Here is a 141,969-nt window from a genome sequence, read left to right as displayed (position 1 = left end):
GTTAGCTTGTCATCAGTGGTGCGAAAGAACGGCTGCCGCTTCTCGTCACTGAGAGAGGCGGAGTGAATACATGGCAGATGGCGTTTGGTGGTTCATCGGAGGTCTTTCCGCGATATTTGCTAAAGAAGGCGTCGGTGGGGTTGGAATGTTGACGATGGTCACAGGGGCACTCGTAACACGTCCGGGGTTTACTTGGGGACCCATTTCGATGTCGCGACGGAGCAATTGGGGAGGGGCTAGCCAACTGCAGGGGCTTAAGTATCTGCAGTATGGGATGTTAAGCCCCAAAAGCGAACCTAACCCGAAGAAACGAAAAGCCAAAGTAATGGACACGCCTACTCCCGATAGGATCCCGAAGTTCCGTAGCCAGTACCAGACTCTTGCCATGAACGAAATGTGTTTGTCTTGTCCTGGGTGGACGAGGACGGTGTCCACGTGCTGTTCCCCGGAAATTTTTGTAACATTACCTATCTGGATGTACGACAGTATATCGCCTATAATTTTGGAGGCGCCTAAGTGGTGTGAAGTTATCGTGGGGTGTAAATGCAGGATCATTCCTGGGGAGTTATCAATTTCTAGCGATGCTGCATCGATGAGACGACGTCCATGGGTCGCCACATTAGGACTTACTGGTGCTTAAGTATTTTTCGTGAAGGTGGGGCCTTCCCGTTGAAATTGACGAAATTTGCATGCCAATAACACTTGGACTACTTCGTGAGCTCCCAACCTTCCATGCTGATGGTTTGATTTATAACTTTTGTTTAGGCAACACACGGTGTGAAGCCCGTTTCGAAGGTGACGTTTTGTGGGGAACATTCCAACACTGAAACGGAGGCTCCCACCGCGAGTAGTTTCGTGCAAAGCGGAAGGTCCAGATGCAAAGCTGCAAGCCAACTGTCATACTGGGTTGTATTTAAGGCGACTTTCGCGTTGCTGGTTGCAGATCTCTCGATGCAGGTGGTTGGAGATGTCCATCGCGAAACTCCTAATGTATTGGGTGGCTGGCGTATTCAATTTCGGACCGTGTTAGCACTGATAGTGGCAGACCTATGGTTGCGTCTGTTTGGGTTAGACTTCCCATCGGGGTGGTCAACTTCTTGAGGAGTCTCTCAAACCACGATGATGACCTTGTCCATACCTAAGACCGGATTTAATGTGGTTTGGCTTGGTTGGATGGTGAAGAACCCCTTGATGAAACCACGATAATACGACGCTAATACTAGGAAGGACTGTAATTCCTTAACAATCTGGGGTTTTCTCTAGTAATTAACATTTTGAAAGCCTTACCCTTAGGTTCCCACATAGCACAGGTTGGTCCCACGGACATCCACAGTTTATCCAACACGGATAAGGGTGATATCCTACGGACATTAGTGGAACTGTCCGATTCAGTGCCGGTCCAGTTTTAGAACCAGCCTGTGCGTGGTTCTATAACTGAATGGTTCTATAGCCAAGCACTCGATCTTAATGCCACTTATCGTCGATTCTTTCATCCCTCAAACTTTGGCGTTCTTAGAATGTAAGGGTATATAGCGCAGTGGTAATAATGTTCGCTATGGATCTAGAGTCCCGTGTTCGAATCGCTGCGATGATTCTCTTAAAAACATTTTAAATCTATGTTTAACATAGACTATGGATATAAATGGGGAGATACAAGTGTATCTTCACTGCTGTGGGACCATCCACAGTCAAAGCTTTCCCATTTCATAACAGACACAGAGAAAAGTAACAAAGTAACTAATTTATTTTCTATTGTTTCCGGTATGAATAACTTTACCGCCTATTATAATTAGTTGGGTCATTGAACCTACTTACAACATTGCCTAAAAAGATAAAACCCATTGCAATAATATTTTGTGCATGTTTTAAAAGGCAAAACCCGTTGATTCGCGCCATGGAAAAATAGGTCTAGTTCATAATACGGCCAACGGTGGCGCTGAAACACGGCAAAGAAAAATCGGTTCGATAACCGAGCCGGTTCCACAGCTAGGCGGTTCTATAAATGAACCGGTACTGTATCCGAACTAGATGTCCCTTGGGTATCAACTGAATATTACAAGACCTGCCGGGAAGATGCTGTCGGACAATCTAAGAACATCCTACAGGACTTCTTTCGGCTATAAATAAAACATTATAAGCGAAATGAATGTAGCCGAGTCAGGATTCAATTCTTGATCTGCTAGTACCCGGACGCTAAATCCAGAGTGGAGAAACATTGTTGACCATACAGCAGACCCAGCACGTCGTTAATTCGCGAAAATGGGAAGGAATCTTTCTTCGTTACTGCGTTTAGTTTCCGATAATCAATACACAGGCGATCGTCTTCCGTCTTCTTCTTTACGATTGCGATTTGAGTAGCCCACGGGAAGAGTGAAGGGCGGATGATACTATTAGCTAGCAGTTCCTCGATGATCTTCTTGGAGACTTCCTTTTGATGTGGGGATGCCCTATAGGGCCTCTGGTGGATTGGGTCCAGTCCCTGGGTGTCGATGACGTGCTTGACTAACCCTGTGCTGCCCAGGTGGCTTGTTTTGAAAGCAAAGACATGTTGATTTGCCAAGAGTAGGTTACGCAAGCTACTTTTGGCGTCTTCTGCGACATCGGGGAGGGAAGCTTCGTGAACATCGGGGTGAAGGTTGCTTGGTCGGTTAGAGCAGGATACCATTTGAAAACCTGGTTTAAAGGACACATGTCCCAGTTTAGTATGGCGAGGGAGGACGATGGTGCGGTTAGTCTCATTGATTAGAGCGATTTGAAAAATCCTGTTTGGCTTCGTAGAGACGTAAGGCCTTAAGGGTCTACTCGAAGCCCGGGGGGTAGTCGTGAGTCTTTGAAGAAGCAGCAGGTAATGTCGAGAGATAGCTTGACGACACTATTCTCGCTCTCCATCAAGTATGCAGATGATGGAGGTATCTTCAATCTACTGGCCACCATCATGATCGGCTGTTCTACGTTCTGTAGTTGATAAGACTCCCTCCCTCGATAGACGCGTCACTCACGACCATCGATAATGAAATTATGTTTATAAAGAGCGTCTAAACCTAGTACGCATTCTTCCATAATGGCCTGAACGACAATGAAATCTTGCTGGAAGGGCTCACGGATCCTGTCTTTCTAGGAGAGAACGTTAACTTCTACGGCTCCCTGGAAGATCAGGGGATTGTGGCTGATATCAAAGAGCTCTACGGCTACCTCCCTTGAATATTGTAGGTTTTCTTCCTGTTGTCGTAACTTGTCGAAAAACGTGTTACTGATTAAACTTCTTTCTGCTCCGCTATCTACTAGGGCGTTAAAGGAACAATTCCCTATTTGCAACCTTATTCTCGGGATGGTGGGGCTTTTGGATACGGACTGGACAAACTGTTGGGGCTTAGGGTATCCACCGAGTTGCCCAACATACGGTTCGGTGGCTTTTAGTTTTCCACCTGAGACCACAGAATGCCTGCTCGTGCTTGGGGCGCTTCGTGGTGACTTTCATAGGATGGCGGGAGTCTTGGGTTTTTTATGGTGGGCTGAAATTGTTGAAATTCGGATGTCTGTGCGGCAGCGGTTCTATCGATTTTGTTGTTCAACTTCTCGAGAGCTTCGAGTACACCCGCTAACTCGTTTCGGTCGCTCGGAATGTTCGGCGAGCTGTACGCCGCATGTATGCGTACGCGTGTCTGGTTCTCCTCGATAGCCATTGTGGAAGGTTCGGCCTTGTTGATCAATGCCTCGAAGGAGTTGAATTGTTTGTGTTTCAGGCGTGTTTGCAAGTCGTAATGGAGGTCCTCTATAAATCTATCAATCATTATTTGTTCCCTCGACGAGGTAGTTGCTGCATCTAATACGCTTTCCATGGAGTACGCCTTTTATATTGGTTTCCGTATGCGGTTAGCATAACGACGCATGTTTTCTTCTGGTTCTCTCTTCATGTTGTGGAATTCCACGCTCCGCTGAGAGCTTGTCTTGGTAGAGTGAAATAACTTAAGTAATCTTTCTTTGACAGCTGAATACTCCTTCACTCGTATGGGGTTATCCAATTTGAAGTTGTCAAACTCCTCCACGGTTTCCCCATACAGCTTCGAGCGCATGAGGCGGAGTTTACGCGCCTCTTCAAAGTTTGCCAAGTCTAGCGTGGCTTCGAGATGGGCGGCCCAGTCGTCAAAACGACCGGAACTCTGTCTGTCGCAAAAAATAGCAACTGAGCTAAAAGCTAGGATTGCCTGTTCATGTTGTGCCCTCCTAATCTTATCATCAACGGTTACGCTTGTTACTGTTAAGGGGCAGCTAGGTTTTGGGGTTCCTGGGTGGGGGGTGGTTGGCGTTTGCGTGTTTAGCCAGTGTGGGTTTTGTTGCCCACTCGACTTCAGGTTAACTGGGGTCGAAGCTACAAATCCTGGGGGGAGGGGGCAATACTCTGGGAGGGTTGTCCAGATGGGGCGAACGGGTTATTGGGGTTTGTATTGTAGCCCCACTGTGGAACTGGTAATGTGGTGACTCCCTGTAGTGATGTGAACGGGTATGTGTTGGTAGTTCATTGTTGAGTGCCCGTGGTTGGCGTGGGTTGGGTCTGCTCCGCTTGAGTAAGGGTTCGGGCCCTATTGATTGCCGTCTTCATGTCTATGCCGGCTACTAAAAGTCGGGTTACCTCCTTTTCGTACGCCTCGAAAAACGTCCCAGGCTGTGCTGGAGGCGGTTTGCTTGCACCCGCCCCATACAAGGGGAGGATTGGTGAAAACGACACCTTTTGGTTGGACGGTGTCTTCATTGACACAGGGCACAGGGGGGCGGATACCGGTGTTGGATGCAGGGTGTGGTGGTGCTACATGGTTGGCGAGGCGTAAGGTGAGCTAGTTGAAGTCAGGGGCCCGAAATTGTCCGAAGATTCAAAAATTCGAACAGTTTTACTGGGGTATCTAGGGAGGGGTATAACGCTAGTAGGGATAGTAATGCGATTCTTGTGTGTTCGTTGCTTAGACGGTTTCGACCGTTTGCCTCCAGATGGTGTTGCAGCTCGAAGATGAGTTCGTCTTCTGGGATATCGTGAATGCGGATGTGCCACTATGGCTGTGGAATGAGGTCCTTTTCTTGTTACTATGCGTGAGGGAAGTGTCTGCTTTGTGAAGGAGGGTGCTCGCTTATCGAATCAACTCCCTTCTTTCCTCCTCCGTGTCACTGTATTCTCTGAACAGGGATCGTGCGTGGTTCAGAAGTACGTTTTTTTGCTGGATAAATTGCGTTTCTCTCTGATCCGTGTATTTTGAACCGAATCAAACCGCTTGAATAGTACAGTATCTTGCAGAAAAATGATAAAACCGATTTATTTTGTAAAAGCCATCTGTTGGCAGAAAATATTGTCACACTGGTTGTATTTAAACAAGCACAAATGAATACAAGTGATGAATTAAATCTAAACAATGGTTTTACTCGAACAAAATGTGATAATCGTTACCAAAAAATTTAGAAGCGTCTGAAGACCTCCAGGGAAACCAGGAAACTCGTCTTTAACTAACTTTTACACTCGTATTTATGCTGCTATGCTAATTAGCAGCGTGAGGGATCGAAGGCTGTTTGCAACAATCCTAAACGGAGCTAAGAATGCGGATACCTGTTTGGATTTTACACCGTTTTCAGAGGAAGTTTGGGAATTGGACTTCTATTACAGGTATGTTTCTCTGTGTGTTCTAGGCAATTTCTTCCTGATGATTTGAACTTTTTTTTTTTTTTTTTTTTCTTTTTTGTTTTGTTTTGTGTTTTTTTTTTTTTTTCTTTTTTTTTGTATATTTTTCTTTAGCACGTATCCTGGCTACGTGAAGTACCGGATTTTTATTCCCACAACTATGCTAGACTTCTGTGGTGGCTTCAGTCAGGGGAGGATCCGACCCCACAACGTTCCGACTTCCATCCAGAAGTTTTGTTCTCCACGGTGGAGGCTCGGCTGGCAGTCTATCTGGTCACGCTGGAAGTTTTGAACCTTTGGGGGGAGAATACGGAATCTGAAGCCTTATAATTTTTTCCTTTGTTGATTGCAATCCGGTATTCCTTTTTTAAAAATTTCAATACATTTTTTAAACACAACTCTTTTTCTCTTGTTTCTACGCTAGAGGGCATTATAGGCTAAGTTTGACATAATGGTACATGATTACTATAGGTGCATAGTAACTACGAGGAAGTGAATTATTGTTTTACAGGTTCTGCATTTCCAACTCGTCCCTCCCGCGGTCTTCTGGTGGTAGGCTGACCACATCGTGCTGTTCGTGAGCAGCCAACCTTGCACTAAGTAGGTAAAATTTATACCCCAAAAATATGATTCTCATGCTCAATACTACAGCTACTATTATTAATTCATAGGGATATCAGGCAGAAGATGTCTCCATCTGTTTATCTACTTCGGTCAAGAGGTTGTAAATTAGTTTCCCCGTCATTTGAGCAGCTAACCTGGCGCGGTCATTGCGTTGGAGTAATTCACTAATGATGTCTATCGAACTCGTGTTCTTCCGCGGAATTTCGATGATGACGTGCTTCCCGCTGCTGTTACTGGTTGGGTCCTGAGAAAAAAACGTTGATTGATGGCAGCACCACCGCTTGAAGGTTCGGGGCTTCTATGTAACCTTCCGTGTTGGCTGGGAAGACCCAATCTTCTGTTCTCGCCGTACAACCCAAAGGTACTTGGGTTGTATTATTATTAACTTACCGTTCTTAGAGGCGGTTGTCCAACATTGGGTGGGCATGAAAATACTATGTCGCGTGGTACCGTCACCGAGAAAGCCCATTGATTGCTACGGCACTGCTTCTTGATTCGAGGTACATAGTTCATAAATGCTGCTATGGCGTAGGACTTGCGAGCGTTCCGTTTGCTGATGCCCGTATGGAATTTACATAACGTTCGGCAAATTTTTTTGCATTCCCAGACGTCATCCTTGGAAAGTTCCAGGAATGTTTTGAGGTCAGCTGCTACTGCAAGAAAGTTTGGTATGTTGCTAAAGCTGACACTATGCGTTCTATTATCCGCGGCCCCCGGCAGGTTGAGGATCTGAAACAGCTTATACTGTTGAGCATGATCGAAGATAAGGACCTGAATGAAGTTCCTGAAATGATGTTCCAATGATGCCACCGTGACTGTGGATTCCCGATAAGCAACCCAAAGCTCATCGCTAGAAATTGACCATCCTCTAGGTAATTGTCGGTTGACATTTTTAATCACTGCGTTAAATCGTGCTGGAGAAACGATTTGAGGGGCTAAATTCCCGTCTGCTAATTGACAGAATCCTATGTTGAGACTATCGGCAAGTTGGTGTCGCCATTGCAGGATTTGATTCAGCGCCTCAAATGTGTCTTCCAGCTGGAAGAAATAATCGAAAAGGTCTAAGTCAAGCTTTTCTACCTTTGTAGTTCAGCATTGCTGCTAACGAATGATTCATTCTTTTCACAGCCCCGTTTGCTTGAGGATGATAACTGGATGTTCTTTTGGTGTGTAACTTTTTGACCAATGCTTAAGTTAACTCAGCAACGAAGTATTTCCTCGATCAATGATAATTTGTTCTGGAGCTCCATGGCGTGGAAAAATTTGGTAAACGAAGAATTCAGCGACATCCTCTGCTTTGCCGGTTGGCATAGCTTTCAGCTCAACCCATTTAGTCAGGTAATCTACTGCAATAATTATCATTTTGTTACCCTTGTGAGATAGAGGGAATGGGCCAAGCAGATCCATACCCATTTTCACAAAAAGTGTTTCTACTTTAATGCACTGCAGGAATCCCGGAGGTTTATCTAGGACTCCTTTTCTTCCTTGACAGTTTACGCAACTCTAAACGTAGCGAGTTATGTCAAGATTCATTTTCGGCCAAAAGAATTGACTGCAAATTTTGTGGAGAATCCGCTTGATGCCTAAATGACCAGAAACAATGTCATCGTGATAAGCTTGCAAAATTCTTTTACCACGTTCCACAGGTACACATAATCTTATGTAATTTTTCCCATCTTTAAAAGTTTCTTCGTAGAGTTTTGCGTTGCACAGCAAGAAGTTTTTCACCCTTTCTTTTCCATCCTCGAGCTTCGAGATTTTTTCGTTCCAATAACGGTGAGCTCTTTGATTACTGACAATTGAGCAGTCTGCTTCGGGAGAAAGGATATTCACTGCGTTTGGTCCAATGGCCGCAACGATGAAACATCGATCATCTTCAGTTTCTTCTATCTGCTGAAGTGGGTTTCGTGAGAGGAGGTCGGCGTTGTCGTGTGTTTCTTCACTACGATATACGATAGTTATATCGTTCTCCTGAAGCGAGAGACTCCAACGCGCTAAACGTCCGTAGAGGTCCCGCTTGCTCATTAACCAACACAACGCTTGATGATCGGTGATCACTTTCACTTGACAGCGCCACACATAACATCGAAACTTGGTAAGACACCATACCAATGCAAAACATTCTTTCTCCGTGATAGAATAATTTGTTTCTGATTTCGATAGTAAGCGGCTTGCGTAAGCTACTGATCTTTCGACTCCATCGATGCGCTGGGCTAGTACACCTCCTATGCCGATACCGCAGGCGTCCGGTAGAATTTCCATCGGTAAATCGTAGTTGGGATGAGCAAGCACTGGAGCTGAAGCTACTAACTTGATCCGTTCCCCAAATGAATGGAATGTCTTTCTTTGTTAGCGATGTTAGCGCACGTGCGATGGCTGCAAAATTGTGGTTGTGACGCCGGTAATAGGAGCACAATCACAGGAAGCTTTGTACTCGTTTGACTTTATTTGCTGTTGAATGGCCAACTGCTAGAGATGGAAAATTTTCCATCGCCTCTAGTTTTTTAGATCCAGACCAACACCTTCCTTGGTAACGACGTGACCTAAAACTTTTAATGTATTCTTAGCAAATGAACACTTTGACCATTTTAGTTTCAGGTTGGCTTTTGCAAGGTAATCCAGCACTGATTGGAGTCGTTCCAAATGTTGTTCGAACGTTGCCGAGTAGACGATGACGTTATCTAGGTACACTAGGCAAGTTGGCCATCGAAGTCCGGCTAAAATAATATCCATTGCCCGCTGAAATGTGCCCGGGGCATTATTTAATCCAAATGGAAGAGCACGGAACTGATATAATCAATCCGCAGATACGAAAGCTGTTTTCGGTCTATCCTTGCTGGCGACTAGTACCTGGTGATATCCGGATTCGAAATTCATGCTGGAGAAAATTGTAGCCCCCTCCAGGCGGCTCAATGTATCGGCCACACGAGGCAGCGGGTAGGAATCCTTTACGGTCACTGCATTAAGTTTGTGATAATCAACAAAAAAATGCCAAGATTCACCTTTCTTTTTTACTAAGACCACAGGCGAAGACCAAGGGCTGTCAGAGTGTTCAATTATTCCCATACGTAACATTCCTTCCACCTGTTTTTGGATCACAGTTCGTTCCTTCCAGGCACTCTTACAAGTAAGCTGGTGAATTGGAGGGTTAACTCGAGTGTTAATGTCGTGCTCCACGAACGCACAGTGCCCCAAATTATCTTCACTAAATGCGAAACAGCTGATGGAACTATTGAGAATTTTCAACACATCACTTTTTTTATCTTCGTGCAGGTTTTCTCCAATTCTGCTTTTCAAATTATCCAATAATTTTTTAACTTTTTGATCCATTTTCTCAATCGCAGCATCTGCTCCTGAAGTTTTACCAGATTCTTCTGGGTTTTCCACTTCTTGGAATTCTTCTAAAGTCCCCAATGCTACATCTTTCTCCAGCCACACTGATTTGGGAGACAGATTTGCTACAGGAATGTTTTCCAGGTCCTTCTGCACGAGGGCGTGACTCGTAGACAGACTTGTCGTTGCCATCAGTGAAACTGATGGTTTCAGGACACAAGCGCCTTACAGTTTACTAGAAACTTTCGCTGGAACCGGTTTAATTGAATACGCTGGAATTTCCTGGCGATCGTTGGATACTAACACGGTATCTTCTGATTCTTGTTTTGCAGGGAGGGAGATTACCGCTAGCGGTATATCAACCATAGTGGGAAGAGGTTTTTCCGCCTGGTAATTAATTCGTATAGATCCAAATTGTTTGAGAAAACTATTTCCCATCAAAAGTTCCATTCCTGACATTCCCATAACGATTGCTTTTCCTTTCACAGATCTGTTTTTGTGCGTAACCAGGATTTCGGCTGCTCCTTCGGGCATCATTCGTGAACCGTTCGCGAGAATAATTCCGGAACCATCCCATGGCTGCTGAACGAATTGTGTTTTCTTCAATAATTCAGGAGAGATCACTGTCACTGTTGCACCAATATCAATCACTGCCGTAGCATTCACCTCACCACAAAACACAGGTTCTTTAATCAAGTTGGTTCCATCGAAGTTCAACAGGTGATTTCTTCCTGTACGTTAGGAGCTTGAGTCGCCAGGTTTACTGCTGCATTCGCTGTTAACGTCGTAACTGGTGCTGTATCCCGTGTCGGAGCTTTATAATTTGGAGATTCTAGATTTTTGAAACAGTACCGAGCGATGTGTCCGGGTCTCTTGCATTGGAAACAAAATTGTTTCCCGGCAGTAGAACGCCCTTTTGGCTTGTAGGGCCCTTTTGCTTTCTCTTGCTCGTTTTTCTCCTTCACTATTAAATTCTCACAGGTGTCTTGGATTAACCACGCATTGACTTCATAAATTCTGCTTGTTCGTCTGGATAGACGACGGAAAGGTTTGGTGTCTGCTCATGAGGTTTCTGCGGTTCCATTGCCATATCCTTCCATCCTCTTGCTTCTGACATGAGCGACGCTTCCGTTTAAGCTTTTCCCAGTGTTAAAAACTCTTCACATGTTTTAAAAAGGATGCTACAATCGGTGTGCTTCCGACATATTCGAGTCGACCAGTCTGCAAAGGTTGAGGATTTCATAATAGTACCTAACAGCTGGCACATCAATTCCTTGTGTTCTGCTCCTTAGTCTTGTCTCTTGAAAAAGATCATAGTTGTCCGGTTGAAACTCTGTTTAAAACATCGAACGAAGACCGGTAACTGCAGGTGTGGCAGAAATTCTCCTGCAGCAGGTTTTCCGTCGTATCTTCCCAGTCGTTCGGGATTCTTGCTCATAGGAACCAGTTTCTTTTCAGTAACGTCCAAGTACAGTATCCTGCACAAAAATCCGAACACCGATTTAATTTTTTAAAGCCACCTATTGGCGGGGTAGCGGGTTTTTTGTTTTTTTGTAAAGGGGGAGGGTAGACAGGGTGATGGACACGACAGGGCAGGGTTGGGTAAGTCTAGACCTAAAAAAATGCCTTAAGGTATTACGCTTTAAGGCAAGTTACAGGTCAGGACATTTTTGCAGCCCCCAGGGTGGTGTGTTTTTTTTACGACAGTTGGAAATTTAGGGCTTGGGCTTGGTAATAATGCTTACCGAGACAATTTAGCTTATGTTCCAGCTGCCTGTGAATATTTACGTCGTTGTCTATGGCGTAGGGGTAGCCTTTCTGAATGTGATGCTGGAGATCGATGTTCAATTCCAGATGAGATGATGAATTATTGTGGTTTGCTTACGAGAAATTCTCGTTCATATATAAAACAAGTAGTCATCGAGCAATATGTGGTTTTTTTGTTTTTTAAATAACTTAAAAAATAATAATTCACTTCGTTCTAAAAAATTTATATTCCCAGCATATTCGAATGAAAATATTATAAAAATACGAAATATTTCGCAATTCCTTTTTGGGAATCGAACACTGATCTACAGCGTCGCAATCAGATGCTCTACGCATATGCCATCGGTATCAATATAATTGTGCACAGGCAGCTCCCTGACTTATTTTGGGTAAGGAATATTACACAGCCAAAATCCAACATTTCCAACTGTCGTTTTAAAAAAACACATCACCCTGGGGGTTGCAAAAATGTCCCGACCTGTTACTTGCCTTAAAGCGTAATACCTTAAGGCATAAAAACAAAATTTATAGACTTACCCAACCCTTCCCTATGTGTCCATCACCCCGTCTACCCTCCCTCTTAAAGAAAAACAAACAAAAACCCTTTACCCCGCCAATAGGTGGCTTTAAAAAATTAAATCGGTGTTCGGATTTCTGTGCAGGATACTGTACATATTGAAATTATTACGTTTTTTGGCGTCACCCTATCCATTATGGGAAGAAATTGTCACATAACGCTACATCCATTGGCGCGCATCTTCATCCGGACTACCGCGAAAGATAGGCGGGCTAATAAATTTTTTGACAGCTGCCATAGCTTGTCTTTGTGGCTGTAAAATATGCCCTGATGGCACTATAAATTGTAGTCCGCCGACTGGAACAACTGGACTTGCAGCTCTCAAAACGACCTCGGTTTCTGAATCCGAGTCTGAATCTCTTGCAGTCTTGACTGATTCACCCTGACTGTCAGCTTCTTCGTTCAAATGGTCCTTTAGAATAGAACCTTCAAAATTTAGGGCTTCACCAACAAAGGAAGTTCCACTCTCCAACGATGAGGCTGGGGTAGGTAAAGTTTCTACCGGAACATTTGACAGTTCTTGAAGCGGATGTAATCGTCGGCTGGGGTCTCTTGGGCAAATAGGTAGCCATGGGTTTGTCCTCTTCGGCATCGGCTAACAAGGACTGCAGAACGACGTTTACTCTCAGGCAACAAGCTGCGTCTTCAACAATTGCCACACCGCAGCACAAATTCGTTACTTACTGGTAACAAGCTGCGTCTTAAAAATTAAAACTTTGCAGCCCTAATACGTCACTTACGGGTAACGAGCTGCATCTCCACCAATTGTCACACGGGTTGTATTTAAACAAGCACAAATGAATACAGCAAGTGATGACTTAAATCTAAACAATGGTTTTACTCGAACAAAAAGGGATAACAATTACCAAAAGTTGGAGAAGCGTCTGAAGACCTCTAGGGAAACCAGGGAACTCGTCTTTAACTGAATTTTACACTCGTATTTATACTGCTATACTAATTACGCCCCTTCCAGAGCGCATGTCTCCGTGTCTACTTCTAGCGCTGATTATCTGAGATGATTCATTCCCAAGGGCGCAGCGTAGTTCAATGAGCGGGTGAATCATCTCTGTGAAGAGATAAACATTTCCCCTTCTTCACCTGCGACAATATTAATTGTTTACTTTTTTAAATAGAGGTACGACGGGTTTGGCGCAAAACCATCATAAGTGGGGTTGGGTAATTTAAGTCCAGACACCCTTTTTATTTTGCCCCAGGTAATTCTTAAATGTCTGAAAGAAAGTAGACTATATTTTTGGTAGACTCCCCTACCCCCCAGGCTAACAAGAAAAATTTCTGCAACAGAAAACCGAGTCACCTTCTATTGTTCGTTGTGGTCATTATCGGATCGGGTATAGTTTGGGTATAGGGTGGTTCGAGGTTGCCATCTTGGCACGGTATTTCTGGTCCCATAGTGCAGCTACAACTGGAAAGCATTGGCTTTTTTAGGTTTTTTGGTGGCAAGTGGGATGTAGTTTCAGTTTGTTTAAGCGTGTTGTTTTTGAAAATGCCAGAATTTTCAAATTTTTCAAAGAACTTGGATAGTGAAGTTAAGTGTAGGTTTTTGGAACAGTTATCCCTATAAAAAATTGACGATCCAAATTGGATTGACGACGAACTGTGGATGAAACACCATGACGCTCTCACAGTTATTCCCCAGTAACTTGGGCAAAACTTATAGACTATTTCCAGAATGGGAGAAGTCTAATAACTGGAGAGAAACTGTATGTTGAAAAATATGTAATATCAGCCATGGAGCAGAGTCTAGAAAACAAAAGGTACAGTGACTTTTCTGCATTGCAGCTTACAAGCAACACAGTCGTCATCAAAGCAAAAGTGTGTAACCATGAAATGCTTATGCTTTTTATTTCAATCGACTGTTACATTCTTCTTTTCTTAGGTTACAGCATCTCAAACACTGAGTGTTACATATTATCCTTGGGGTTGCTTGTGCTAAAGATGGCATGGTACAATTTGCCCATTGTACATGTACTGCAGTGTAAAATTTCACCTAGTGTTCATCTTTTTATAGATTATAAGTATTAAATAGTACTATGTAAAATATGATATAGTCTAGGTGAAATGTGTACGCATGTAGCCACACTTTTGCATGTATTAATTTCGGCCCATGAAGTGAATACAAACAAAAATTACGCTGAGAAAAAATGTGGTTGGATTGAAAACCCTTCTAAGCCGGTAAAGTAATGGAAAAATATTAAATATATGTTTGCATGAATAACTTTCATTGTAATAACTGTAAAATACAGGGAAAAATTAACAATTGGAATTTTGACAGCTTCCCTTTATTTCGTAAACTTAGAAAAGCCAATGCTTTTCCGTTGTGGCTGCACTATGGGTCCAGAAATACCGTGCCAAGATGGCAACCTCAAACCACCCTATAGTCGGGTAGCAGATAGAAATACTAAATTCTTTTCATCGGTATGTTAGAAATTACATGGTAAGTCATTAATGGCTTATAAGGGAGACCTGCGTTCAAAGCTTGAATGAGACAATTGTTTTCGTACATCATTAAATATATAATTCATTATATTAGTGAACGAAATTTGCTTTAACAACTTAATCGAGCTTGGAACTGATCCTTCTGCAGGATACTGTACCTCTCCGAGTAATAACCGATCAATGATTTTTCAGGTAAGTAGGTCGGTGCGGTTTAACGGGTCTCTGATAATCCCCATCCCTATAAATACGGAAAATTTAAAGATTTTTTTTGCGGTAAAACTTCGAAACAAATAAATTTTACATAAATGGATATAATTATTATTAGAAAGCCGAGAGGACCTTATGCAAATGAGGTCACTTTGGCTTTTTTTTGAACAAACAGCTAGGGCTACGAAGACGCAAACAACGCAATCAAGGGCTTTAAAAAACGAGCTACGTTAGTTTTACTTGTAGCATAATTTACATTTTTTTTCTTGATGTTCAACGATTTTGGAGTAGGTTAAAAAACGAAATTATGGAAATTCCTTTTTTTCGGCATCAACCGGAGTTGCCGAATTCTTAAAAACCCTTTTTTAAAACCCTTTGTTTTTTTTCCTACAGTTTTTTACCTCATTTGCATAAGGTCCTCCCGGCTTTCTAAAGACTTTTTCATCGAATTTTTACCCACCCTTTCCATTTAAATAAAATTCTGAAAAAAATTAGGGACGTTATCACTATTTGTGAGATTGTACATACAAAAAATAGTACCACTTGGGTGGAAATTGTAGCACTGAGAGAACCGCAAAAACGGCGGTTTTGCATAAGGTTTTCTCAGGCTTCCAAAGGCTTCTAGTAGGTACTGCACATCTATAGACCAGTTTCGGATGCTGCGTTGCAAAATTTAAAAAAATCCAGGGGGGTTTCGATTTCAGGAAGAGATAGGAAAAAAGGGGTTTTTCATTTATTTACCCCAGTAATACTTTTCCAATTCAGGAAATGTTCTAGAATACTACACTTTAAGACATTCTGCGTCTTCTCCAGTCTTTATAAATAATTAATCATCCCTAAATTATCCATGAAAATTAATTCAAGTAAAAGGGTAGGGATGCTGTTTAGTATTTTTTGCGTTTCTAGTGTCAAGAAAATATGTAAACATGGGTGATTCAAATGTTAGCAATCTAATACCTCAAACAATAAATCTATTTAAACTGTCCGACTACGCCAATGGACTTGTTTCAAACAATTTGATCGATGTCTGCCACATTTGGTCTGGGAAAAGGTATGGACAATCGATGTTTACTTTTACCAATTTTTCTAAGTAGATATCCTTCTCTATCTGCACAAGTCCATTGGCGTAGTCGGGCAGTTTAAATAGATTTATTGTTTGAGGTATTAGATTGCCAGGGTTGTTAATATCGGTATCGGATTCGATACCGATAGTAGCGCCGTTAGCGATACTCAGTATCGGTACACTATCGGCGCTTCTTTCAAAAACAGGTATCGGAAGACTATCGGTCGAGTATCGATCGATAGTCGATACCGATACTTCGTCTGCAAACCTTTTTTTGTGTATCCGCCGAATTACTGTTCTCTACAATGTCAACTCGCGTTTTCGTTTGTGAAAGTTGTTTTGAATTTCGTGGCCCAGCTTCTAAAGTATTCCTACTTGTATAAATGCAAGAAATGTGCTCTTAATGCGCTAAATAAGGACAGTAAAGAGTCGTTGCTTTCATGCAGTGACATCTCTAGAAATAATCTAAAACAACATTTGAAGGTATGTTTTTCTAATTTATATACAATCTTTGACGTTTTTCTATAGTCAAGGCATCCATGCTTGGTTGATGCTTTTGAAGAGGCGTGTAAGAAAGGAGGAAAGGGTGTTAAAAGGAATGCAATTTGCATGGATGAACCTGATGCCTCAGGATCACTCTCTCAACCAACCATTAGAGATTCTATTTCTGGCAAACGTCCTAACATTTCTATTACGCAGTCACAGTTTGATGAGCAGCTTCTTGATTATATGGTAGGAAGCCTTCTGCCTATTAGGCATGTTGACAGTAAAGAATTAAAAACTTTTTGTAATGGAATATCTCATGGAAGTAAGGGTTTACTTATACTGTTTTTTCTGTAATGTTTATACTAATCTTTTTCCCTTTAAACTAGACTTCAAAATTATGTGCAGACAGACTATCGCAAAAAAGATTGAAGACAGGTTTCAAGCATCAAAACAAGCACTAGCCCAAATTTTGTCTAAGTTAACCTCCATATGCACGACAGCTGATGTGTGGAAATCTCGTGGTCGATCCTACATGGGTGTTACCTGTCATTGGCTTGACACCGAAACTCTTCTTAGAAAAAGTGCATGTCTCGCGGTGAGACGTGTCTTTGGAAGTCATACATATGACGTTGTAGCCAAGACTTTATCGGCTGTGCATAAAGAATTTAAGATTTCCCGCAAAATTGTTGTTACAATAACGGACAGTGGATCTAACTTTCCTAAAACTTTCCGGGTTTTTTCTCGTGAAAATGATGTTCAGGTTGATGAAGATGTTGATGAGGAATACGAAGATGAGGAAATCGTAAGTTTTTTTAATTATGGTTGAAACATTTCTTGCTCATAATTTGCTGTTTTGTTATTAGGACTTAGTTGAGATTGATCATGTCCAAGACGAATGGCATGGTAATGTGAACCAAGAGATCTATCCTCTGCCACCTCATAAAAAATGTGCCTGCCATTGGTTGAACTTGGTTGCAGCAGTTGACTGCGAAAACGCTCTCAAACGTGATTCTTATTCATCACTTCATCGATCTACATTTGCAAAGCTTCATACTCTTTTTAATAAGCAGAGTCGTAGTACCTTAGCTGCAGAAAAAACAAAAGAACTATTGGGTATTATTTTGTTTTCTTTGTTGTCTTGATACAAAAGTTAGCTTATTCTTTTCTATAGGTGTTCTGTTTGTCATCCCTAATGCAACACGTTGGAATGCCTGGTTTGATTCTGTAAACCATGTAGATAAACTTCTTGAAGCTGATTGTAACATCTAAGAACACGAGAAATTGCTAGAGAATTTAAATTTGTTATGCGAACATCATGGGGTCGGGGATTTCAAGTCACAGGAGGTTTTGTTTATGGAAAAGTATGTTTCTCTAATGAAGCCAGTTGCAACGGCTTTAGATATTTTACAAGGGGAAACGGGGAATCAGGTAACGGCTGGCCATTTGCTACCAGCCATTGTTGTGATTAAGCGACAAATTAATGACCTTAAACCTTCAAGGAAATTGAAAGTGTGTTCTCCCTTGGCAACTGCTTTACTTGAAGGCATCGAGAAAAGATTCAGAATTTTTTTTCTGTTAGATGAGCTTCGATTTGCTTCCGCAGTTCATCCAAAATTTAAATTCAATTGGTTGGCTGATGGCTTTTCTTCAGTAGAAGAAATTGACGGGATTAAAGCTTATATCATGGCTGAATTGAAGAAAAAAATTGAAGTCATGATCCAAGCTGATTCAAAATCTGTTCCAGGCATGGAAAACGATGTAGTGGACGATGACAGCCCAATAGATCCGAAAGACTTTTTTTCGCCCCTTAAATCTATTTCAAACCCGCAAAAAAGATTTTCGCCAGCAGATGATGAAATCAATCGGGTCTTTGAAACAAAAACGTGCAACGATTTCCGGGTACTTGATTCTTCATTTCCATATCTTCGTCGGTTGTTTATTCAACTTAACACCGGTTTGCCCTCAAGTGCCGCCGTTGAACGTCTGTTTTCTCTGGGTGGAAGAGTTTTGACGCCAATGCGTACTCAATTGAGTGATCAGCGCTTTGAGTCCTTAGTTTTTCTTAGAGCTAATAGTTGTCTCTTATAGTACCAATAATATACAGAATTAAAACTAAATTTCTTTATTTTTTTTCACGGACTATCGTTATCGGTATCGATATCGCCGATACCATCCAAAATAAGGATCGGTGTCGGTATCGCCGATACAAATACAAGCCAGTAATGGTATCGAAATCGACGATAGTTTTTTTAAGTACCGTTAACAACCCTGTAGATTGCTAACATTTGAATCACCCATGTTTACATATTTTCTTGACACTAGAAACGCAAAAAATACTAAACAGCATCCCTAGCCTTTTACTTGAATAATTTTCAAGGATAAACTAGGGATGATTAATTAATTAAATGACTGGAGAAGACGCAGAATGTCTTAAAGTGTAGTATTCTAGAACATTTCCTGAATTGGAAAAGTATTACTAGGGTAAAAAAATCAAAAACCCCCTTTTTTCCTATCTCCCCCTGCAATCGAAACCCCCCTGGATTTTTTAAAATTTTGCAACGCAGCCTCCGAAACTGGTCTATTGGGTCGAGTATATCTATAGAGCGAGAGAGAGAGAGGGATTTAGTTTACTAAATATCCGAAGGTTTAGAGGTCTTTATAGCAGCATAGGCTCCTCCTCCGTCGGTCGACCTGAGAAGCTTTATTGGGAATTTTCTCAACCAATAGGAATCGTTGAAAGTGAAAATGGTTAGTAATGACGAATTAAACATACTTCCAAGCTGAAATTGACAGATTTAAATTATGGCAAAGGTAACTAATAATGGTTCGCATCGTTTTTATGCTTTAAACATGAACCCATGTGACATTCTTTTCTTTTATTTGCATTTTAAAAAGTAAAAAATCGGCCATTTTGTACTTTTTTCCGGCATTTCAACATTTCAAACATAGATTGCACCAATTGTTATGTAAACACAAGGCCTACTTAATGCTTAAGGCCTGTAAACTCAAATACCTCCTATGGCGGGTAGGCGTTCCCTAATAAGAGCAAAATAACAAGGGTTACGACGACACCGTCTGGCGCTCGCAATTATAGCCTCTTTGAGAAATACCCCCAAAAAACTTTAACACTTGTTATAGTTACATAAACACATGAATAAAGATAAAACAAAAAGAAATCAAATTTTTGATAACATGATATAATATAAACTTGGACTGACATACTCATATCCATAAATCACTAGACGGAGTCTTTAACCACCATCCCAATATCGATAAAAGTTTGGTTGAAATGGTGAAATTTAATGATCAAAATATTACTTAGTGGACACAAATCTTTTTCAAAGAAGTGATTTTCTACACCTACTGGAATTGTTTAACTAAGAGATAAGGATTCTAAGATACTCTTAATTAAAGAATAAAAGGAAACCCTGTTTTTGCTTACTCTTGTATTTAGGTTTTCGAAGCAGTAGCAGTAGCGAGCGCCAGATTGTGTCGTCGTAACCCTTGTTTTTCCTCTGATTAGTTGTTGCCAGGTAACGCGTCACCGCCATAGGAGGTATACGAGTTTACAGGCCTTAAGCATTAAGTATGCCTTGGTAAACAATCAACTTGGTCTCCACGAGACGGTCTCGAAGGGTCGAGATCGTCACCGCTATATCCCAGAGGGACTATTCCGGCCCTCTGATTGGCTCTCTCCTTCTCCTCACCCTGAAGCCCCTCCACCCCTTCTGCTTGTGGTGTGTGGTGTGTGTGGGGCGTGTGGGGAGTTTTTCGTCGGGCGGTCGCCTTCATTTGTTTATTTTTCGTGTGTTTATTTATACTAATTAGGACTCGGCCTCGATCACATTCTAATCGATGACACCGCTAAGCTTCCCCGATTAAAATGAATCGGGGAAGTTCGGTGCGGGGAATTCTTTTTTCGGTGCGGAACGCGGGGGCTTGGCAACTCCCAGAATCCTCGTACACCCTGGCCAGAATCTCGCCAGAATCTTCAAAACCTCACAGAATCCCTAGAATTTTCAGAATCTCGTAGAATCCCTTAGAATCACCAGAATCTTATAGAATCCCATAAAAACCTTCAGAATCCGCGCACTATGTCGTCTGCTCATAAATGGAAAAAGCTATCAATGATATCAAATCCATTATTTAAAATGTCAATGGTTCCCAACAAAAACATCTTTTCCATCCTTGAAACATATGGAGCTGATTTGGCCCCACATGTTGTCTTCATATTAAAAACTTCTGGCTATATTTCTTTTCGAGCTATATCAAAAATTACTGAAGATAAAATAAGTAGCATTGAAAACTTCATTCGAACTCTTTTTGCTGATGAAACCCTCACAAATGAATTATCTAAAGAGCAAAAGATGTCTCAATTTGGACCTTTGTATTGGAATAAACCTGAAAATTTCACTTTCACACTTGGTGACAATGATTCCATACAAGCTGCAGTTGAAGTCAGCCAGAAACTTATCGAAGGACAAACACTGCCAACGTTGACTCTTCCACAACCTCCAATCTTTCAACACAAAAAGACTGTGTTAAGAAATGTTGCTCAAAATTCACTAAAAGAAGCTAAAAAAACACTGGCTGAAACTTCCATACTGACTGAACCACAGATACAAGGAAATGAGAAATTTACTCAATCAAAGAAGTCCCTCATGACAATTCTTACCGAGTGGCTTGAAAAGCATGAAGAAATCAGCTTTGACAAAACTAAATGGACTTTTGATGAATCAAAAGGCTTCGTTAACTGTGGACAATGTAAAGTCAAAATCAACATTTCATTGAATGAACAAAGTGGACAATCTAGAATTTCTAATGTTACACGTCATCTTTCGGTAAGTATTACATTGATTAGTAAGCTGCTTTTAACACATGAGTTATGTTGTTTTATAAATTTCAGAATATGCACAACAAAACGAAAGAAAACAGTCAAGGACGTGGAAAAGGCAGCAAACTTCTTATGGAGAGATTTGCGACTAAACAACAAACTGGAGAGAACACCAAAAATACCTCAATGGATAGTGCAGAAGGTTCCAGTTATATTGAAGAAGTAGACCTGCTAGATAGCGCTGAGATCCCCGCCGAGATCACCCCTATGCAGCCCATGCAGACTATGGATCCGTCAGATGAGATTGAAACGATTGAAACTGAGATTGAACCACCCTCGAAAAAAAAAAGACTGATATAAAAACTTCTCGTGGACAACAAAATTCGAAGAAAGGCTCTCGAAAGGATTTTTAATTGCTGATGGACCTTCCCCGTATGGCTCCATCAGCAAGAATTGGAATTCACGGGAAATCAGAAGAAAAATAAAGTTGTGCAACTCAGCGTCAGACGTATCTCAAACAACAATCGAAATGTATTTTGACGCAATTGATCAATTTAGTCAACTTGCAAAAACAAACGTGATTTTATCTAACCAGCTTCTTGCTCTCTGTGAAAAATATCGTAGTTTAAAGGCGATTGCCAATAATTCGCCCACCAGTGAAGAAGCCGGGTCCCTTTTGAAGAAAATGCTGCAACAGTCAATCTCACATAGCAAGAAAAAGGCGAAGGGTTACAGATATATGGACGAGGGCTTAAACAACTTCCGCCTCAACACGTACATTCTTGGAGGAAGGCGTATGTATGAAATTTTTCACGCTTATTTTAAAGGAGTATTCCCGTCCCCTCGAACGATGGGGGAAAGACTTGTCAAATTTCAAACGTTTGTCCCAGAAGGTAAGCTGTTTTATATAATAAATCTAAATTTTTATCCGTAAATCTAACTAATATTTTTTTAAGGATGTGTTAACGTCAATGGTCTTGTAGACTACCTACTTTCACACAAGCTACCAATGGTGGTATCCTTGAGCGAGGACGCAACAGCGATTGTGGGAAAGAGAGAATACAACAGTACAAGTAATTCAATATATGGATTCAGTTTACCGTTAAAATCTAACGGACTCCCTAATTGGGAAGATTCTGTGATGAAAAACACCCTCGATGCCGTCCGAATGTTTTCAACTTATAAAAGGGTGACCGTGATTATTGTTGTAATGGCCCAACCGTTGGGTGACGGAATTCCACCCATGAGAATCTGCTCATTCGGTAGCGATAACTCGTTCACGGCAACAGACGTGAAAAACAGACTAGACACGATCGTGTCATTGCTGAAAGAGAAAGGCATCTGTGTGTTAACCTACAGTGCCGATGGAGACTCTAGGGTAATAATTAATTACCATTAATAAAACGTGATATTATTACTAACTATTTGGTGTATTATTATTTTCCAGGAATTAAAATCTATGCGAGTAATGCTACAATTGGGCTATGTACAACGCAACAATGCTGACAAAGTTTTCCCAGGCAACACTTGCCCTTGGTTTGTGGCTACCATTGCAAAGGATGCACCAATTCCCGTTCAGGACACAATTCACGAGGGTGCCAAAATGCGTACTCGGCTTTTAAAGGACCACAGGCCTATGCCATTTGGCAACAAAATCGCATGTCGCGAAAATTTGGAGACCCTTTGTGGGCTGGTGACAAAAGACCAACACCTTTTACAAGAGCGTGATCTTCTTCCCGAAGATAAAATGAATTATGACGCCGTTTCAAGACTCATTCAACCTGGTCTCCGCGAGCTTCTCAAAAAACATGTTCCAGGTTCCGAGGGAACAATTTTTTTATTTAAAACTGATGGAATATGCCACCACCAGTTTCCTTGATAAGCAAATGTCTCCTTTAGAACGAATTTTTCGCCTCTGGTTTGCAGTATTTTCCGTTCGTTACTGGAGATATTGGATGATGTGTGACCAAGCTTATCCATTGGCCAAGCATTTTTTCACCAGCAATGCGTGTCAGTGCTTGGAGCTGAACGCTCATTCATTAGTCCTAACTGAACTGAGACTACAGGAGGCCAAGATGACAGAAATGTTTTGGCCTTGGTGTTTTGGCAGCCAACAATGTGAATCGTACTTTAAAGCCTTAAGGTCATTTACTCCTGTTGGAAGTACTCAAACAAATTTCACTGTCGGAGAGGTTATAACGAGTCGCGGATGGAAGGTAAAAATATTTTAATTTTTTCAGTTGAAATAATCAATAATTTGTTTACAATTATTTAGGTAGATGCAAATTTGATTGCAACGGCGGAAGGGGATACGCATGGCATCATCTACCCAAGGCATATTGCGCAACTAGAACGGTGTGGTGGGACTAAACGTGCCATGGAGGATGTGGAACACCCATCGAAGAGCCAAATTGTATCAATAATCAAACGTGCATTGCAAGAGGCAAAGTCTGAACTCAATCAGTTGGGAGTGTTGGTGAATGCCGCTGACAGCGAATGTTTCAAATACGACCCCCGTCTAGCTGTAACGTCAACTTTGTCTGAATTGGAAAACATTGCCGGTCCGATAGTCGACGATTGTGATGAGCCTGACATTGAAGGCGTAAGTGAAATCGACGATCAATTAGACGAAAGTGATCGTCAAGACATCGAGATGTTAAATCTACTTTTTGATGCTGAATTTACGGACTTCACAAATCGCTTGAGTGCTAGTAAAACAAACAAAAAAACTCTTGATCCTTTATCTGTTCCTTTGGAGTTAACTCCATTTGTCAAAATTGCTGAGAAAAACAGTCGATTGAGAGTGGTCAAAAAGAGTGCCATTATTTGGTTTTTGGAACACGGGGTTCGTCGACTTAGCAACGATAGAACTTATCGAGTTCGGGCTACTTCACCTTATGTACAACGACAGCATCTTATTGTAAAGACCGTAGAAAAAAGAATTGTCAGGATCGGTGATTGGTGTATTTTCAAAACAGATGAAGACTGTCCTTTGCCTAATAAATTCCTATTGGGTAGGGTTTTGTCTTTTTCTCTACGAGTTGGGAGTAAAAAAGAATTAGGAAAACGGGTTTTGGAATGGGCGTATGATGGTGATCAAAATAATTTAGGCGCTTTATGCATTTGGTATGAAGTCGTGTGGAATTCAACCAAGAAGGAGATCCAGTCTGAATTAAAGGACATTATAGTCTCGTCCCATGGTTTCCACCCTTGCGAGACATATGTTTGTAGTATTCCGCCACCAACTATAGATCCCAGCAATTCCCGGTTGTTTCTTCTTCGCCACATAATTAGTGATCTATATTCATTTGTCAACGAGCTGTTGCCTTCTTAATGCTATGTGTTAATGATTGGAACCCAATAAACCCCTTGAGGACAAGAAAGATTATATTTAAAAGGCATTAGAATCTTATTTTAAATTTTCAGAATCTTTCGAATTTGATAGAATCTTCAGAATCTGATAGAATCCCTAGAATTTTACAGAATCCCTAGGATCTTACAGAATACCTAGGATCTTACAGAATCCCTAGGATCTTACAGAATCTCGAGAATCTTTAAGATTCTGAATCCTCGTACACCCAGATATTGAGTTGCCAACCCCCCGGCGGAACGGTGCTATAATCGGTACTGCACCGATAGCACCTCTACTGCCATAGGAGGTTGGTCTAACCAGTGACCTTGAGTTCTGATAGGCCAACGAGAATCCCGTGACTAGGGTCACATTTTTTTCTTGTTGGCCGTAGGGCAACTGCTAATTTAGATCACTATTCATTGATAATCGGGGAAGGCACCGATCACCGATATCACCGCACCGAGCACCGAAATCTCTTCCCCGATTAAGATTAGCCCCGCACCGGATCGACTAAAAAGCTCCCCGATAGAGCAGTAAAACATCCTACGTTGCACGTTCTCCACAAATGCGAAAATCTCATTTGTGTCCAAGTTGGTCTGCTGCGGCTCCAGCGTCTTATGGAGAAACCAACTTCTTCATGTTAAAAAATAAGTTTTCATAAATATAATTCAGATTTTCCCCCTTTTCTTCCTAGCAGTGGGTACCCTATTCATTTTTTCATTTCCCAATTTTTTTTTCTAGCCCTAGTTCTATCTGGTTTATTTTTATTTAGCTATTGTTTGTGAATAGTTGGTTGTTCATCCCCTCGTAGCAGACGAATTTCTGGCAGCAAACGAAATTCTTCGGCTAAAAGAGACGAGCAATTTACAAACAAAAATAAAATAAAAAAAAGTAGATAGAACTGGAGCTAGAAAAAAAATTGGGAAATGAAAAGATTAATAGGGTACCCACTGCTAGGAAGAAAAGGGGGAAATCTAAATTATAGTTATGAAAACTTAATTTTTAACGTGAAGAAGATTGTTTCTCCATAAGACGCTGCAGCCGCAGCAGACCAACTTGGACACAAATGAGATTTTCACATTTGTGAAAAACGCGCAACGCAGGATGTTTTACTGCTCTATTGGCACGGGGCCGAGCGCTAATACTATTTATGTTTACTTTTATTGTTTGTTATTTATTCTAATACTATATATTACTATATATGTAAAAAAATTAAGATAATTTTCATAAACAAAAAAATTTTGGACAAGATGTTTTTTGTAGTTTTTGCGCTTTAGAGATATACTTGATCCTATAGACTTAAGTAACAATTTTCATTGTTTTTAAAACTTTTTTTTATGAATATTTTTTCATAAATTATACAGAAATAGATAGCCCTTGTCAAGAGCTATCCATTTCTGTAAAATTTATTAATTTTCGTCTTATTATTTTCCCGCAAAAAATTATTTAAATTTCACGTATTATTGGGGGGTGGGGATTAACGGATACTTTATTATTTCAAAATTTTATTCTAATTCTTTTTATGGTTATTAAATTATAGATTTACCCCCTCTTTTCCCTATTTTTCAGACAGGGAGGGGATAAATGTATAATTTTTCAGATGTGTTACATCTGAAAAATAGGGTAAAGAGGGGGTAAATGTATAATTTTATTACCATACCAAAGAATAAGAATAAAATTTTGAAATAATTCACGGGATACAGGAAGGGGATCTAGAAAATTCAGGTGTACGGTTGATGACGTAAAGTAAAATACAATTCCCGCCAATACGTGTGTGTGAAGCACGTATTCAGTACTAACATTAGAAAAAGTAGAAAAATTTCAGAAAGTATACTCCCGCGCCCCTAGCGGTAAGACCAAGCATCGCCTACTGGATTTCTCTCATCCTTATGGCGATGATAGCGGTCTTTACTTCGTAGTCTGTGCCACGACTTTACTTTCATGATTCTTAGTGAAATGAATCCACCCCCAAAATGTAAAAAAAATATTACATTTCTACATGTAATAGTGAATCTAATAGAATTCAGACTAAAGCTGACACGAAGGAAACGACGGAACTTTGACTTTCATTACAGGACTTTCTGCCAATGAAACATTTCCAAAAGTTATTAACACCGTAATCAACTAAACTTAAATAACCTTAAATCCCGGAGGTGCCCAAAGGGCTTTATTAAAAAGAAACCATAAAGGTGTGGCTAGCCAAGTCAGCTCTGTTTAACTCAATTAATTACACAAAGTTGCTTTTTTTAACCAGCTAAATACAAGTTTGCAAACGGTTTTATTTTTTTCTTAATTGAAAGAGAGCAAAAAATGCACCGCAACACTGAGTAATCTTTCAGCCTCGGTCTAAACATATACTTCCTTTTGAATCAAGGAAATCATAATACATTCTAATAGGAAGACGTTTATTACCGCAAAATCCATTTAGTCTGGAACTTGTTTTTTTGTAAGGAAAATACTATTCACCATTTAGGCTCACTAATAAGGTAAATAGTATTTCGAAAAACCTTAATAAACGATCATACTAAACCATTAGAAACCCTTAAAAGACTCGAACGAAAACCGAACGAATACTTCACTTTTTTAAAGTGAAGGATCGATAAATAGTAAAAAAGAAGCGTATAAACTAATCATTCGGAAAAGATGGTTGAACAGGACCATTACACCGATCACCGACAATACTGAGGAGATCAGTAGTATTCTGCTGGAGATATGAAGGTTCATCCATTTCGTTTCGTTGATTAAGCGAATTATCCAAGTCGACAAGATTTTCTGGCAAATGCGCTTCAATTTGGATGACACTATCTGCATGAACACCAGTATTACGAAGGAGCTCATTTTCCTTTTGAACTGCAGACAATTGGTCTCGTGTTTGGCGTAGTTGTTGCTGCAGAAAGTAAATGGTTGACTGCATGCCTTCAACATCTTCATCCAATTCCAGTAAAAACTCGTCTAATTCTGCATGAGACGAATGGATGCAAAATTTATTCATGGTCATTAAAAAACTCTCGATCAGTCAAAAATTAGCTACATTAAAATACCGTGAAAGAAAGTGGTTTGTTTTTCCGAAAAATGTACTACACAAATGTACAACTAAATTTCTCTACAATGCTCTTACCTTAAGCATGCCTCATTACTCAGGCTAGGAATGAAAATAAAAAATGAAGCAAGAACAAAAATACCATATACAGTACCTGACTGAGATTTCTTCATTTCTTCACTAAAATTTCTCTGCAGAGCTAGATCACCTTCAAGCTTTGCCAGTCTGCCAGAGGATATCATTCTTCCCAATTCTTCATTTTCTTGGTAAAGGAGTCTGCATTTCGCCATTAATCGTTTCCCTGTATTGCTATAATTTTCCAAGAGAAGATGTTCACGCTTTAGGGCATGTTGCATATGACGTGGATAACAAATGTATTGCAATAAACTGTAACATGAAAAAAAAGAGAGAAAAAGAAAGAACAACCTGTCTGGAGTAAACTTCCACGCACTCAATTCATTCTGTGTCTCCTCCAATGCTGATTTAGACTTATCAAGCTCCCCACGAAGGTGTTGAATCAGTACATTGACTGCAGGGTCTAACAGAGATGACCTCAATGATGTTGAGCTACCAGCTTGTAATGCTTTCAGTTCATGAATTTGGACCTATTGTTGCAAAATTATTGCAGTATTCAGGAACAACATACTACCCATGATATTTATAGGTAATCTGCAGTTAATGCAAGTAATTATTCGATTAGCTTAGAAATACTCACTATTAGATCCTGAATTTCTTGTTCTTTAGTATTTAAACGCATTAAAAGAAAACTTTCTCTTCGGCCACATTCAGAAGAAATTGAATGTTTCAACTTTTCCTCAAATTCTCGTACTGGAGCCAATGCTGAGTAATAATTACAATTAGTAAGTGTCTAATGCTTCTTCAACCGCAAATCAGAGAGCACAAAGGAACTAACCAATTTGTGCAGAGGATAGTTGTGACTCTAGCCAACTAATATAAGATTCTTGTTTTGCCCAATGCTGAAGGAACTGGGACTTCTCAAGATTAACTAGTTCTTCTTCATTCAATAACACTCTAGTGGGAGGGTCTCGCTCCACCTCCCCCATTGTCTGGATGTTCTTTGAGGAAATTTAATTACGAACTGTAACTGAAGAAAATCTCTTTTCCTAACAATTGTTCTAATGCGATTAAAAAACTACGTATAGAATATAACAACACTAACACAATGGTAAAATCTATTTCCCCCGGCAGCCGGTGGGCGGGTAGTGCTGTGGTGCCACTTGGGGAAAACCTGAAAACGTTTATCAAAAACAACTTGATCTCGGTCGCTGGGGTGAACCCTACCAGAGTAATAGAATACTATTACTCTGACCCTACCGTCTTTCATGGGGGGTTCCAACACTTTCGCTATGTTAGCGAATGAAAATAGTTTAAATTAGAAATTCGGTTAGCTAGTTGTTATCTAGGAGAATTTTGATAAGCGAGTCAGTTCGCTAATCAACGGGCATTAGCGAAGAGGTTCCCTACTAGGGCTCGGCCCCGCGTCCAATGGGTAGGTTTTTGGAAAAATGGGTATGTGTTCTCGGCTAAAAAATTTGATGCGTTGGGTAACGGTTCTTGAGACTTTGTGCCTACTACCTACCCGGGTTAAACGTGGGTAATACAATTTCAAAACTGGTTCCATTACCCGGTTTCAAAACCCGGTTAGCTCCGATTTCCTACCTGATTACTCTGTTTTTTGCCCGATTTCCCGAAGGGATTAAGGGTGAGGCAGTTTGGGTTGGAGGGGAAAGTGGAAACGAATGAAATTCGCCTGCTAAGCTCAATAGATGGAGATTGGGTTATCTTACGGTACAAAGAACTGATTCTGGAAAGAATAATATAGATTAATAACTATGAATAAAAATATTTTGAATACGTCTTCATGTTATTCGCATGACATATTTCCTAAGAGGAGTTAAATATTAAAATGATATAAGAAATAAACGGCAGCTACTATTTCAGCGTTGTTTTGTTACAAAGCAGACGACAGCGTAAATAAAAAAGTTATTATTACATATGTTCCTTGTTGGTTTTGGTTATTTGTTATTGATTTGTTAAAAATAATATAATTAGTTAAAAACAAAACAGTGTAATGCCGCGTCGAAGTGGTTTGAATAGAAATAATTCAGTGAAATTAAAGCAACAAAATACAATAGACCTCCTGCACTGTGCGGATAGCAGGATTCTTGTAGTCCGACAACGCTGTCGGCAGCCATCTTAAGAAAACTCCACCCTTTTAGTGCACAGGCTCTTATGGAAGTATTTTTCAAAGTGATTTTTGTCTTAACTGGATTACAATTTCGACCAAAGAAAAATAATGAAAAATACTACATAATTCAGGTAATCCGTAGAATGTAAGTTTTCCACTATTGAAGTAGTGGAAGTCATATTAATTAAATGTTTTGTGCAATGCATATGGGCATTGTTTATATATATAGGACCCACACATGTATATTTTACTTGTAATTTTTAACATTTTTCCACTGAAACACTTGGTAATTGATTTTTCCAAATTATTTAGATTGTCATGTGCGAGGAGGAATTTGTGGAAAATGCTGTAATCCAATTATTCGACCTCTCCAACCTTGTTATTGGTCTGTTACAATACATAGCAAATTCTTTCTTCAGTGAGACGTACTCTGCATTCATTTTTTCAAGTTGTGCTGTTAACTTTTCGATTTCTTTTTGCAACTCACTCACCAATTGTGGTGAGTGTTCACTTGATGACGGTTCTTCGTCGACCAGGCTGTGGCACGGTTTCGATGTTGACAGGTCCATTTGAGAATCTTGAAGTTCTTCAGCAAGTAGAACTTCACTTGAATTCAGATTTTCATTAACTTCAAAGGGATGAGGACTGTGTATCGTAATGTTGCTATTATCTTCCTTCTTGGGTTGGGTATAGTTTGCTAAAGTGTTCATAAACATAGCCTCTGCAACAACAATAATAAATATATGAAATGTCTTTGAACTTGTAATGTATACCTCAGTTGTAGGTATACAACACTCTTCTTTGTAAACGAGTGCTATCTGTGATAGCTTTGTTCAATGATACTGAAGGAGCCCAATCTGGGTGATTTTTCTGTAAATAGTAGCTTGGTTTTCCTATGACAGTCAAATAAGCTTATAAATGGTTATGAGTTAAGTACAATATTTGGAGCTTACCAGATGCAAAATGAAGATTACACACCAAGTGTTTTGTTTTGATGTTAGCATCATTGATGTTTAACCTAGCTAACCAGAGTTCTCTTCTTTGCTGAATAATTATTGAGTCCGATGGGTATCTGTTGTCTGGAGAGACAGGAATACCAAAGAACCGTACGCCAACTGACTTATCTCCTATTCCATTGTTAGGACACCCTTTGACAACACACTTCTTATAGAACTTTGAGATGTTAGGGGATGCCCTGTACAAAACATTTAATTAATATGACTTCCACTACTTCAATAGTGGAAAACTTACATTCTACGGATTACCTGAATTATGTAGTATTTTTCACTATTTTTCTTTGGTCGAAATTGTAATCCAGTTAAGACAAAAATCACTTTGAAAAAATACTTCCATAAGAGCCTGTGTACTAAAAGGGTGGAGTTTTCTTAAGATGGCTGCCGACAGCGTTGTCGGACTACAAGAATCCTGCTATCCGCACGGTGCAGGAGGTCTATTGCAGAGGTAACTGAATTGATTATTATTTCTATTTTTTATTATCATTTTCTTTAAAAACAAATATGTAACTATGTGTTTTATACAAAATAACAAAGATTGACCACATATCCCAGAAAAATAACAAGCAGAACTCAAAATACTGACCAATTGTCAGACAGGTATGTTAATTTACGATTAAAAGTTGCTAATTAGTGTATTGGAAAATAACACGATTTCATCTTATTGTAGTTTTCCATCATGTTCAATGCTGGAGGGGAATTCGACAGATCAACTGATGCCAAATATTGACAGCGTGAAGTCTGTTGAAAGGTATTTGTAGAATATCCTACTATGTTCTAGTAACATAGGTTGATTTGTTAAATATTGACATCTTTGTTTCTTATAGTAGTTTACCGTCATGTTCAATGCTGAAAGGGGATTTGGTAGATCAACTGATGCCAAATGTTGACAGCGTGAAGTCTGTTGAAAGGCATTTGTGGTATTTCTTACTGAGTTCTAGTAACCTAGGCTGTTTTTTTTTTATATTATCGTCTTTGTTTCTTTTCTATAGCTCTTTAGGTAGGTCTTGCATTGGTGTGAAAAAGTAAATAGTCAAATTTGTCCAAGCGGAGTGTTTGTACCTTTATCGAATAAAGAAAAGCCTGTACCTACCTAACCCAAGAAATCAGTTAGAATTCGCGTAAACGAATCTATTGATTATGAGGCAACGTCCAATTATGAGTTTGAGGACGAGAGTCGGAAAAGAAGTCTGAAGGGTAATAATCGCAAAGTTAAGAAACACTGTGATGACATTTCTATTACCAATTTATTTGGGGATCAAAGGTAAGAGAGACAGAAAAAAATTTTCAAAAAGAAAACAGAAGTAATGAATCTTTTGTCAATGTATTTTTGTAGAATGGAAAGTGAACCAGAAGAAACTCGTCTGGATTTACCGAACTTATCAATGGAACAGAATATTCAAAATCCTATTGCATACTTGCAATTATCAGTTCCTCTTTTTCCGACCAGAGTTCCTTTTGTTGATATTCACAATCCTTTGACCAAATCTCCTGTTGAAAGGTAACCTTTTTTCTATCGTAAAGTTTTATTTGTATAGATGTTGATCACGTTCTTTTTGCATTTATGATTGCATAACTACAATGAATGGTTGCTCCCAACGGCTAAAACATGTGCCTTTATTTCATTGCATAAGGAAAAAACCAGCCAATCAATGTGTGTATACACCCGAGGAACTCGACCAATTAGATTTGGCTGGATTACCCGAACCAAAGACCAAAGAACAGCTGGATGAGATCGTGCGCTTGCGGCAGTGCATGAACGCGATGTAGTTTGTTGTGTGTGCTACCAGCGAGGAATAGAGAAGCACCGGTTGTCTTTCACACCTGATGGAATTTTGGATTGCGACCTCAAGCCTTTTCTGAGAATTTGCAAGAAAAAATGTTACGATTGTCTAAAACGAAACGCGCTTCCTAAATTTGCCATCGCAAAAGGAAACTGGTTCGGTCAGTTACCGGAGCAATTACGAAACATGACAATCGGCACTCGTAGCCTCGTTCGTCCGGTTCACAATTCTGGCCATTTGGTAGCTTACAGCTCAAAAACTATGTCGGAGGAACGTCAATCACTGGTCATATCAACTCAAATCGATTAGACACTCAGTGCAGCCTAGTGAGGTTCCCCTCCGCGTTATCGTCGTATCTCCGTTCACCAAGGATGAAACAATCATTCAAAAAGCCAAAATTGCCGCCATAAAGAATAATTACATCATTGACCCAAAAGCAATCGAACAGACTTAGAATTTTTGGAAAGAAGTCGGTAACAAGATCACGGCGAAAGCTGAATTCACCAAAGCTAATTTAGAACAGTTTCCTATCAACGACGTTTGTCCATCCATGTTTACCATGACGTTCACAGACAATGATGAAGCTAAAACGGAAGTCGATGGAAGTTCACACGAGGTCGCTGAGGAGAAAGAATACTCATCCGGTGGTTCTTAGCTATTACGCACTAACATAGAAATAGAAGAAATTGTAATAACAGCAGCGAATGTTACAATTGGTGGGAACACGCCAGCTGAATCGAACGTCCACGGAAAAGTCGTTAAGGCCTTGTCTGGAAACAAAATTCTTTCCCCTAGCGTCACTAAGTTAGAGATTTACGTCGTGAGACCTGACAACAGTTTTGTTTCAGGCTCGAACCCCAACTACCTTGAAATCCATTTTCCTGATTTACTACCTTTCGGAAGAGGTGGAACAGGCGAAACAAGACGGGTAAAAATTTCGCACAAAGCCTTATGAGCCTGCATGCTGAATCTCAGCACATGACAATTTCAAGAAGTCGATTTTGTTTTGCCGATGTATGATATGGTCACTCGCCAACAAGTATCAACTAATGGATTTGTCCGCTCGAAAATTCCGTCTCGTCGCAGGGGCGCCGATGGAACTTTATCTACTAATGCAGAAGCGTTTGGCCAAATATCCCTCGAAGATATGAAGAAAGTCTGCGAGCACAAAATGAATTGTGCCAAAACAGGCAGTAAAGGTGGAACTTTGCCTCCTCTAGTGAGCCTTCATGGGGTAGCAGCCGAATTTTTCAACATCACCGTCGCAACAAAACACAATCAACACTCCATGGCTGCCGCAGCTGAAAATCGAGGCGGAGTTTACGCAGCTCACAATTCCCTAGGAAAAGCTTACATCTGGTTTACTTTTAGCCCAGATGACACGAAATCATTCAAAATCTTGTTGTATGCACGGCGTCCAGAACAATCGGCCATCTACAAGACTAAATTCCAGGCGGAATAATTAGATTTGAGACTTTAGCTAATCGGCCATTTGCCGGAGCACTCAACTTCGACCGATGCTTGAACATAGCTATCGAGTACCTCGTTGGATTGAGTTGTGAGGTATTAACCACCGAAATAAGCGAAACGGAATGTGGTGAACTCAGTGGCCAAAAGGGCCACGCTGCGATTGTATTAAACACGAACGAGGTTACAAAGGACGAAACCGGGAACAACAGGTTGCGACTGCAGCCACGACGAAAACGAATCAGAGTCACCTCGTTGCCGCATCTCCCCCCGTCTTCCACTACGGCGGAAATGCAGAAAAAGGGGAAAACCAAAGAAGGGCGCTAATGCGAACAATTAGCTTTAGGTGTAAATGGGGTGGCGGAAGTGTAAGGGAGAGTAACCTATAGAAAAACCAAAGGGTATTAGTTTAGCCAAGGTCAGACAAATTCAGACTTGTCTGCCGCTCTGCAATAACACGATCACACACACACACGTACAGTATACTGCACAAAAATCCGAACACCGATTTAATTTTTTAAAGCCCCCTATTGGCGGGTTAAAGGGTTTTTTGTTTGTTTTCTTTAAGAGGGAGGGTAGAAGGGGTGATGGACACATAGGGCAGGGTTGGTTAAGTCTAGACATTTTTTCATGCCTTAAGGTATTACGCTTTAAGGCAAGTAACAGGTCGGGACATTTTTGCAACCCCCAGGGGGGTGTGTTTTTTTTAAACGACAGTTGGAAATGTTGGACTTAGACTGTGTAATATTCCATACCCAAATAAATTAGATAGCTGACTGTGCACATTGATGTCAATACCGATGGCATATGTGTAGAGCCTCTGATTGCGACGCCGTAGATCAGTGTTCGCTTCCCGATACGGAATTGCGAAAATATCTGGTATCGTTATAACATTCTTCATTCGAATTTGCTGGGAATATTAATTACTTCAAAAAGAAGGGGATTACAGTGCCGGTCCAGTTATAGAACCGGCCTGTGCGCGGTTCTATAACTGAATGGTTCTATAACCAAGCACCCGATCTTAGTGCCACCTATCGTCGGTTCTTTCATCGCTCAAACTTTGACGGTCTTAGAATGTAAGGGCACATAGCATAGTGGTAATGCTGTTCGCTATAGTACTAGAGTCCCGTGTTCGAACAGCTGGTATGACTAACTTGAAAAGATTTTTAATATATGTGTAATATAGTCTATGGCTATGAATGGTGAGATACTAGTGTATCTTTATTGGTGGGGGACCATCCAAAGAGGAAGTGGTTTGATGAACTAGAAGAACTGTTGTCATACCAGAAGGAAAAAGAAATTAGAAGGACTTGAATGGAACGAGGTGCTAGAAGATAAGAATGAATAGTGGAAGCTATTGTATTCTATTGTATTTGGTATGAATAACTTTACCGCCTATTATTATTGTATTTGGTATGAATAACTTTAACGCCTATTATTATTAGTTGGGTCATTGAACCGATGTACAACATTGCCTAAAAAGATAAAACCCATTACAATAATATTTTTTTGCATGTTTTAAAAGGCAAAACCCATTCATTCCCGCCATAGAAAATCGATATAGTTCATAATACGGCCAACGGTGGCGCTGAAACAAACAAAGAAAAATCGGTTCGATAACCGAGCCGGTTCCATAGCTAGGCGGTTCTATAACTGGACCGGCACTGTATTATTTTTTAAATTATTAAATAAAAAAAAAGCACATATTGCTCGATAAAATTTTTTTTTTTTTTGAACTTATTCCAAATTCGTATCCTAAAATCGTGAAAGACTCGTTTAATCGAATTTTTCTTAATATCAAACATACAGCATCATGAGATGTAAACATGTCGTGATCACAAGAAAATTTGTTTGATAATAGAGTTAGGAAAGAAATACGTTCAGGTAGAATTACTAAGTATGTTCTAGGCTCCATATTTAACAGCTTTCTCGTTCTTAATAAACTACTTCGTCTAAAGGAGAACATCTCGAGATTTTCCCAGCTAGCACAAGTTGTGACCAGGTTGCTACCTGGTCACGTTTTTTTTTCCCGGGTCACAACCAGTGGGAATGACTTGGTCGTGCCCTTTTTATTCCATATTACCGCCCATAAGCTTCCCTGGTCACGACCAGAATAATATTCCCATAAAACGGACGTTGGCCGTAAAATAAACTTTTCTTTTTTCTTTTATAAACCTTAATTAAATATGATCTACGGAATCCAAAATAAATAAATGCCATCCATGGAAAATGAGAAATCTTGTTTAAAGAACTTGATTAAATATATTAATATCATAAGATAGAGAACGACACGGGTACACCAACATTTGATGACAAGAACAGACATGTAAGTATTAAATGTTAAAGAAAACGTAATCTTGATTAAATGAAGAAAATGACGAGACGTCTTAGCTTCCAATAGATTGGGATGATTCGGAGTCGTTTTGCTCTTCGTCGGAACCAATCTGGGATTCTTGTTTGCCGTCCTCGAGGTCCATCTCTTTCTCGTAGTAGCCATCGATTGCACCAATTTCGGCAGACGACATTCCTTCGCGAGGGTCCTCTTCGTCGTCCAGACGAGTCCGCTTTCCGGCTGTTGCTTGAGCTCTTAGATAACGCCGGCCAGCTTTGTAGATCCAGTTTTTCGAGGTTTCTTCTACTGCTGACTGTTCGACATTCGTATAAGAGATGCTTGAGCGGACCAAATCTGTTTTAAAGTTTGAAAAATGACTAAATGAAAACCCAAAACGCTAAGGATTTTAAAATTTTACCGTAAATGAAATGAAACAGCTTTGTGTTTTTTACTGCGTACTTGCTAGCGTCACGACCGGCCCAGGAGAGGGACATACCCCACTTGTCGGTAATAATTGCAGCCCATATGTTGCAGATTCGATCGTCAAGATTGTTGCCTCCAAGTGAACTTAGTCTGCCAGTCATCTAAAAATGAAATACATTTATAGGGTCATTCCACGCCAAAACATCCAGAGCTCGTTGCGACCATCTCACGGATTTTGATAATTTTTGGTGGGTGGGTTGTTAATAGTTAGAAAATAAGGTATGCCAAAGGATTTTACCCAAATATTATTCGTTCGGATGATATTTGGGTTCAAAGTTTAGATTTTTTCAAAAAAGTCGAAAATTGGGTATTGAGCGCAATAATTTTTAAAACCGATTTAAACTAAAGAATCAATTTTTTTTATGATTAGAATATAAAAAGGGTATAGAAAACTTAATTTTAAGACCATTGCGACCTTTATCAGAAGTTATTATCCCCCCAACGTCATCATTTTTAAGATATGAGTTTTTGACAACTTTCATAAGCTTTTTGAGGGTTTTAAAATCGTTGTAGGTGTATGATTTTTCTACCAAGTATATTTCATGGTAAAGACATTTGACTGTTAAAAAATAAATAGTTTATCTTTTATACAAAAAAAGATATTAATCTTTAAAGTTAGGAAAAACCACAATTTTGACGAAAATTGGTCTTTTTCAAAAAATTATATCTCAAAACTATAATTTTTGTTTTATATGAAACTTATAGATACTATTGCTTATTATGTCTTCTAAAACATATCAAAAAATTAGAAAGGTATTATTTTTTGTTCTCAAGATATTTTTATTTTAGTCGGTGACATTTGAAAGTGATAGAAAATTGATATTCAGGTGGAGATTAGTGACATATACAATTCGAATTCTTTAGAAATCAAATTGTTTTCATCGGATGTTATTCCAAAGCTTCTTCCGGATCGTGTTCGTGGTTTAGGAGGGTTAATTTTTACAAGAACATCAGAGATTGAAATGAATACATCGTTCGTTTTGGGGGGCCAAGTATAATTAAGACAGGGACCATTTTCACTGAACAATTTGACATTCACTCCGTTATAGTCGACGTCAAGGATCTTTCCAATCCGCCACTGACTCATGAACACAACAGCAACGTAATCGTCTACAAACAAATTACTGATGGAGACAAAGTTTCTATCCGGTAAACTAGGCAAAACAATAAAAGTTACTTTTGGAAAACCACTATCTTGGACAGAAGTACGAGAGGCTTGTAAAACACCCTTTGAAATTTGTTCGTAAAAATGATATTTTTGTGTTCCGGTTATGGCAAGAGCAGAGTTTAACCTATTGAAAAGCCTTTCTGCGTCGGCCGCAATGATATCTTTAGTTACGTATACAAATTCAATCCCAGGTAAATTATCCACTGCCCAGTTGTAAAGATCTAAGGGGGTTAAAATCAATGAAAGTGGAAGGGAAGCTCGTCGAGCTAATCGCTTGACAGTCCCACCGACCCCATCACATGCATTTTTCCCATGACAAGTAGCCCAAAAGTGCCAAACGGCAGGGACACCATGGTCAGATTCGAATAGGGAAAGATTGGCAAAATTAAATCGATTTTTGTAATGTGCCGGTCCACCGTCGCTAAAGAAGAATACCTTTTTTAAATTGGGAATCACAGTTTTGATTTTAGGTAAAATTCCCCGAATGAACGAATGAACAGCTACTGCGTCGTGTTTAAGAGAATCAGATATGATACAATAACTTTTTGAGATCAATTCCTCATTTTCTTTGTAATAAATGACGATTGGATGTACTGTCGCTTGGTTGTTTGTCCAATGTGCACCCTGCACTTCATCCTGGCTTTCGAAAGTATAGTTTTCAGCAAAATCTAGCGTGACAAGGCAATCTGAGTTTCCCAACTGTTCTTTTAACGACTTGTAATGAGCTGCTTGGACTTTAGATAGAAAATGATGAGTTCGAAGCTTAAGAAGGAGAGATACTAGTTTCAAAACAAAATCCTCCACTGATTGCTGAACTTTAATCAAGGTAGTACGATCAACAGTTGTCCATTCGCTATACGTTACTGATTCATAATCATCTAGCTTTTCAAAAAGAAATTCTTTCAAAACATCGGAACTTGGACAACGGGAGCATTCTCCAAACATACAAGATTCGTTATCAAGGGAGCAAACGAGAAGTTCAAGAAGTGACTTATAATCAACACCAATATCAGCCCCAGCTAACATTAGCTTAGGGTTTTGGTGCTTGATACAGACGCACACATTATGAGAACCAGAGGAATCAGCCGTAACACACCATTTTGGACGCAGAAAACAAAATTTTGATAGCCCGATTTTAACATTAGGATTATCTTGTTGGAATAAGTAATGAGCTTCCTTCAGGTTTAACAGAATTAATCGTTTACTTACGGGCACTTTCTTTCCTTCCAAATTAACCATCATATAGTCTTTCATCCCAGGGTAGTATCTGCTAATTTCCTCGTCTAAGTAGAATTGTGTTACGACGTCGATTGTAGTTTGTAGAAGGCGATTTCCAGCTGGTTTCGATGTAATAGCAGGCAAAATTCCTTTTTCTTCCTTTAACTTTCTGGCGGCTCAAACAACATGTTCTGAAACTTCAAATTCGGTTGCAACTCTTTCTCGAGACCATGAGTCAGGTGTCAATGTCAATAACTGGATTCTTTCAGAAAATTTCGATGATGCATTCACCTTTTCTTTCAACGCGTCCATCAAGGTACTTAAATCTGCTGCTTGCGATGTCAAGTCAACAAGGGAGTGATTTACTGGTACATATGGTACTTGAATTGCCGTAGATAAATCGTCAACCACTGCAGCAGCAATTGAATCAGCTTTTCTTTTGACCACTTCTATACGCTGCAGAGAATTTAGTTTGTTGAAAGTTGTGGCCTTGACTGGAGAAACTTCGAGAAAGGAACAAACGTTCTGAACTCGTGTAAGAGTTGAGTCTAGAACACTGGAGAGATCAACGAATTCTTTGACACTCGACATTTGGCTCGGATATGTGCTTTGGCTACTCCAATTCTCTTCTTGATTGGCAATGTCATTTTGCATTTTATCTGAGCACTGATAACACAACAGCAGACCAGGGAAAAGCCGCGGGTTGATTTTCAAGATCAAAGAATCATGTGCAGTAATTGTGTACGTTCCTCCTACTATTAATTTTGGTGGATTGAGAACTAATTTAGTAACTATTCTTCTATTAAACTTTAATTAAATTTAAAATTTACCAAAATGGCCTGAAGAATGAATCTTAAATGGGTTAGTGCACAGTGAGCTATCTGAAGATGATTCAGTCTGCGCTTTCACTTTTAACTTGCAAGAAATACAGAGCTTTGTACCAGGAACCAATTTTAACATATGAGCTACCTGTTGGGATTGTGCTACAGAGATAACGTTTGTTCCTATGTATCAGTTCCATAGACACCAAATTAATCTTAGAAACGTAAAAAAATACTTGATCAAAATACCTCTAAATTGAGATTTGTGTTCTTTAAAAGGGTCGACACATTTATCATTTTTCCCATTAAAAAACTTGTCGTTGCTGAGATAATAATGTTCGTGGTGAAAACAGATAGTGGATTCCATATCTAACTGCTCAACACAGAGCCCAGTTCTTAACAACAAAGTATACACTTCATCAGCCGTCAATTCATTCACAATAACTTTTTCTCCTTTCTTAGAAGTTAGCCACAACAATTCACATTCACTTTCTTTTCCAAAAATCATCCCAATGGTACACTTAATAGTCATTCTTGTTAACAAATAAACACTTTCTACCTTGAATATTAAAACTAATACTGACAGACGAAATCTAAATGTCAACATTAGTTGTTGCCAGATATTAAGAATACAAAGTCGAAATAAAATCACTTTCAAATGTCACCGACTAAAATAAAAATATCTTGAGAACAAAAAATAATACCTTTCTAATTTTTTTATATGTTTTAGAAGACATAATGAGAAACAGTATCTATAAGTTTCATATAAAACAAAAATTATAGTTTTGAGATATAATTTTTTGAAAAAGATCAATTTTCGTCAAAATTGTGGTTTTTCCTAATTTTAAAGATTAATATCTTTTTTTGTATAAAAGATAAACTATTTTTTTTTACAGTCAAATGTCTTTACTATGGACTATACTGGGTAGAAAAATCATACACCTACAATGATTTTAAGACCATCAAACAGCTTATGAAAGTTGTCAAAAACTCATTTTTTTAAACTGATGACGTTGGGGGGATAATAACTTCTGATAAGGTCGCAATGGTCTTAAAATTAAGTTTTCTATACCCTTTTTATATTCTAATCATAAAAAAAATTGATTCTTTAGTTTAAATCGGTTTTAAAAATTATTGCGCTCAACCCCCAATTTTCGACTTTTTTGAAAAAATCGAAACTTTGGACCCCTATATCATCCGAACGAATAATATTTGGATAAAATCCTTTGGCATACCTTATTTTCTAACTATAAAGAACCCACCTACCAAAAATTGTCAAAATCCGTGAGATGTCGCAACGAGCTCTGGATGTTTTGGCGTGGAATGACCCTATAACAGAAAATCGGAAAAAACAAACAAAAAAACTTACGAGTTTCGCAACATCTTCCGGACTTTCGAGAAGAACTAAGAATAAGGCAAAATTTTTCTCATTGTCGACGGGAAACGGGAATAAATCTCTTTCCGTCACCACAGAATTTGTTCTCTCAATGAAAGCGAGGATGGGGCCTTGATTAACGAGGAACTCTTGCATCATCCGCTCTATGTTAATGACTTTCCTCAGCGTAACTTCAGAAATCTTGTCATCAGTAGGTTTTGCACCTTTACAAAATAGTTTACCTTACCATTGTAGTAATTAAAAAAAATTGTCTAAACAAACTTACGGACGCTGTGGTTTAAGTTTAGTACATCCTTATGACGAAGTTCAGGAGTGGGCAGGCTGAAAGATTTCGTAACTGCGGTCTCTGGTTTCTTGATGAGATATTTGATGCTCTTTTGCTTATTCACCATCGTATTTACAGCCACCGGTGAATTATACGAAACATTCTCCTTGATGGCAAGTTGAAACGGACGTATGGGAGAAACGGACCTCGCATCTTCGTATTTCCGGGACTCTTTCGAATTCTTAAGGCTATTTCCCTTTGAAGCGTTTACAAGCGTTGTCGTCCGCTTGAGACCTGTAGAATGATATTAAAAGTTTCGCATGAGTCATAATGACATTTAGACAATTTTAAATTTACCGTGACTTCCATTCTCGATTTGAAGGTTGGATAATGGATAAACCCTTTTCTTTGAAGCCACATCAGGAGAAGATACAAGCCCAGCCTTCTTTGAAGAAATAAAAGGAGCCATTTTCTTCTCCGGAAAAGAGCGAACACAAGTAAAGAGCAGTTTGCTCTCTAAAGTAGTAGATGGCTTTGATGTGACGGTCTTGCCTACAACCGACTTGATCGTCGAAGAACCACAATCAGCTGCCATTGAAGTCTGCTTTACAGGAACCATCGCCTTACTGTGGCTTGATGAATTAAGCACCGGTCTTTTGTTACCAGAATCTGGACGGGAAAAAATAAATTAGCTGTGTGAGTATACAAATCAAAACGAACAATGTCCAGCATTACCGTCGGATAAAATTTCAAACATATCGACCTGACTTTCAGGGACTGGCTTGTTTGATGATGCGGTAACAGGAATCTTCTCCGAGGCATCAGCAACACTAGGGTAAGGCGGGTCATCTGACTCGTTGGACCATGTCTTGCTCAATCTGCGCTGTAGTACGTTATTTGCGGACTTCTTCAGCGGTATACCAGAGGCTGGCGGTGGGCTGTACCGCTCTGGTACCTTTCTCTTTCTTTGACCAAGAGGTCCTCCAGCATCCGTATTCAGCTCTGAATCTGGGTTCTTTGCGAGCCGAACCTCGTAGCTTTTTGCCACAGCCCAATTCTCTGTGATAAAAAAAAATAATTAGTTCAGACAACATAAAAGAACAACAAACTTTCCACTGTGAGCCAAACGGGGAACAGGATACATTTGTAAGCAACCCATGTTTAGCAAAATCAATTGCATTTGTTTGAACTGCTCTACTTCTTACTGTTACGTCAACTTTAAAGGTACTGTCAGTGTTTACACCAACATTTTTCAAAAAAATAGGGACTGTTGCTACTGCCTTATCAGCCTTGTCAACTGATGTGCCTATGATAGTTGGCCAGGAAAAAGCTGTAAAAATAACAACAGTTCAAGAAAGACCAAATTGCTAATGATAAAAATATGATTTACCTTCAGTCAATGCAGATTCTTTTTCACATGAACTGTCTACATCACAAGTTGCTTGTGAAAAGAAGTCATCAGTTTGTTTTGCTATACTGGCTTTTGTCTTCACTGCATCATCAGCCACAACGCCAGCTGATTGGGGAACTTATATAAAAAACAGTTATGATGAATGATAGACCGTAATGCTAACGATAAAGACAGGATATACCTTCAGTCAATGAGGATTCAAAACCATAAGCCACTTGTGAAAACATCCCATTAGTTTGTTTTGATACACTGGCTATTGTCTTCGCTGCCTCTTCAACCACAACAGCAGTTGAGTGTGAATCTTCTATAAGTAAAGCAATTGCGATAAAATTTCTGGAACTGCAATGCTAACGATAAAGATTGGATTTACCTTGCCTAAGAAACCTGTGAGGTATGACATTCTTGTTCATCAAAATTGTTTTTCTACGGCCACTTTTGTAGTTTAGGCAATCAACCTCCATCTAGTGTAATAACATTAAATGAAATATGACTAAAAAATTGTATTGGGTGAAATTCCGCCAAGTGACTTACTTTGAAATGGTTTTCACAGACGTAAAGATGACTTTTTTGGCTTAAGTCGTTTTGACCAAGTCCATAGGCTGTTAGCCAATCGCATCTTCTTACTTTCTCTGCTGGGGCAGGCACACTTATAAAAATTTTGTCTGTTGAATCACTTCTGTTTGTACATAACTCTGCTATACAGACTTTTGGTTTCAAAATCTTTTTCGACATCTTACAATGGCTGTGAAAAGCAACTGGACTGTCAGAAACTAGACGCGAAAGAGACGAAATGACAGATGTTCCGCGCTTCTATTGGTTGCGCCAATCACGTGATCTCTTCTTATTGGTTACAGATTGACCAGCGCTAATGCAACAAGAATCACATGATAAATAGTCCAACTCCTGCGTTTTAAGGCGGGGCAAGGGGTCGAAACTTTAAAAGAAAATAACTCCTAAAATAAATTTTTCCCATGCATAAAATTAATTAGAAATATTTTTTATTTTTTTTCTCTTTATTTCAGTATATTTTATAATTTTTTTGAATTTTAGTGAGCCATCCCCTATTCGTCAGATTTCCCAAGGCTACTTTTGTTATACCGATACCTTATTGTCGGTATGTAAAGTTCAACCGTCAATGAAACTATTTAAAAATCATTTAATTGTTCCATTGTACAGATCGACCGTCCTTGCCCTGAATTATTAGCGCTCAAAATTTGGATTGAGCGCCTAGCTTCGATGAATTCAGACCGTCAGGCGTAGATAACGCTACCGCGGTGTATTGACTTCACATTTTTCCATGCTCTTCAACACGGAAATGCCATTTGTTTTGCCTTCTTTCATTCAAACTCAATAAAATCACGTTTCAATTTCGAATCGTTTTTCTTATCAACACAGTTTTATCTATATTCGACTAGAAAAAACCTACCAACACACAAGCTCTGAAACACACTACACGTCGTCGACAATATGCCCATGCAGGTAACATTACACGGTTCCCTCCAATCTTCTTGATTTCCGAAAAAAACAAACATCGCAAAAACAGTTCAGTCAATTAGTGAACTAGAAATTCTGATGATTCTTCATGTGACCCAACCAAACCGTTCCGAACTCACGAACAATTTTCTTTCTTAATTGAAACATTGATTTAAGACAACTTTTTTCGGTGGCAATCCTTTTGTTTTGCAAAATCTAAAAAAAAAAAACATTCCAATTTGTCTTCTTTTAAGTAAACAGTGAGTTACGTTAATTTTCAAAATTGAACAAAGTGATCAAATAGAGTTGAAAAAAAGTTAACCTTACACACAAAGCCTTACAATGTACAGCAAAACGAACCTAACGAACGTGGCAACGGCATCATGTGCATTTCCCAACGTCGATACTGTGTCTCGTGTTTTCCAACATTTAAAAAAGAAAACCCATTTTCTCAGAAGAATGTTGTTGTTACGAATTCTTCGTGTTCAACTCCATTACTATGAAAAGGAGGAACCTGTAGCTTCTCAGTATTGCTACGTCACATTGCGATGAGCATTACGGGCAGTGCCTAGGACAGCGTTCTCGTCTTCATCACTTGTTAAGTACTTTTGCGTCGGAAGTGTTTTTTCGTTAGCTGCCGGCATTCCGAAAATAAGATGGCTTCACGCACACTTCACATTACAGTTACACATGACCAAAAATTCCCTTCGGGAACCTCTCCAAGGAGCCGCGGCGCATTGTTACTAGTTACACGGGTTTTCCCGGAATTTGTCTTGTGCTTTCAATTCCCGCCACAAAATGGTATTTTCCTAGAAACTTTTTGCTAACTCAATTTTGTTTTACTTGGGGTTATTCCAATCGCCATTTTTCAAGATGACGGTGGGTACACCCGTTTACCCATCAAAACCGGCCCAGCCTACCCATTTTAGCAAATATGCTACCCGGATCGCCCATGGGCGACCATTTTTGGCGACGATCCGCAGGTAATCCGGGTTTTCGAGAATCGGTGCCGAGCCCTATTCGCTACTAGCCACTCGGCCAGGCAGCCAGCTTCTCACAATAGCGAAGTAGTTCGTTAACCATCGCGCCCAGTAGTTAACTTACTCGCGCCATCATGCGGCCATTAGTGAAGTAGTCCGCTACTGGAGATCACCCTACATTTGGAATAGCGAATCACTTCGTTATTAAAAACCCCCTACATTTTCTATTGGCGAAGTGGTTCGCTAATGAATTGCAAAATCCATTCACATTAGCGAAACGGTTGGCTAATGAATTCGCTAGCGAATTCACACTAGCAAACCGCTTCGCCAATAAATTCCCAAATAAATGTACATTAGCGAATTGGTTCGCTTTCAGAATTCAGATCCCCAGTATGATAATAATAGAGAATCAGTTCACTATTATGAAATCCTTGTTTTATCCATTTCCATGCACGTTTCAAAACTTAAGCCATCTTGACTTTTCTATGCCATTCGCCATTCTTTTAATTTTTCGTCAGGTCATGCCTTTGTTGGGTTTCCCAACTTACGGTTTCGATAGAATAAAAAGAGATTTAACCCTTATTTTAAAATGTGATTTGAGTTAGTAAATGTTTAATAATTTATATAATCAGTGAGAAGACTGATTGCCACTGAAGTATAAATTGCCACATCAAGGTTCGTTGTGATGTAGCCTACACTTTCATTGACATTTATCGCCATGAACGGTAATTTTTGTAGAATATTTTTTTATCTCAAAGAAATTTAATCACGTTTTTTATTAGGTTTCCAGTGCGAGAGCATACAGCAACCTATTTCGGTATAGCATCACCGTTCCATTCTTCGTATGTGTACACTGATGTTGGTTGTGATTCACAAATGCACATTTTTATTGATATTTATTAGAATAGTTGTTATATACTTACAAATAGTTCATTTCAAATGGTATGGCTGACAAGTACAGTATCCACCAAACGATTAGGTACACACCCGTTTTTTTAGTGCGTTCTTATGGCGCTACGGGTCTCAGGAAAACTTAAATATCTTTTTACTGGTAAAGACTAATTTTTTTCCCCCTCTATCAGAAGAGAAAGTGCTCTAAAAGTTATCTCAACATAAAAAATTGTAACACCCAAGGCGCTAAAGTATCGTCCACATGATTAGGTAAACCACTTTTCTCCCCATAAACGCCATGTTAATACCGGCGTTTCAAAAAATATAAATAAAATACTTCAAAACATCCTTAAATTATTTTTTTAATGCCGAACGATGCGTTTTTCTTTACTTTATTAAGATATAGTGCATGTTTTTGAATTATTTGAACTAAAAAATGCTTCCCTATACCCCAGAGATAAGGAGATGGGACACGGAATAGGGAAAGCCGCCATGACACATTTTGGCCCGCCATCTAGTGGCTAATGCCCTCCCTTTATCATTAGCAGACAAATTCCTAAAATGTATAAGGCGGATGATTTGAATTTCAAAATAGAAGGTAGGATAGGGATTCGACATGGTTTCGCCCGAGTGGACCAAAAGACGAATTTCCTGTGTATGACTCAGAACACACGGAGTTTATATGAAGAAAATTCCAGGAATCAAAAGATTACCTTAAGAAATACACAGCTTCAATTACCAGTTGTTCTCTGTAGTTCAAGAGGTGATGTTTCACATTCGCGTTGTTTTGTAATAGTTGAAATGCCTTCAAATTGCAGTGCTGTTAACTGTTTATCAAAGAGAAGTGACAAATCAATTTCATTTCATACGTTTCCTAGTGACGCTTTGCGACTGGTTATATGGCTTAAATATTGTGTGCCTGGATTCAAACCTTCAAAGCATTCTGTGTTATGCTCACTTCATTTTGATCAGTCTTTGATGACATGGACACCTCGACGTAAATCAAATAGATTAGCTAACAGTAAACTCAATCCGATTGATCTCGACGCACATCCCGAAGCTGAACCTCAAGAAGATTTGGATATCGTCAATTTAAATACACCTGTTAAGGTCTCAGTATCTCACAGTGAATCGGACGCCAGCTGCTCTGCTATCAACAACAGTGTTCAACATAATATTTCTCCCGTGGTTTCTTTACCCTCTGTTCGAAGAAGACTCATCGTAGATTCTGCTAGTCCGTTAAAAAGAGCAAGGTTAGATAAAACCTGTGAAACATCAAGTACGCGGTGTTCAAGTCTAACTGACAACAATCTCGAATTCAATTCTACTGTGGATGGTTTGAGTTTCGTCGACTCCGAACAAGCTTCATTAAGTGATGTAGTCAATTTTTCCCCCAACATAAATGGATTTATTGATGACTTGAATAGACTTACAGAAGAAAACCAACGTTTAAAACAAGACTACGAGAATCAACTGGGCGCACTTAAAAGAGAAATTCATGAACTACATATTAAGTATAAGTGTGATATCGATCATCTTGAGGGAGTGAATCTTCGTCTAAAAAGGAAACTGACCGCACTATTATATCGTGAGCGCCGGAACCAGAATGAACAAAACGTTAAAGAGGGTCAAAATAAAATCTTAATGCAGCAGTTGAAGAAGTCCATGAAGGAATGTCACGATCTAAAGGTAGGTGGGAAAAACTCAATAAGGAAAACAGACATGTCTGAAACAGCTTACCAACTCTTTCTGAACGAAAAATGGAATTCCAGCAAAAAAGTGGGAAGTCGCAGATACTCTTCATTCATCGGTGACCTGGCAATAAATTTAAGTTTTTATTCTAACGCTGCATATGAAAAATTGAGATCCATCTTTACCTTACCGTCAGTTCGGAGTCTTCGACGCTACCTTGCAACGGTTGGTTGCTCTTCCGGTATTTTAAGGAATGCATTGTCTCAGATACAAAAGGATATTGCAGACGGAAAGCACGGAAAAGACGCCGTAATAAGCCTAGATGAAATGTCAATGAGGAAGGCCTTGTGCTACGATCCACAACTGAAAAAATATTTGGGCTTTACCGATTTTCCCGATGACAAACCTTCAACTCGAGAAACAGATCATCAACTTCTTGCTACTCAAATATTAGTGTTTTATGTAGTAGGATTGGACGGCAAATGGAGATCGCCCGTGGCTTACTACTTTACCAATCATTTAACCGGGCAAGGCCAAGCGAAAGTCCTCACCGATGTTATTATCGCCTGTCAAGAATTCGACGTAAATGTAAAAGTAGTTACTTTGGACGGGTTGGCGGCCAATATGACGATGGTAGATGTTCTTGCGGCAAACATAAAGTTTCCAGAAAAACGACCGAAATCCATTCCCAGACGAGCACGAATAAAGATTCCTCAGCAAACAGAAGCCGACCGCATGCGATGAAGACTACATTCGTTCATCCGAAGACAAAAGAAGACATTCACGTGATGCTAGACACCTGCCATATGTTAAAATTGGCACGTAATTTATTAGCACAAACAAAAAAGGGAATCAAAATACCTGGCTTCCATAAACCTGTGAAATGGTCATACATCGAAGAGCTATTTGAATACCAGAACCGCCAAGGATTTCGTCTGGGTAACAAGTTAACCAAAAGCCAGGTCTACATTGGCGCACACAAGATGAAAGTAGTTCTTGCTGCACAAGTCTTAAGCAACTCGACTGCGGATGCTCTTCGCCAATTACGTGATGAACTAAAACACCCAAAGGTGAAATTGCATTTTGATGCATTACGAGACCCATTTTTACTTAATTTAGCTTTGCAATACATTCGTTCCTCTAGTTTGTCGGAAGTGAGGCCACTGAGGAGTATTGCCGTAAGTTCAACAAGCTTTTCGACATGCTGAACTCTTGGAATCCGAAACAAGTTAACGATAGGGCACCACTTACTATTTCAAACCTGCCAGAAAAAGAAAAAGAACTTCAAGGATTGCAAAAATTCCTTAAATCATTGCAATTTACTACGGGTAAATTTGTGAGTACTAGCAGGAGAAAATCAGTTGTAATTTGCTTTACAGCAACAATCACATCTACTATCGCACTTGCATGGGATTTGTTGACTCAACCTCTTCCATTAGATTATGTATGCACTAGACTTACTCAGCAAGATCCACTCGAGCATTTCTTTAGCATTATTCGATTGAGGGGTGGGTTGAATAATAACCCAACTGCAATTCAAGTGAAATATATTATGAGAAAACTTCTCGTTATAAAAAGTGGTGGCGTGACAGCTTCTTTATCATCAAACTGTTCACTTGTTTCATCACAAATATTTGAGAACCTGAATTTTAACGTAGAAAAAGATTCAATTGATGAGGAAATTGAGATTGATATGGAGATTTTCTGTAATGAGGAAGAGTTAAACGCTTCAAATATTGATGATGCATTTACAAACCAATGTCTTGCCTTCATTGCTGGGTATTGTGTAGTGAAAATTGAACGTCACTTTCATTGCATCATGTGCAGAAAAGCATTGTATGATTCTAGTGAAGACCCTTAGATAAAGATGCAGCAAATATTTCAAATTTAAGAAAGAATAGAATTATATGTATACCTTCAAACTCTGTGTATAGAATTGTTCTTGCTTGCGAGTCTGTTTTCCAAGTCACTGTATGTTGTCACAAGGATTAAAATCTTCTCAGTGTGATTATGCTGCCCTGTTAACCCAGAAAGTACTTAAAATTATTGATGTAAATACCATGTTTCCTAGTCTTTTTCAGCATTCAAAAAAATGTGACGTTAATAACCTTGTGAAATCTGTTGCTTTGAGATTCCTTAAAGTCAGATGTTTATCTTATATCAAAGTTTTCAACCAAAATGTGTCCAAAGAAACCTTGAAACGAAATAAGTTAACTAAGCTTATATTATACAAAAATCTATAAAAGAAATTTCGTTCAGAATATTATTTATTTCACCTTTTTACACTGTGTTGACACTTTAGTTTGACACAAACCAGCTCGATGACCTTAGAAAACTGAGGAATTCGTCTGCTAATGATGAAGGGAGGGCATTAGCCGCTAGATGGCGGGCCAAAATGTGTCATGGCGGCTTTAACACGGCAGTGTCCCATCTCCTTATCTCTGGTTGCTGTAATGTATAACAATAACTAAAAGAATGTCTGTGAATTTGTTGTTATACATTACGGCAACAATCAAAACAGATTAAATACTTTCTTCTTACGATAAAAAAATCAATTATTTTTTATTTTATTTTTTTTAATACGAAAAATCTACCTGTGTTTAAAGAAAAAGTTCTGAGCACTTAAAATTGATCCCAGCGTGCAGCAGTGGAGCAAGCACAAATCATAATTTTCTCTATAAAACATTTCATTGTAACAACTTTGGGGTATAGGGAAGTATTTTTTAAAATTCAAATTATTCAAAAACATGCAATATATTCTAAGCGGGGGTGTACCTAATCGTTTGGTGGGTACTGTATGTGTGGTCATTGCTGAATATTGAAACATTCTTATTTTTGTTTGTTCTTTAGTGCGAGAACAAACCTGATTTATGTGATGAAAATCAAGTCAGATTTGAGGGCAGTGTCCCAAACAAAACAACTTAATTTGATTTATTATGTTTTTCATTTTCATCATTTACACCAAAACCGAGGTAAAAATCAAACTACCTCAGCAAAATTTGATTGGCTAACAATTAATAATTTTTTTTAAAATAATGTTTAATTTTTAAGTATTAGGCATTTTTCCGGAGCTTCTAGATATCCTGTTAGAACACAGGAGTTAAATAGTGCGAATTAAAGGTAAAAAGAAAGCTATTTAAATTTTTTGTACTGGGATAGAGGGATTACCCGAAACACGTTAAACCGCACCGACCTACCTACCTGAAAAATAGCTGATCGGTCATTACTCGGGTAGGGGCTTTTCAAGCGGTTTTCTTTCGTTCAAAATACCCACTTGAAACGATATGGCCCAGCCTTAATTTAAAAAAGAGTGGGCAAGTGAAGGAAAATAAATAAAACTATAATGTATTGCACAGTCAAATAGGGTACTCAGTAATGATATCGGGTTTTGAAACCGGTTCCACTACACGAATGCCCATGAGTGGAAATTCACAATTATGACACTATGTTTAATGAAATTATATCGTTGCTTAATTAAGTAATATTCTAATAAATCAAAAGAAAATTATAAAGTTAAAAGTCATTCTATTTCGGAAACGAAACAGAAAGAAAAATAAACAATAAACATAAATAATAACAAATACAAAACAAAAAAACAACGGCTCGGGGGTTTTGTACAGAGGATAGAAGATGCGCAGCTTCAAGATGGAAATAATTCCCCCTAGTGTCGTCGGAGCGAACCCTACCAAATTTCTGTGTACCCATGAAAGACGGTTGGATTCACCCCGGCGACAGAGATCAAGTTGCTTTTTTCCGATAAAGGTAAAAGAAGTTGATCTGCGCTCAACTCATGTGGGAAAAGATCTGATTTCAACTCAATGTTTTGCAAGATCACAGATCATTGTTTTCGCCATCTAACGGTAAGAATTGTAACTCTCGGCCTATTTAATTTCCATTCAGCAATGAAGAACTGTGCAGACGACGCGGACAAAAATAACAGAATGTCGAGTTGTCGACAACTGTATGTGTTTTACCGTGTCATGCTGATTCCAGAAATGTTCATAGATGTCTCTTTGAATTCCAGAAATTGATCGCGTTCGGTGTTTGGAGAAAAAAATTTTTATCTGGGAACAGATCGAAATCATTTTTCAAAGATTTGATCCCAGATCAGAATTTGAGTGAAATTTAGTTTCCGCTCAAAAATTGAGCTAGTTCGGGGTAACACTGGTCGCCTAGACATACGTTTTTAAATGTAAAAATAAACTGAATATAAATATCTTGACATGTACTTCATTACTTCTAGTGATTTCATTCAATTGGCAATGAGGCGAAATTAGTCGGTTTCTCGGCTCATTGCTTGAAGGCTGTTTGCATTGAGTTTCGCTTTCTAGTCGCTGTACGTTGTACGTCTCGCTTTCGCGGTTAAGGGCAAGGCTTCGTTGATTTAAAAAAAGTAGTATGTTAGAAAAATATATAAGTTTTATTATCATGTTAATGAAAAATTTTCTTCTTGTTCTTATAGTTGTAAAATTCATCATTTAGGCAAAAAAATCTATAAACGAATTAAACATTTTCACTTAGAGATAAAATTAAAAATTTTGAAAATTTTACTCACGATGATAACTTGACATAAAATAGACTTGAACCATCATACTCATACCGAGGCAAATTTGATTGTAATCGTGAAATATAATGATGAAAATATTACCTATTGGACACAAATCTTTTTTGAAGAGGCGATTTTTTATACTTACTGGAATTCTTTAACTAAAAATTAAGGATTCTAAAATACTCTTAATTAAAAAATACAAGGAAAAAAATGTTTTTGCTTAATCTTGTATTTAGGTTTTCGAAGCTGTAGCGAGTGCCAGATGGTGTCGTCGTAACCCTTGTTTTTTACTCTGATTAGTTTTTGCCAGGTAACGCTTCACCACCATAGGAAGTATTCGAGTTTACAGGCCTTAAGCATTAAGTAAGCCTTGTTTAGGGAAGCCCTTGAAAATGGGACGAAAAATGGAACAGTCTGCTATGTCAAGGCCTACTTAATGGTTAAGGCCTGTAAACTTGAATAACTCCTATGACGGGTAGGCATTACCTAGCGAGAGCCAATCAGACAAAAAAAGGATTAAAATGACACCATCTGGTGCTTGCAACTGTTACCTCGTTTAAAAACCATCCCAAAATAACTATAATAATTGTTAGAAAGAAAAAAGGTAGTATGTTAAAAAAATATAAGTTTTGTTATCACGTTTATGAACAATTTTCTACTTGTAATTGTAAAATTAATCATTTTAGCAAAAACTTTCTAAAAGGAAGAAACTTTTTCACTTAGAAATGAAATTCAAAATTTATAAACTTCTACTCACATTTATAACATGACCTAAAATAGAGTGTGGATCGAATTCTTTCACCATCATTTTAATACCGTTGAAAATTTTGTTGCAATGGTGATATGTAAGGTTGAGAATATTACTAAGGGGGCACAAATCTTTCACAAAAAGAGGCGATTTTTACACTTGCTGGAATAGTGGAATGCTTTAACTAAAAGTTAAGGATTCTAAGATACTCAAAATGGAAACCCTGTTATTGCTTAATCTTATATTTAGGTTTTCGAAGCAATGGCAGTAGCAAGTGCCAGATGGTTCAGCCATAACTCTTTTTTACCCTCTGATTAATTGTTGCCAGGTAAAGTATCGTTCACACGACAGCTCTTTTATGCGTATTGCGTATAACGTATTACGTTCTTTGTTTACGTTTTTCTACGTAAATTTCATTTCGTTTTTTACGAGCCAAAATTTACGATAAAATCTTCGTAGTCTGTTCACACTGCAGTACTCTGCACTTACGTAAGACGATATTTAACGTTAATTCAAACTTTCACTTTCTACTCATAGATGTAGTGTTTGTCAATCTGATTACTTGTTAATAAATATCAACATCAACTTCAACAGATATCAGTGAACAATGACATGATGCGTGATTCATCCGATGAAGAAGTTTCTAATTATTTCGATAATGACGATCAAGAAAAGGAACAAATTCGTCGTCAAAACACCTTGGAAATGTGGCGTTGGAAGGCCAAGGCTGCTTGTTTGTTGTACCTATTGTTAAAACGTCGTCGTAGGAGGTTGTCAGCTAATAATCTTCGACCTGTTGGTAGGATTACTATTGATTACCAGTTCAAACATCCTTACAGACATTCTGAAAGTCTCTTATTACTAATTTATAGGTAGATTATGGACAAGGTTTCATAATTCAGAACCTGAACGAGAGTAACATTCCTTGTATACTACTATTCTACTTGCAGAGAAGAGTTTGGCAGACGGCTTCACCTTCAGGAACATTACTCGTATGTCACCAACCTTGTTCAACAAATTGCTGTGGATGGTAGGCCCTTCATTGTTAAAAAAAGACACCAACATGAGACGTTCTATCCCAGTTGGTAAAATTAGAATTTTAGAAATCACTAAACAAATATTAAGTAATTATTCAATTAATAAAACAGAGCAACGATTAGCATTGACTCTGAGATTCCTCGCATCAGGAGACTGTATGCGATCTCTTTCATATTCCTTCCGGATAGGCCATTCCACTGTTTCTGAAATAGTGAACGAAACATGTAGAATAATGTACGAGATCCTTGCTCCTACCTATTTGCAATTGCCAGATACAAATATGTGGAAACTAATATCAAATGACTTTTCCAAAATTTGGAACTTCCCAAATTGTGTTGGGGCTGGAGATGGAAAACACTTCGCCATGCAATGCCCTAACAACGGTGGCTCCAACTGGTATAACTACAAAGGGTTCCATAGCATGGTGATGTTTGCCGTTTGTCATGCAAATTACTGTTTCATTGCTGTTGACATTGGGGCTTATGGCAGAGAGGGCGATGCGAGTATATTTGCATCATCACAATTTTTGAAATACTTGGATAACGGTTGTTCCAGGACCATCAAAACTTGTTTGTCTGTTTCCTAGGATGATGCATTTCCATTGAAAAAAAAACATAATGAAGCCATATCCCGGCCGAAGCACAGGATCATTAACAAAAGAAGAACTAATATTCAATTACAGGTAGAATTCAATACAATTTTTTATCTTTCAACCTTATTAGCTGGTAAGATAGGACAGACACATCAATTCCCTAGAGATGTTCTTTAGGTTGTCTCGTGCAAGAAGAACTATTGAAAATGCTTTCGGAATTGTCACCAACAAATTGCGCATTTTCCGCAAACCGATGATTGGAAGCCCTCAAAATGTTGAAAATTACATAAAGGCAGGTGTTGTCTTGCACAATATGCTGATTCGCGAAGACAGCCGCTTCTACTTGGATAACCAAAAACTACCGGATCATTTTGATGTAAATGGAGTTTTAATCGAAGGTGCCTGGAGGACGGACAGTACAATGACATCAATGTTTCGGTAAATAATATTAAGAAAAGCAAGGTATAAAACAATAAATCTTTTTATTATGTCTGTATGAAGTGACTTGCGGCCAGGAAAAGGAATGAACTATCCAACTGTCGCCAAAAACATTCGCGATCAGTTTACAAAATATTTTTCGAATGAAGGTGCAGTGCCATGGCAGAGGGTCATTGTCGAAGATACAGGCAGACTTTCTGAGGAGGAAGGTTAATGAATATTAACTACGAATAGTTGCTCGAAATGATTTGTATTGCTGAGATCATTGATGTTTGTAATAACGATGAGCAACGTAATACAATCATTTTGTTTCATTGCAATCTCGAGAATGTTTAAGATTGATTTAATCTATCTTCTTCCTTCATCTTCCTCATCTTTGACTTTTCCTTCTCTTTCTTCCCTGCTTCATATAACAATTGTTCCATTTTGAATCGTATTTCGTCCTTTATGCTATTACTCTTGATCTTAGCAACTATAAAGGAAAAGATTGATGGGTTATTAATTAAACTTGTACGTTAATTGAGAATTGCATAGCACTTATACCTTTATCGGCGAAAACTTTGCAATAATTTCTCCACTCCTTTGTCACTGCGTCAAGTTCTTCTGTTTTCTCTATCACAGTATGATTTGGTTTATCATTAATCAACTGCGACACCAGTGATGAAATATTTTTTTCCGCTTCAGACTCTTCTAGTTTCCGTTTCGCTTTATACGGCTATCAGGATAACTTGAAAGAGCATCTACAGGGGAAATGAAATAATGTAAGTACATATCATTTACAAATTTAGCAACAATCCCACTGTACCAGACGATGAAGTTGAAGGAGTGGGTGTCGATGTTTTTGGAAAGGCTTGTGGTCGACTTTCAGTTGATGTCTTTGAGTCAATAATAGTAGTAGGTTTGCCAGCTTTCTGGCTTTGACTTGAAGAAATGGAATCCAGTTTTTTTTTTGCTGTCAGTACATTTTTCGTACACGATCTATTCATGGAATCTGTATACAATCGTAATTGGAATTTACATTAAACAGAGTCAATAAAAAAAAAAAAACGATGTAAATGAAAACATTGCTACACACATGTGTACCTGAAATTGGTAGAGAATCTTCGCTGTTAACAAGGGATTCGTTGTCTAGAGTTATTGACTGTGTATCGTTTACTGATACGAATGACACGTCATTCAAATAGAGTACATTGTCTTTGTCAGTATTTCCAATTTCTTCATTCTCCATTTGATCCACACCACGTTCTTGAACTAAATCAATATGTAGTACCTTTGCTGAAGAAAGATTGGTAAACCTGCTGTAAGGTAAAAGATAATATTGCTGTAGGTATGCCTTGTTATTTAAATAAACAATTGTAACAATTTTTACGCTCTCTGTTTAATGTGTTCGTCCAGAAAAGACATTGTGTGGTACAAGTCCCACTGCGGAAGTTGGTGCCTTGAATCTTCTGTGGAAGTCCCTGTTGGATCCTCGATGTTGGACACCTTCCTAACTCTTCTGAATTTATCTACAAGCTGTGTCCACTGAGTGGTCACATCTTCCACAGTGCAATTTTCAAAAAGGTGTGAAATCTCTAACTTGGCGTTTGTTTTCACTGTTATGTCTTTGTAGGATTTGGAGTTTGTGTCATAGAGACACGGGTATTTCTTGACTGCTTCTATTAAAAGTTCACGTTCTTCCTCACACCATTTTCTTGAAGACCTAAAATGTATTTTCAGCATATTATTACATCAGAACAATGGGTTTTGAATATAACAATGCGATTTGAACCAACAGAAATAAAATTGTTACTTGTTTCTTTTCTTTGGTGACTTCTTTTTTGGCGAGTTGAAGTTTTTTGACGGGGACTGTTTGTTAACACCTGGAGGAGACATAGTAATTCAGTAAACAACTATCCAGAAAAGAATAGCAGAATTTTAAAATTGAGATCACAGAAGTCAACACTGGCGAGATTTAAGTTATAAGAACAGACTATAAACAGCAGTAATACTAAAAAAAAAAAAAGAATGAAGACAAGCGTGTTATTTTTTGACTACGTAGTGCGAAAACGTTCAAAAATCTTATGTAAAAATGAGATCAATCTCATTTTTACGTAGTTACGTTTTGACTTCGTTTTCACTCCGTTTTGAGTTTACGAATTACGTACTATGTAGAGCGTTGTGTGTGAACAGTTTGCCGTTTCGACAAACGCAATTCGTAACGCAAAAACGCAATACGTAGTACGTAAGATTGTACGTAAGACTGTCGTGTGAACGTACCTTACGCATCACCCTCATAGGAGCTATTCAAGTTTACAAACCTTAACGATTAAGTAGGCCTTGGCTATGTATGTGGGTGTGTAGCTATATAGCCACATGGTCGCGCATGACTAGTCGATTCTTTGAGATGACTCGAAGCTGCACTTTTTTCAATGGGTGCATCCGAGTGTTATAGACTAGTCTATCGCAGTGAACTCTTTAATGAGAAGTCGATAGCTATTGACTAGTTTCTCGTGCCCCAAAAAATCGAGGCAAAAATTCAGCCAATTTTTTAAAGCGACAATAATTCGCACAACCTCTTTTAGTGTAGAGGTAAATATGAATAGATTTGCGGTTCATAAGCCGCAATATAAACGCACTTTTTTAGAAGTGTACATTATTATACCAGCCTGGGGGGTTGCAAAAGATAACCCTACCTGTTACTTGCCTTGAAGCGTTATACCTTAGGGCATATAAAAAAATCAAGGTCTAGACTTACCCCAACCTGCCCTGTTGTTTCCATCAGCCCGTCTACCCTACCCCTTAAAAACAAAAATACAAACAAAAGACGCGTTACCCCGCCAATAGGTGGCTTTAAAATTTTAATCGTTGTTTGGATTTTTGTTCAGGATACTGTACGCCTACCATAGACTCCTATGACTTGGCAATTAGTGTGTCCACTCCAACTTGGTCTCCGTCACCTAGGCCAACCCTTTTTCAATGCCTGATCTTACATGGGATCACGTGATACCACCTTCTTTTGTTTGAGCGCATGGCTTTTCAGTTCAGTTTGGTCGTCTGATTTGACATTTAAATTTTTGAAAGCTTTTTTCTTTTTCAAATTTTTTTGATACAAAAATCGAAATCGAAAGAAAAAAAAAGTAGGAAACAAACTGTTGTGTGGAATGAATTTGCTTTAAAAAAATCTTGGAAGAAAGCTCTTAAATCTGAAACGTGTACTAGTGAATCTCGAAAGTAAGAAGCACTTAAATCTTTAAATCTCAAGAAACTTTGGAGTAAAAAAGATAATTTCTTTTGATGGAATTAGATCAAAACCTTCCTTTAAAAAGACCAAATCAAGTAAGTATAGATCGATTATCAAAGTTAATTGATTACTGATCATTTACTATACATAAGGTAACTTGTGTGAAGCTGTCTAACAGCCAGGCTTCTCAAATTCTTTCTTGCCCGTTGCTGGATCTTCCTCGTCTACCGAATTTCTATGACCTACTGTTCAAGACTGTAATTATAGGAAACTCCATTAAAAACATAAGTACTCACTACTTTTTTCATTAAATGAAATGATTTTTATTTATTTTAAGGTGATCAGTCAGAATTACTCGATATATTACAAGAAGTTGAAGCCGAACTTAATCTGGCAACTGAAGCTCAGAATCTTTTCAAACATCCCAATCCAACAAGTGTTTAACACCTCCGGTCCTAGTACGGGGTCTTCCACTATAAGTCAAAACTTTATCTTGTCCTACTTCTCATCCTCCACAACCTAGCCATGATCCAACCGAATCCATTATTCCGACGCCTAAACTCCAAGCTATTTTAACAAGCAATCGGCATCCACCAAAGTTGTCGAATCTATATTATCAATTCAAGCTTCATCGAATTCTACACCAACTCGGTCTAATCCTTCGCAATCTCAGTCGAATACTCCTCCAACTTTGACAAGTCCTACTCCAACTTTGACGATTCCTACTCAAACTCCAAGCACTCAAGCTTTACCGAATTCTACCCAAGCTCCGCCGAAACTAACTAAAACTCTGTTGAATCCTGATCGTGTCTTGCCCAAAGCCAAAGGGGTAATAGCTAAAACTCCAAAGGGGATGTTTTATTTTAAATAAGGGACAGTCACGTAGCTGGTAGTTGAGATATATTTTAATGTGAAACTAAACTTATTGTTGCGGCGAGAAAAGCGCGTCTTAAATCTTTACCATTTGGCAACACCTAACTTAACGTCAAGCGCAATTTCCACTCCCTTCCCTCCCAAAGCCATTGTGTAAATTCATCTGCTATCCATGACGATCTACGACGTTAAGACCACGCGTGTTTTACTGTCGAAGCAGATAGTTACGTCGTTCTGTAACGATTATATTCTTTATTTTGTGTTTCGTGTAGTAATCTCTTCAGTTTGTGAGTATATTATTTTGTAGTTACCAATTGCCTGACCTGTCTAATCTGTGAATGTGCTTGATATTTCCAGTTTTGGTTCATTTCCGTTGTGAACTGTCAGTCTGAACCTAATTCTGAGTGTTTTACTTGCCTGGCTTTTGGTAACTATTCTAAAATGCTTGTTATTCTATTCTGTACTCATTGCTGTTTGTTTTAGGCTTTGTATCTGTATTCCCTATCTGTGATTCTATTGGTCTGGGTGGTTACTCATACTTTCTCGTGCCATCCCAGGTATGATTTCTCATTATTCTTTCCAGTACCCTTATTAATTCTTTCTCTTTTGGTTTAGATACCACACACATGTTAGTTCACACTTACTGTCACACAGTTGAACATACAAGTCACACACAATCTTTCACACTTTGTGTCGTGCATGAATTTCAACTTAACGAATAAATTCCAGGGCTGCTTACAACAGTCCCTTCGAAGGAAATCTCTGAAGGCTCCCAACTTAAAGCGTCGAAACACTTATGATGAATTTCTTCAGACTCTAGTGTCTATTATTATTACTGGGTTGCAACAACCAAAGAAATGCTGCAATAATTCGTCAGTCATGTCTGTGGTGACTGATTTATTTGCACACGTAAAGCATTCACAGGAATATGGTTAGTGCAAAGAAGGGAAGATTCTGGCCAGACGGTGTTGGTGGTGCCCAAAATTTTTGTTAGGATCCGTCAGCCAGTCACGTTGGCTGCCCGGATATGAAGAGAACAGTGGAAGAAAGATAGGAAGGATAAGTAATGAGGACTTACTGTTTGGGATGCATCGTCCGGCATTGAGTGGAATTGCATGGTGACTGCTGTGGCACGGCTGACGGACAAATGGGCTGGCGCTGTGGGATGGTGTTCGTGGGAAGGAAGAATATGGCCAACAAGTAAGATACCGAACAGTTTATTTCTCTTTCTCTCCTCAACCATTTACCCAGTAAGCTAGGACACTGTAAAGTACAGTCAACTGCTACTCACGCTAGCAAAAAGGGAACTATCTTTGGGGCGAAAGAGATGTGAGTTTTATACCGCATCTCAACTTAGGGACGCTAAAGTTGGCGTGGGTAATAAAAATATAACAAGCAAGCCACCAATTTATGAAGGAATGTGAACTGATGTGAAAAAAGAAACCAGGTAGAGAGATAAGGTGAAGGCATTGACACCTCGGCCAAGTGGAAGGAGGCAATAAAACAATAAAAGAGATAGCGGAAACAAGGTCAAGTAAAAGGAAAGCGGAATAAAAAATTTGGCAGAACAACTTTTAATTTAAAGTGTTTTAGTTTAAGTTAAGAGTTCTTACTATTTCAAGGAAAAGCAAAGCAAATTTTCTGCCTTTAAACCGTGGATATCAGACTTCTAAATTTTTTCTTATGCCATTGAACGAGTGGTTCGTCACTCTAAGTTAAGTAGGTTTAGACTATGTAAACAGAAAGAAAAGAAAATAATTATTTGCCACAAAATACTTTTCTTTCCTTACAAAAGGCTATATTTTACCTTTTAAGGTTTTTTTTACTTTTACTGGAAGGGAGTGGTACCCATGAAGATAAAATGTTGCTTTTGGCATAGAAAGAAACTAAATTTTTAGAAAATAATTCCTTTATTTTTCATAGCTTGAACTTAGCCTACTTACTAAGAATGACGAATCCGTCGTTATTGAATTTGTATGTTATTGTATTGTTGTGAATTGTATCCCTGCCTCTCAAAAAAAGGATTTCAATACAGAATGAAAGAACAATGTACAATAAAACAATTGTTATATTATCTTATTAGAAAATATACAAGAAAAAGACAAAGTTAAAAATTAAAAATTATATATTACTATTGAAAATCATTTTCCGTTTTGAATGTCAATACTTTTCCTGGTAGCCGGTGAAATAGGCCCGGACAAAATAGGACCCTACAATATAGGCCCGTCAAATAGGACCTACAAAATAGGACCCTACAAAATAGGACCACTTTAAAAAATATTTTAAAGCGGTCCTATTTCTACAATAAAATGGGCCTATTTCTACCAAATAATTTCAAGTCTCATAAGAGCCTCGGAAAACATTTTCCAAAAATTGACCAACCAAGTCTAAGCAAGAGAAGGCGGCTTGATGGAAACAGGCACTCTGTATATACTTTGCCTTTTTTCAAACCGCTATGACATCTGATATCATTTTACCGTCTTGTTAATCACGCGTAATTTAGCCGAATTCAAGTTTTAATTTTTTAAACATATTAACCGTAGCCATAACTTTAAAGTTCATTTGTTAAAAATTTCAATTTCCTTTCAGAACTGATAAATTTTAAAGAATAAGTAAAGAAACGTGCTCACTCTGCAGTTTTTTCTCCCCTAGCCAGATCTCCCCTGTCCTTCAACGCGTCTTCCCTCTACCGATGCCAAGGCTATGCCCAGTGCTTTGGAGATGAATTCAATCAAACAATTTCGATGAAATAATTTGTACGCTGTTTTTGATTACGTTTTTATTAACTATGAAATATATTTTAAAGCAAGAAACGAATATTTGTATAATATTTTAATACCAAAGCCTGGTTCAAAAACGTTAACAAACGTTTAACAAATGAACTTCATAGTTATGGCTACGGTTAATATGTTTTAAAAATTAAAACTTGAATTCGGCTAAATTACGCGTGATTAACAAGACGGTAAAATGATATCAGATGTCATAGCGGTTTGAAAAAGGCAAAGTATATACAGAGTGCCTTTTTCCATCAAGCCGCCATCTCTTGCTTAGACTTGGTTGGTCAATTTTTGGAAAATGTTTTCCGAGGCTCTTATGAGACTTGAAATTATTTGGTAGAAATAGGCCCATTTTATTGTAGAAATAGGACCGCTTTAAAAATATTTTTTAAAGTGGTCCTATTTTGTAGGGTCCTATTTTGTAGGTCCTATTTGACGGGCCTATATTGTAGGGTCCTATTTTGTCCGGGCCTATTTCACCGCCATTCCTTTTCCTCAGTTACAGACAATGGACGAGATGGTAATCTTTTCTGAAAAATATTACAAATCGAGAAGGTAATTCTGAAGGAGAGTATTTAGAATGACAGCATAGATATCTAATAGACATAGATGTTCTTACCACCAGGCCTAACATCAATTAATGTAGTCCTTTGTCTAAAATTTGTTGATGTACCTTTTACTAACACTAAAGTTCTTTTAGAGAACTTTTGGTTTCAATGTATCCTCAGAGATTAACTGTCAAAACAATATAATTAAAAATAATTTGTTTACAGGTCGAAAAGTAAATACTGCCGGTGTTTGTTAGAGAAAAGTAAATAATCATCATCTGTTGACTCTTTGACCATAATACAACTTTAAATCCTGAAATCATTCCAGAATCTCTTAGATATGTCATCTTGAATCATTGACAAAGGCCTTTGAAAATGACCTTTTGCATTTCTTTTGGTACACCAAAAAACTGTTTACGTCTTTAAAGGAAGCTTCTTCCACAAATTGTTCTAGAAATAGTTGACAAGACTTAAAAAATGATGTTTCCTACTCTTTTATCTTTCCATTTAAATTTTTGTTTCCGGAATTTGAAAAAGAAAAAAACTGTCAAAAATTAAAATGTCAAATCAGACGACGAAACTGAACTGAAAAGCCATGCGCAAAAACAAAAGAAGGTGGTACCCCGTGTTCCTACGTAATATCAGCCATTGAAAAAGGGTTTGCCTAGGCCAACCGTTTGGCTCATTTAAAGTGTTGGCCACGGTGACGGAGAACATGTTGGTCCACTTGTCGGGAAAAATACAAAATATTGCGATATTTTAAGTAGCCTTGGGATGAACCTGAGAAAATGGGAAATATCGGGAATATACATTTCATAATGCAAGATGGCGGGGAAAATTTGTAATAAAAAGTAAAAATTACTTGTAGGCACCAAGCAACGAAATAACTGCACCAAATCGATAAAAAAGCTTCCCGATCTACACGGGGCTACAAACTACGAAGTAGAAGACTACTAAGCCCCTCCCTCATAGGACATGCGCGTCCGATGCTGTTTGGTGGCACATCGCAACTTTTCGGAACTTAGGTATTTTTTTTCTTCATTTCCCTACAGATCTAATGCTTCACACACTGCCATTTCTTCTTGTAACTATTTAACTTTTTAACTCTGTATAAAGATTTTGATTATGTTTAGCTATTCCTCAATTTGTGTAAATTATTTAAAAATTCTAAATTTTTCCTAACTTTCAACAGTAAAATTGTTTTCTAACCCTACCTTTTCTCATCTCAAATAAAGCGGAAAAACTGGTGTTAATTAATTATTTTATTGTTGATTATTGTTCATTTTTTACATGTTGAAGCTTAAATACAGTGCAAGGTTTTTGTCTATCGGCTATATTTTAAATCTTCATATTTAGGGGCTTACTGGCATTCTTTAGGTCAGCTATTCTCGTCCTTATCAAGTAGCCAAAAACTATTTTATAGCACGTAAGTTGCCTTGACTAGTAAATAATGGCCGACTAGTCTTTTACTTATAATTAGTTCATAAGCGTCGACTACACCAGTCTCACACGTCAACTCCTTCATGCTAAAGAATTAAAGATGATCCAAAACAAGTTGAAACCTTTGACTAGTCGATAACCATCTACTAGTTTATAACATAGATTAGTCTAGAATGAAAGACGAATCAATAAAAAAAATTACTCCATAGGTTATTAACAAGATCCGTCGCATCATCTAGATCTTAACATACATTTATAAAAAGCGCGTTTATATCGATGCTTATGTATCGCAAACGTTTTCTTATTCCCTATACACTAAAGGATAGAGTTCGAGTCGTTGTTTGGTAGAATTGGCTATAATTTATTTTGAATTTATTGGGGCACGAGAAAATAGTCGATAAGCATCAACTACCCATTAAACAGTTGACTACCATAGACTAGTGTATAACAGTCGACTATACCCATTGAAAAAAGTGATGGTACGATTCGTTACAAAAAAAAACTAGTTGTGCGCGACTAGCCTGTCCCTAGAGGAAATATCTCGAGATTAAAGAAAATCCCGAAAACCATGAAGGGAATCCTTAATAAATTCCCATGTATTTTTTTAAATTTTCACTTTCTCAATTTGAAGTGCAACTGAACTTTTGACCCATTAGAAATGTTATGCCGCGACAAGACATGAAGCCAAGTTCACTACTAAATAGTGAAGCAAGGGAGGAAGATGAAGAGTTACGTGAATGACTTGATCCATCTAATGTTTGATTGTTCGTACAACCTAGAGATACATAAGATTAGGACTATTCTGTATAAAAAGCATAAGAACAAATGATGAATTAAACTCGTTATTTACTTAGTGAGTCAACTGACTTAACTCCAAGTCCAACTGATTATGAGGTTGAAGTTGACAATCCACTTTTCAACTCATTTTAGTTTCATTGTCCTGTTGCTCCCTGTCATATCTACTTTTTTTCTGGGAACTTAAACTTGACACTGACTTTTTTCGGGTAGACTTCTGATGTGCTTTCATGTCTCTCTTTCTATTTTTAAGAGTTATGACTGAGGGTGGCCTTCCTCGCCTAGAACTACAGATAATAAACCACACCATAGACTTAATACATGAGGCAATACAAATATTTCAAGTCGACTTACCCCGTCATATTTCGTTTACAATTGGCGATTAAAAAATTTAAATATGATGAATCTGATTTTCTGAACTAAAAACGAGTAGTGATCTGTCATAGGACTGATGGAATCCTCTAGAAAAATTGCTCTAGAAAAAGGGTGCCATCTGTTTTTGCAATTGTAGTTTTGACAATCAGCGCTAGATGGCGTTAAAACTACCGCTAGCGCACGGTACTTTTGAGAACTAAGGCTGTTCTACCGCTACCGCGCGGTATTACCGCGGTAGAGCGTTCATCGCGGTGATCCAGCCCTGCCGACGACCCAAAATTCACAAATATTCAGACAAACTAAACACAGTTTTTGCTACAGTCAGGTGGGTTTCCACTTCGCGACGATAATACTTCGAAAAGGATGCTTGCGATGCTCAGTGGGCTGCATTCAAAATTGACTCGATGTGAGATCCGCTTCCGCCTTCTTGAACGCCGTTCCTTTAGTAGGGTGTGCGGAAAATTTGGACACGTCGATTACCAGCTGGGACAGTTCATTTTTCTTAATTCACCCTTATATGGTGGAGTCTACGACAGGTTTGTATGGTTTAACTGAATTCACGAATTACTTACTGTTCAAGGTCGTTGTGTCGCCAAAGAGGGAAGGTCTGTTGAAGGACGAGGTCGTTCTCAAAATTTTACACAGCCTCTCCTGACTCGAGTTTTTCACCTGGAAAAACTGAAATTAACTAAAAAGACCAACAAGTAACAAACAACAGTTATTGGGCTTTCGGCTCTATGGCTGGCCAATTATACTCCCTGGGCTGGTCACACGGCTGAAATCATCATGTTCTACCAATTTCTTTTTTGATTTCGGGGGTGTCTTGTGATGTTTTTTTTCCTATGAAAATGGATTAGAGATAAAAGGTAACAAAGGTAACACGGAGAAAGCAAAAAAAAATAAAAAAATTAAAACTGGCAGGGAGTTCGGGCGGAGGCAATCCAACTTATATAATGGTTCAGGCATGCCACCGGATCGATAGAGGAATCTGGAAGTTTTTTAATAGAGATCAGGTGTAATGCATCATCGTGTTGGGCTTTCCTAGGCTCAGGTAAGAAAAAGGAGACAAAAGTTTCGGTAAACGTAAACGATTTCTTTACAATGGACGCTGGCTCTGAAACTCTTAATAGTGTTGCCAGCGCTAGAAGCGTTTCTAGTCTGCGAGAGAGAGGTCCGAGTGTAAAGCCGATATTATGAAATGATTTCAGATGATTAAGGATGACCTCCACTTCCCACGTTTCAGAATACGGGTGTAAGTGCTTTCGCGTTATAGATACTCCTCATTAGTGAAATTAGGGGGATGTTTTCCAACTGCGTGCTCTTCAATAGGCTGAAGATTGTTGGACAACATGGATCGATAAATGTTTATGGTACTCAATGCTTTACCGGCTTCAAATGCGTTGGTCAAAAACCGCAATATATTGTCGCTGGTGAAAAAGGAGATTGGTTATCTCTCCTCAGATATAAGTCATCCACTCGTTTGACAACGCTGTGAGAGTGACGAAGAAACTATCAGGACAAGTCCTCTCTAAGATAGATACGGAGATACGCAGTCAAGAAGAGAAGCAATTCATGAGATGGTATTAAACACTGCCATGAATCTGCGTTAGATGAGTCTCCATCGGGAGAGTTCCCTGATTGACAAAACTCCGTTAGAGAAGTTCTCAAGTTTCCCAGGAGGTCTTTAGACGCTTCTCCGAGTTTGGGTAACTTGTTATCTTCTTTTGGTTTAAGTAAAACATTGTTTAGTTTAAGTCACCATTCGTTGTATTATTTCGTTTTTGTGACAAATATAACAACATCCGTGTGACAATATTAACTAGATTGTTAAGCTCGGGATTATGACAGAGTTTGATACATAACTTTGGGAGTCTGAACACGACATAGTTTTATACTTAAACAAAAAATTAAAACGATGAATAACGTGAAACGAAACACTAACTTTTTCAACGAGACTTTTTAATTTATAAATATTTCACACAATAACAAAATACAGTCATAGCAGACAGAATCAGCCGTCAAATGCTGCGTTGCGCGATAAAATCAAATGCGAAAAAAGATGTCGAACAGCCCTATAGCCTACACGTCGTCTAAAGTCAGCCGTGTTAAATTGTTTACGTGTTGCTACCCAAGAATTCAGTTTACTGTTTGGTTGATGATTCACGATTCTCTTTCCAATGTACGGAAATTGATGTGATGTTGTACCAGCAACACAAATGACGAAGAAAGATAGAAGAAAACCGCGCCTAACGTACGGACTCTAATGTATGCGGTAACAGGATTCGGAAGTGATGGCCACATTTAGTAAACTTCCAGGCAATAAAAGGAAACAAAACAGGTAAATAAAAAGAAATTGACAGAATGCGGATTTTTTGCTGACTGGAAACATGACAACCCGATAAAATAATGAAAATTGAGCAACCATTGAGTGATAAACTGTTGCAAACGATTTCAGCACACCTTTGCATCGTATGTAAAATGAACAATCTACTTTCGGATTGATGGCCAGCAAAGTTTCTGTTACAATTCTACTGTTTTCCTATTTTTCGTGTTTTCTTAATATTCTGCTAGGATAAAGCCTAGTATAAACTAACATTTGAAATATGCCACGCCCCCTTTAGATTGAACTCTTCATTAACTTCACTGTTATGTCATAGAATATACTATGTAATAACGTAATTTTTTTTACTTATCGTTATATTTTGGGGTGGGTGGAAATCTCAGCACCAACCACACCTATAGAGTGTGTCATGGCATGATAATATCTAGCTGTGATTGTTCCCATCGAAACCCATGAGGAACATGTTTGAAATATAGCAATCTAACTATTAAAAAAGTTTAATGTTATTCGTTCCTACTTTCCCAATATTGTTCATTTATGACATTATGTAAAAGTTTCACAGAATTTAAATGAAAGCTATTTTACGAAGAAAAATGCACACTTGCGTTATCAACGCTGTTTGGTGATCCGATTCACAGTATATAATGGTTACGTGCATTTCTAAATGTACCGGCACCTGAAATGTCTGGGTATGGCACCCTCCCAATGTGGGATTGCTAGTAACCAAGAGTCTGTAAGCAATTACAACTCGAAATGTCAAGCGTTGGTATGGGACTGGCCGACCATTCCTATGCAAAACTGAATAGAGAGGTAAGAGCAATCAGCTGAGGTAACGATGGGGATCATATAGTACAGCAATATTATCCGGGCCAACACCCTGACAGTTCTGAAGGATACTAGCATGTCAGTCAACTGCTTAGCGCAACAATTTTTTCGATTTTCTCAATAACTAAAATCCAAACTGGCAAACCAAATCTTTAACATCTAGTCCGCATATTGGAACATTTTCTTCAAATAGAAATTTCAGGTTTAAACTAGGAAATAGCCATTAGCGGTGGAAATGCAAACTGAAAAAACTGCGGCTCCGCTTTGGTATTCAATTACAAACAGGAAGGATAAGTGGATTCATCCAATTCAATTCATCATCCATGTTCAACTACACAATGCCAATGCCGTGGGCGTTGCACTTCATTTTAAAGTCCTCGGCGCTCCGATGTTTGCCTAATCAAGCGTGTATACGAATGGAACTCAAATCATAGATGTACGGAAATTTTAGAGGCTATATAATGAGAAAATGGCTATTATTTAAGTGAAAACTAAAAGGATAGACTATACTCTCAGAGAACTCAGCTCACATAATTTTTACGTTAAAAATAATGATACAATTGCAATGATTCGGATAGTCCAATGGTCACGTTATAGATGTCTTAACTGTGCACACAACTGGCCTTACAACTTCCAACAGAGCTTTATATACACACCAGCAAAAACGAAAATATTGACACAAAAAGAAAAAAGAATAAGAAAATCAGCAAAAAGGGGGGAACTCTTTGCAAAAGACAAAACGAGAGAGGAAAGGATCGTAAAAAAAGAAACAGCAAAGGAGAGGGTTGGAAAAGAGGGGAAGTAAAATTTGGAATGGGAAAGGGAGTAAAATTGTAGAAACTTGGGGTAATAAAACATTGAATCGGGAAGGGAGTAAAATTGTAGAAGCTGAAGGGGGTAAAATTTTGAAGGAGAGCAAGGGGAAGAAGGTAAGATGGGAAAAGGACATGTACATAATTAATGAAGGAGAAGAAGAAGAAGTTAGTGTTTGTAACAAAAACGAAAAACGGGAAATGGTTGATTTAGTTGGGGTAGGAGTAGAAAGAGAAGAAGAAATACATGAAGGACAAGAAAAATTAATCATCCGGGATGATCTTTGCGATTACCTCGTCGAACAGTGAACATGACAAATGAGATTGATCTCATTTTTACATAAGATTTTTGAGCGTCTTACGCACTACGTAGTAAAAATCTAACACGCTTGTCTTCATTCTTTTTTTTTGTATTATTGTTGTTTATAGTCTGTTCTTATACCTTAAATCTCGCCACTGTTTACTTCTGTTATCTCAATTTTTAAATTCTGCTGTTCTATTCTATTCTTTGATGTTGATATTATTAACAAGTACTCAAATTGAAAAACACTAAATCTATGAGTAGAAAGTGAAAGTTTGAATTAATATGAAAAACCGACTTACGTAAGTGCAGAGTGCTGTAGTGTGAACAGGCTACGAAGATTTTAACGTAAATTTTGGTTCGTAAAAAACAAAATGAAATTTAAGTAGAAAAAAAGTAAACGAAGAACGTAATACGTTGTACGCAATACGCAGAAAAGAGCTGTCGTGTGAACGATACTTAACTCGCTAGTTTTTGTAAAGGGGAGATGGTCGAGCGAAGTGTCAGAAACGGGGTTTTTAAAATTTCATTGCTGCTTGAAACCCGGGAAAGAGTGGGTTATCCCATCAAGGGTGTAAAAATAAGTAACGGAACTGTAAACATAGCGATAATAAATTATGCTGACGTGGAGTTAAAGTTCAGAAGACGCCATTTCATGTGTACCATAGAGGTGGACGAGAGCATTGAGGTACCAAATGTTTCTGATAGTCCTGAAGAAGTTTGTGCCACATTTCTTCCTGAAGACCGCGGTAGTGAGCTCACTTCTCGAGTAAAGATAGGGGAGGGAATAGATCCTTTAGAACGAGAAAAGCTTCTCAAGCTGCTTGAGCGTCGGCAAAAGTGCTTCCCGTCGTCTAAAAGGGACATAGGAAACCCAAACGAAGTTGTGCATTACATTGAAACGGGAGACGCTCGACCCGTCAAGTCTACACCATACAAGGTTTCGGCATTTGAACGGTAGATTATCGCCGACAAAGTGGAAGAAATGCTCGAAGATGGCGTGATTGAAGAATCTTTTAGCCCTTGGAGCTCACCAGTGGTTTTAGTCCGCAAAGTGACGTCGGGAGATTATAGTTTTTGCGTTGATTTTTGACGTCTAAACGCGGTAATGAAACGCGATGTCTTCCCGTTGCCGAGAATTGATGATGTTATAGGCTATCAGGCGCGTGGTTTTCTCATACCTTGACCTAGCCAGTAGGGTATTGGCAGGTACCAGTAGCGGCAGAAGACAGAAAGAAGACAGCTTTTGTCACTCCCGATGGCCTCTATCAATTGACGCGTTTGCGCTTTGGCCTGAATAACGCCCTAGCAACATTTCAGCGCCTGATGGATCGAGTTTTAGCCGGCATGAAATGGCACATGTGCCTAGTTTATCTAGACGATATTCTTGTTTTTGGCCGAACTTTTGAGGAACATCTGGCACGGCTAGAGTTGGTATTAACAGCTCTAAAACGAGCAAACCTGACCCTCAACATAAAAAAATGCGTTTTCAGCGAAGACATAGTGTCCCATCTAGGGCATGTAATTGACGCTGAAGGCATCCGCCCCGAAAAAGATAAGGTCCGCGCTTTGACAGCTATACCAATGACTAATTTGAAATCGTTGCGAGGATTTCTCGGACTTGCGTCGTATTATCGGCGTTTTATCCCAAATTTTGCATCTCTGGCTCATCCTTTGCATGATCTCCTCAAAAAGAATGCTGTGTGGAAATGGACGGAACGTCACGAAATAGCAGGGATCAGTATGATTGAGCGTCTTACGATCGCTCCTGTTCATTCTGATGACTCTCTGGAAGTGACTATTCAGACCAAAGCAAGCCAGACCAGCCTTGGGGCCGTGTTGACCCAGAATACTGGTGAAGTCCACCGACCTGTGACATTCATCAGTAGGAGGTTGTCGGACACAAAGACGTGGTACCATGCCAATGAGTTAGAGTGTTGAGCAGTGGTATGGGTGCTCAAAAAACTTCGTACATATGTATATGGGCGTCATTTTGTGGTGAAAACGGATAGTTCTGCCGTCAAGTGGATGATTGGAAAGAAGGAGCTGAAGGGGAAGTTCGTTCGTTGGTGCTAGATTTGCAAGAATTCACATTCATGATCGAACACGTAAAAGGGGTTGACAACCAAGTAGCCGATGCTCTCTCGAAGTCCTGTCGAAGCTATCGCCCAAAACAGTGATTCCCAGATAGATGGTCCTCTTTGCATCGCCGTAAATATGCCCCATGAGGGCTTTGCAACGCGTGAGCTCGCCCTTCTGCAACAGCTGGACGGCCAGCTTCGACCCATTTTTATCTCCTTAAATGGTGGAACTCCTAATAATCTTGCTGAAATGTTTGTTATCCGTAATGGAATTTTATATAGAAAAAAAGAACTCCGGTAGAAAACATTTACTTGTAGTCCCCTCAATTCTTCTTCGAAAAATCCTTGAAGCTTGCCATGACTCTCCTCCATCTGGGCATCAGGGTGTAGAAAGAACATTTGTAAAATTAAGAGTAGATTTTGGTGGCCACGGCTGGGCAGGGGTGTTGAAATTTTTGTAAAGTCCTGTATATTCTGTCTCAAACACAAGCATCCATCAGTCAAGTTGTTGGCAGGATTCACCCATTGAGACACCATATTCCTTTCGAACTCGTAAGCCTCGACCATGTTGTTCCTTTTAAAACTACGTCATTCGGGCAACGACACGTCTCTTCAAGCCCGTTATTTTTTTCTTGGATTCCGCAACCTATCTATAAAAAGGGAATCCAATTGGGGGTGGTTTCCCGCACCCGCACTACAACCAAGTTGACGAAAAAAAGCGTTTTATGAATTGACGGTTGAGTAAAATCCCATTCGCCTCCTATATACTGTTGAATACATATGATGACAAATGGTTTACAACACGAATGAAGAAGAAAACGCCAAACGATGTTACATACATTACGACATCAAGAAGAAAAATAAATAGTCTAATATGGAACCCCACCCTTGACCAACTTGATTCTTCTCTTACTATTCGTTACGTAAAAAAAGAGTAGAGATAGCTGCCATAATAAAGTATATGCCTCCCCCACACTGTGTCTACAGTGTAGCATTTCTTTTTACTTTGTTTTTACTTTTACTCCTAGGTTTCTTTCGATATTCAATCTGATGAAGAAAAATCTATATCCTATTGATGTTATATTGTACTTAGGAGACGTTCTCTTTTTTCTGCCTTCTTCCTACTTCCCTTGAATAAAGATCGCGATTGGTGGATCGTCGTTTTTTTTACAGACGAGAAATGGATAGTAGTCTCTCCATATTTCACCCGTCAGCGCAGCCCGTGTAGAGTAGGGAAAAACACTGCCATATTACTTCCCCATACTGTTTTCATTAGAGATAACATGAGATGGTGCCCAAATTGAGTTTCTTTTGTATTGCTTTTGCTTTTGCTTTTGCTCCGAGTAAAATCGGAAATAAACAAAAGGAGATTGTGTAAATACGCAATTGTGTCAAATACGTGAATCTGCCTATTTTACATGGGAATCCACGCGCATTTTCCCATCAACTTTCCCCAGGGCTTTGTATTATTGGAAATATAGTATTCAATGAGAACGATATTAATGCAAGCATATATGTTTCGGATGAGCAGCGGTTACTTACGAGTGCGACCCATTGAATTCACCGAATGACGTATGTTTTTATTTGTAACCATTGAATCTAGATCTTGCCAACAAGAAAAAAAACCACTAACGATTGTGCAGTTACAACTCGATCACGCTAGCATACCATGGTGAATGTGCAAACGTCGAAGAAGAAAATGTACACTTCAATGAACTCCACTTGATACCCATAACTAATGACAGATTAGACACTTGACGTGAGCAGGGGTCGAATTCCGAACTTTTTTAAAAACTTGACTTGAACTTGACTTGAAACAGTCTTAGTTAAGTACGACTTAAGTCAAGTATTGGGCTGAAGTTCTAAACTTTAATTTTCAAGTTGAAGTGTGATTCCGAACAAAAAAAGCTCACTTTATTTCCTTTACTTAACTAAGATTATTTACTCGACTTAGGAAATTCACTTGACTTGAAATTGGCAACTGAGCCAATGAGAGAAGGCCTACTGAAAATATTTCTTAATTTAGCAGCAGACGCTTTTTCATTTTATTAGAGAGTGAAAGGAACTTAAACGAGTAAACAAGAATTGAGCCGTCGACCGTGTAGTGGTTTTAAGTTTCGTTTGTGCTTTTCAACTTGTGCAATGAGTCTTTCAAAAGGTACAAAAAGATCAAGAGATGTGTGGCTTGAAAAGGAAACTTACACGATGCTGGAAACGTTTATTATATCCAGGGTACCGTGTGAATCATGTCATTTGAACTAAAGAATTACTTTAATTTGGATTTTATCATCACATCACATCACATATGCTTTTTCGTGCAATATTGTGCGTTGAATCCGAATATGAGTTCTGTCAATGGAACCAATGATGCCTGGAATACGAGCTATTTCTGCATACTCGCGTTTCAACTATATATTATACAAAATTTTACTAACATATAAACTTATAAATTTAGAATGTTTTCTCACGTCATTTAGGTTATCGGGGAATCGAATATGATTCGGTGATATAAGGCATAAGGCTAGGGATACTGCAGAAATGGACCGTGAAACAGACGATTGGCTGTATCGAAGAACATTTCCTATTACAGTTTGGAATGTTCCAGCTGCATAGAATTGTAATGAAATCAGTACCATGTCAAGTGGAAGTAAATTCCTCTTTGCTGCTGTCTCTCGTTTCGGTAAAATGTCTGTTACTAGTGCTATTAAATATAACAGTTATGGAAGGAATATTCAATATACAACAATTCATGTTCAATTTAAACCTGTTAAATATTCTATGGAAGGTCGATCGAATCTAAATGTCCTCATAAACTTTTCCGCGGAGAAATAATTTAAAACATCTTTCCGTGTTTGGTAAAATGGGATAAGACGACGTTTTCTTGCACTGCGTTCATCGGCTCGTTCTGAATTAGCATAGCACTTTCTGTTGAAGAATCGTCAACATTGTCTGTTAAATTATCTAGATACTAGTAACTTCAGCCCGGTCGAAACCGGGGAACTTGGGTCTAGCAAAATTTGAATCATTGTTTTCACTTTTTTTTAAAGCAAATGAATGTAAGTGAAAGTCAGTTTCGAATGTAAAGAACAAAAATGATAGATGATGTTATACTGAATATATTCCCATACTAAGATAGGAAAATGCGCGCTAATTACTGCATGGTAACCTATTCTATCCTAACCTAACCTAACCTATTTTTTGAGCAACCTTTGCTGTACGAAACTTATTATTTCACAGTTTAGCGCACTTGGGAACTGCCCCCAAGGCCATGCCCGTGCTCCTTATTGGTCCGTAGACCGAGGCAGAAGTTAGTTCCTCTTTTTTCTCCGTATTTCTTTTCACTTGGGCAGTGATTTCTTTAAGTTGATGAAAGAACTTCTTTATACACAATATTATGTGTGAAAACCTTTTCCCGGTCTTGTACTGTTGTAGATTTGTTGAGCATTTTGCCTTGTTTTGCACCTTCTATGCAAACGACTTTGACTCCTTCTCTTGAAGTCGCTCTGGAAAAGGCAACGTACAATTGTCCATGGCTGAAAACAGGTTCTTGAAGAAGAATGCCAACACGATCGAACGTCTGACCTTGTGATTTGTTTATGGTTACGGCAAAGGCGAGAAGCACTGGGAATTGCAGTCTATTTAAGGTGAACGGCAGATCTGAATCTGTTGGAGACATGTTCATTCTTGGAATGAACACACAAAGTCCTTTATTTTTTCCAGAAGAAATTGCTGCAACGATAACGTTTTGACGGAGCTGTTTGATGACTAATCTTGTTCCGTTGCATAGTCCTCGTCTTGAGTCTATATTCTTCAGAAGCATTATTATGGCACCAACTTTGAGTTTTAACGTATGAGGTGGAATTCCAGATATTTTCAACGTGTTGAGGAATTCTGTTGGGAAATTAGCAACTTCTTCCTCATCACCTGTGATTGTGTCTATGCTCTTATAAACACACTGCTCACCAGGCATGTTTTTGATTATTGCATTGTTTATCTTCAAACATTCATCATTCTTGGGGCATAATATCGCACGGGAATTAACTTCTTCAGAGATATCTTGATCCAATAGATGCTTTGGATCACCGAACACGTGATGAATTAAAGCATTGATTCTTGGATCTTGGTCATCTCCGGTGATATTCAAAGACTTAGCATATTCTTCGGTAATCAGGAAGTCAGGAGGGATTTCAACGACATCTGAACTCAAATTTGCTGTTGTTGGTAACGTCCCATTTCCCAGTTCAATCAGCCAATTTGCGTACTCTTGACTTCCCGCCGTGGTGCGCATGTTTTCTGTTAAACGAAGGTGACGAAAGGTGGACCAACTCTCGCAGTTTTTAATGGTAGCTTCAACTACCTTAACCTGATTTCCATGTTTGACTACTGGCAAACATTGTCTAAAGTCTCCCCCGAGGAGAAGGACTTTATTTCCATAAGGCTTGTTATTCTTAGTCACTTTTTCAGTGACGTGCTTAATCGCATTGAGAGCGTGGTTGGTCATAACAGTAGCTTCGTCCTCGATGATTAGTGCGGCATCCCTTATCAATTTCGCCGAGAAGTGGTGTTCTTCTATTTTCGATCTGGTTGTTTCTGTGATGGGCGGATAAATTTTAAACTGAGAATGATAAGTGGCTCCATCAATCAACAGTGTTGAAGCGATTCCAGTTGAAGCGACAGCAATGATCTTTTTCCTTCACCCTGAAGAACGTTGATTAGAGTATTGTAGAGAAATGTTTTCCCTGTTCCACCAGGACCATCTAAGAAGAATTGACGTGATTGAGGAGAGTTTTCATCATTGATTGCGGTCATTATTTGATCAAATGCCGCTCGTTGACCAACATTTAATTTAGCCATCATCATTTCCCCTCTCAATTTCTTTTGTCTTTGGACATTCTCATCATTTTCTTCAATTTCAGCGGAAATAAGTCTATCAATTAGTTGGAAATCAGGTATGGGTAGTTCAAAATCTTCATATTTTTCACCATTTTGCACTATCTTATCTTGAATCCATTTTAACGCTAGATTTTTGGCCACTTCTTCTCCATGCCCATTTCTTTGGTAGTCTTCAGTGAGATGCTGTAGGTTGTTATTAAAAAGAAGTTGCGCGTTCGTCGGACGACAGTGGCAACATATGTCGACAAAAAGTTGTCTTAACTGCACTGGCATTTCAAAGGCAGCGGCTTCTTCCATTACTTTTTCCCAAGCACTGTCATCAGCGAGAAGATTTCTTGCTATGGCCGCTTGCTTGAATGTGGGATACAAAACGTTGTCGACTGTTCGAAGATATTCAAAACTTGTTGCTCCTTTTACCTCAAGCAAAAGCAAGCGAAGACTGTGTCTTTCTACTTGTTTCACCCCAACAGAATAAATTCTGCCGATAACATTTATTCTCTTCTTTCTTGGCTTCCATTTACGTTGGTTGTTATGGAAGCAGAAATGATTCGGAATTTCGCGATAGTAGTACTGTCTTGCCGATTCGTGATCCTGGTTTAATTTAAACCAAGCTGTCAAAGTAGTTAATTTTGAAGCTGCATTTAACACTGCTCGATCTTCAAATCCTGCTTGGAAGTAAACAGGTTGTTCTTGAGGAAGATGAACAGCCAATCGACTTACGGCGTGAGATCGGTAACAAAGTGGGTACTTAAAAAGTCGCCAGCATGCTTCTGGAGCGCTCACGTATCTTGTGTCCAAAAACTGCTTGGTTTCATCCCACACTATTTCCTGTTGACCTTGTTGATTTTCAGCTCTGCTAATTTGAATATTTGCGCAATCATGTCCTTTGTATATATATTTAAATATATACTTGACACTTGTAATAGACGCGCAAAACTCTAAATTGATGTGAGAATTGTATTTCAGAGAGAGATAAGCATTAAAAGGAACAACCCAGCTGTTATCAACTCGAGGAGAGTTTGGCTTGTCGTTTAGAGGATACGAAATACCGGTGTCTCGTCATCTGTAGGTTGGATATCCATTGGAATTAATGACTGTTGATGGTGAAAAAGGTTTTGGAAACGATTTCGTGCATTTACTACCGTCCATGCAGGGTGAGTTTGGATTAATGGTACCACACGGACCATGAATCATGTTGCTCATGATTATTTTGTGAAGTTCTGGGTGTGTTTCTGGTTCCGGAATTTCAGCTGAAATTGTCTTGTCGATTTCAGATTCAGTTGTAGGAACGTCATGTTGATCAATCCATATCAACATATGGCAATGGGGTAGGCCTCGCTTTTGAAATTCAATTACGTGAATTCTTGCAACAACAACCCCTAAAATTTGTTTTTCTTGAATATCTTTGATGAGTTCTTTTAATTTAAGTTGATAGACTCTTGCGACAACGTTAGGTCTGTTAGCTGCTACTTGATAGCTCTCGATGCTCTCCGTAATCTCTTGCCACTTTGGATTACAGGTAAATGTGAGGAAATAAGTCGGCTTTCCAAATCTACTGCAAATAGCCATTGCATCTTGATATCCTTGTTTCATCGCTCTTGGACTACCTATGAAAGACGAAGGTAAAATCACAGGTGTCCCTACAGTAATGTTGTCTCTTTCAGCTCGCGTCGTAATATAGTCCATAAGACCATTATACTGTGCGACGTGCAGATCCTTTTGATGCGTTTGAATGTAATGGATCCTGTTCGCCTCAACTTTCACGTACGCATCAACAACATATTGTTGAAACAGCGGTCCTCCGTATAAAACCGCATTAAAAATCCCTTTACGTATCGAGAGTTGACTACTATAAAACTCACACTGAGTTATTCTGGAACGCGGTCCTCTTCGGTTGACGTCATAGATTGGTACTGGAACATCAGGATCAATGTCGACTTCTGTTTCAAATTCTGGTTCCGGTACAATTTCAGTTCGCATCTGGTCTTCTTCGTCGTTTAAGTCTGCGATTCTAGATTCTTCAGCCAATAATTCTTGTTCTTCATCATGATCATGGGAAACATTATCTTGGTCTTCATTTAGATTTCTTCGTTTTAAATTTTGATCCCATCCATTGTCACCATTCGGAAAAAGCAATGGGTACGTCATGGGATCGCACATGGGTTTTTGAGTATCAATCCTAATGAAAACTTTTCCTCTCCGTGGAATTAATAGATGCCCTCGGACATCCCTGTTTTCAGGGGGTGCTCCATCAATGCTTTTAAACACAACCGCAATTTCTTCTCCTGCAGGGCTATTGTATCTTCTTTCATCCTGTGTTCTTCGATCGTTATGAATAACCATCGAAATCACTAACGGAGCCCTACCTTCAACTGCTGCTTGACGGTCCTCTTCCATAGCCACTTGACGCATGTTTTTGAACATGACAGCATATGGATTAACACGACGAATGAGAGCATCTAGTTGTTCCATGAGAGCACTATCACAGCTTCTGTTTGCTGGATTATTTAATCGTTGTTCGTTCGCTTGAGCAGAATCCAGGAAATATAGCTGCGCGTACTTGAGAGCGGGAGGAACGGATGTTTCTTCATCATAGAATTGAACAGCAGTTGTATTGTGGTAAAGTTGCCCATGAATCTTGTAACAATATGGTCCTCTTCCTCGTAGATTGTCAATGGATGCTCCCAGTGATGCAAATGCGAGAGCATTGTTGTACTTTCGGGCATCTTTGATGAAACTTGCAGATTTAGGATGGCAGTTGGTAAATAACATTTGAAGCAATTCTGGGCATTCCTTAGGAGGAGGGAGAATCACCTTTCCTTTAGAACAACAAACATTAAATTTCTTGCCACTTGCCATTTCGCCTTTGAAATGAATTGCTCCGCAGAATTCACAACTCACGTCCATTTTCCCGCATGAATAAATCTTAATTTTACTTTCATCTAAGATTGGCTTCTGAGCTAATTGATGAGTCTTCTTCACCTTTGTTTGCCGATTTTGCTCCAAAAATTCTTGTCGGTGACGTTGCTCTTCTTCTGTTTCGACTGGAACAATATCTGCATGTTCTTGAGCATACTTTGCTCGTCGTAAATCTTCAGTTTCTTGATCACATTGTGTCCAATCAACGCTTTCCAAACCATCCAAGAAAATTTCTGGTCCATCGTTTTCAGTTGCCGTAGATTGCTCTTCATTCGCTTCACTCGTTAATTCCGCCACCTCCTGTGTTTCTTCAATAAGACGAATTCCGTGATGAATTTCTTCTACGCTTCTTCTTGCGTGGTTTGCTTCAACTTCATTTGCTGCACGTCGATTCTGGTGGTAGTCTTTGTCAATTCTGCGTTTTTCTTCTCTCATTTCGGGAATTTCCTGTTGACGTACTTTACGTTGTCGTTTAGCCTGTTCACCCTGATTTTGGATAACTTCTTCTTGGGTTCTTGTACGTTTCCTTTCGGCGTAACGTTCCCTGCCAGCTCGCAATCTCAATTCCTTCGCTTCCGTTTTTTCTTCCTTTCTTTTCGCTCTTAGTTCTGCATTTTTTTGCTTTCTCTTCATCAGTTAGTTGATTTCATTTTGGGGGCATTTTGAGGGTCAAACACTATTAAATTCCTTAATTAAATGACTTAATAACTAACACGCATGCTCCGGGTGGAACAACAACCGACCGCTATATCTGTATCCCACCACAGTTAGCCTATCGGTGATGATAGTCCTTTGCAAGATGGGTGGGGGAAGGATAGGGTTCAGGAATACTTACTTGAAATAAAAAGTCCTGATAATCCGGGATGTGATATTAGACTCGATGGCGAAGAGGCGAAAGCGTCCTTCAATGGGGGTATGGTTGGTAACCCAATGGCAATTTGGTTGTGAATCCGGGAATGGTACTAAAAAAAAATTAGACCCATTGTTTGATTTTTAAATATTTAATAAGTATAAGTAATTGTAGTAATACAACAAAAGCTACTGACAGCCAAGGAAATGAGAACGGAAATAAAAAAAACACATTTCCTAAATTGTCTCAAATTTAGGAAAATACCAAAATTTTAGAAAGCGTAAACCCTTCTGAAAAAATCATTAATATGATGGCACTCCAAATAAAGTTTCTGGGAACGTATTCTTTTCAATTATTAAAGATACCCATCAATTGTCATTGGAAGGACTGCGAAGGAGATTTGTAAGGGAAACATTCAAGTTTCCTATATTTTCTACTGCGAATAAGAAATTTGGTGAAATCCTTAAGTTTCCTTCAATTTCTTCTTCGCAGTCTTGTTCGCAGTCTTTCCACTGACAATTGATAGGTACCTCTAAATTTTGAAAAGAATACGTTCCCAGAAACTTTATTTGTAGTGCAATCATGTTAATGATTTTATTAAAAGTGTTTACGCTTTCACAAATTTTGATAACTTCCAAATCTGAGATACCATAAGGAAATGAGTGCTTATCTCTGACTACACATAAAAAAATTCTGGGAAAATAATTTACGGCATGTGAATAGAAAAATTACCTTTCTGTTTGCGGGGAAAAAACTGCCAAGACCAAATAGTATTTAAAAATACTGTTTAAATTGAAAAATTGAACAGAGCAAATGAAAACTTTATCTTCTGTCATTCAACGTCAGAGTAGAAGTGTATTCTGCTATCAAATTAATCTTTCAATTTATATGCGACATCTGTTGAGCAGTTTGGAATCCCTCTCACGGCAAAAAGTGCATATTGTAGTCCGTAAGCCAAGAAAATAGTAAAAATAAAATAATTAAAAAATCTTTATTTGCCATGAATATGGTTATCAATCATAGATTCCATTTTTAAATTTATTTTTAAGAGAATAGAAAATTTTCAACTGCGCGAGGGGACTGGCAAAGATAACAATGAGGTCGAGGATGGCGTAAATCCAGATGGCTCTGATGCATCACCAGAACCATCTGGATTAACGCCATCTTCGTTCTTTGACCTCATTGTCTTCTTTGCTTGTCCCATCGCGTAGTTAGAAATTTTCTTCTTCTCCTAAAACAAATTTAAACATGGAAACTGATTCAGATCTCGATGAAACAATGCTTTCCCAAATAGATTTTGACAATCTGGAAGTTTTAGATGAAGTAGGCGAGGGCGATTCCATTTTACAATTAATTAAAGAGAAAGAAGATGTTGAAAAAGCAAGTGAAGGAGAGTCAAGCAAGAATCAGAAAGAAAGTTTAGATGTAAGAACGGAAACAGAAAAGGGGAAGGGAAGTGTTGAAAAAGTTGAAGAAGAATGGGAGAGAACAGTAAAATTTACAGATGACAGAAAAGTTGTTAAGAACAAAGAAGGTGAAGAGAAAAGCAAAGAAGAAGTAGAATTATTTGAAAAGTTGCAAGCATGTAAAAGAAAGAGAATGGATGATTATGAAGAAGAAATTAAAATTGCGAAGGAGCTATTCAGGGTGCAAGAAAAGGGAAAAGAGGCGGCAAGAGCAGAAAAACTTCAAAAGCAGAAAGAAGAAGAAGAACGGAAGAAAAAATTTAAGCCAGAAGAAAAGGCGCGCATTGCGTATCAAGAGGTTCTTCTCATGCACCAACAATCTGAACATCTCGTCATTGTCGCAAATGAAGTCAGGGCTGCTGCTTCGGTAGCTTCAACAGCAGCGTTGAATTACTTGGAAAAGTAAGTTCAATTTAATGTTACCCCATGTATTATTTGTAGAGAACGGTTAAAGAATTTTCAAAATTTTCAGTACGCAGGCCAACTTCCCAAAAAAAATAAGTGGAAGGACTGCAAAGAAGGATTTTCCAAATTTTCAGAACGCAGGCCAACTTCCCAAAATTGTAAGTGGAAAGACTGCGAACAACCCTGAACTCCTTCTTCGCAGTCCTTCCACTTATTTTTTTGGGAAGTTGGCCTTTGTACTGAAAATTTTGAAAATTCTTTAACCGTTCTCTACTACACTAAGAGAGAAATTAAGAAAAAAAAACAGAAATTTAGACTAATGATTATGTATTTTTATTAGAGTTACTCAGCATAAAAAAAACTTATCTAAAAATGCTACTTACCTGAAAAAGGAGTGGAGTTATCGCCAAGCAGAGCGGGTGAGGTTGGAGAATTCCGAAAAAAATCAGGCATCAAAAATCGCCAATGAAAAGAAGAATCCGGAATAATGTATTTATGTATGGAAGTTGTCTGGCTAATCAGTAAATACATTATTTTCTTCAGAAATTGAAGCGAATTTCGAAATTTGAACTTGGTGTAATTTTTTATTTGACTGGTAGATGGCATATAAAATGTTTAATAATTTGGTTGGTAGATGGCGTTCAGAGTTATTTGCGTTGAGAAATTCCCCCTTTTTTTGGTGATGGAAAAATAGCCGCTGGCGGTTTTCACCCCTTTCCAGAGCGGCTGGACTGACCAATCACAGCGTGCTCTCGTTGTGACAGACACAGGCTCCTCCCAAAAAAGCTTGTTCTTTTATTATATATGGATTCTAAAAACTCATCAATTACGTCAGTATGATCCGCCATTGTGTAAACAAAAACAATAACACTGCCTATTTCCCACACAACTTTGGCAAACTTGAGCCTTAAGTCAGTTTCAAGGCACCTAGGAAGGTACCTTGAGATTTCGGAGACTTAACTAAGTTTGGGGACTCGACTTTTGCGTTTTCAAGTACAAGTTTTTAACTTGACTTGAGATTTTTGTGCTCGGAATCCTACTTGGATGAAAGTCTGAAAAAATTTTTAAGTCAGGACGGAAAACCACCTAAGTCAAGTCCAAGTCAAGTAAAAAAGGACGTTCGGAATTCGACCCCAGGGGTGGAATTCTATCTGTGGCTTAAAGTAGAAGTATGTACTTTAAGTGCAAAGTTTTGTACTTATTTCTGTACTTTACTTAAATATTGAATTCTAAGTCCTACTCAAAAGTTTTCAAGGAGACAAAGGACTCTTAAGTTTAAGCAAAAGTAGTCAATTTTTTAAGCCAACTATTTCTTGGCTTAAACGCAATAAAGTACACTTAAAAACTAAACCCGATTAATGTTCTCCATATTAAGGTGGCGCTATTTAACATACGTTATTGTTGATTGACAGTTTCAATTAAAATGAATGACGATAGAGGTTTCAACGAAGAGCTAGAGTTCTTTTTAAACGACTTAGACGAAATGAACTACGAATTGACAAGTAGTGATGACGAAGAAGCTCGGCGTGAAAGGCGCATTGAAGTACGCAGAAGAATGGTTCCTTTCTATTCTAGACGAACCGATATGTACGACGAGTTTTTTAATGACGATCAATTATACAAAACCTTTCGTTTTGATAGAGCTTCACTCCAATTTATTGAAGGTATACAAATTGGACCACACTAATGTTAATGAGCGTACAAAATATTTCTAATTAATACAGGATTGATAAATGATAAACTCGAACGAAAATTAAATGGTCGAAAGTTTCTTACACCGATGCAGCAAATTCTTGCTGCACTAAATTTTATGCCACTGGAACTTTTCAAAAAGAGGTTGGACATGTTCTTAGAATGAGTCAATCATCGGTGTGTCGCAGCGTACATGACGTTTCAAGTGCATTATGCTCTATAGCACGAGAATGGATTTCTTTCCCAGAAAATTTAAATATGGTACATATGAAATAATTATATGGTTTCTCATTCTAATCTCATTGACATTAATTTATAGGTATGTCTTGAGTTCTCAGAATTTGCTGGTTTTCGTGGTATAATTGGTGCAATTGATGGATGTCATATAAAAATAGCAAGGCCATGGGTTGACGAGAAAATCTATGTTAACCGTAAAAATTTTCATTCTATCAACGTACAGGTTAGTCCAACGCTTTTCAAAAAATATGATTCGGAAACCACGTTACATTTCAAATGATTATTTAGGCTATTTGTGATGCCAATGGTAGGGCGTTAAGCGTCTATGCAAAGAAACCCGGAAGCACTAATGATGCAGCAATGTTTGTTGAAAGTATAATTGGTCAACGGTTAGCAAGAGGAGATTTTTCTCCTTTTCATTTAATCGGGGACAGTGGCTATGCATGTACACCTTATTTACTTACGCCATATGCAGTGCAGAGCAATGAACCAGAACGAAGATTTAACGTTGCTCACAAAAAGTCTAGGTGCGTAATCGAACGGTTTTTTGGTATGGTAAAGCGTAGGTTTCCGGCTCTTTTCTTTGGAATACGCATGCAACCCGGTCGTGCTTGTCGCGTGATAATGGCATGCTTCATCCTTCACAATATAGCCCTATCACGAAGACAACCAGATTTCGACGACGATATAGCAGTTAATCATTTTGAGGAACAAGATTATGACAATCAACCCGATAGACAAGAAAATTTGGCTCAAGCAGCTCTACGTCTACGAAGACAAGGTTTCGAAAAGCGAAATCGAATGACATTGAATGATTTCACTCGTTAAATAAGTTGCTTTCAAGTTTGTATTGCACATATTGATTAAACAGAATCAAACGAAACTTGTAACATAGCTCTTTCAAATTAATTGAGACGGGTTGTTCATCATTTCTAAAAGGTCTACCGGAATGTCTTTTTCGGCATCAATTGGTTTTCCTATAAGCTGTCTTACTGCAATGACAGAGTGCAGCAAATCAAAGCGATCGCGCATCAACCTCTTAGAAACAGAAACGTTTGATTTTTTCAGCATGTGCTCTTTTGGCGCGATTGACAATATCACGAAGAGCTAAAGGATTTTTATTTAAAGATTCTCCATTCGTCGTAGAAAATGAAGTTACTGCAACTAGTGGAGCATCTTTTTCAACCGGTGCCAAAGTTGCTTGAGAGCGTTTCGCAAACACGATATTTGCAGAACTATGATCTGTTGTTTTAGTGGACAATACCGGAGTTGATGTGCGTTTGGGGAGCAAAGCTACAACTCGGGATGTGGATGGTACACCGTCAGCAAAGTCAGCGTTACTAAATGTTTGACATAAAGATGATTGGTTTGATTGGCTATCATCAAACTCAAAAGTAGATAAGTCGTCTTCCTCGTTTTCAAGAAAAGACGATTGAACCGTTTTAGCCCTGTGAATAAAAATGGGATTAGTGTATGGCTAAGAAGAAAGAAATATTATGGCTTACAAGACTGCACAACTAGAGGTATTCATTGTATGGAGAGAAGCACTAGAGGCACTATTATTAATACGTAGAGTATCATTAGCGTTTTCCATCACGTCTGTCTCTACTCCGCCCTAATTGATAAATTTCATTGAAATAATGTTATTTGTGGAATGTAGTTTAATATAATATACGGATATGCTGTTTCCCGGCAAAGCTGCGCTACTTTCTCCCCAAATCATGTTGACAATCTTCTCGTTTAAAGGTTTCATTGGGAAAGCTTTTCCTTTTCCTATTAATCACAGTATTTTCTTTTATTAGAAAAATGTTTTCAAATGGCACATAAATGAAATAGTACAATACCGGTTTGCTCTCATCAACGGCTATTCTGTTCTTGTGACGGCTTGGAAGTATTACAACCAGATCATTTTATCGATGCAGAGGGAAACATTATAAAAAAAGGTAAGGAAATAAGATGGTAAATCACCACACATAGCTAACTTTTAACTTTCTTGTTATTTTACAGATATCTGCGTCCCATGCTTCGTACCTCATAAATGCTGCGATATAAGCTGCCATGGATCGATGTCACTTATTCCCAATGTTACAGAATCAATCGTGGTTGTCACTGAGCAAGGTAAGCATTGCGCTGAATATAAACTATATTAGAAATATTTTCTAATATTCGCAAACCTTTTCAACAGGTCGATTCTTTTTAAAGGGGACAACTTTCGTTTGCGATACTTGTGATTCTCTAACGAAAGCAACAATCGATGATTATGTATTTTCTGGGTTTTTCCCGGTAAGTTTATCGGAAACGGTCACATACCTGTCAGAAAACGCACTTCTTCTATGCCACCACATTTCCCACAAATGTACAAGTTCTACGAAGAACATGTACAGTATCCTGCACAAAAATCCGAACACCGATTTAATTTTTTAAAGCCACCTATTGGCGGGGTAAAGGGTTTTTTGTTTGTTTTTCTTTAAGAGGGAGGGTAGACGGGGTGATGGACACATAGGGCAGGGTTGGGTAAGTCTAGACATTTTTTTAATGCCTTAAGGTATTACGCTTTAAGGCAAGTAACAGGTCGGGACATTTTTGCAACCCCCGGGGTGGTGTGTTTTTTTTAAACGACAGTTGGAAATGTTGGACTTAGGCTGTGTAATACTCCTTACCCAAATAAATTATAAAGCTGCCTGTGCACAATTATTTCGACACCGATGGCATATGTGTAGAGCTTCTGATTGCGACGCCGTAGATCAGTGTTCGAATCCCAACAAGGGTTTGCAAAATATATGGTATCATTATAATATTCTTTATTCGAATTTGCTGGGAATATTAATTTCTCTAGAACGAAGGAGATTATTATTTTTAAAATTATTTAATAAACAAAAAAAGCATATATTGCTCGATGAAAATTTATTTTATATGTGAACGAAATTTTCTCGTAAGTTAACAATAGTAACTCATCACCTCATCTGGAATCGAACACCGATCTCCAGCACCACATTCAGAAACGCTACACCTACGCCATTGACAGCGACGTAAACATTTACAGGCAGCTGGAACATAAGCTTAATTGTTTCGGTAAGCAACATTACCATGCCCAATCCCTAAATTTCCAACTGTCGTTTTAAAAAACACACCACCCTGGGGGTTGCAAAAATGTCCCGACCTGTAACTTGCCTTAAAGCGTAATACCTTAAGGCATTAAAAAAATGTCTAGACTTACCCAACCCTACCCTGTCGTGTCCATCACCCCGTCTACCCTCCCCCTTAAAGAAAAACAAACAAAAAATCCATTACCCCGCCAATAGGTGGCTTTAAAAAATTAAATCGGTGTTCGGATTTTTGTGCAGGATACTGTACACTCACACTCTTGAAGAAGTATCTGAGGAGTATGGACGGGTACGTAACATAACACACTAAAATTAAATCAAGACCATGGATCGATGTAAAAATGATTCGGCTTTTGCAGAGTGGACCAATCAATATACCATTGTTCATAACGGCGGAAAGAGAGTGGGAAACATGTCGCCATTACATTGACCAGGAAGAATTTAAAAGGAACAAAATTGATTTCCCCAGTTACGGAACAAAACCATCAATCATCAAATCATCTAATGCTATCATAAAGCTCAGGCGTTTGGCCTCTGTTGGAAAAGCGAAAAAACCAGAAAACGAAAGAATGTAAGCATTCTTTATAAGTTAAGACAATTGTTGGTATTCATTTTTTAAATTTTTCCATAGAATGGACGATGTAGAATCGAGGTTCGAGAATTTAGTAATCAAGTCGGATGTTAAAGTTGAGAGTTTTCGTCAAAGGATTTACAACAAAGCTCAAACACTAAGCAATATTCCATTGTCTCAACATTATTGTAGTGCAATTCTTTTTCTTTGCTTTTTTCAGTCAAAAAAGAAAAACATGTGCGGGGGATTGGCTTTTAAAGCTGCAAGAGAAGATAAAAATGAAAATAAAAAATATGACGAGACAGGGCTCGTCATTAGCTCTTGCAAGCACTGTATAGTGCCGTATGCCATCAATATGTTTAAATGCGAATCGTGGACACATACGGCATTTATGCATTACGAAGCTTGGAAGAGTCAGGGTACATTCTTTTGCTACGACGTTGTGTGTCAATATTGAAAATGGATGTATTAAAAAGTTCTCCGGTATTTTCAGAACATATGATGCTAACAAAAGAAATGACGGGAATTTTACCGATAATGCATCAAATGGCACATCAATTACCCTGCCAGGTACCATTTGAATTTTTATGTAAGAGAAATATTTTTCTGAAGTCTAACATTCATAACAGATTCTTTGGAATCCCCGATGGACAAAAGAACTCGGATTAACTGGAGGAGAAGAGCACGAGCAAGTATTCTCAAAACTGTATCTTTATGCTTATGTTCTAAAGCATATGTAAAAAATTAGTAAGAGATCTTAAACGGTAATCCTTTAGCCATCCAACTAAAATAATGCAATCTGAAGACGGATTTTCTAACATTAGCCATCCTCTATTGGAACTGGAATAGAATTCAGAACATGCAAATCCTCTTACGCAAAAAATTAGAGAGAGTGAGTAACTTTTACAATACAAGCAAAAATCTACAGCACCACCTTGATTTGTAGGCTAGAAAGGAAATCAGAGAAGGCGTAACAAAAGTTGAAGAATTGTTACAGTCATACAACCTCGAAAATTGTGATCTCCCACTGATTCACAAGGAACTGGAAAGAAAAGCTATAGAAATCATTGACCAACGAAAAACAAAGACTACTCATCTTGATAAATTAAGAAAAATGCTGGAAGGATTTTATGTTCAACTGAAAACAGTTCGCATAAAAATCTCTAAAGAAGCAGGTTTTTTAATATTAATAATTTTTAAAGTGAACTGGAATCTTTTTTGCTCAGAAAAATTTTTTAACCTTACAGAAAATTCAAAGACTTGGACAAAGTTTAGGCGAATTTAAATTTAAACTAAGAAAAAAGTTCTACAGAAGATAGACCTATTAAATTCAAAGGATAAAGAACTACCAATCTCTTACGAGGATTTCAATCAAGGAATTTTTCCTCGAGAAGCAGTCATAAATGAAAAGGACACCAAGTTTCCAACACGTAAACGAAAAATTAGCATAATCTACACCACTTATACAAATTATTAAATCCATATTTTCGACTGTATCGTATACCGATAAATATCATGTTGTTGATTGTTGGATGCTTTTGCAAAGAGCAAAGGAGGAAGTTGAACTAACAAAGATCGAAATGATAAACTACATTCGATTCTTGGCTGACAAGCGATGATCGTTAAAACAATCAACACATCATTCTGAGGAAGCGGACGAATCATTTTGTAAGGGAAAAGCAGTCATGGCACATTCTGAAACTGTGCGTCTTAATTTACAAATTCAACTCTCTCTAAAAATATTTAATTTGAATTGTAACAATGATTTTCCGAATTTCGTACGTGAAACTTATTTAAATTCTGACAAAGAATCTGAATTTGAAACTTCTGTTGAGGAAACTGAGAATTCTTACACAAAATTTGAATTTTCTGATGAGGAGACTGAAACACGTTCTAGCGACTCTGACGATCATTAAATAAACGTGAAAAATATAAACTTAATCATAGATAAATGAAAATAAAATAAATAAATAAACCAAAAATTTTAAAATTAACTTTACTTGAAATAAAATTATAATTAAAAAATTTATATTTTTGAATAAACATAAGACAAACCTATTTCTGAAGAAAATGTAGCTACAATAGCCTTGCTTCGCTCTTTTTCCCAAACTTAACTTTTATAGCTTGATTTTAAATCGATAAAAATAAATTAAAGTAATAAAACCAACATTTTATAATTACTTTTCCTTTAATAAAAAAGATAATTAATGAAATTACTGTTATTTTTTACATAAGAAAAGGCTATGTTCTAAGAAAAAGCCTAGACAAGCATCGCGTTGCTTCTATTTGCAAATTATTTAACAATTTTTATTTCTACAACTTGATTGGGAATATATAAAAAATAATAATTTTGTGAAATGAATATTTTGAAATAACATTTGTTTGAATCAAAAATATAATTTTTGAGATGACCAATTTAGAACAACTGGAAGAAATTTCTAATTAAGTGACGGCTTGTCTTCATTTAATTCGAAATTATTCTATCACCTCGATTGGCAAAAAACTATCAAACTTTTTTCAACAATTTATAATTTTTCTATTTCATTTTTTTTTTATAAAAATTAAATAAATAAAAAACCAATATTATAAATAAAATTTGGTAAAATAAACAATTGTGAAATGTACAATTAAGAATTAACTTCACTACTGATCCTAAACTCCTTATTGCTAATTGTTAACAATCGGTATTTTATTACTGGACACCTCTCACTTGGGCAATACCGTCTTGCAACTGAAAACACCTCGAACCAAGCGTGATGAAATCAATTCTTCAATGCAGCAACCATGTTAGGTCTATAACCATTAAAAAATTAAGAAAATTTCCCTTTTTCGGTTACTTTGGGAAAAACCAAGACAAAACTGTGTCTTAAGTTTTGTGAGCATACGTTGGTTATTTTAGGGTTGTTTTTTTACGAGGTAACAGTTTCAAGTGCAAAATGGTGTTGTCGTAATCCTTTTTATGTCTAATTGGCTCTCGCTATAGGGAACGCCATGAAGTACACCAGGGGTCGAATTCTGACTCTCTCAAAGTTACTTACTTTACTTTCAAACGGGCCAAAGTAGCCGTTTTTTACTTTTCTTTCGGCCTTTTTTTCAAAGTGGTATTCTCAAACAAATTCGTCAAAAATAAGTAGCCTACTTCACTTTCAAAACTCAAAAGTTGGTCCCTAACTTTCACGAAAGTTTGCTTTTTGAAAGTTACCTCGCGAGGTCACTTTCGGTAAGTTGGTTTTCAAAGGTAGCTATTTTCACTGGAAAATCGCATGAAATTTGACAGCGGCAACACTGTATGTATACAATTTGTATTATTTGTGTGAAAAAATACGATAATTTGAGAACGGCACGACTGTATGTGCAGAAAAAGCTGTCAACTACACGGTTTTGAATATTTGTAAACATGGCTCGTGAAAATGCCATAATAGACGATTTTTTAGAAGATTTGGCTTATTTAAGTGATGAGGAGAACACTAAATCAATTGATGAAGAAGAAAAAAGAGCTAGCAAAAAGAATCGGATGAGTAAAATGCTACCGTTTTATCAAACACGCAATGATATCTTTGGCTACTTCTCTGAAGACAGAATTATGAAGACATTCAGATTCGACAGGGATAGTATGCAGTTTATACTGGGTAATTGGACTAATGCAAAGAATTCATAGTATGTGTTTAACTTGAGAAACAATTTCCTTCATTGAGATTCAATTTCACCATCTGCCCAATATTCTCTTTTCTTTCGACTATTTGGAATCACATTTATCTCTTTTCCAGCCGACTTTTTGGGACCCATTTTATAAAATACGCATGTAATGTACTTTAATAGGGCTGTGTAAACAATAACAATTGTAGTTAGCGTGTTGTCAATCGCTTTCGTCTGCTATGCATGCCCATAGGCTTGATTGTTTGAGATTCTTACCATTAGATTTCTCGTAAGTTAAGTTCTCAAAGTCAAGGAAACTCTAGATCCTTACTTTGAAAGTAGACGTTGTTTTTAAGTTCAATCTGACTCAGAATCAAACTTTACTTTTTCGTTGAAAGTAAGGAATTGAAACTTCTACTTTGACTTTGAAAGTTGACTGTCGAAAGTAAAGGAAGGAAAAATACACTAAGTAAAGTAAGAAAGTCAGAATTCGACCCCAGGAATAGTAACGCCTGCAAAACCATTTGAGCTCCGCATGTTAAGCTCCCTAGATGGCGTGGCGGGTTGTCGGTCTGGAATTTCAGGAAGAGAATAGCAGGAAGCAGACCAATTTTGAACTTCGTCACCGAACAAAAACATAGCAGACGAAATTCAAAATGACTACCTTTGTTTCCCTCTATTGCCCTATTATCTTCCTTCAAATTCCAGACCGAATAGCCACAACGCCAGCTTAACATGCGCAACTCAAAGCTCTACAATGCAAAAGCTACCCCCGTTACTACTCCTGGTGTACTTCATGGTAACGCCTACCCGTCATAGGAGGTATTCAAGTTTACAGGCCTTAACCATTAATTAGGCCAGGACATAGCAGACCGTTCCATGTTCAAACTTAGTCTCCATCACCTAGGCCAACCCTCTGGCTCTTTAAATGAGTCATACGGTTGGCCTAGGACAACCTTTTTCAATGCCTGATTTTACAAGGTATCACGGGATGCCACCTTCTTTTGTTTCAAGCAGATGATCAGCTGGTTGAAGTTTGTTTTGTTCTTTTCTTTATTGTCTATTTCGAAACGTTATTTAAATGGGAATTTTGTTTTTACGTAAGCTTTATTTGGGTTTGTAATATTAAAAAAAAAATTATATTTTTAATTAGAATACGCTTTTTTAATGAAAAACAAATTTGCTGTATTTAATTCGTAGGGAACCACGAAAACAATTTGACATTAGAAATAAGAATATTTTGTTGATTGCTAGGTAATATCATTAATTTCTTGTCATTGAACGAATTTATATTTAGGTTTAATAAAAGGCCTAAACGTCCTACAGTGTGATTTCAGTAAAATTTTTAAATTTGCATTCAGTGTGTTGGTTGCGTTTTCCATCCACAATGGAAATTACACTGTTGGATACCGAAAGAAAAACATTGGGGCATTATTTTAAAAATCAACACACTTATCAAACAGGTAATTTTTTTAACGTAATTTCAATGTTATAGCCCTGACATCACCCTTTTATTTTCCCTTTCCAGGTATCGGAATCTCACTGGTTTGAAAACGGGGCAACAACCAGCAACTGAACAGTCAGTTGGAAAACAACTTTCCAAGCCTACTATACAATTAAGGATATACCTTTTAAATCTTATTAGGTATTTTCCAACGTAAAAATCTATTAAAATAATAAATTAATGAAAAAAAGTTGTTTACTCGTTGTATTAGTTCTGTGTTATATTTGAGTAAGACCGTTGCACCAGTTACAACCCACATAACAGTTTAATGTAGTAACTCATCCTAAATCTGTCTAACTAGGACGTGCAGTACTGGACCGCTAAAGGACGTTATAAGGACGCGCTTAAGCCACGGTCCTTTTTAAAAATAAATCACGTCCCTGAGAAGAAGTCTTATTTCGATCCATTTCTTTAAAAGCCACGTTGCCACAATTAACAGTGTAGCGTTGGGGTTCAATTTTTCAAGAATTACGTACACCACATCAAATAATAATCTAGAATTTCTTTTTGAATACGTAGTGATTGGTTAACAAGAAGAAGCTCAGTCTATGATGCGGGAGTCCAATGATCGAAACTTATAATAGTTATATTTATCTTCTGGTATTTTGGTCAAAGAGCGCAAGGTGTAGATTTATTAAAGGCTAAATTTTTTTCAAAAATTCATTTCTTAATTATGGAAGCCAAAACTATTTCACTGTAACTTGTGTCAGTCTAAAAATATCTAAATATAAATGAATGTTGCGTATATGGTATACTACTCGACTGTCATTTGGGAGACCCGTAATCGAATCCGATGGTAGAAAACTACTTTTTGCATTTTTTTTTAGAGCTAAAAGTCGTCCCAGTGAACACCAAAATGAGAGCTTTGGTGACCATAAAAATACGTGTATAAGAGCAGTTTTTGACGGTCATCAACACCTGCTAAAATCGTCTTTAAGTCGTCATTGTAGGATTTCAGGACAGAAAAAAGAAATCCTAGTAGTGCCGTTGGAATGAATAAATATCCTTTAAAAGACGTCAGTGTGCTGTTTGGGAAGTAAGAAGCCTTCATCGCGAGCTGGTCAAAGAAATTGTAATACAAGCAATCGATTCCGAAAGTGAAGAAAAAGAAAACAGTTTGGTTGAACTACTGAAGTAATTTTTCATCGAAAAAGTTATTGATATTCATCAAGTAAAAAGAGTAATTTTAATTTCAATGAAATTCTGGGTGTTTTCTTCAACATATTACTATTTTTTTTAGGCTTTTTTTTGTATCCTTGGTGAACTCAACTGTATTCGTCACATGATACTAAACGCAGTACCCAATCTGGTACGCTTTGGCATTAAATTTCAAACTTTTGGTTTTCAGGACGATGAATTAAAATCAATAATAAATTCAGCTTGGATCGACAATGTTATGAAAGAAGTAGATGCAAGTAAGACTGATACTGAAATGCCCAAAAAGCTAGTGGATGTCAACAATTTCAAAACAACAAGAAATCTAAAACCTAAAGACCGATTACGAAAGAACGGAATGTTGTTAAAGCTTCGACGAACAAAAATAACTAAATTTTCAAAGAGTCCTTTGAAAAACAACAGAATATTGGTTAGAAAACTTCGACATCACGTTAGTGATCTGGAAAAGAAGTTGAAGGAAATCGAAAATTTAATAGGATTACAAGCTATAAATCCGGGGAGCGGATGACAGATGCTGTCATAGCTTAAGTGGATGTTTTTTAAAAAGAACTCGACAAACAGTCAGAACAAAAAGCAAAAGCTTTCTTTCTAGTATGTCAGGTAAAGGTGGTGTGAATAAAAAATTTAAATAAAGCAATCTTACAATTATATTTCTTTAGCTATTAAACTTCAACAAAGCTCTATCAAGAGTGACATATTGTCAATGGACATTGAAGTATTCCATTGCCATTCAAGGAATAATTCATACTTTATACAACTTCATAAGAGAGCACAGTTTTCTAAGACTACCTTGTCGTAACACAATTGTTAGATAAACCGGAACGATAAAGGGTGAGGTAGGAATAACCAGCGTTAACTTGGCGCGCTTAAAGATGGTAGTTGATAGTCTTACAAAACCACATGAGAAATAATAATAGACCAAATTTTGCGTGCAAGGCTCTGTTGCTGTGGATTCAATCAAGACCGCAATTCGTTGGTGAGGTAGACTTTGGTGAAGTTGTAATGGACGACACTGAATTGACGTTGTTTCAAGAATACTTTGAAGAAGACCAATTACACCAAGACGACTATGAAGAAACGGTTGGTCGACGAATGGATTGTGATGGTGGGAAAATATCTGAAAATGATGCCTTCATGCACAACGATCACAAAGTAAACATTGTTGGACCACCTGTTCTAGCAAACAGCCTTATTCATTTTCTAATTACTAGTATCACAAAGAAGTATACTACGGTTGTTGGAAGTTGGCCCGTTGCAAAATTTACTGCAAGACAGTTGTATTTTTCAACTATCCACGAAATAAAAAAAACTTGAAGAAGTAGGCTTTGTAGTCGAACGTATTGTTGGTGACAATGAGAAAGTTAATGTAAAACTATTCAAATTATTGCGAAGAGCAACTGAGGAAAAAGATTTCCGAGATACGCATCCAGCTGATACTTCGAGGAAGTTGTATGTCTCATACGACTCCACACACATTTTGAAGAATGTTAGAAATTAAATGATTAGCTCGACAGTTAATGTGGAATGGAAAAAGAGTTGATTTTTCTTTGATGAAATTACTGTTCGTGAAAACAATAAACGATGGTTTACCATTATCAGTGATTTACATCTTTTCAAAAAGAAAAGATTTGATAATATTGATAACTTTTGATGTCTTTTATCTTTCAAAGTTCTGGGGATATCTTTTATTGTCTTATCGGTTTTTTAAAAGATATTTAAAAAGATAATTTTGTCACGTGACTTTTTTTTCGCGCATGGTTCTCTCTGTTGTCTAATAGCGTTATTTTAACGTTAGATGGTAACGTTAAATCTTACAAAGCTTCACAGCGTCAGTTTGACGTATGCGTTGACGTATGCACACTACAGAAGTGCAGATACAGTCAGAAGGTAGTGCTAACTTCTTAGTTCTATCTAAAATCTAAAACGCTTTGCTTTTGGTTGACAAGTGAACAAATGGTTCACTGACAGTCTGGCACTGTTGATCTTATATTCTCGTAAGTAATTATTTTCTTAAAGTAAACCAATGGTTTTCTATTTAACCTACGAAGACACCACTGATCCTAATAGGTCTCTTTTTCCGTTTCGAAAAGAAACATTCATATTTAACCTTTCCTTGATTGCTTTGCGTAAGGAGTGGAGTAAAAGGCTAAGGAAAAGAGCACTTTTTGCAATGAATTTAGTAATCGTTTGAAAACATTTCATTTAAAAATCAATTTAATCGCCGTTTTAAACATCGATATGTTAATCGATTTTTCTTTTTTCTTATCTTTATCTTATCTTATCTTTGGCGTTTTTGGGTTATCTTATCTTATCTTTGACGACGATCCGCAAATTATCTTATCTTATCTAGATTACGAAAAAAATGCAAAACACTGACTATTATGTAGATTTCTATCCTGAAGACATGAACGATGAGAGACTTGCCTGACTAACCTACTCAAGAAACTTGCCTAAACAAGATAAATTCGTAAATAGCATTACACATGATTATTACTGTGCTTAGAGTGGATGTAGTTTGACTATCACTACGATGAGAAAAGGTGACAGGCTGTAGTTGTTTGCAGTGGTCGAGATCTTGGTTTTCCATTTACATCAGAGAATGGTGTACGAAAAAATCTAGTTGACCAAAGCGATTTCAACGATATTTTTCATCTGTATTACAATATTATTACATATTAAACAGACACAGCATTTAGGACCCAAACTGGACACGTACCACATTGGACAACCACAATAACTAGTAAGGTTATTAATTAAATGAAAGTAAAAACATACTGTGTGATGTGGAATTCAATCCCGCATTTGGGGATGAAGTTTCAATAATTTACCTTAACTATCCGTGTATTTATCGCTAAAATACCAAAACCGGCTGGTATTTTTATCTTTTTTTCTTCCATATTTTTTCATGTTGTTGAAAAATTACTTAACTTAAAACAACCATTATAGTAATAAATAATAATTGGGTCTTCCCTTTGTTATTCACCGGTTTATTTGTATTTTTAAAAATAGTAGTTTAAGAGTTAAAAGCGATTTAAAAAATGAGGTTTCGGAGGGAGATTCTGTACATTGGTTTAGGGGTGATATCGGACCCAAACGATATTCTGGGGGCGGAGCTTAGGTTGCTTAGCAACAGAACAGAATCGTAAACAAATGCTTAAACTTGAGTCAGCCATTACTTTGAAGCATGGTCTTAAAGTGTCGTCTCCTGTCAACTTTCGATCAAATTAATCGATTTAAAAACGATACTTAATACTTACCAGGCCACTCCTATTTTCTCTTTTTTCCAGCGATTTTGTCCATTTCAACCCCAGGTAAATCACTGCAGGATTTCATATATTATAGAGTTAATTTTTTGATTTTTTTCACGCATACATAAATAGTTCAATGAATAAGGAACATAAAACTATATTTTTTTAATTTGCTTTTTAACTACCCAAAGTTGTATAGACCATGTCTAAACTGGTACACTTACTGTCCAGTTTACCCCCCACCCCCCTTAATTTTTTTCTTGAATTTTTTCAGTTTTTCAACATTCGTTTACTACTAAACAACTCAATGCATTTCAATTTAAAAAAATAGGGAAATAGATCTTAGTACGCTTAACAATCTTATAGAATTCCTCCCCCCTCCCTATATTTCAATTATTTTAAGAGATAAAGACAAAATACGTTTTTTGTTCAGTTTGGATTCGCTCTCCCCTTCAATACTTTCTGTTTGACAGACAAACTTAACGGGCTAGCTCGATTAAAAAATGAAGTTTTGGCTGGGTAAGTAAGTTATATAAATGATAATATGTACAAATTTTTTACAATAAATAATAATCTTACGTTATTACGAGCGAGTTTTAATACTATTTAGTTTATTCTACACCATTATTTCACTTCAATAAAATAATACTGCTATTACGTTGCTATTATAACAGTTCATTTGTAACATAATAAATTTACACATGACATTACTTAGTAAGGGGATAATGTGATATAATAGAAAATCGACAACGCAGCATCCGACACAGGTCTATACCAATATGATGTTGGAATTATTTATAATTTAATTAGAAAAAAGAAGAGATTGCCCATCTTATCAGAGAGCGTGAATCCTGGTTATTAAGGAATCCAACTCATGAAGAAAATTTCCTAAACCAGCTTATGGATACCGCATCAGCAAATTCGTCAATGAAGTTATGAAAAGTGGCTTCCCTGACGAGTTCCTATGCACCAGGAAATTAACTGGACAGGATGCAAAGGATAGTAAAAATGACCGCATACCAATGCATCCTGATGAAGTCCATGAAGTCGAAAGTAAGTTACTTAAACTATTTTAATATATTATTTTACCGGATTATACTAAAATTATTACAACTTACATTATTACATACATTACATTATTACTTACATGACATTATTACATAACTTCCATATTACTTACATTACAACTACATTAAAATACATTTATCTTATCCTATATTAACCTTTACTTACCCCATACTTTGAACTTTCTAGAACTATGTTACAACGTTTGGAAATCAATTCCAACTATATACAATTCTGGAGAGGAATCTAAAAAGAAATAAAAAGTACAATATGAAAATCAATGAGGACAAACCTATCAAACAGAAGATTAACTAAACCTGGACCAAGTTTATAATATTTGATGGGCGTTTGAGGATAAAGTGAAGAAATTGAATCAGAAAAAAAATTCAAGGTACAAAATATTAACACATCGGCATCACATAGTAACAGATCGGTGTTGTTTGATCTTTTGGTGCAATGTGTAAGTTTTAACCCCCTTTTTTTAGACAGCGGCTACAAAACTGTAATGAAATTAAGTACTAAAACTAAAGCTTGAATTACCATTTTATTAATATTTTCCAAAAAATGTATGATTGAGCGATGGTCACACTTTTGGCTAGAACAACTCGGAGAAGAAAATGTAACACATTTTTGCCCGTTTAATCGGTCTAGCGCAATATTGACCTCAGCGACAAAACTAAAAAAAAATGTGTTACATTAAGAATTTTTTCCTTTTAAATTTTTTTCAATGAAGTTCACCGAATAGATAGCCCTTATTAATACCTAATTACCTATCGGTTGCCGTAACATTCATATAAATCCGCTTAAGACTTAGACCGTGATTAATTATTTTATTTTATGATATTTTGGGAGAGGTGGGTGGGGGAGGGACCAAAAACAGACATTTTTTGGTACGTTGTTTGGTTATTAATATAAACCAAACTAAACGGGAAATATGTTTTTGAGATTCTTTATTATCTCTAGAAGGTTTTGATGTGATTGTTTATTCAATTTTTATAGCTTAAGAACCAAAAATTACAATAAAATTAACCCCCCCCCTTCCCGACATTTATTGCGGCGACCATTCTTATGACGCGCCTAATTAAAATTTGAATTCTGATCTTTACTTATTATCATTCAAATGTTTAAACAGCAAGGAATGTTTTATGTAAACACAAGTATCTTTTAAAGAAAATCTCAGTGAATTCTAAAATGTAAGTAGCAAGGTCATACTCAAATACAACACAAAACTAATTCAACGAGTGAAAAAAACAAATTGTTTTGATTATTTGATTATTTAAATAGATTTATACATTGGAAAATATCTAATTAGATTTAAAAGGTATGTCCTTAATTATGTAGTAGGCTTGGAAAGCTGCTTTCCAACTGACTGTTCAGTTGCTGGTTGTTGCCCCGTTTTCAAACCAGTGAGATTCCGATACCTCGAAAAGGAAAATAAAAGAGTGATGTCAAGGCTATAACATTCAAATATTGTTAAATAAGTTACCTGATTGATGATTGTGTTGATTTTTAAAATAATGCCCTAATGGTTTACTTTCTGTATCCAACAGTGTAATTTCCATTGTGGATGGAAAACGCAGCCAACACACTAAAGGGAAATTTAAAGCTATGACTGAAATCACACTGTAAGACGTTTAGGCATTTTATTAAACCTACATAAAATTCGTTGAATGATAATAAATTAATTATATTAGCTATAAATTAACAAAATATTCTTACTTCTAACGAAAAATTGTTTTCATGCTGTCTACAAATTAAACACAGCAAGTTCTTTTTTAATTTAAGAAGTGTATTCTAATTATAAATATACACACACATTTTTTAAAATATCACGAACACAAATAAAACTTTCGTAAAAACAAAATTCAAATTTTAATAACGTTTGAAAATAAAACATTTAAAGAAAAAACAAAACAAACGTTAACCAACTGACTGTATGCTTAAAACAAAAGAAGGTGGCATCCCATGATCCCTTGTAAAAAGGCATTGTAAATGGTTGGGCTCTTACCTAGCAAGACAAGTTTTCTCTAATCCAAAAACGATTAGATCGAGATCCGAATCTCGGTAAAGTCTAGTTTTGATTTGATGCTGATTTGATGCTGTTGTATTTTTCAATTTTCAATAAATTTTTTCCGAAATATTCATCTAGACTTTACCGAGATTCGAACCTCGGAACTTTCGCATCACCGGCTAACCGGCTTGTCATTACACCACCGTTAACATGCGAGGAAAATGGAAAACATGGGGCCGTATGGTGTGGCTCAGGTAAACCCCCTTTCACTGTACCATCTCCCATGGGTAAGCGCAATCCCCCCCGCCCGACCCCCCTTCTGGCCGTCTCGGGCAGCGCGTCAGTTCCGTGAAACTCGAAACTTTGTACGTGTTTTACGGACACTCCCACTCATTTGCACACCCTAAACCCTATATTAAAAATGATCAGCGTAAAAAGATCTACAACCCTGTATCAATCGTTTTTGGATTAGAGAAAACTTGTCTTGCTAGGTAAGTGCCAATGGTTGTCCTAGGCCAACTCATATGAAGAGCCAAAGGGCTGGCCTAGATGACGGAGACCAAGTTGCACGAATCCTATACCTTGCTAATAGAACAGTAAAACATCCAGGATTGCGCGTTCTCCACAAATGCGAAAAATCTCATTTGTGTCCAAATTGGTCTGCTGTGGCTGAACCTTCTTATGTAGAATCAATTTACAATTTAGATTTTCCCCATTTTCTTTATTACAGTGGGTATGCTATTCATTTCTTCATTTCCTAAATTTTATTTTGTAAATTAATATTGAAAGAATGATAGGATTTCTTTCCATATTAATATTTTTTACGGAAATCGAAAGCTCCTGGTGAGAGCAATCGATTCCCATAAAATTCATAATGATTGCACCTTTCGTTTGGATGCAATAAATTATTCAATTTTGCCAACTCTGGGGGGAGGAGGGGGGATGACGTAGACACACACCCAACTTTTCGTACACCGTTCAGATAATTTGCTACACCTAAACTAATAAACAGTGTACTTTTCGTGATCCTCTTATCACGAGAAACACGGTGACACTTAGAACAACGTCATCAAACATAGTTTTACAGCAAATATGGATAACCCGATCGTGAAAGAGCACGTTGGCAACCAAAATTTTTTGGCGCCAGTTAAAATATCGATTATTATAATCGTTATTTAATATTGAATAAATAATTCGAAATGGCAGTATTTCAGTCATTATCAGTTTTATTGACCCACACTGACAAATAGTAACACATTGAAAACTTTGACACCAACTTTCAGTACTTTAATTAACCAAAGGGTATCCATCAATTTTATTCATCACTGGACGAGTCACTATGGTATTGACTGGAGGAATTTGTATCGAAATAACAGTGCTGTGATTCACAGTTGGATTCTTATTCGTCGGGATCTCCATATTTGTATCTTCGGAAAAGTTTAATGGCTCTGCCGACCTTCCATTTCAGCCGATCAAGCTCGGCGTTGATTAACACCAATTTACCTCTCAAATCCTGGATCAATTCCGGATATGAGGAATCCAAAAAATTTTAAGGTTAATACTTAGAAGATTGTATTTATAGTACTAAAAAAATCACCCTGTTCTTACCTGATGAAAGGATGAATCTTGCCAGCTATCCACAATCGCCGTGTGGATTCCAATATCGTCCTGAAGCCTGGAATGGATATCTGCCAAAGATTCCAGATAATTCTTCATTTCGTTTTTCGTTTGGATGACTGCTTCTTTCCACCACCTCGTCATCATCCAAGTATAAATTAAATTGTAAATGGACTTCAAGTCTACTAAAAAAAAGTTGAATAAATGAGATGTATTATTAAATATAACAACAATATATTTTGAGGTGCTTGGCTGTTCGACAGCTTCAGAGCCTTCATATAAGTTACTAGCTATAACACATAAAGTAGATCATTAGTGATTAATTTATATAAAGCATCCCATAGGCTACTTACTTGACTTATTAGTGTTCTTTAAAGAGGCTTTGAATCTGATTCCGTCTATATACGTAAATTTTTTCACTTCGCTCTTGTTTTCTTTAGCACCTGGTTCCCATGTTCTAAGAATTTTTTCATTCGAGTTGTTTCGGAGCAGATTTCACATTAGTTCGTTTTACACTCCTTTTTCTTTCCATTCTTATATCTTCATAATTCTTATTAAAATTTGAAAATAAAGCCTTAAAGCAATCACTGAATTTCTGACGGATTTAAAAGCAGACTATATTTTAGACTAAACAGCTGCCATGCGAATCAGCCAATCAGAATGGCCTTTAATGTGCAGTGGAGGCAGTGCAGAAGCATTGGCTAGGTGAGGGACGCGGTAAATCGTATACGCGTACCGTGTAGGGGAGACTGGAGTAAGCCGGGACGGTTTTCGTTTTCCCCCTATGTCTCCCAAACTAATCATTAAATTAATTTATTATTTTGTTTTTATGTATTCCATACGGTAATGTACCCCCCATATTTTTTATATAATTTAATAATAAACCATTTTCACATATAAGACCTTTAAAGTTTTCTTAGATTTGTGGGAGGAGCCTATTTTGAGGGCTAAGTGAGGACACTAGGGTGGGTGGTGAGGGACGTCCTCCGTTTTCGCCTTAAAATTCATTAAACAAATCTGTAAAAATTGAAATAGCGTCCCACTGCATAGACTATATAAGTTAATAAATGTTTCAATTTGATTATTGTGTTAATAAAAATTTTTTCTTATATGATAAAAAACCCTTATTACAAGATAGGTGGGGGTTAGGCTTATTGTAATCGCTATAATATTCTGAATAATCGATTGCTTGTGATCATTGTAAGGAACAGTAATGGTGTCATGAGCTCGGTGATGATTGATGGGCTTGAAGGCCAAACCCGCCCACTAATGTCCCATTTTAGTCAAAAACAGCTGTCCCAATTTCCCGATAAAGACTACTTTTGTAAAACGTTAATATTATCTACAGTAATTGATCGAAAATTATAATTTTTGTTTTTAACAATAAAGAAATGATTAAGCTTCATTTCCAAATTAAATTTACATGCCATTTGCGATTATTTTTTCTAGAAACATTAAATGGCGGAGACAAAATTAACTAAAAAAAACCGTTTTTTTTTAGTTTGTTAATAACTGATACAGTTATTGACAAAACTCAACCAAATTTCATGCCAAAGTAGATTGTATGTATCTAAATAACATACTAAAAAAATTTTTAATTTTATAAAAATCTACTATTTTTCCCCCTACTTTCCCTCTTGACCCGGGTTCCTGGCATACTCCAGTCTCCCCTACCGCGTACTGGTAGATCGTGGAATACGATCGTGGAATCCCTAGTCCCGCCCAGAAAAAGGGGTGGCCAACGGGCCGTTTTCCACGATGTACCTCCAACAGACGACGGAATAGTATTGGTAAATCGTGTACTTCAGCTGCGTGTACTTATATATATTATTATACTAGTAACTTTGGACCCGTCCAGGGCCGTGAGATAGGTGGCGCTAGCGTATTTTAAACGCTTTTTTCGCCATTTAATTCTGCCAAACTATTAACGTTAAATGTATGCCCGTCTACTCTTTAAGCTTTCTGCGTTTCCATTTTTTGCCCGCCGACCCGTTCACTGTCTCTACCCGCCAAGGTGTCCGCCTAGTTTCTCGTCCTCTCCCTCAGGGTGTGCACGTCAACCTATTTTTCCTGCCAAAACGACCGCTGTAGGTGCCCGTCTGCCCTGTTCTTGCCCCTGCCCACCCTCTCCATCACAGTTTCTGCTCGTCGACGTACTCGCTGCCCACAAAAAACACGCTGTAGTTGCCCGTCAGCTCCCTAACAGTCTCTGTCCGTCAAACTCCTCTCTGCCCGTCAATCAACAATGGATCCGCAAAAACGCCCAGTATAGTGACCCGTCAATCCTTTTGTGGCCTCTGTTCATTTCTCCCCTCTGAGTATCTGCCCGTCGACCCACTTACTGCCCGCCAAATTGCCCGTTGTAGTTGCCCGTCAACCCACTCTTTGCCTCTGCCCGTCGATCCACTTACTGCCTTTGCCCGTCACATCACTCACAGCCTCTGTCCGTCAACACCCTCTCTGCCCGTCGACGACCTCTCTGTCCGCCAAAACGCCCGCTGTAGTTGCCCGTCGACCCTATCGTTGCCTTTGTCCGTCCGCCCCCTCATAGTCTGTGCCCGTTAACCCAATCCCTGTATCTGCCCGTCGACTCACTCACAGTCTCTGCCCGTCGACGCAATCACTGCCGGCCAAAATTACCGCTGTATTTGCCCGTCAAACCACTCACAGTCTCTGCCCGTCGTCCCACTCGCTGCCCACAAAAATGCCCAATGAAGTTATCCGTCAACTTATATATTGCTCTGGCTATTTAATCCCTAACAGTTTTTGCCCGTCGACCCCCTCTCTGCCCGTCAACCCCCTCTTTTCCCGTTGATCAACAATCGATCAGCAAAAATAACCACTGTAGGGGGGCCGTCGACCATATCGTTGCCTCTGTTTATCATCCTCCTCACAGTCTCTGCCCGTCCACCCACTTACTGCCCACCAAAATGTCCGTTTTAGTTGGCCGTCGGCTCACATGCTGTCTCGTCTAGTATTGTAGTATTATCAAGTCTAGTATTCAGTCGGACCTGTCCTTAAACCCCTTAATCCATTTAAAGACCCTTAATCTACTTACAACTTATTAATCCACTTAAAGCCACTTTATCCACATATTGCCAAGTCTTACCTCTCCTACACTTAACAAACAATGGAAGAAAAACCAATCACGGATGAGCTCACTTGGGAACTGCCCCCAAGGCCATGCCCGTGCTCCTTATTTGGTCCGTAGACCGAGGCGGAATTTAGTTCCTCTTTTTTTTGTGGTTGTCGTTATCACATGGGCTGTGATTTTTAGGGGTTTTTTCTTTGGCTCTGGCTATTCTTGTAGGAGAACTTCCTTGAAAACAATGTTTTTCGTGAATACTTTGTTCTTATCTTGTTCCGTGGTTTGTGGAATATTCCTAAGTAGCTTGCCCTGTTTCTCTGTTTCTTCACACTGAACCTTGGCACCTTCTCTTGATGTTGTACGCGAGAATGCGACGTATAGTTGGACGTGGCTGAAAACGGATTCCGGAAGGTAGATGCCTACTCGCTCAAAAATCTATCCCTGTGACTTGTTGATGGTCATAGCGAAAGCCATAAACGGAAGCAACAGCGTCCTGTAGACTAGAGCTCGAAGAAAGGGCAATACATTAAAGTATCGTGTAGTTCCGCCCGAGAGGGTATAAAGAGAATCCAAGTCAAACCACTCGGGGCAAAGTTGTAATCTCTTTCTGCAAGTCGTATGCAGATACACAGTTTACTCTCACCCCCTCGTTACATGGTGGAGATTCAAACGGTAAGCCAAAACAAACTTCTATCTAAAAAACATCCCGGGCTTGTCTAATTGATCAGAAAGAGGCGCGTCGGGTTTAGAGACCTTTGCGAGAAACTCAGTCGGTCTCACACATTAAATTGCTGAGTTATAAGGTTACGGACGTGACTTCCTGATTGAATAGAAGGAACTCAGCGAATAAAAGTGAGGAAATGTGGAAAGTGAATGAGTGAACAGGAGAATAGTAGCAGCAAGCGAGTACAAGGTATCGCAGCGTCACCACCGCTGGTTACAAGAAGAAACAAGATACCGAACACAGAAAATACCGATTCACAGCCGAAGACAGCCAAAGGCCCAAGTGTGGTTTCAACAGCCAGGCTGGCAAGAGACAGCCGCCCAACAACCAAGCAGCAGCAGCGAGCGCAGAAACCGACGCAAGAGCAGCAGAGAGGCACAGCAGCAAAGTCGAAGATCACAAAGGACGAGACAGCGGGTTCGCAGATCGGAGTCAAATAGAACACACGTGGGAGTCACCACAGACATCCACCAGACAATCAACACCGAGAAGACCCGCAGACGAAGAAGAAGATCGCTCAAGCCAAGGATCCTGATCATCTTTGACGTGGGACACCTCAGGCCTCACAGGACACCCGCAAGTAGAAACTCATCCCCATAGCCCAACAGTATCCGAAGAAAACGAATTATTAGCAGATCAAGACCTTTTTTCCCCAGTACACAACGCGAAGTTTCAAACGGAAGACGAAAGAGACGAGGACGAGCTATATACACCCCGAAGACTCTGGAACGAAAGGACGACTGAATACCATCCAGTGACAGGTGACAACAACCTAAGCTAAAGATAGCTTTCGTCAGAGTCCGACAAGGAATCAGACGACGCCGAGGTACAGTTGGCCTGCTCACAAGCTTCAACTATACAACACCAATCATCAGAACAGCAACAGGAAACCGAACTCTAACACCAACACAGTAGGAAAATAACCCGACACCAGCGAACACACCAACAACAGGAAGACGGTAACCCCAACACCCCACACAACACACACAACACCCGCCCATATCAACAGTTCAGAGCCCCCCGACGATAAACATGGCCGCTGGACTTCTCAAGTTCAAGGTAACCCCTGTCTTCTCGGGCAAAGGAGGAGAAGACGCTACCGACTGATCGATACCAGGTACTAGCAGACTACAACCGGTGGTCTGACGCAGACCTACGAGCAAACTTCGGCATTTACCTCGAAGGAAAATACCGATTCACAGCCGAAAGGACAGCAGACCGACGGACGATCTGTTCCTACTGCAAAGGCGAGGGGCACATTAAGAGATACTTCCCGAAAAAGAGAGAAGACGGTGACAGACGTAACAACACGACCGTCGCAATGATCAGTACATCGGACGAAGAAGATGACAAGGATATACCCCTGCTACAAATCGACGCGGGACAACTGCTGACAGAAGAAGTGAAATTTGGAAAAAACGACACGACAAAAAAGACCGAAGCGGTAATCGATACAGGAGCAGCAGTATCGATCATATCCCCCAAACTAACAGCAGAAATGGCCCTAGAACTCAAGACCTGGGGTGGCCCACAACTCGAAATGGTAAACAGACCGCGGACACCTTCCTAGGAAGAGTGGAGCTGACAATAACCATTGGGACGACAACAATTCAGGCGAAGGTGCTAGTATTGGAGATGTGAGGGATAAACCTACTCCTAGGCAACGACGTGCTGAGACGTTTAAAAAATTTGGAGATCGAGTACGGCACGGGAAAACCAAAGATGCGATTCGGTGAACTAACAGTACGAATGGCAATAGAGGACCAAACAACAACACCGGCCACAAAGACAGTAGCAAAAAGCGGGGCTAGAATCCCAGCAAGGTCCATGGCGGCCGTGGAGATAGAACAAACCGAAGCGACAAAACCAACATTGGACGGCCTGCCCTGGATGATAGAACCAGCAACCAACCGCACAACAGGACCGAAACAAGGAAGAGCCCTCATGCCAGGCGACCGACCAACGGTATGGGTCATGATGACAAACCTTGAAATCAGATCAGTTTACATCCACAAGAAAATGGTACTAGGACACAGAGCCGAAGTGATGGGAATAGGCACAGAAATAGATTCCACAGGCAGAGCCAACCGACTCAGAACATTAAACACCGAGCTGGAAAAAGGAACCACAAATATTCTTGACTTCACACCCAGCATAAACCAGGAGCTTCCAGCAGAGGAGAGAAAGGGGTTCGAGGACACGCTACGAGACAACACTGCCTGTTTCGCGAGAGAAGGCGAGCAACTACGACGTTGCAACGTCGCAGAACATGAAATCCAGCTAACACCCAACGCCCAGCGTCGTGAAAGGAACAAGGTCCACAGAGAACTGACACTGGACATACTGAAGAAAGGCGTGATAGAAGAAGCCACCGGACCATGGAGCGCGAGGACCCTATTGATACAAAAGAAGGATGTAAGCTGGAGATTTTGCCTTGATTTCCACCCATTGAACAGTGTTACAATATTTAGTAGTAGTAGGAGGGCTGCGATGGACCTCGTGCCTCGTATACCTTGACGACATCATCGTATACGCAGGAGACACAAAACAACACATTCGACGACTCAAACTAGTCCTCGCTGCACTACGCAAAGCAAATCTGAAACTCAAACTCACGAAATTTCGTTTCGGTGAATCAGCAATCATAGCACTGGGCCACAAGATCAACGCTGACGGAATCAGCCCTGACCCCGGAGAAGTAAGAGCCGTGCAAAACTTCCCCACACCACCAGCCACAGCAAGCCGAGCAGAAAAAGTCAAGTTCATCAAAAGCTTTTTCGGGCTATGCTCATCATACAGAAGACACATACCAGGATTCGCCGAGGCAGCCAAACTCCTGTTTGACCTAACCAGAGACAAGTCGCTGTTCATCTGGACGCAAACACACCAGGAGCGCATTGACAAGCTGAAACAGATGCTAGCAGACGCAGCCGCACTAGCATACCCGGACCCGATGGCCGAATTCAGAACACACCCAGACGACTGCGGCTACGGCATCGGAGCAGTCCTACTCCAGAAAACAGGATGGTGCGGAGAGACCCCTGGTATTCGCCAGACGTATGAAGTCACGCAGTTAGCAAAACTACTCCATAACAGAAAAAGAATGCCTGGCTCTCATTTGGGTGATAAAAAAATTCCGACAGTTCATCTTCGGATGCCCAATAAGAATCGTGACAGACCACCATGCACTATGCTGGCTCCAATCAAAAACTGAACTTGCAGCCAGGTTAGCCAGATAAGCCATGACAATCTCCGAGTACAAGTACGTAATAGCTCACAAAGACGGCAAGCTACACCAGTACGCGAACGCCTTATCCCGTTACCCCGTAAGCGAAGACGCTGGGACCCCCGACAACACGTGGGCGGGACACGTCAACATGGTCAGCATAATGACGCAAGAGAACCGAGAAGAAGTGACCGGTACCAGCAAGCTGAGTGGGCATACGTGCTCAGAAACGCAGAAAATTGGAAAGAAACGGTCAACTATACGACCGAGAATGGCCTTCTGTATCGTGTGCGAATAACGGGAGAAGAAGAAACAGACGTCGAATTGCGGCTCTGCATACCAAAAGACCTGAAGACCACATTCCTACAAGCCTGCCACGATGACGTCAGATTCCGGGCCCCTCGGAAAGAAACGCACCTACGACAGAGTAACACAACGCTACTACTGGCATAGGATCTCCCGAGATATAGAAGGCCTGCCCAGACAGTCAGTCACGAAAGAAAGGACAATACAGGAAATCACCCGGATTCCTGGAGCTGACACAAGTAGAAAAACCATGGAACCGCGTAGGAATGGGCTTGAGCCCTTCCCAACCTCATCGCTAGATAATCGCTACATTATTGTAGCGGTTGACTACGTCACCAAGTGGGCAAAAGCGGTAGCCCTTCCGGTCACAGGAGCGGAACAGGTAGCAGAGCTCTTCTTGAGGGAGATTCTGTTACGACACGTAGCCCCCAGGAACCTGACGACGGACCAAGGAAAATGTTTTGTCACGAGCATGATGCAACGAGTACTTGCAGCCATCTAGTTCTGTAGACTAGAGCTCGAAGAAAGGGCAATACATTAAAGTATCGTCTTGTTCCGCCCGAGAGGGTATAAAGAGAATCCAAGTCAAACCACTCGGGACAGTCTCTGTAATCCCTTTCTGCAAGTCGTATACAAATACACAGTTTACTCTAACCCCCTCGTTACAATATCTAGCAATATTTTTTCACTTAATTTAATACTATGTTTATAATACATATAAATAATTAGAAAATTGTTTTACTACATAATAAAAATATAAAAACCACACAAGCCGAAATAGTTATTTCCTGTTCATTTTGTAGAAAAAAGAATATAGAAGAGTATTTCCAAGTCGTGTACAGCTGCGTTTACTTATATCTAGTATTATATATAGAAGTATTTTTCCACTTATTGTTTTTTAAATATTATGTTCATAATATTAACTATTAAATAATGTTCATTATATGAACTGAATAATATATCAGTTATTGAGAAATACACTACACACGTGAAAAATTTTAAAACTGTGTTTAGTTCATCTGCTACAATGCAGGGGTCGTATTCCGAACGTCGACTTAGACTTGACTTGGACTTGACTTAGACCTTTTTCCTACTTGACTTTAAAAAAATTTCGGACTTTAACCGAAGTTGAATTCCGAACCAAAAAAATTCAATTCAAGTAAGAAACTTGGACTTGAAAACTCAAAAGTCGAGCATTAAAACTAAGTTAAGTCTCTCGAATCTCAAGGTACCTTTTAGGTGCCTTGAAACTGACTTACGGGCTTAAGTTCTATAAGTAGCGGTGAGAATAGGCAGTGGCGTTGCGTTTGTTTACACAATGGCCGATTATTGTAATGACGTCATTGATGAATTCTTAGAGGATATGGGTAATTTAACTGATAATTTTGACGATTTATCTACGGGGAGTGATAATGAATTGCGAGCCGAAAATCGCCGAACCAAAAAGCGTCGTCTTATTCCATTTTATAAATATTTTATGTATTTATAAATATTTAATTTATTTATATATATAATATATATAATTAATTAATTATATTAAATATTTATAAATATCACGCTGCCTTTTCTGAGCTTTATCGCGACTCATTTTAAAAACAACTATGTAAACAAAAGTACAATCACAGCAATTTTTAGTCACTTTGCGTACAAGTTCCAACTTCTTTTTGCTATGACTTAGACACTTAAAATTCGTCTGCAACCACGAGAAGAATTTTGAGCAACGTCCTCTGTCATTGGCTGAGTTGCCAATTTCAAGTCAAGTTGCATTTTAAAGCTAAGTAAAAAATCTAAGTTAAGTCCTGGTAAAAACTTCATCTTTTTGTGTTCGGAATAACACCTTGACTTGAGATTGAAAGTTTCTAACTTTAGCTCAAAAAAAAATGTTTCAAGTCAAGTTTTCCTTAAGTTCAAGTCGCCGTTCGGAATACGACCCCAGGTGGTGGTACACGATCTTGGTTCATACAAGGGATTTCTTCTGAATCGCAGCATGATATATATTTCCAATCACATAAACAATAATAATCCATTTATTGTTAGGTCGCACCTTCTCAAGCCTTAAGTGGGAGCCCACACAAACCTTGTGATTGGAAATGTAGTTTTACTTTAAGATACCTTGGCCTTCATCTATGCAACTTGGGTTGCGAGGGCAATTTCCAACTCTCTAACCCAGCCATCTCTAACAGCATGCTGCGATTTAGAAGAAAAGCCCTTGTATGCACCAAGGGCCTCCAAGGGGTTTTGATAACTTTTGGTTTCGACCAAATAGATGAGTATGTCATCAAATGCGAAAAAAGATGTTGAACATCCCGAAATAACACGCAAAATACAAAAAAAAAATTTTACTTTAAAAAACTTAACAAAAACCGAGTATTGATGCAAAAAAAAGCGTGGACTAGAATTCTCGAAATATATAAAATTTTTAAAGTTATATGTGTAAACAAAAAATCTTTTTGACCGAATTGGTTTTTCAAAGCAAGTCGCCTATGTCCAGTACAGAGTTAGCGGACGATTTCGTTCTACAAAAAAAAAATATAAATTGTTCATATTTTTCCGTATATTACTTTTTTGTGTAAATTTATACATACTTCGAAAGCTCTAGTAAATGCGGTCATTTTTTCACCAAAATTCATTTGTTTGTGTTAAAATGTTTGAATGTAAAAAATTACTTTAAAAAAATAAAAAATAAAGTTTTTACGTGTCCCTCTATGGACAAAATTTTTTATGTCATAGGCATCATCTATTTCTGCGCGACCAACCTAGAAATACTTTATATAAGCATTATATATATATATATTACATATAAGTATTATATGTAAGTACCTTATATAACTAATATATAAGCATTATGTATATACATTATATATAAGTTTTATATATAAGTACTATATATACTCTATACATATTAAATTATACATTAAATATACATAGATTATTCGAGCATAGTTTTACGATAGTTTTACATAGAATTTATCAATAAAATATAGATTTATTGAATGTACTTCATGCTTAGTAGAATTTAAATATATCTACACAATATTGATGAACTATATATTAAGAACTATATATACCATTATAGATTGCTTTGTAGTAAATATTTCGGTACACGATCGTTTTCCACGATACACGGTACACGGTACACGTACACGATTTACCGGGTCCTTCTAGGGGACCGAGACCAAGTTGTCTATTATAATAACGAGTTTATACTGCTATCAACGCGCCGAGGCTCCTTGAAGAGGTTCCAGAAGAACATTTTTGTCATCTGTAAAATATGGTTATGGAGTAAAGGTGTTTGCAATCTCGAGCCCTTGGCTATTTACATTGATTGCACGTGTATAGAAAATAAATTAATTTGTTGAACTTTTGATTGAAATCGACGACGGACGTTTGTGGTCGCAGGTGGCTACGGGTTTACGACGTCGTAGGTGAGTGGGACACGCCAAAAGGATCTATATGACGTATTTACGAAAACAACAACATAAACCGGATTCCATTCTGTGTATTTCTTTTAAGTGCATTTCCTTCGTAACACTTACGTTTCATTAAAACAAAATTTTCTCTCAAAACCTTATTTTGCATAAATACTACATCTTCAGTATAGCGATCAGTCACATAAGCGACGCTTTTTGCCGCCATCAAACCAACGAATTAAATCTTGAGCAGCATCAGTTTTAGGATCAAACTGAACACATTTATGATTTAAAAAAAAAGAACATAGGGAACATACCTATAAAATTTAAACAAACCTCGACATCCGCCCAGTAGCTTTTAAACTGAGACGTCCTTCGCGACTCACCACAACAGCGCCTTTCAATTTAATGGCATATCCAGTAGGATGGCGACGTACATCGGCAGCAGTGGTACCCCAGGTACAGGTTAGGTATTTAGGTTGGGTAACCTAACCTAAATAGAAAACCAAGACAATTCAGTACCGTATTTACAAAATACAACATGTACACAAGACTCTTATTACTTCACCTTGTTTCAAACTGGGATTCACAAGTTGGACCTCAAGATAGGCGGCATCTCGTATGGTGCTATAACTTTTTTTTATTTCCATATTCTGCATAGCACCAACAGATGATACAACGGCAAGAACATCTAGACAATGAAATATGTAAATTAAAAACTTCTAAAACCATGACCAAACACAATATCACGTACTGATAGAAGAATCAATTTCCACATCCCCGGCGTCTAATTCAGAGAGAGGACGATATTGTTCAACAGGAACAACATAATCATGGTCGTCTTCCAACAATTCGAACTAAGAACCAAGAAACAAGTAGGGAAAAACGAACCAAACCAAGCGTGCAGTGAAAAAATAGACCCAACTATCACGCAATTTACCTGACTATGTTTAAAGAGCAGTAGCTCACAATTGTGATAACCAGCCACTGGTCTACCAAATCTCTTCTGTACCGTCGCTTTGGAGATAATTTTTTCCGACGAAAATTTCTTTATCCAACGTCTTGATTGCATCGTTAAAAGCTACACCTTTAATTTTTTTCGCGCTAGCGTCTTCGAAATCAAAACTCATCATGGTTCCAGGTTTATCTTTGCCAGATACGTAAACGTGATTTTCGACTTACGAGTAAAAACGAAAGAGTAAAATTTTCTTTTTCTCGGGCCCTCAAAGCGTTGCCGGGTCACCAAATACCGTTGTTTTCTCTACCCGATTTTTGACCGAGACCAAAGACTTTCGGTAGGTACTGTACATGACATAAAATATATCCCAATCAAAATTCAACCAATGAAATCGATGAAATAACTTACTTGATAGCGTTCACTTTAAAAGAATAAATAGAATCGTACACCACCTCTACTTCCGTACTCTTCACGGACGGCAGTTCAGCGGCTTGCGCCATACCCTTACGTACAGCAGATTCAACACTACTACCAATCCACCCGCCTTTAGGAAACGGAACACCCTGATTATCCATTACGAGGTATATATGGCAGTAAGCAACGCAACAAGATATGAAGATTGCTTCCAGAACATTGCAGAAAAAGCATGTGGAGATACTTTTAACTTTTTTTTCACCCAGTACAGAGTGTCTTTTGTCGTTCATTCCCCGGATGTAGTTTTGTTGTTGGGGACGGACTTTTTGGTGACCTTCTGTTTGCGAGAGACGCGCTTGCACTAAAATGATCCCACGCCTTCTCCAATCGTGGTTCGATTCCGACAAAATGCCGCTTACTGCATCATTTACCCGCGTTTTGAAAAACCACATTATGGTTTTTTTGTGATTGTTTTGTGTAACGGCGATGATAGTTTGAGGTGGAGGACGTTCAAGAGACAGATCGAGATCGTCCACGAATCGATTGTTAACCGCTGCAATGTCGTCATCAGTGGGTTGATTGATTCGCCAGTGTTCTAAGGAATCCGCCCACGGACGGTCTGTGGTCTGTCGGTGGTTTTCGGTGAATTCAATGACGTCAGTCAGTTCAGTTCTCCAAAGGTGACGACCGCGCATCGATTCGATGGCGTTGCCGTCTTTTTTATTTTCATAATGTGTGGGAGTTTGGAAAATGAATGAACCGATAAGCGACAACTGGTAAAAGTCGCCGGATGAGATTACGTGCACCCCACCGAATCAAAGTCCAATGGTGCGAATGTTCTTGCATTGTCGGAATATTGGCCTCAAGTTGAACCAGGGCACTGCTGCCAACAGAAGGGCACACGGTATATTGGTTTTCAAGCAAGGCACTTTCTATTTTCGAAAGCAACTCAACTCGTGTACCGATCACGTGATCTAAGATCGTCTGATTTGGATTATCGGCTGGATCGTTGCGCTGTGCATTTGTTGCATCCACAGGTAGACTGGCTCTTCCGGATTTGAAAACGTCCCGGTTTTCTTCTTCTTTGGCAACTGGCTTACGACGATCTTTGCTTGCTCCACAGTAACTCTCGTCCCGGTTTGATTTGGTGGTGTCAATTGGAATAGCGAGTCGTGTAAGCGGGTTAGTTACGCAACCAAAGGATCTTCGATGCAATGAGCGTTGCCCGTCGTTTCAGCCGTTTGTAGATCTTGTTCAGCTTCCAACAAGTCGACAGCGGGAGTGTCATCGTTGTCCCGATCCTGTTCTCGGCGCGTACGTAACAGATTGACATCGTTTGGGAATTCTGGTTCTCTTGAATTGATGCCCGAACGATAAAAACTTTCGTAATAATTCTGTATGTTCCCTAGAATGGTCATCGATTTGACGTCTTTTGCTAGTTGTAGTTTGTTGCGCAGGTAGGCGGCCCACCAATTGCGATCACTATCTTTGACAAAGTAGCTGAGGGTTAGGAATGGTATGAACATAATCAGTGCCCCTTGAGCATACAGTTCTCTTTTTTCTGAACGGTCGTTGTTAACGACAGATGTCATTAGGAATTAATGTTAATTTAATTTTCGTTTTGTATGTCTGTGTGTGTGTGTGTAAGATCGTGTCATTGCCGAGGGGCAGACAAGTTTGAACTTGTCTGACCTTGGCTAAACTAATACCCTTTGGTTTTGCCATAGGTAACCCTCCCTTACACTTCCGCCACCCCATTTACACCTAAAACTAAATGTTCGCGTTAGCGCCCTTCTTTTGTTTTCGTTTTTTTCTGCATTTCCGCCGTATTTGAAGACGGAGGGAGATGCGGCAACGAGGTCACTCTGATTCGTTTTCGTTGTGGTGGACAGTCGCACCCTGTTGTTCCCGTTTTCGTCTGTTGTAAACTCGTGTTCACGTTTAATACAATCGCCGCGTGGCTTTTTTGGCCACTGAGTTAGCTACATTTTCATCTCGTTTATTTCGGTGGTTAACAGTCGTTGTGTTCATCTTGATCCGTCTCCAAGTTCAAAATTATTTAGATTACAAGGATATATTGTATGTGAGGCTTCTGTATTTGCACAGGGTACATGCATTGTCATAGTGTTGGCTTGACAGAATGAGGTGCATTACATTGACACATATAGTTACCATTGATAGTATAAGTGAACACAGAAGAAACTGAATGTTGAACGTGGATGAAGACTGAATAGTCTGAGAAACACAAGAGAAAAAGAAGTCTTGACAGACTTAAACGAGCGTGACAGTATAGCCAGGATGACAGAACACGAACGAACATGAATGAGGCTAAGCAGCATAGAGCTGGAGGAGGAAGGTCGCGTACTTGGCACCATACAGGTTGCCCCGTCCGCCGCCTGTCGCCATCTATTGCCAGAACAGTGTAACATGTTTGGATAAATCAACATTCCCTCTCAAACCTGTAAACTTGATGAGAGGGGGAAATACAAGGCAGTATATTGGACTCCCTCTGTATTCAAAGAAAAGAAAATTAGATTAAGTCAGTTGGAACGGGCACAATACCGGTTGACTCTCTCAGGGAGGAGAAACGAGGGTTTGCTAAAGGTTTAGTGAGAGGGTCTGCCAATTGGTATGTGGTGGAGATTTGCTGAACGTCGATCTCCCCAGCTTCCTGTCGTTCACGAACGAAGTAAAAGCGAACATCTATATGTTTGCTTCTTTGATGATGTACCGGGTTCTTGATGAGATCAATGGCGGACTTGTTGTCGCACATTATGCCGATTGGGCCTTTCCGTCTGGGTATGATGTCTTTCATAAGTCGCCCAAGCCATATGCCTTCTCTTGTTGCTTCGGACGCAGCGACAAATTCGGCCTCAGTTGTTGACAGAGCAACACACGACTGCCTGCGGCTGCTCCAGGCAACTGGTCCACCGTTGAGAAGGAAGAGGAATCCTGAAGTAGAGATCCGAGAATCTAGATCGCCGGCGTAGTCAGAGTCACAGTATCCTATAAGCCCATTTTTTGTTGAACCGTAGCAGATTCCGTGGTTCATCGTCCCTTTAAGGTAGGCAAGGATGCGACGGACTGCTGACCAATGATCAGCTCCTGGGTCTTCACAGAACTGGGCGATCTGCCCAACAGCAAAGGATATGTCAGGCCGAGAGGCTAGTCCTAAATACAATAAACTCCCCACAGCTTCTCTGTATGGAAATTGATTAGGTGGGCTTTTTCCAGTTTTCTTTTGAAGACGATTTCCAGGGCTGGCTGGCAGATCCTTTGGAAGGCAGTCTTGCATGTGGAATCGCCGCAATATTTTGCGAATGTAGTCAGGTTGTGAGATGAACAGCGTATGATCGGAGCGATTCCTTGAGATGGAAAGGCCGACGAAATGATTGGCAGGACTGTGGCGCATTTCAAAGTGTTGGCTCAAGTAGCTGATGATAACCTGGACCAATGACTCGTTGTTGCTGCAGACGAGGCCATCGTCTACCCATATGGCAACAGCCACGAACTCTTCTTGGTGGTGACGCAGGTAGAGGCAGGGATCCGCATCACTCGGGCGTAGACCAAATTTTTTTAGAAAAGTGTCAAAGGTGGTATTCCAAACCCTTGAGGCTTGCTTGAGCCCATACAGACACTTGTGGAGACGGCAAACCAGTTTTTCTTTTCCGGCAACTACGAATTCTTCCGGCTGCTGCAAGTAGATCACTTCATCTAGCTCTCCATATAGAAAGGCCGTTTTGATGTCCAGTTGTGACATCTCAAGGTTGTTTGCAGCAACAAAAGACAGTATAACTCGGAGCGTGTCGTATTTAACGACTGGAGAGAATGTCTCTCCGTAATCAATCCCTGAGCGTTGCGAGAAGCCTTTAGCAACCAGTCTGGCTTTAAAGCGAGGAGCTGAGCCACGGACACCAGGCTTCAATGTGAAGACCCATCGTGACTTGATGGCCGTTCGTCTTGGAGGTAGCTGAGAAATTGACCAAGTTTTGTTTGACATTAATGAGTCATACTCGTCCTTTATGGCCACCTTCCACGAGTCTGCTTCGGCCGTCTGCATGGCTTCAATGTAGCTGTCCGGCTCGTAGATTTCATCTTGAAATGTGACGGACTTGAGTGACTTCCATTGACGTTTAGGCTGACGTATGCGTAATGGATACGGTGAAACGCGCGTTGAAACTGGGGAAGTTTGTTGAGTGTTTGCTGGTGGATTAACTCCTGAAGGATTGGTTTGATCGATTGTCTCGTGAGGTGGCTCAGGTTGAGTATCAGTAGTTTCAATCTCCCCATCAACCTGAGGCAACAAGGGATTTTCCTGAGATGTAGTTGTAGTTGGTGTTGGCTGTGGCTCTGACGTAATCAATGGCAGGGGTTGTCTGAAAAACAATTGTGGAGAATTATTATCTTTCGGAATAGGAAAAGTTGACTCAAGTGTTGAAATGTCATTAAGCTGCTCGTCGAAGATAAACATGAATTGGTGCTTGTTTGAGGGATGCAAGAGGGAACGGTCTGTTAAGAAGTTGTAAGAACTCAATGAATTGGTGGTTGTTTGAGGGATGCAAAAAGGAACAGTCTATGAAAAGTGCTGGAACACAGTAAATGGAGCTGTTGAGAACAAAATGCAGTGGTGGTTGTTTGAGGGGTGCAAAAGGGAACGGTCTCTTAAAAGTGTTGGAACGCAGTCAGTGGAGGTGTTGAGAACAGTAAGCAATTAGAGTTGTTTGAGTGATGCAAAAGGGAACGGTCTCTTAAAAGTGTTGGAACGCAGTCAGTGGAGTTGTTTAGAATAAAATGCAGTGGTGGTTGTTTGAGGGGTGCAAAAGGGAATAGTCCCTGAAAAGTGCTGGAACGCAGACAATGGGGCTGTTGACAACCCAAGGCATTGGTTGTTGTTTGAGGGATACAAAAGGGAACGGTCTCTCAATGGTGTTGGAACGCAGTCAATTGAGCTGTTGAGCACTTAGAACTGGTGGTTGTTTGAGGGCTGAAAAAGGGAACGGTCTCTCGAGTATGCTGGAACACAGTCAATGGGGATTTTGAAAACTAAAAGAATAGGTAGTTGTTTGTGGGATGCAAAAGGGGACGGTCTATGAAGATTGTTGGAACACAGTCAAGGTAGCTGGTGAAAACAAAAGGAATTGTGGCTTTTTTGATGGATGCAAAAGGCAACGGTCTCTCAAAGGTGATGGAATGCAGTCAATGGTGCTAATCAGAATACAATGAATTGGTGTTTGTGTGAGGGATGCAAAAGGGAACGGTCTTTAAAGAGTGTTGCAAAGTAGTCAAGGAGCTAATGAGAACACAATGAATAGGTGGTAGTTTGAGGGCTGCAAAAGGGAACGGTCTCTGAAGATTGCTTGGACGCAGTCAATGGAGCTGGTGAAAACACAAAGAATTGGGTCTTGGTTGAGGGATGCAAAAGGGAACAGTCTCTGAAGGGTGGTGAAACACAGTCAATTGAGCTGTTGAAAACACAATGAATTGGTACTTGTTTTAGGGATGAAAAAGGGAACAGTCTCTCAAGGTTGTTGGAAGGCAGTCAATGGAGCTGTTTAAAAACCAAAGAATATGTGGTTGTTTGAGGGATGCAAAAGGGAACGGTCTCTGAAGGGTGTTGAAACGCAGTCAAAGCTGTCAACAACAAAATGAATTGGTGGTTGTTCAGGGATGCAAAAGGGAACGGTCTCTCAAAGGAGTTGGAATGCAGTCAATGGAGCTAATCAGATAACAATGAATTGGTGGTTGTTTGAGGGATGCAAAAGGGAACAGTCTATGAAGGGTGGTGAAAAGCATTCAAGGGAGCTGTTAGGAATACATTGTAATGTTGGTTGTTTGAGGGAAGCAAAAGGAAACGGTCTCTTAATTGTGTTGGAACTCAGTCAAAGGAGCTGTCCAGAACACAAATTAATAGTGGTTGTTTGAGGGATGCAAAAGGGAACGGACTATGAAATTTGTTGGAATGCAGTCCATGGAGATATTAAGATAACAAAGATTATGTGGTTGTTTGAGGGGTGGAAAAGGGAACGGTCTCTTAAAATTGTTGGAACGCTTTCAGTGGAGCTGTTGAGAACAAAATTGCAGGGATGGTTGTTTGAGGGGTGCAAAAGGGAACGGTCTCTTAAAAGTATTGGAACACAGTCAGTGGAACTGTTGAGAACAGTAAGCAATTGTGGTTGTTTGAGTGATGCAAAAAGGAACGGTCTCTAAAAAGTGTTGGAACGCAGCCAATGCAGCTGTTGAAAACACAAAGAATAGGTGATTGTTTGTGGGATGCAAAAGGGAACAGTCTCTGAAGATTGTTGGAACACAGTCAATGGAGCTGGAGAAAACAAAAGGAATTGGGGCTTGTTTGAGGGAGGCAAAAGGGAATGGTCTCTGAATGGGGTTGGATACAGTCAATGTAGCTGGTGAAAACACAATGAATTGAGGCTTGTTTGAGGGATGCAAAAGGTCTCTCAAAGGAGTTGGAATGCAGTCAATGGAGCTAATCAGATTACAATGAATTGGTGGTTATTTAAGGGATGCAAAAGGGAACAGTCTATGAAGGGTGGTGAAAAGCATTCAAGGGAGCTGTTAGGAATACATTGTAATGTTGGTTGTTTGAGGGAAGCAAAAGGAAACGGTCTCTTAATTTTGTTGGAACTCAGTCAAAGGAGCTGTCCAGAACACAAATTAATAGTGGTTGTTTGAGGGATGCTAAAGGGAACGGACTTTGAAATTTGTTGGAATGCAGTACATGGAGATATTAAGAAAACAAAGATTATGTGGTTGTTTGAGGGGTGGAAAAGGGAACGGTCTCTTAAAATTGTTGGAACGCTTTCAGTGGAGCTGTTGAGAACAAAATTGCAGTGATGGTTGTTTGAGGGGTGCAAAAGGGAACGGTCTCTTAAAAGTATTGGAACACAGTCCGTGGAACTGTGGAGAACAGTAAGCAATTGTGGTTGTTTGAGTGATGCAAAAAGGAACGGTCTCTAAAAAGTGTTGGAACGCAGCCAATGCAGCTGTTGAAAACACAAAGAATAGGGGATTGTTTGTGGGATGCAAAAGGGAACGGTCTCTGAAGATTGTTGGAACACAGTCAATGGAGCTGGAGAAAACAAAAGAAATTGGGGCTTGTTTGAGGGATGCAAAAGGGAATGGTCTCTGAATGGGGTTGGATACAGTCAATGAAGCTGGTGAAAACACAATGAATTGAGGCTTGTTTGAGGGATGCAAAAGGGAACAGTCTCTCTATGGTGTTGGAATGCAGTCAATGGAGCTTATAAGAATACAATGAATTGGTGGTTGTTTTAGGGATGCAGAAGGGAACGGTCTCTTATGGGTGTTGGAAAGCAGTCAATGGAGCTGTTGAGTAGCAAAAGAATTGGTGGTTGTTTGAGGGATGCAAAAGGGAACGATCTCTTAAAAGTGTTGAAACGCAGTCAAGGGAGCTGTTGAGAACAGTATCTAATAGCTGTGGTTTGAGGGCTGCAAAAGTGAACGGTCTCTTTAAAGTGTTGGAACGCAGTCAGTGGAGCTGTTGAGAACAAAATGCTGTGGTGGTTGTTTCAGGGCTGCAAAAGGAACTGGTCTCTTAAAAGTGTTGGAACTTAGTCAGGGGAGCTGTTGAGAACAGTATCCAATAGCTGGGGTTTAAGGACTGCAAAAGGGAATGGTCTCTTAAAAGTGTTGGAACGCAGTCAGTGGAGTTGTTGAGAACAGTATCCAATAGCTGTGGTCTGAGAACTGCAAAAGGGAACTGTCTCTTAAAAGTGTTGGAACGCAGTCAGTGGAGCTGTTGAGAACAAAATGAAGGGGTGGTTCTTTGAGGGGTGCAAAAGGGAACGGTCTCTGAAAAGTGTTGGAACGCAATCAAAGGAGCTGTTGGGAACAAAATGAAGTGGTGGATGTTTGAAATGGTGCAAAAGGGAACGGTCTCTTAAGAGTGTTTGAAAGCACTCAATGGAGCTATTGAAAACACAATAAATTGGGGCTTGTTTGAGGGATTCAAAAGGGAACGGTCCCTGAAAACTGCTGGAACGCAGACAATTGAGCTGTTGAAAACACAATGAATTGGTACTTGTTTTAGAGATACAAAAGGGTACAGTCTCTCAAGGTTGTTGGAAGGCAGTCAATGGAGCTGTTTAAAAACCAAAGAATATGTGGTTGTTTGAGGGATGCAAAAGGGAACGGTCTCTGAAGGGTGTTGGAATGCAGTCAATGGAGCTAATCAGATTACAATGAATTGGTGGTTGTTTGAGGGATGAAAAAGGGAACGGTCTATGAATGGTGGTGAAAAGCATTCAAGGGAGCTGTTAGGAATACATTGTAATGTTGGTTGTTTGAGGGAAGAAAAGGGAACGGTCTCTTAATTTGGTTGGAACGCAGTCAAAGGAGCTGTCCAGAACCCAAATTAATAGTGGTTGTTTGAGGGGTGAAAAAGGGAACGGACTCTGAAATTTGTTGGAATGCAGTCAATGGAGATATTAAGAAAACAAAGATTATGTGGTTGTTTGAGGGGTGGAAAAGGGAACGATCTCTTAAAAGTGTTGGAACGCTTTCAGGGGAGCTGTTGAGAACAAAATTGCAGTGATGGTTGTTTGAGGGGTGCAAAAGGGAACGGTCTCTTAAAAGTATTGGAACACAGTCAGTGGAATTGTTGAGAACAGTAAGCAATTGTGGTTGTTTGAGTGATGCAAAAGGGAACGGTCTCTAAAAAGTGTTGGAACGCAGCCAAAGCAGCTGTTGAAAACACAAAGAATAGGTGGTTGTTTGTGGGATGCAAAAGGGAACGGTCTCTGAAGATTGTTGGAACACAGTCAATGGAGCTGGTGAAAACAAAAGGGATGGGGCTTGTTTGAGGGATGCAAAAGGGAACGGTCTCTCAAAGGTGTTGGATACAGTCAATGGAGCTGGTGAATACACAATGAATTGAGGCTTGTTTTAGGGATGGAAATGGGAACGGTCTCTTAAGGGTGCTGGAAAGCAGTCAAAGGAGCTGTTGAGAACATAAAGAATGTGTGATTGTGGAGTGATGCAAAAGGGAACGGTCCCTCAAAGGTGTTGGAATGCAGTCAAGGAAACTGTGAACAACACAATGAATTGGTGGCTGTTTGAGGGATGCAAAAGGGAACGGTCTCTGAAGATTGTTGGAACACAGTCAAAGGAGCTGGTGAAAACAAAATGAATGGGGGTTATTTGAGGGATGCAAAAGGGAACGGTCTCTTAAAAGTGTTGGAACGCAGTCAGTGGAGTAGTTGAGAACAAAATGCAATGGTGGGTGTTTGAGGGGTGCAAAAGGCAACCGTTTATGAAATTAATTGGAATGCAGTCAATGAAGTTGTAAAAAAAACAAAGAATATGTGGTTATTTGAGGGATGCAAAAGGGAACGGTCTCTGAAATTTGTTGGTATGCAGTCAATGGAGCTGATAAAGAGACAATGAATTGGTGGCTTGAGTTAAAGGAAGCAAATAAACAGTCTATAACAGTTGGTTATTGTATACGCAATTGCTTCAAATTAGTAAATTGTAATAGTTGACGGCGTAGAAAAATGTACGTATGATGTCGGCCATGTTGGAAAAGACGTGTAAATTAATTTGCGGATTGCAGGGTTGGGATTGGCTACAGCAAAAATCACGTGACTCGCATGCAATCAATGGCAGCGTGCGCCTACACGAAATTTCTCGGACAAACAAACAGACAGACAGATACACAAACAAATCCCGCCCACAAATACCCCTTTCGCTTTTATAAAGGTAGGAGGAGGAAGGATATAAGAAATAAACGGCAGCTACTATTTCAGCGTTGTTTTGTTACAAAGCAGGCGACAGCATAAATAAAAAAGTTATTATTACACATGTTCCTTGTTGGTTTTGGTTATTTGTTATTGATTTGTTAAAAATAATATAATTAGTTAAAAACAAAATAGTGTAATGCCGCGTCGAAGTGAAGAAGTGAAGTGAAGAAATAGAAATAAGTCAGTGAAATTAAAGCAACAAAATACAATTGCAGAGGTAACTGAATTAATCCCTGAGAGATTTTCCTTGGGAAAGATTGAAGGCTATCCCGTGGTTATGGGCCCCAAAATGTTTATTGTTTCCCCAGGGGTTCCAGCCGGGTTTTGATTGGTTGTCAATTGGGGGGAATTATCGCGTGTAAACTGGGGAACTTGTAATTTTAATTTTTTTTTATTCAATTCGCCGTATTAAACTACGTGTCTGGGCAAATTTTCAAGTCTGTTGGTGTTTTTCTTCATTTTATATATTTATTTTTCGGTCGAAATTCAAATTTTTGTGGTTCCCGCCGGTTTGTGATTGGCTGCAAAATTAGGGGGAGTTATCGCGTGTAAACTGGGGAACTTTTCGTTTTCATTTATTTTTTATTCGATTTGCCGTATTAAACTACGTGTCTGGGCAAATTTTCAAGTCTGTTGGTGTTTTTCTTCATTTTATATATTTATTTATTCGGTTGAAATTCAAATTTTTGTGGTTCCCGCCGGTTTGTGATTGGCTGCAAAATTGGGGGGAATTATCGCGTGTAAACTGGGGAACTTTTCGTTTTCATTTCTTTCTTATTCGATTCGTCGTATTAAACTACGTGTCTGAGCAGAATTTCAAATCTGTTGGTGCTGGTGTTCATTTTTTAACTTTTATTTTGTGTTTGACTGTTTGTTTACAAATATCGTAGGTGGCTGTCGTTTGTCATTTGTTCTGCATGCTGTCATGCAGAGAAATGTGACTTTTGGATTTCGGATAAATTTTTCTACTAATTTACACTATGATTTCATTTTCCTAGGTAAAATTCTATCATGGACTTCCTTTTTCTGGTTGCCTTTAATTATGTGTTTTCTAATATGAAATTGAACTTTGCATGTCATGTAAGTTTATCTTGACCTAGATTTTTATGGTTCTGCCAACGCAGCCCCACATAAATCTTGAAGACCGACACCCAGTGGCGTTTTGTTATTATTTCTATTTTTTATTATCATTTGCTTTAAAAACAAATATGTGACGATGTATTTTATACAAAATAGCAAAGATTGACCGCATATCCCAGAAGATAACAAGCGGAACTCAAAATACTGACCGATTGTCAGACAGGTATGTTAATTTACGATTAAAAGTTGCTAATTAGTGTATTGGAAAATAACACGATTTCATCTTATCGTTGTTTACCATCATGTTTAATGCTGGAGGGGAATTTCGTAGATCAACTGATGAAAAATATTGACAGCGTGAAGTCTGTTGAAAGGTATTTGTGGAATAACCTACTAAGTTCTAGTAACATAGGCTGATTTCTTAAATGCTATCGTCTTTGTTTCTTTTCTATAGCTCTTTAGGTAGGTCTTGCATTGGTGTGAAAAACAAAATAGTCATATTTGTACAACCAAGCAGTGTTTGCAGGGGAGACTGGAGTATGCCGGGACACCGGGTCAAGAGGGACAGTAGGGAGAAAAATAGTAGATTTTGATAAAATTAAAAATTTTTTTAGTATGTTATTTAGATACATACAATCTACTTTGGCATGAAATTTGGTTGAGTTTTGTCAATAACTGTATCAGTTATTAACAAAACTAAAAAAACGGGTTTTTTTAGTTAATTTTGTCTCCGCCATTTAATGTTTCTAGAAAAAAATAATCGCAAATGGCATGTAAATTTAATATGGAAATGAAGCTTAATCATTTCTTTATGGTTAAAAACAAAAATTATAATTTTCGATCAATTACTATAGATAATATTAACGTTTTTAAAAAATAGTCTTTATCGGGAAATCGGGACAGCTGTTTTTGACTAAAATGGGACATTAGTGGGCGGTTTGGCCTTCAAGCCCATCAATCATCACCGAGCTCATGACGCCATTACTGTTCCTTACAATGATCACAAGCAATCGATTATTCAGCATATTAATCGATTACAAAAAGCCCAACCCCCACCTATCTTGTAATAAGGGTTTTTTATCATATAAGAAAAAATTTTTATTAACACAATAATCAAATTGAAACATTTATTAACTTATAGAGTCTATGCAGTGTGACGCTATTTCAATTTTTACAAATTTTTTTAATGAATATTAAGGCGAAAACGGAGGACGTCCCTCACCACCCACCCTAGTGTCCTCACTTACCCCTCAAAATAGGCTCCTCCCACAAATCTAAGAAAACTTAAAAGTTCTTATATGGGAAAATGGTTTATTATTAAATTATATAAAAAATTTGGGGGGTACATTACTGTATGGAATACATAAAAACAAAATAATAAATTAATTTAATGGTTAGTTTGGGAGATATAGGGGGAAAACGAAAACCGTCCCGGCTTACTCCAGTCTCCCCTACCTTTATCGAATAAAGAAAAGCCTGTACCTACTTCACCCAAGAAATCAGAGTTCGCGTAAACGAATCTATTGACTATAAAGCAACGCCCAATTATGGGTTTGAGGACGAGAGTCGGTAAAGAAGTCTGAAGGGTAATAATCGCAAAGTTAAAAAACACTGTGATGATATTTCTATTACAAATTTATTTGGGGATCAAATTTAAGAGAGATAGAAAAAAATTTTTAAAAAGAAGACAGAAGTAATGAATCTTTTGTCAATGTATTTTTGTAGAATGGAAAGTGAACCAGAAGAAACTTGTCTGGATTTACCGAACTTACCAATGCAACAGAATATTCAGAATCTTATTGCAAACTTGCAATTATCAGTTCCTCTTTTTCCGACCAGAGTTCCTTTTGTTGATATTCACAATCCTTTGACCAAATCTCCTGTTGAAAGGTAACCTTTTTTCTATCGTAAAGTTTTATTTGTATAGATGTTGATCACGTTCCTTTTGCATTTATGATTGCATAACTACAATGAATTGTTGCTCCCAACGGCTAAAACATGTGCCTTTATTTCATTGCAGAAGAAAAGAACCAGCCAATCAATGTGTGTATACACCCGACGAACTCGACCAATTAGATTTGGCTGGATTACTCGAACCAAAGAGTAAAGAACAGCTGGATGAGATAATGCACTTGTTTCACGCTGCAGTGCATGAACGCGACGTAGTTTGTTGTGTGTGCGACCAGTTTCTACGCATCTCTGAATCAAAGCTGGTTCAATCTGCTTCTCTTCCAACGGCTTTTTTTGAAAAACTGCAGCAACCAACGGGCAAGAACGCCGACGCTGATGTGCTTCATTCTCAGTTGGTGCAGCAACACGACGTCTCTAAATTTTTCCCCAGCGAAAGAAAACGATTTGCAAAATTGGTTCTGTCTCCGCGAGGAATAGAGAAGGACCGGTTGTCTTGCACACCTGATGGAATTTCGGATTGCGACTGCAAGCCTTTTCTGAGAATTTGCAAGAAAAAATGTTATGATTGTCTAAAACGAAACGCCCTTCCTAAATTGGCTATCGCAAATGGAAACTGGTTCGGTCAGTTACCGGAGCAATTACGAAACATGAGACTCGGCCCTCGCAGGGTCGTTCGTCAAGTACACAATTCTGGCCATTTTGTATCCTACAGCTCACAGACCTATGTCAGAGTAACGTCAATCACTGGTCACATCTATTCCAATGGATTGGACACTACGCTGGTGCGAATGAGTCTTCCTCTGCAGCCAAGCGAGGTTCCCCTTCGCGTTATTGTCGTTCCAAGGACGAAACAATCATTCAAAAAGCCAAATTCATCACCATGAAAAAAATGGTCTAACATTGGAGGTCCCCCAACTGTCGTCTGCTTTGCCTGTTTTGGGCTGTTCGTGTGCTATTTCCGCGGACAAATTTTAGGGCACTCGCTAGGGGTGCTGACTACCCGGATCAGTCATAACATTCCCTCCAAAACGTGGTCAACAATGGGGAAAGAAGTCGTTTGTGACTGTTTTCCGCGCTGTTTTCTTCTGGATAAAAAATAAAAAAATGTAGTACAAAAAAAAAAAAAGAAACCTGAATCAATTCCTCTTCGTATTACACACCTTAATATACATTAATGCACATTAATTGACCATCTTAGACAGTTTGCGCAGCTTATGCTGCTCTTCTTTTAATTTCTGGCTAACCTCATTTTTTAAACGTTTCGCTTCCATGTGATATCGGATTTCTATATATTCAAACATTTAAAAAGGGGCCATTTCCATGCGATGTTCGTCGCAACAAATTTTGGCATTCAGGTTCAGATTTGCGATTATATAGCCCGGCCAAATCGCCTTTATAGCATCAATTTGCGCCTAAATCTCACCTTGGGCTTTTGTTTTTGATACACCTGATCTTGCCGTTTCTTTTGACTTTTCCGACTCGCCATTTATTACCGCAACACAGTCTGAGTTGATTTCATCAAACTGAGAGGAATTCGGCAAAAATTGAACAGGCAGTGTCGAATCAACAGTCTTTGTTGGCAATGCAATTGCTTGCTTTGCCCAAAACTGCAGCATCGTTCCTTTATTCTGTTGTGCAATATGCTTTAAGTCTTTTAAAATATCTGTCGCCTTTGTGGGCAAATCTTTGTCGTATTTTATTGATTTCCACTTTTCGTTGAACTCAGATTGGCAATTTGATTTTGATTTAGCTGGATAAGCATTTACGTATGCGTTATACAATTCTGAATAAATTTTTGTTTTATCCATTTTCTTGAAGTTTCTAGACCTACAGCAACTAAACAGAGATCACCATTCTCTACTGAGACGTTGTAAAGTCGTTTCGCAATACAGCCGTTGGCTATGAAACGTAAGGGTTTTCTCGAATTTTCTTTCTCGGTTTCCGAATTGTTCGGATAGATGGCAACACAGGCAAATACGGTTTTGCCTTTGTTACGTTACAAAGTCTTGAACCCCCCCTCCCTTGTCACAATCAGTGACATTTCGTTCAACCCCCTATCGCGTTACATAATTTATGGACGCCGCCCAGCAAGTCATTTCTTTCATAAAAATTTACGGTTCAGTTCCCGGGTCGGTTCGGGTTGTTGGGTAAATTTGGTTCAATGTCGGGTTATCGGGTCGAACTGGTTTATCTCCAGGTTGGCAGTTTAAACCGAACGACCCGGGGCGCCCCGTCATGCAAATGACGGTTCTGGCTCAATAAATTGGTGCTGGACATGTTTTTCTCAGACCTGGCTCACATTTTATTGTTTCAAATGATCTTTAGAGTTGTTTGTTCTGTTTTCTGTTTAACTATTGTGTTTATATACTCAAAATGTAAAGTACTCTTAAATGTAAATATAGAATGATAGGTAAGATAGGAAAGAACGAGGGTAAGTGGATTTGATAGAACGTAATTGTAAGTAAACGCAGACTATGATGGACAGGGGAGAACATGTAAGTAAGAAGAGGTGAGTAATTATTTTGTTTTCCCGATTCGTTATTTTTCTTCTTGTGTTTTTCTTGCGTCTTTTGCACACCTTTCTCGTTTTTTCTTTCCTGGGTGTGTGTGCGTTTTTTACGTTTGACTTCTGGTTTCCATTGGGGCGAATGCCAGTTGTAGAGTGGAGGATGACGTCTGGGTGGATCCAAATCCAGGATCAGTTTAAGGGTGTGTACAGCGCCGCTCCAATCTTCTGTGAAGATCTGCTCGCTACCCACATAACACAATGAAGTCCGTCTGATGTCCGACAGATGTCGAGGTCGGATGTTGAGTACATCTTTTTTATATCCGCCGGACAGCCCAACATCCGATTTGAATGTTCTATGGATGTATTTTTTGTTTTGTTTTGACCGCCCTCAACAGCGCCGTCGGACATTCTAAGGGTATCCGAACGGGCTTTCATTTGGCTATAAATATGACATATATTGGACCTTTAATCTTGAAAACATTAAACTATATCTCGATTCGAACTCGGGTCTCCCGCACCACAGTCGAATATTTATCCACTGTGTCAATTGATAGATATACTAATCATCATTTTCAAACAAACGTATCGAGTTGTTGTAAAAACTTTTCGATAGTTTTTTTCGATAACAAATTACCAACAGGATTTTTAAGAAGTCAAGATGATGTCGAACTTAGGTTAAACCAGAAGTGTATAAATTGCAATTAAACAATTTATGATAAATATTTTGTTAATTTTAAACTTCAGAATGATTTATTAAGTTTAAAGTAGTTTTTTATTATTTTCAATTAAAATCCTACCATAAGTATACTTGCTTCGAATATTATTAAATGCCGAATAATATATATTTTCTGTAAGTTAATTTCCAATGGCTTGGTTCCCGTAAGCTAAACGGCAAGCCTGTGCAAACAAACTCATGACTTACATATATTTTATACATTTTTTGTAATAAATTTAAAAATAAACCACCCGACAAATAGATAACTGATCCTTTATTTTTTTTATTTTTCGTATTGAATGCTGGACTTAAAATAAAAATACATTCAAGGGAAAAATTTGAACACGGTTAATTTCTCCCCTTTTGGAAACAAATAAATTTTGACAATTAATAATGAAACTTAGCGATCGGCATCAATTAGCTCTAATCGAGTTAACCGCCCCGCCCCGATAAAGTGCATTCGGGGCTGAATTGAGGTGCCACTTTTTCAACCAGGGCGGTGCGGGGAAAAATTTGAGGTCAACCGGTTGCCCCAACGCAAATTTTTAAAAATGCCGTTCTTTTGGTTTCAGAGTAAAAATCGGGTCAGGTGGGTAGAACGAGCTATTATCGGGGTTGTTATCGGATCGATCGGATGAAACAGTCAACCGATTTTTTTTTGCATCGTTGAATCGATCGAGTGCAATCGGGGTAGCTTCCCTGATTAAGTACCTCGATAAAACCCCAATTGAATTCGTGGAAAAGAATTTTTCCACCCTGAACCACGCCTAGATGACCCGAAATGAGAAACCCGATTAACAAAAAAGGGCCCCGATTGGCTCGAGGCCGATCTTTAAATGAAACAATTGAAAATCTTCTTGGCTGTTGGAAGGAGGTCCGTAGAATATAATTTTCGCACATCCATTGCACTTCCAAGGGGACTAGCCGACGGACATCCCTGGAACTACCCATTGAGTACATGGATATCTAAAGGATGTTCGGCCATGATTCGGACATCCGACGGCAGAAATGTGCTATATGGGATAAGTTCTGATGACAGCTGGGCCGTTTTTTCTTCCAAGTGTCGATCGTAACGGTTAAGTTCCAGATCCCACGAATTACCGATCTCGGAGTCTGGTGATTGTGGTGTCTGGCTAATGACGGTGACGTTTCCTTGCTGGAGTTTATCCCAGCTCGAGTCGTGTAGCTGTACTATAGGGATTAAGTTTTCTTTAGAGCTTTCACTTTCAGGAATTATCAACCCAAAGGGCCAGATAACTGCTGGCGCAGATGGTCAGTCTGGTCTTACGGGGGTGAGCGTGCCGGCAGAGTTATAGATGATGGTAGAACCATTTATATGGAAAGGCCTTCCATTGCCTTTTCCGCCTGGAAGTGTTCTGGCCCTTAGTTACAGAGCCACAGCGGGTGTGTTGGGAAACGAAGTTTTTTCTCTTTTTTTTTCCCAATGTCCCAATGTTCTCTGAAAAATCTTGCTTTGTCGTCTGCACTAGGAAAAGTCAGAAAGAATACAAAGTAAACAATACAATTTGTAAGCGAACATCAAAATATTGCAAAATATCTGTAAGGCAATAGAAAAGTTTTTTTATTTCTGTTAATTTGTATTGTAATTTAATACATTTCCACATATGATACAGGCTGTTTTAATATCAAACACACTTTCCTTTCATTAAGAATTCTTGGCTATTTTAAAGTCAGTTTGTACTTTAGTTTTCGACGGTAACACCAACAACTTTCTTAGTCGCTTACTCTCTAAGTGAAAACGAACTTTGACGTATTCCATTACTAGATATTTCAGATTGTAGTCTCTGTGTTCTTCACAGAAGAGTGGAATAGTATGCGACTCTGAAATTTTGTCACAACAAACTTCAAATGAATCTTGCATGTTGACAAATTACGTTCATGTAAAAATGTATGAGGTTGAAAAGGAAGGTAAAGTGTATCTTCAAGTACATTTGCCTTGTCAGGGAACTTGATTTGTTCTTGTACCTGATTCAGAAGATAAATATTAAAGGTGTAATCAAGATTAGCTTATCTTTAAGTAATAAATCATAATTGTTGTACGCTTCTACCTGGCCAAGAGATGGAAAGGTTTTTGGAACCACAACTGGATTTCCATCAGGTAATTGCGCAGAAGGATAAATATTTTCTTGACTAGTGAAAACTAGTCTAGATGTTGATTTCTTTCCAATGGAATTGTCGTTCCTTTTCTTTCTGAGCATTGTTTCCCCAACTTTATTTGTTTCTAATAAGGGAAAATTAATGATTACATAGTTTTGATACAAGTATAATTATAACTCAAACCTGTCTGTTGATATTTGTTTTGATTACTAAATGTTTGGTGACAGTGCCTTGCATCATTACTTTGTTTACCAGGATTTTGTACTAAGTCTGTCAACACTTTCCTTTTTTTTAACACAAACTTTTTTGCAAGTTGATCACTTCCTCCTGCCCGTTTCCTTATTAGTTCTTGGGGATAATCACTGTCAAGTAACATTCGCTTGGGATAGGAACCAGGCTTTAGTTGCCATCTTGAAAATGGGTAAAAAACATTTAAAATCTCCTTTCCCTTTTCAATATTTGACTCATCAAAATGACGTGAGCAAACATGAGACGATTTGTTCAAATAGGGGATTGCATCTTTCCATTTCTCTACAAAATTTTTGGGTACACCAAAAAATGTAATTCCATTTTCTTTATCACTGGACTTTTCATGGGTAACACGACACTGACGAACAATACACTTATTTCTGGACATTTCAAAAACTTAGACCATTTTTCAAAAGTTTTAAAACGTGAGCGAAATTATGAATCGGAAACCAGTAAAACCTGAGGATCAAAAAATGGCGTCAAGAGAATGAAAAATAAAAATTAACACAATTTCAGTAGATGGCCGCTGTTGGCGCTGCAAATTAGGTCCAGTATATCGATACTTAAGCACATTTTCCCACTTTCGATTCGCGATATTGGCTGCAACTTTAGGAAAAGTTGCCGAGAGGAGAAATTAACAGGCAGTGGTTCTACCATCATCTATAACTCTGCTGCCGGACTGGAATGATCTTACGCGGTTAACTTTTATCTGGTGCCGTAGCACGTTTCAGGAGCCACAGCTTTCGCCTTGATCGGGCTACGGCTAGAGGTCCTTGGTATTGCCTTCGCCGTGTCGGCCTAGGGCAATGCCGAGAGTTCTGTCGGTCCTTATCGGGCTCAATAGAGATTGCGGCCGCTAGAGTATTACTCTTCGTAATGATGAACTGGATCCCGGGTCTGCTTCGGTCGTCTCAGGTTGCAGTCTGGCACGGCAACTGGGCTGACGGCTGGACAGGCTTGGGGGAACGGCGGCGGCAGGGATCCTCGACCTTAACTGTAGAAATCAGGGGGTTAAGTAAAAAGACAACTTGACTTGAGGGTTCGGTGAAGAAAAGTGAGTGTATTTCTACGGCTGAACAGCCCCTTATATACATGGGAAAAACTACACCGTTGTCTGATCTTCTTCGAGCGTCCGATCCTGGAATAGAGGGCACCAGTTGATGATGATTTTCCTTGCCGGTTATCGATCGGTAACCTTCCCGATAACCCTGCCGGAACTGAACCAATACTCTGGCGGGATGAACTCTGCAGGCTCCGCCTCAATGAGTTCAACCCTCACGTCGTTCCTTTCACCCTCAATGTCTCCATATATATGGAAAAGCACTCATTGCAGCAGTTCCGATGTCACTGTCTCGCGCTCCAGCCTCTCAACTACGGCTCTTGCGAGCCGTAGGCCGTTTTAAGTCGTTTGCCTTCACTCTTCGACTTCCCTATCCTCGGTAGTACGGCGGTCCACTGAGGATGACTCGGCTGAGTCTAGTCTGCTTCGGCCAAAGGGTTGTCTCCCGGACGAGGGCTGTGAGCTTCGTCCGTCGGAATTTCCGACATTCACCACGGGTGTTTGCCGGTGTCGTGCTTGTAGCCCATGCATCGATTTTTTTGGTAGTCAAGTGGTGGTAGCTGTGGATTTTGGTCCATCTTGGAAACTTAAAAATTTTTTTGGACGATGAAGAACGGTCATTTAAGGGTTGGTGTGCTGCGTCTGACAACTGAAAAGGGTTTGTTGTTCGACTAGGATTTGGTCGCCTCTTAAATAGTCGGTTGTCCGCTATATTTTTTTATAGAATTGCTTTGCTTGCATTATTGGACTCCGTCCGCATAACGACTGGGTTTTCTTCGAGTTATTTGTGAGCGAACGGCAACATTTGCATGTGCATTTGTATTCGCCGATACATCAACATCGCATTCTTTTGGTTTTACGGAGTCGTTTTGATTGTTTGCGGAATGGTTTTTTCAAAGGCAAAACAAATTGATGATTTAATTCGTTCCACTTGCTATTTTTAGAAGTCAATTCATGGCGATAAAGTGTACCTTCTAGAATTTCAAAGTATTTAATTTCTTTCACCCAATCCGGCTTAGAGTGGAAAATTTTTTCTTCGAGTTCGCTTTTTCCTAAATAATTTTTAATTGCAACACAAAGATCATCTTCCATTTGCTTTTCGCAAATGAAATTGATATTGGTTGACGCTAGCTGAATACTAGCAATTTTTTAGCGTGACAAAGAGTCAGCATTCTGATGAATATGACCCGGCCTATATTTTAATTCATAATTTGTCGCTGCTAAAAGTATAGCCCATCTTCCTAATCTTCCATTGTTATCTTTTTGGTTTTTCAACCATTGCAAAGGTTATGGTCCCTTATAATTTCGAACGGTTTATCCAAAAGATAATGCCTGAAATGTTTAATTGCATCAATTACAGCCAATGCTTCCTTTTCTGCCGTTCCATATTTCGATTCAGCTTTAGTCAGTTGTCGACTTGAATAGGCAATTGGATGTTCATGACAATCCTGCATTTGAGAAAGTACAGATCATATTCCATAATCGCATGCATCAGTAAAGAGTAAAAATTTTTCATTGAAATTGGGGTAAGCAAGAACTGGAGGCGTTACTAGAGAATTGCGCAATTTTTCAAATAAAAGTTGTTCCTCAGTTCCCCAAGCAAAAGGTTTTCTACTAAGATCTTTATGAGTTAATCTAGTCAATGGTTTAGCAATTGATCCAAAATCTTTAATTAATTTTATGTAATATCCAGCAAATCCAAGAAATGACAGAACTTCGTTAAAAGATGTGGGTGTTTTATAGTTCACTATCTCATCAATTTCTTTCCTTTTTCAAGGCTTAATACCGTCTGTTGAAATAATATGACCGAGATAATTTACGGATTGGTTTATAAACTGGCATTTCTTAAGCTTTAATTTTAAATTGGCAGCTTTTAATAAGTCAAAAATTTCACGAATATCACGTAAGTGATCTTCAAAAGAGTCAGAAAAGATGATGACATCATCCAAGTAAACTAATGCTTTTTTTCTAAAACGTCTTTTAGTACATAATTCATTAGTCTTTGAAAATTAGCCGATGCATTGCACAGAACAAATTCCATTCTTTTAAATTCATAAAGGTTGTTTTCTACTACAAATGCAGTATTTCAATAGCTCAGTCATCTACTTGAATTTGCCAATAGCCAGAAGCTAAAACAAGAGTTGTGAAATATTTCTTTTCGAATAATGTGTCTAAAGTTTCATCAATTCGTGGCATTGGAAAAGAATCCTTTTTTGTAATACTATTTAATTTTCTGTAATCGAAATAAAATCTAACTTCGCCGTTCTTTTTCTCTACTAATACCACGGGTGAAGCCCATGGCGAATGTGAATATCGGATTACATCCACTTCAAGCCTTTCTTGCACATTGTCCTCTAATAATTGTCCTTGATTGTTAGTTACTCAATATGGGCGTTGTCGAAGGGGGCTTCGTCCTTTTGTATCAATTGTGTGTTTAATGAGATAAGTATTCCCTAATTCTGAATCTTTTGAAGCGAACAAGTCGTGAAAGTCATTTAATAATTTAGAGAGCGGTACTTGAAATTCCGGGTCTACATCGAAAATTACAACAGGCTAAAATTTCTCGTTAGGTTTCTTGTCTGATTGCTTAAAGCAACTTTTCCTATTACTGACGAATTGTTTCAATTACTCCTAACTTGGTGTTTCTTCGTTTGTTGACTTCAGTGAATGAATAATTTTCGACCATAATATTATACATTCCATCTCCCGATACTTTTCCAATGAATTCTTTGTTTAAATACCTGCCGGTAAATTTTCTTCTGGGGTAAATATAAATGCTGTTTGTGGGGAGACATACGGAAATGAACCTTTCATTTGCAATTCAATTACAAGCGACGTCTGACGAAATGGTGTCGTCTTTTTTACCGTTGTAATTGCCATGTCTGGTACCCTAGAGATAGCTAAAGGGCCCTGCTCATCTCTTGCTAAATAAATGCTCTTGGCCTCTCCATGAAGCAGAAATCCGTGTTTTTGGATTGCATCCCATCCAAGGATACAGTCTTCTGTAACACCCTTTGTAACAATAAGTTCTTGCCTTAAAACTGACTCTCCGTATTGAACGGGCAATGTCAATCTTCCCAGTGTGTGTAACTTTTTCTTCCCTACATCGTATAAATTAAAATCAAGCTGACTGTAGATCACTTGACCACTAGGGGGCAACTTATTAAATAATCTCTCGTGTATAATACTTTTAGACGCGCCTGTATCAAATAATGCTTGTAAAAAGATTTGGGAAATCTTTAATGGAATTCTTGGGTTCAATTTATTTGTAATGGTTGTTAATTTTGTGACATGTCGGGATTTTAAAGGAGGCTCGATATCAACTGACCCGAAGCTACAGTTGATCCTTAGTGGTTTCTCTGTCGTTGAGGGGAACCTGGAATGTTAGGTCTAATTGGTTCTCCTTTATTACGACAATTGTTAGATTTGTCGAGCATTCTCCCTCTCGGGTGAATGGCTTTACGAATTAAGACAATTTGTTGTGTAAATAAACTCAGAGGCGTATCTACCCACAATGACGATTATGTATTATTAAGCTGACGCCAAAGGTTTACAAAACGAGTAGGGATACATGGACGTGAGTCCAATCGGGAAACTGAGCATGAGATTCCAGACAAAGTAATTTAATCTTACCGTGGTAGTGCAGGCGTAAAAGCGTGAGGGAATTATAGGAGAAAAACGGGAAACAATACTACTTGCCGACAGGTATAGTATTTGGAATACGTGTTGAGAAGATAATTCGAATAATCGCGATGCTCGGAGAGGAAAGATGAAACAAAATAAGTTGGGAGGAATAACTAGTGAATTAAGGTGAATAAGCTAAGACATCAAGATAAAAAGTCTACTTTTTAAGAGTGACAATTAAAGCTAAAGGCGACTGAACGTCTTGCAAGCTGGTACTTGTCTGACTCTTGTCAGAAAGTTGGTTCAACATGAAACGTCGTATCTTTGCGTATGGCGTGATTTGTGATGACGAATAGGTACTTCACGCGTGTAGCCAATCACAGATTACTTGTAACCTGGCGTGATGTTTGTGACGTTCAGGTACGTCACACGCATGAGACAGAACCCGGAAGTTTTATCTAGGTCAACATGATTGCTAATGAAGCAACTACCAAATACGTTTATAATAGTGCATAAGAATATAATATGAATATAAGGTAAGCATAAGCAGGTAGATCATATTGTAGGTATCTTGCAAAGATATATATTTTGATGGCTTTGTTACACTTTTAATCTCAGATTTTTTATTGTAATTCTACGAAATGCCCTGCCGACGAAATAATTTAGATCAATCGAAGTCTTCAGTGAAACAAAAAGAACTATTACATCATGGTCTAACATTGGAGGTCCCCGAACTGTTGTCTGCTAGGTGTTTCATCTGCTATTTCCGCGGAATAATTTTGGGGCACTTGCTAGGGGCGCTGACTACTCGGATCAGTCATAACCTTCCCTCCAAAACGTTGTCAACAATGGGGAAAGTAGTCGCTTGTGACTGTTTTCCGCGCTGTTTTCTTCTGGATTAAAAATAAAAAAATTTACTACAAAAAAAGGAAACCTGAATCAATTCCTCTTTGTATTACACACCTTAGTATACATTTATACACATTATTGACCATCTTAGACAGTTTGCGCAGCTTATGCTGCTCTTCTTTTAATTTCTGGCTAGCCTCATTTTTTAAACATTTCGCTTCCATATGATATCGGATTTCTATATATTCAAACATTTAAAAAGGGACCATTTCCTTGCGATATTCGTCGCAAATTTTTTTTTGCAAAACAAGGCCGTCGCATGCATCATCATGGATGACTTAGTGGAACGAATCTCTCATGTAAGCTTTTTCAGAAAAAAATGATTTTGAACAATTTTCTCTCCTTTGACAAATGTAAAAAACATGCCAAGAGAGCAAAGGCTTCCTGCGTTTTGCCTCTCTTGGCATGTTTCTTGGCACTTGGTTTTTTATGCGATTTTGATCCTTTTAAAGTGACAATTTAACAGAAATGGATATGTTTTGATGAGGGCTCCCAATTTCTGTAAAATTTGTCTATTCAATTTATATATTTTTACGGATAACGTTTAGTTATTAATACATATTATACGTAGTATATAGGATATACAGTATGCAAATATATAGGGATATATATAATATATAGGACGTAATATATAGGAATAATACGTATTTTATATTTTATAGTAATAATACGTAGTAACAGGTAAACTGTTTACGGATTAAATGTGAAGTATGTGTTGGCTAGATGGTGAAGTATTGAATCGTTAAAAGACCGGAAAGAATCGATTCTTTGGAAGGCCATATTCTTTAGCATTGGCGTATTTATCGTCTGCACGTTAAGACACCGTCTTAGAGTCAGAGACCTTGTTGGGCTACATCAGTATTCTATTACTCTGGTCATTATTGTTTAGTATTAGTCTTAAACATTTCGGGGATAAAGTCTACTTTACCCGACCAAAGTAACTTTGTTATTACTTAACTCTACTACTTAACGACACAAATATACTGAACTGTTCTGCATTCTACTAATTGACAGAATAATTGCTATTTTTGAATCACAATGTTGCCAAACGTTGTAAGGCATGTTGCCGTCATTAAATGGTATTATGTATTAAATGGTTTATAAAATCTGCAATATTTTATATGAATGCAGTGTTGGGTAGCTTATTGATATAGCACTGGATTGGTGTGATTGAAGTCTATGGTTTAAATCTAACAAAAGTAAAACTTTTTTAGTAAATGTTAATAAATCACGTTTATGTGAAGTAAAGTAACATTTTACCCGAGAGGTTGTCAAAAAATATGAAAAAATATAAAAAATATAAAAATATATAAAAAAAATTATAAATCTTCAATAGTTATACTTAATATATTGATATTCTCATATGGGCGCAGTTATTATCCTAACGGAAATAGGTAAAAAAAGAAGAACCCTACAGTAAAATAAGATCTCCGCCGAAAAATTAGTTTTTTATATTGACCCAACATAAGCCTTCCAACTATAACAGGTAATAGATGGCGCAGGTCAACAAAAACATTACATCAAAGCTTATCTCGCATTCAAGAATCCAATTTCGAAAACAATTTTGGGTCGCGTGAGTTGGGTCGGGTTTTTAGGTAAACCAGGGCAACCCGCAATAATTTTTATTGACGAACCGTCAATGATGGTTTAGGAGTCCAAAAATTTTAACATTCGAAATTTTTATTTGTTATTATTATTATTTTTTTATTTTCGAAACGGCTTACATTTTCTGTTATCCCACTATTACATTTTATCCAAAGTGGTAGCTATAGTGCTAAGGCAATTAGGATATGTGGTAGAGAATCTAGGGTTCTGAAATTCAAGTCCCGGCGCTGATTTGCTTTTATTTTACAGTGAATTAAATTTTGGGCTTCATTTGCTGAAGAAAATGTACATTATTAATTATTTAAGGGATCATTGAGTTTTTTTATAAGGAAGCATGAAAAACATGTAAAAAGATTTTAAAAAGTTTCATAAAATTTAGCAAAATCTGGAAAATATGAAAAAATATGAAAAAATATGAAAAAATACGAAAAAATATGAAAAAATCAAAAAAAAAGAGAAAATACAAAATATATTTAAAAATATATTTTTACTTTTAAATTCGTACACCCAAATGACGAGTCGACAACCCCCGCCTCCACGTTACCGTCGTATTTTGGTTCAGCAAGAACGAAACAATCATTGAAAAAGCCAAAATCGCCGCAATGAAGAAAAATTACATCATTGACCCTAAAGCAATCGAACAGACTTTGAACTTTTGGAAAGAAGTCGGTAACAAAGTCATGGCGAAAGCTGAATTCAACAAGACTAACTGTGAACGGCTTCCTATCAACGACGTTTCTCCTGCCATGTTTACCATGATGGACACAGACAATGAAGAAGCTGAAACGGAACTCGATGGAAGTTCACACGAGATCGCAGAGAAGAGAGAACACTCATCCGGCGGTTCTTCATTATTACGCACGTCAGAGATTAACGTCGTGAGAACTAACAACAGTTTTGTTTCAGACTCAAGCCTATTTTGAAATCAGTTTTCCTGATTTACTATCTTTCGGCAGAGGTGAAACAGGCAAAACAAGACGGATTAAAATTTCGCGTAAAGCCTTACTAGCCTACATGCTTAATCTCAGCCCACGGCAATTTCAAGAGGTCGATTTCGTTTTGCCGATGTATGATATGGTTACCCGCCAACAAGTATCAACAATTGGTTTTGTACGCTCGAAAATTCCGTCTCGTCGCAGGAGCAGTGGGGCACCGATGGAACTTTATCTACTAAAGCAGAAGCGTTTGGCCAAATATCCGTCGAAGATATGAAGAAATTCGGCGAGCACAAAATTAATTGCGCAAAAACAGCCAGTAAAGGTGGAATTTTGCCTCCGCCTCCAGTGAGCCTTGGTGGGGTAGCAGCCGAATTTTTCAACGACATCATGGTCGCCACAAAACACAACCAACATTCTATGGCCGCCGCTGCTGAAAATCGAGGTGGAGTTTACGCTGCTCACAATTCCCTAGGAAAAGCTCACATCTGGTTTACTTTTTGCCCAGATGACACGAAATCATTCAAAATCTTGTGGTATTCACTGGTTTTAGAACAATCTGCCATCTACAAAGACCAAATTCCTGACGAAATAATTAGATTTTAAACTCTAGCTAATCTTCCAGTTGCCGGAGCACTCAACTACGAGCGATGCCTGAACATAGCTATCGAGTACGTCGTTGGATGGGATTGTGAGGCTAATGCTGCATTGAAAAACCGTGGTGTGTGGGGCACTCCTAGTAGACATTTGCGTATCGTCGAAGAGCAGTTCCGTTTAACTCTACATTCCCACAATTTGAATTGGTTTCACGGTCATCAACAAATTGAAACTCAACTGAAAGCAGCTAAGAGGCTGTCGGCTACGTCAATTCCAATTAACTGTGAGGTTCCAGAGCCAGGTAAAAATATACAGATGATTTATTCCCCTAGAATTGAACGAGTTCGAGGCTGCTGTGGAACGGCTGAAGAAAAATATCGAAACCTTTGCCGTTGGAGAGCTAGTTCTACCTTCTACAGAAGCTGAGACTATTACTAACCGCTTAGATGTCAATTGCGCTGGCCAGCTGCAACTCGACAGCGAAAAAGTGTTGTTTAAGATGTGCCACCGGCCAGTGGTCCCTGCCAGTGAAGTTAGGGCTCTGAAATGCGATGCATGCAACAACAATTTTTTGATTACGCAAATTATTAACGCAGCACT

General features: G+C 38.7%; 13 protein-coding genes, 2 long non-coding RNA genes and 5 pseudogenes across 22 annotated transcripts; 11 read left to right on the top strand and 9 right to left on the bottom strand.

Moving 5' to 3' along the window:
- The first annotated feature begins 15,553 nt into the window (after positions 1-15,553).
- Positions 15,554-17,002, top strand: LOC123473663. Its single transcript, XM_045174759.1, has 4 exons — positions 15,554-15,678; positions 15,804-16,173; positions 16,219-16,498; positions 16,563-17,002. The coding sequence occupies exons 1-4, from the start codon at positions 15,554-15,556 to the stop codon at positions 17,000-17,002; spliced, it is 1,215 nt and encodes a 404-aa protein (XP_045030694.1).
- A 4,085-nt stretch (positions 17,003-21,087) lies between these two features.
- Positions 21,088-24,389, top strand: LOC123469954. Its single transcript, XM_045169321.1, is given in 6 exon segments — positions 21,088-21,355; positions 21,567-21,903; positions 21,967-22,388; positions 22,458-22,844; positions 22,846-23,226; positions 23,286-24,389. Coding segments are annotated over 6 exon segments (2,799 nt in total). The 5' UTR covers positions 21,088-21,142; the 3' UTR covers positions 24,345-24,389.
- A 2,232-nt stretch (positions 24,390-26,621) lies between these two features.
- On the bottom strand, positions 26,622-28,611 carry LOC123470061 (pre-mRNA-splicing regulator WTAP-like). The gene is made up of 5 exons (XM_045169614.1): positions 28,316-28,611; positions 28,118-28,242; positions 27,829-28,007; positions 27,557-27,711; positions 26,622-27,320 (listed from the first exon to the last, which is right to left on the bottom strand). Exons 1-5 carry the CDS (start codon positions 28,464-28,466, stop codon positions 26,989-26,991), a joined length of 942 nt encoding a protein of 313 aa, XP_045025549.1. The 5' UTR covers positions 28,467-28,611; the 3' UTR covers positions 26,622-26,988.
- A 167-nt stretch (positions 28,612-28,778) lies between these two features.
- Positions 28,779-30,029, top strand: LOC123470063. The gene is made up of 2 exons (XR_006643478.1): positions 28,779-29,742; positions 29,924-30,029. It is a non-coding gene; the product is annotated as an uncharacterized LOC123470063 (long non-coding RNA).
- Positions 30,030-30,482: 453 nt separating this feature from the next.
- Positions 30,483-31,034, bottom strand: LOC123470062. The gene is made up of 2 exons (XR_006643477.1): positions 30,877-31,034; positions 30,483-30,806 (listed from the first exon to the last, which is right to left on the bottom strand). It is a non-coding gene; the product is annotated as an uncharacterized LOC123470062 (long non-coding RNA).
- A 126-nt stretch (positions 31,035-31,160) lies between these two features.
- Positions 31,161-141,378, top strand: LOC116936604. Its single transcript, XM_045174608.1, has 9 exons — positions 31,161-31,224; positions 31,295-31,375; positions 31,452-31,544; positions 31,617-31,888; positions 126,863-127,027; positions 127,158-127,891; positions 140,393-140,699; positions 140,794-140,929; positions 140,977-141,378. Exons 5-9 carry the CDS (start codon positions 126,864-126,866, stop codon positions 141,376-141,378), a joined length of 1,743 nt encoding a protein of 580 aa, XP_045030543.1. The 5' UTR covers positions 31,161-31,224; positions 31,295-31,375; positions 31,452-31,544; positions 31,617-31,888; position 126,863.
- On the top strand, positions 32,021-32,928 carry LOC123466340 (annotated as a pseudogene).
- LOC123473648 lies at positions 32,866-33,870 on the top strand (annotated as a pseudogene).
- On the bottom strand, positions 36,097-43,763 carry LOC116916589. 4 transcript variants are annotated; one of them, XM_045168545.1, is made up of 11 exons: positions 43,501-43,763; positions 43,340-43,430; positions 43,151-43,273; positions 42,949-43,086; positions 42,294-42,888; positions 41,916-42,227; positions 41,559-41,852; positions 41,267-41,496; positions 36,626-36,791; positions 36,345-36,561; positions 36,097-36,227 (listed from the first exon to the last, which is right to left on the bottom strand). In XM_045168545.1, the coding sequence occupies exons 5-11, from the start codon at positions 42,313-42,315 to the stop codon at positions 36,209-36,211; spliced, it is 1,260 nt and encodes a 419-aa protein (XP_045024480.1). In that variant the 5' UTR covers positions 42,316-42,888; positions 42,949-43,086; positions 43,151-43,273; positions 43,340-43,430; positions 43,501-43,763; the 3' UTR covers positions 36,097-36,208. The 4 variants fall into 4 exon arrangements, with proteins under 4 accessions (XP_045024480.1, XP_045024478.1, XP_045024482.1 ...); XM_045168543.1 differs by having other exon boundaries at positions 36,147-36,561; XM_045168547.1 differs by having other exon boundaries at positions 36,147-36,561; positions 41,916-42,075; positions 42,378-42,888.
- On the bottom strand, positions 37,487-41,256 carry LOC116922580. Of its 2 annotated transcripts, none has more exons than XM_045168542.1 (3): positions 40,147-41,256; positions 39,907-40,080; positions 37,487-39,831 (listed from the first exon to the last, which is right to left on the bottom strand). In XM_045168542.1, exon 3 carries the CDS (start codon positions 39,110-39,112, stop codon positions 37,514-37,516), a length of 1,599 nt encoding a protein of 532 aa, XP_045024477.1. In that variant the 5' UTR covers positions 39,113-39,831; positions 39,907-40,080; positions 40,147-41,256; the 3' UTR covers positions 37,487-37,513. Both variants share the same exon structure in this region, with proteins under 2 accessions (XP_045024477.1, XP_032784851.2).
- LOC123473633 lies at positions 47,115-47,766 on the top strand. The gene is made up of 2 exons (XM_045174682.1): positions 47,115-47,649; positions 47,741-47,766. The coding sequence occupies exons 1-2, from the start codon at positions 47,115-47,117 to the stop codon at positions 47,764-47,766; spliced, it is 561 nt and encodes a 186-aa protein (XP_045030617.1).
- LOC116935885 (protein ANTAGONIST OF LIKE HETEROCHROMATIN PROTEIN 1) lies at positions 53,637-55,690 on the top strand. 4 transcript variants are annotated; one of them, XR_006642741.1, is made up of 8 exons: positions 53,637-53,791; positions 53,897-54,101; positions 54,175-54,190; positions 54,253-54,383; positions 54,451-54,843; positions 54,896-55,022; positions 55,110-55,370; positions 55,434-55,690. XR_006642741.1 is itself a non-coding variant. In XM_045168548.1 (6 exons), exons 2-6 carry the CDS (start codon positions 53,915-53,917, stop codon positions 55,582-55,584), a joined length of 810 nt encoding a protein of 269 aa, XP_045024483.1. In that variant the 5' UTR covers positions 53,637-53,791; positions 53,897-53,914; the 3' UTR covers positions 55,585-55,690. The 4 variants fall into 4 exon arrangements, 3 of the variants coding, with proteins under 3 accessions (XP_045024483.1, XP_045024485.1, XP_045024484.1); XM_045168548.1 differs by lacking the exons at positions 54,175-54,190; positions 54,451-54,843 and having other exon boundaries at positions 54,253-54,332; positions 54,927-55,022; positions 55,075-55,370; XM_045168549.1 differs by lacking the exons at positions 54,175-54,190; positions 54,451-54,843 and having other exon boundaries at positions 53,638-53,791; positions 54,253-54,332; positions 54,927-55,022; positions 55,099-55,370.
- Positions 55,605-57,511, bottom strand: LOC116935937 (annotated as a pseudogene).
- Positions 75,120-76,951, bottom strand: LOC123473620 (ATP-dependent DNA helicase pif1-like). Its single transcript, XM_045174654.1, is given in 2 exon segments — positions 75,120-76,450; positions 76,453-76,951. Coding segments are annotated over 2 exon segments (1,830 nt in total).
- On the bottom strand, positions 77,714-80,206 carry LOC116934923. Its single transcript, XM_045174629.1, has one exon. It carries the CDS (start codon positions 80,204-80,206, stop codon positions 77,714-77,716), a length of 2,493 nt encoding a protein of 830 aa, XP_045030564.1.
- Positions 81,672-82,295, top strand: LOC123466517 (cilia- and flagella-associated protein 251-like). Its single transcript, XM_045174625.1, has one exon. It carries the CDS (start codon positions 81,672-81,674, stop codon positions 82,293-82,295), a length of 624 nt encoding a protein of 207 aa, XP_045030560.1.
- On the top strand, positions 84,108-85,051 carry LOC123473234 (putative nuclease HARBI1). Its single transcript, XM_045174623.1, has 3 exons — positions 84,108-84,247; positions 84,306-84,446; positions 84,512-85,051. The coding sequence occupies exons 1-3, from the start codon at positions 84,149-84,151 to the stop codon at positions 85,049-85,051; spliced, it is 780 nt and encodes a 259-aa protein (XP_045030558.1). The 5' UTR covers positions 84,108-84,148.
- LOC116933945 lies at positions 88,436-89,814 on the top strand (annotated as a pseudogene).
- Positions 113,148-114,442, bottom strand: LOC116935866 (annotated as a pseudogene).
- On the bottom strand, positions 131,913-133,105 carry LOC116935862. The gene is made up of 3 exons (XM_032943082.2): positions 132,574-133,105; positions 132,342-132,514; positions 131,913-132,258 (listed from the first exon to the last, which is right to left on the bottom strand). Exons 1-3 carry the CDS (start codon positions 133,025-133,027, stop codon positions 132,064-132,066), a joined length of 822 nt encoding a protein of 273 aa, XP_032798973.2. The 5' UTR covers positions 133,028-133,105; the 3' UTR covers positions 131,913-132,063.
- Positions 141,379-141,969: the final 591 nt, after the last annotated feature.

Source organism: Daphnia magna, linkage group LG1 (assembly GCF_020631705.1).
Source record: "Daphnia magna isolate NIES linkage group LG1, ASM2063170v1.1, whole genome shotgun sequence".
In the NCBI taxonomy this organism is placed as follows: Eukaryota; Metazoa; Arthropoda; class Branchiopoda; order Diplostraca; family Daphniidae; genus Daphnia; species Daphnia magna.
The sequence above is the reverse complement of the archived record's forward strand: the minus strand, read 5'-3'. Positions and strand labels throughout refer to the sequence as shown.

Bases quoted from the DNA above. Each gene is read 5' to 3' on its own strand.
- LOC123473663 (XM_045174759.1), top strand. From the start codon at position 15,554: ATGGGTGATTCAAATGTTAGCAATCTAATACCTCAAACAATAAATCTA. The intron at 16,174-16,218 runs GTATGTTTTTCT...GTTTTTCTATAG, and splicing joins ATCTAAAACAACATTTGAAG to TCAAGGCATCCATGCTTGGT. The intron at 16,499-16,562 runs GTAAGGGTTTAC...CCTTTAAACTAG, and splicing joins TAATGGAATATCTCATGGAA to ACTTCAAAATTATGTGCAGA.
- LOC123470061 (XM_045169614.1), bottom strand. From the start codon at position 28,466: ATGGGGGAGGTGGAGCGAGACCCTCCCACTAGAGTGTTATTGAATGAA. The intron at 28,008-28,117 runs GTGAGTATTTCT...TTGCAACAATAG, and splicing joins AAGAAATTCAGGATCTAATA to GTCCAAATTCATGAACTGAA. The intron at 27,321-27,556 runs GTACTGTATATG...CGTCTCATGCAG, and splicing joins AATGAAGAAATCTCAGTCAG to AATTAGACGAGTTTTTACTG.
- LOC116922580 (XM_045168542.1), bottom strand. From the start codon at position 39,112: ATGAAAGACTATATGATGGTTAATTTGGAAGGAAAGAAAGTGCCCGTA.
- LOC116916589 (XM_045168543.1), bottom strand. From the start codon at position 42,315: ATGTTTGAAATTTTATCCGACG. The intron at 41,853-41,915 runs GTAAATTTAAAA...ATCATTCTACAG, and splicing joins AATCGAGAATGGAAGTCACG to GTCTCAAGCGGACGACAACG. The intron at 36,562-36,625 runs GTAAAATTTTAA...ACTTTAAAACAG, and splicing joins GCTGTTTCATTTCATTTACG to ATTTGGTCCGCTCAAGCATC.
- LOC123473633 (XM_045174682.1), top strand. From the start codon at position 47,115: ATGCCTTCAAATTGCAGTGCTGTTAACTGTTTATCAAAGAGAAGTGAC. The intron at 47,650-47,740 runs GTTTGAGTTTCG...TGACTTGAATAG, and splicing joins ATTCAATTCTACTGTGGATG to ACTTACAGAAGAAAACCAAC.
- LOC116935885 (XM_045168548.1), top strand. From the start codon at position 53,915: ATGATGCGTGATTCATCCGATGAAGAAGTTTCTAATTATTTCGATAAT. The intron at 54,333-54,926 runs GTAGGCCCTTCA...TCTGTTTCCTAG, and splicing joins TCAACAAATTGCTGTGGATG to GATGATGCATTTCCATTGAA. The intron at 55,023-55,074 runs GTAGAATTCAAT...CTGGTAAGATAG, and splicing joins GAACTAATATTCAATTACAG to GACAGACACATCAATTCCCT.
- LOC116934923 (XM_045174629.1), bottom strand. From the start codon at position 80,206: ATGAAGAGAAAGCAAAAAAATGCAGAACTAAGAGCGAAAAGAAAGGAA.
- LOC123466517 (XM_045174625.1), top strand. From the start codon at position 81,672: ATGGAAACTGATTCAGATCTCGATGAAACAATGCTTTCCCAAATAGAT.
- LOC123473234 (XM_045174623.1), top strand. From the start codon at position 84,149: ATGAGTCAATCATCGGTGTGTCGCAGCGTACATGACGTTTCAAGTGCA. The intron at 84,248-84,305 runs GTACATATGAAA...ATTAATTTATAG, and splicing joins TCCCAGAAAATTTAAATATG to GTATGTCTTGAGTTCTCAGA. The intron at 84,447-84,511 runs GTTAGTCCAACG...ATGATTATTTAG, and splicing joins TTCATTCTATCAACGTACAG to GCTATTTGTGATGCCAATGG.
- LOC116936604 (XM_045174608.1), top strand. From the start codon at position 126,864: ATGGAAAGTGAACCAGAAGAAACTTGTCTGGATTTACCGAACTTACCA. The intron at 140,700-140,793 runs GTCAGAGATTAA...ATCTTTCGGCAG, and splicing joins GGTTCTTCATTATTACGCAC to AGGTGAAACAGGCAAAACAA. The intron at 140,930-140,976 runs GTATCAACAATT...GTCTCGTCGCAG, and splicing joins ATATGGTTACCCGCCAACAA to GAGCAGTGGGGCACCGATGG.
- LOC116935862 (XM_032943082.2), bottom strand. From the start codon at position 133,027: ATGTCCAGAAATAAGTGTATTGTTCGTCAGTGTCGTGTTACCCATGAA. The intron at 132,515-132,573 runs GTTTGAGTTATA...TTCCCTTATTAG, and splicing joins AAACAAATATCAACAGACAG to AAACAAATAAAGTTGGGGAA. The intron at 132,259-132,341 runs GTAGAAGCGTAC...CTTCTGAATCAG, and splicing joins CCTTTCCATCTCTTGGCCAG to GTACAAGAACAAATCAAGTT.